Source organism: Moschus berezovskii, chromosome X (genome assembly GCF_049115385.1).
Source record: "Moschus berezovskii isolate FMDL1 chromosome X, NW_MosBer_1.0, whole genome shotgun sequence".
In the NCBI taxonomy this organism is placed as follows: domain Eukaryota; kingdom Metazoa; phylum Chordata; class Mammalia; order Artiodactyla; family Moschidae; genus Moschus; species Moschus berezovskii.
In genome coordinates this window covers 125,721,268-125,865,446 of record NC_142488.1, presented here as the reverse complement: position 1 = coordinate 125,865,446, position 144,179 = coordinate 125,721,268, and the positions used below count along the sequence as shown (strand labels likewise).

Below are 144,179 nucleotides of genomic sequence, written 5' to 3'. Positions count from 1 at the left end.
CATCAAAATGCCTTTCCTGGGTCCCTAAAAGAACAATGTCAAGGTCTCTCCCTGGACACGGCTTGCTAATTCTGTGGTAGAGACTGTTAATGAAATCAGTTCATTAAACAAGAAAGTGGTATCTTTTTCCAGTCCTTAACCATGTTCCTCTGTTCATTGTGGGTGCATCTGTTGCAGAGATCTTATGAAACAGCCCAAGACCCATATTCAACTGGGCTAAATGATATCCAGTGTGTAATTTTTCAGCAAAACAAAATCCTAAATATTGTACCTAGATGACATAGTCAGATGAAATGCATTCAGTGTCATAACACATCAAAGCAAAGTCACATGACTACTTTCTACATTTAAAAATCAAGACTATTCCCCAATATTTATTATCAAGGAGGTTTATGAAGAGGGAACAACACAAGAATATAAACAAAGTAACTCTATCAAGGAAGAAATTATGATGCAAAATAAAACAAAATCAGAGGTGAGTTCATTTCCTGTAAATTGAAATTTGCACAAAACCATTTTTAAAAAATTCTGGGGAGTCTCAGGTACAAACTTAATTGAATAAAGTGGGGTGAACATGTAAAATTAAAATGTTAAGAGAGTCCAGTTCTGGCTGACAAGAGGAGCTCAAGTACATCCACAGAGACTGTGCAAACTCAAGCACCCAGCCAGTCCATTCAATTCAGAATATGCCCATTGAAAATACATCTATTCGAAGAGTAGTTGTGAAACATGACCAAGATCACAATTAAGCAAAGTAAAACGATTCCAATGCCCTGAAAAAGCACACACCATTATAATGTACAATAAAAGGAAAAAGAAAACACTGGATGCTTGATTCCCTTCTGGGTCTGAAAGAAAGCAACAGCCCAAGAGACGGCTGTTTTCTTATTTGTAACCTGCAAACATCACCGAATCTTTTAAGGGCTATTTGTGCTTGAATCTTAAACACACACAAAATGCAAAACAGCCTTCCAAGGTGACTGAAGACCATGTCCAAGTTCCGTGAATGAGCCCCGAGCCAATCAAGCCATATGTTTATTCAATTTTCACGTTAAAATTCTCAGGATTTGTGTTCTGTTTCAAGGCAACACGTGAGCAAGAGCATTCCGAAAGTTAACCAACGAATGACATTAAACTTAAAGCCATGTTGTTAAATAAAACACAAAACACCAAGGCAGTGAAGGGCTATCATCTAACGTAACACTGCACACGCTCACTCAGAGATTTACTTTCTCGTTTCACGTGGAAAATAACAAAAACACCCTCAATGGTTAAGAAAGGTCACAAAATGGCCAACATCAACATTTGAACCAACCTGGCAATGATATATCCACCCGAAACTTGCAACAATACAAGCTGAATCAGCTCCATGGAGACAAAAGTAACCCAACTGTCCGGCACCCCCACACCACCCAACCACCTGCACCCGCCCTTTCCTCACAGTAAGCCACAAACACTACAAAACATTAAGACCATGAATGGGAAGGGGGTATCCGAGACCCACAATTAAACAAAGAAAATCTTCTCCAAGTTTCATCGGGCCGTTACAATAACAGCAAATACCAAACCCGGAAGTGCCTGAGAGACTTTCTCTGCCATCCACCCAGAAACCGACCAAAACGTCTGTCAAGGTGTCCATTACGACACACCATCTACCGGACTCTCCAAATCACACTGCAGACAGCCAAATATGAATAAAATAAGTAAAACGTGCGCTTTTGAGATCTCGGGAAAGGAAGCCGCCACGTCAAATCCTAACTGAGGAGAAAGGTGGACAGAAACCCCACAGGACAATCCAGAAAGTCGGGAGCTCAGTCTGGCGCTTATTAACACGCTAAGGCTTCTCCTGCAACTTTTCCACGGCCCCGGCTCCCAACGTCCTCATTGGTGGGTCTCTGATGATTGACGGGCAGACTGGCCATTCCTCTCACTTAGGTCTTCTGGTGGGAAACTGTCCATTTCTCAAGGCCCAGCTGAAGTAATGAAATCTCTGCTCCTATTCCTCTGTCTTTCTATATGTGTGTCCATCCCTCAGTGCCTAGCTCTACTTCTTGGTTCTTTATCTAGGTCTTTTTCTTTGTTTCTTCTCACCTTAGACTTTGGAAATCGTGTGCATTCAGTTTACCCAGGCCTAAGACAATTACCTCCCCTTCCAGGAAGCCATCCAAGATTTACTCCTTCCAGGCATAATGTGAGATCTTCATAGTTGATGGAGATATATCAGAACAGAGATGCAGGGGAATTGTTTATGAACTCTGGGATCAGACAGCAGTGGGCTGGGCACAGTGTGAAGGAACCAAGGTTTGCACTTGGAAATTTGGCAAGTCAGTTCAGGTTGCAGACATTTTGGGAAGGCCATGGAACACTGACATCAGGCTAACTCATAGAAACCTCCTAGGATTGGTACCACTCTTCTCAAGATTTTCATATCCTTTCCTGCTTTTCTGTCTGTGAAAATGTTGTCCTCCCTACAATGCCCAGGCAAAAATCACTTCCCTATCCCTTTTCCTGAAATCATGTTCCCAGCCCAACCACAAGAACCGTTATTTATCCTGTTGCTATAGGAAGAGATATATGCGGAATTCATATCTCTGATGCAAAGGTTGCTAAACTTCACAGATATTCAGAGTGGGACTGGAAGCCCACTGCTTGCCCTGGATGCCTCCTGAGAGATTTCGGAACCTGCCGTCCATTGTGGGTTGTACAAACAAGAAGGTGCAGCTCCACTAGGCTTGACTACCTTGTGTGTTTAACTCATCTACCCTCTTACAGGGTGTGTGGATCACATAACCCATGGATCCCTTAACTGGATTGCATTCTCATAAGTTGCACAGGGCTCCTAGGAAAGATGATCTAATGGTAGCACTGTCCTTCCCATGGGAAAGATCAGTTAGGAGGGTGTTTGAGACCTCATGGTGTGAACAGTGTTATGCAGCACTCCATGATGTTGCCCTACTCACTATGATGGCTAATTTTATGTGCCAACTTGACTGGTCATTGAACGTCCAAATTAAACACTATTTCTGGTTGTATCTGTGAGGGTGTTTCTAGATGAGATGAGCATTTCAATCGGTGACTTAGTAAAATGGAAGGCCTTCTCCAATGTGGGTGGGCATCATCCAATCCTGTTGAGGGCCCAAATGGAACAAAAGGCAGAGAAAGGAAGAATTCTTCCCCTTTTTCCTAACTCATTGCTTGAGATAGAACATTTCCCATTTTCCCATTCTCTTCAGCTAGGATCCACACCACCAGACCCCCTGGTTCATAGGCCTACAGACTGGGAATAAATTATATCACTGGCTTTCCTGGCTTTACAGGAGATTGTAGAATTTCTAAGCCTCCATAAATAGGGAACTAAATGCCTCAAGACAAAACTTTTTCATATATGTAAAGAAATATATATATATACTTAAAAGTAGAAATACCCAAACACATACACACACACGTGATGGTGTGATCAATCACCTAGAGTCAGACATCCTGGAATGTGAAGTCAAGTAGGCCTTAGGAAGCATCACTATGAACAAAGCTAGTGGAGGTGATGGAATTCAAGTTGAGCTATTTCAAACCCTAAAAGATGATGCTGGGAAAGTGCTGCACTCAATATGCCAGCAAATTTGGAAAACTCAGCAGTGGCCACAGGACTGGAAAAGGTCAGTTTTCATTCCAATCCCAAATAAAGGCAATGCCAAAGAATGCTCAAACTACTGCACAATTGCACTCATCTCACATGCTAGTAAAGTGATGCTTAAAATTCTCCAAGCCAGGCTTCAGCAATCCATGAACCATGAACTTCCAGATGTTCAAGCTGGTTTTAGAAAAGGCAGAGGAACCAGAGATCAAATTGCCAACATCTGCTGGATCATCGAGGAAGGAACAAGATGGCGGAGGAATAGGACGGCGAGACCACTCTCTTTCCCACAAATTCATCAAAAGAACATTTGAACGTGGAGTAAAGTCCACAAAACAACTTCTAAATGCTGGCAGAGGACATCAGGCACCCAGAAAAGCAGCCCATTGTCTTCGAAAGGAGGTAGGAAAAAAACATAAAAGATAAAAAGAGAGACAAAAGAAGTAAGGACGGAGCTCCGTCCCGGGAAGTGAGGCTTTAAAAAGAGAGAAGTTTCCAAACACTGGGAAACACTTTCACTGGCGAATCTGTGGCGAGCCTTGGAAGCTCAGAGGGCCAAATAACCCTCTTTTTTTTTTAAGATTTTTTTAAAACCCACAGATTACCCGCCAAACGGTAACTCCCAGCGGAGAAGCAGCGCAGACGCCTGCATACGCCATTAGCAAGCGGGGGCTGGGCAGGGAGGAGCCGGCTGAACTGATTAGAGAGAGGACTGGGCTTGAATGCCGCAAGAACAATCTGAGAACTGGGGAGAGCAAAGCAGACTGTGGGATAGCTTCCCCACGAAAAGGCTGAAAGCTCTAACCTAAGACTCGGCCAGCCCCGATCACAGAATAAAGGACTGAGCAGAGCGAGCTGGCTGTGGTCGGCCCATCACCCATCCCCCGCCAAGACAGGCAGGGAGGGCAGCCAGAGCCGGAGGGGGCAACCGCAGCCCCAGAAAGGCATCTGATACAAACTGCAGGCAGGCTTGTTGCTAATCAGGACTTCTTGGGCTCGGGCAGGTCAATATCACCCTGAGAAGGTGCGCCAGTTGTACACCCAGAAAACTGAGTGGCGGGGACTGGGGAGGCGATAAGTCGCAGAGACCGTGCTCGCCAAACACCTGGTCCCCTGAGCTGCTCGGACAGGGGAAGGCACAAAACGCAGGCCCAACCAAGTCTGTGCCTTCGTGGAGTACCTGAGAACCTGAACTTGAGCCGCTCAGACCTGGGAAGTGTGTACAACCTGGCGCCGGCCTCGGACAGTTCCCGGCAGAGCAACCTAGAGCCTGTGCAGTGTAGACTGGGACAGCATACGTGCTGTGAGCGGGGGCAAACCCAGTGTGGCCGACACGCTGCGAGCACTCCCCACAGATGCCAGAGATATTCGTCTGCAGCGTTCCTCCCTTCCCAGAACAGGACTGAACAACTGAGCCTTAAAAAGTGTCCACCCACCCCCTAGTATCAGGGCGGAAATTAGACACTGAAGAGACCAGCAAACAGAAGCTAAAACAGAGGGAACCACCTTGGAAATGACAGATAGAGTAGTCTAGAGGCTACTCCAAGAATAAGACCAAAAACCAGAGGCAAGAGGCTTAAGCCTGAATCCTGAGAACACCAGAGAACTCCTGACTCCAGGGAACATTAATTGATAGGAGCTCATCAAACGTCTCCATACCTACACTAAAACCAAGCACCACCCAAGGGTCAACAAGTTCCAGAGCAAGACATACCACGCAAATTCTCCAGTAACACAGGAAACTAGCCCTGAGCTTCACTATACAGGCTGCCCAAAGTCACTCCAAACCCACTGACACCTCATAACTCATTACTGGACACTTCATTGCACTCCAGAGAGAAGAAATACAGCTCCACCCACCAGAACACCGACACAAGCTTCCATAACCAGGGAACCTTGACAAGTCACCTGTCCAACCCCACACACACAGAGGAAACTACATAATAAAGAGAACTCCACAAACGACCAGAAGAGGGAAAGGCCACCCCAAGCAAAGCAATATAAGCAAGATGAAGAGGCAGAGAAATACCCAGCAAGTAAAGGAACAAGACAAATGCCCACCAACACAAACAAAAGAGGAAGATATAGGGAATCTACCTGATAAAGAATTTCAAATTTTGGTGGTGAAAATGATTCAAAATCTTGAAAGCAAAATGGAGTTACAGATAAATAACCTGGAGAAAAGGATTGAGAAGATGGAAGAAAGGTTTAATAAGGACTTAGAGGAAATAAAAAAGAGTCAATATACAATGAATAATGCAATAGATGAGATCAGAAACACTCTGGAGGGAACAAACAATAGAATAACAGAGGCAGAAGACAGGATAAGCGAGCTAGAAGATAGAACTGTAGAAATAAATGAAACAGAGAGGAAAAAAGAAAAACAAATTAAAAGAAATGAGAACAATATTAGAGACCTCTGGGACAATGTTAAACGCTCCAACATTCGAATCATAGGAATCCCAGACGAAGAAGACAAAAAGAAAGACCATGAAAGAATACTTGAGGAGATAATAGTTGAAAACTTCCCTAAAATAGGGAAAGAAATAATCACCCAAGTCCAAGAAACCCAGAGAGTCCCCAACAGGATAAACCCAAGGCAAAATACCCCAAGACACATATTACTCAAATTAACAAAGATCAAACACAAAGAACAAATATTAAAAGCAGCAAGGGAAAAACAGCAAATAACACACAAGGGGATTCCCATAAGGATAACAGCTGATCTTTCAACAGAAACTCTTCAGGCCAGGAGGGAATGGCAAGACATACTTGAAGTGATGAAAGAAAATAACCTACAGCCCAGACTACTATACCCAGCAAGGATCTCATTCAAATATGAAGGAGAAATCAAAAGCTTTACAGACAAGCAAAAGCTGAGGGAATTCAGCATCACCAAACCAGCTCTCCAACAAAGGCTAAAGGATCATTTCTAGACAGGAAACACAGAAAGGGTGTATAAACTCAAACCCAAAGCAATAAAGAAAATGGCTACGGGATCATACTTATCAATAATTACCTTAAACGTAAATGGGTTGAATGCCCCAACCAAAAGACAAAGGCTGGCTGAATGGATACAAAAACAAGACCCCATATATGTTGTCTACAAGAGACCCACCTCAAAACGAGGGACACATGCAGACTGAAAGTGAAGGGCTGGAAAAAGATATTCCACGCAAATAGAGACCAAAAGAAAGCAGGAGTAGCAATACTCATAGCAGATAAAATAGACTTTAAAACAAAGGCTGTGAAAAGAGACAAAGAAGGAAACTACATAATGATCAAAGGATCAATCCAAGATGAAGATATAACAATTATAAATATTTATGCACCCAACATAGGAGCACCGCAATATGTAAGACAATTACTAACAAGTATGAAAGGGGAAATTAACAATAATGCAATAATAGTGGGAGATTTTAATACCCTACTTACATCTATGGATACATCAACTAAACAGAAAATTAACAAGGAAACACAAACTTTAAATGATACAATTGACCAGTTAGACCTAATAGATATCTATAGGACATTTCACCCTAAAACAATGAATTTCACCTTTTTCTCAGGCGCACACGGAACCTTTTCCAGGATAGATCACATCCTGGGCCATAAATCTAGCCTTGGTAAATTCAAAAAAGTTGAAATAATTCCAAGCATCTTTTCTGACCACAATGCAGTAAGATTAGATCTCAGTTACAGGAGAAAAACTATTAAAAATGCCAACATATGGAGGCTGAACAACACGCTGCTGAATAATGAACAAATCATAGAATAAATCAAAAGGGAAATCAAAATATGCATAGAAATGAATGAAAATGAAAACACAACAACCCCAAACCTCTGGGATACTGTAAAAGCAGTGCTAAGGGGGAAGTTCATAGCAATACAGGCACACATCAAGAAACAAGAAAAAAGTCAACTAAATAACCTAACTCTACATCTAAAGCAACTAGAAAAGGAAGAAATGAAGAACCCCAGGGTCAGTAGAAGGAAACAAATTGTAAAAATTAGGGCAGAGATAAATGCAAAAGAAACAAAAGAGACCATAGCAAAAATCAACAAAGCCAAAAGCTGGTTCTTTGAGAAGGTAAATAAAATTGACAAACCACTAGCCAGACTTATCAAGAAACAAAGGGAGAAGAACCAAATCAATAAAATTAGAAATGAAAATGGAGAGATCACAACTGACAACACAGAAATACAAAGGATTATTAGAGAATACTATCAGTAATTATATGGCAGTAAAATGAATAACCTGGAAGAAATGGACAAATTCCTAGAAAAGTACACCTTGCCAAAACTGAACCAGGAAGAAATAGAAAATCTGAAGACCCATCACATGCATGGAACTAGAGGCTGTAATCAAGAATCTTCCAGCAAACAAAAGCCCAGGTCCAGATGGCTTCACAGCCGAATTCTACCAAAAATTTAGAGAAGAGCTAACACCTATTCTACTCAAACTCTTCCAGAAAATTGCTGAGGAAGGGAAACTTCCAAACTCATTCTATGAGGCCACCATCACCCTAATCCCAAAACCCGGTAAAGACCCCGCAAAAAAAGAAAACTACAGGCCAATATCACTGATGAACTTAGATGCAAAAATCCTTAACAAAATTCTAGCAATCAGAATCCAACAACATATTAAGAAGATCATACTTCACGACCAAGTGGGCTTTATCCCAGGAATGCAAGGATTCTTCAATATCCGCAAATCAATCAATGTAATACACCACATTAACAAACTGAAAAATAAAAATCATATGATTATCTCAATAGATGCAGAGAAAGCCTTCGACAAAATTCAACATCCATTTATGATAAAAACCCTCCAGAAAGTGGGAATAGAAGGGACATATCTCAACATAATAAAAGCTATATATGACAAACCCACAGGAAACATTATCCTCAATGGTGAAAAACTGAAAGCATTTCCCCTAAAGTCAGAAACAAGACAAGGGTGCCCACTCTCACCACTACTATACAACATAGTTCTGGAAGTTTTGGCTACAGCAATCAGAGCAGAAAAAGACATAAAAGGAATACAAATTGGAAAAGAAGAAGTAAAACTTTCACTGTTCGCTGATGACATGATCCTCTACACAGGAAACCCTAAAGACTCTACCAGAAAACTACTAGAGCTAATCAATGATTACAGTAAAGTTGCAGGATATAAAATCAACACACAGAAATCCCTTGCATTCCTATACACTAATAATGAGAAAATAGAAAGAGAAATTAAGGAAACTATTCCATTCACTGTTGCAACGAAAAGAATTAAATCCTTAGGAATATATCTACCTAAGGAAACAAAAGACTTGTACATAGAAAACTATAAAACACTAGTGAAAGTAATCAAAGAGGACACTAATAGATGGAGAAATATACCGTGTTCGTGGATTGGAAGAATAAATATTGTGAAAATGAGTATACTACCCAAAGTAATTTATACATTCAATGCAATCCCTATCAAGCTACCAACGATATTTTTCACAGAACTAGAACAAATAATCTCACAAATTGTATGGAAATAGAGAAAACCTCGAATAGCCAAAGCAATCTTGAGGAAGAAAAATGGAACTGGAGGAATTAACCTGCCAGACTTCAGGCTCTACTACAAAGCCATAGTCATCAAGACAGTATGGTACTGGCATAAAGACAGAAATATAGATCAATGGAACAAAATAGAAAGCCCAGAGATAAACCCACGCACCTATGGACACCTTATCTTCGACAAAGGAGGCAAGAATATAAAATGGAGAAAAGACAGTCTCTTTAACAAGTGGTGCTGGGAAGACTGGTCAGCCACTTGTAAAAGAATGAAACTAGAACACTTCCTAACACCATACATCAAAATAAACTCAAAATGGATTAGAGAGCTAAATGTAAGACCAGATACTATAAAACTCCTAGAGGAGAACGTAGGCAAAACACTCTCTGAGATAAATCACAGCAGGATCCTCCAAGACCCACCTCCCAGAATATTGGAAATAAAGGCAAAAATAAACAAATGGGACCGAATTAAAATCAAAAGCTTCTGCACAGCAAAGGAAACTATAAGTAAGGTGAAAAGACAGCCTTCAGAATGGGAGAAAATAATAGCAAATGAAGCAACGGATAAAGGATTAATCTCCAAAATATACAAGCAGCTCCTACAGCTCAATTCCAGAAAAATAAATGACCCAATCAAAAAATGGGCCAAAGAACTAAACAGACATTTCTCCAAAGAAGACATAAACATGGCTAACAAACACATGAAAAAATGCTCAACATCCCTCATAATCAGAGAGATGCAAATCAAAACCACAATGAGATACCATTTCACACCAGTCAGAATGGCTGCTATCCAAAAGTCTACATGCAATAAATGCTGGAGAGGGTGTGGAGAGAAAGGAACCCTCTTACACTGTTGGTGGGAATGCAAACTAGTACAGCCACTATGGAGAACAGTGTGGAGATTCCTCAAAAAACTGGAAATAGAACTGCCATATGATCCAGCAATCGCACTCCTGGGCATACACACTGAGGAAACCAGAATTGAAAGAGACACATGTACTCCAATGTTCATTGCAGCACTGTTTATAATAGCCAGGACATGGAAGCACTCTAGATGTCCAGACGAATGGATAAGAAAGCAATGGTACATATACACAATGGAGTATTATTCAGCCATTAAAAAGAATACATTTGAATCAGTTCTAATGAGGTGGATGAAATTGGAGCCTATTATACAGAGTGAAGTAAGCCAGAAAGAAAAACACCAATACAGTATACTAATGCATATATATGGAATTTAGAAAGATGCAAATGATAACCCTGTATACGAGACAGCAAAAGAGACACAGGTGTATAGAACAGTCTTTTGGACTCTGTGGGAGAGGGTGAGGGTGGGATGATTTGGGAGAATGGCATTGAAACACGTATGTTGTCATATGTGAAACAAATCACTAGTTCAGGGTCGATGCATGTTATAGGATGCTCGGGGCTGGCATGCGGGGATGACCCAGAGGGAGGATAAAGGGAGGAGGGAGGTGGGAGGGGGGTTCAGGAGGGGGAACTTATGTAAACCCGGGGCGAATTCATGTCAATGTATGGCAAAACCAACCAATATAATATTGTAAAATAATTTGCCTCCAATAAAAAATAAATTAATTACCAAAAAAAAGAAAATTTTAAATTTTCCTTTTGATTTCTTCAGTAACCCATTGGTTATTTAGAAACGTGTTGCTTAATATAAAAGTGTTTGTATTTCTTATCATTTTTTTCTTGTAATTGATATCTACTCTCATAGCATTTTGGTCAGAGAAGATGCTTGATACAATTTCCATTTTCTTAAATTTAGTGAGGTTTGATTTGTGACCCAAGATGTGGTCTGTCCTGGAGAATGTTTAATGTGCACTCGAGAAGAAGGTGTATCCTTCTGAATTTGGATGGAATGTCCTGAAGATATCAATGATATACGTGTCACCTAATCTATTACTTAAGACTTGGTTTTCCTTATTAATTTGATGTTTTGATTTTCTGTCCATTGGTGTGAGTGGGGTGTTAAAGTCTGCTACTATTATTGTATTACTGTCAATTTCTCCTTTTATGTCTGTTAGTGTTTGTCTCATGTATTGAGGTGCTCCTATGTTGGGTGCATAGATATTTAAAATTGTTATGTCTTCCTCTTGGATTGATCCCTTGATCATTATGTAGGTCCTTCCTTATCTCCTGTAATCTTTATTTTAATGTCTCTTTTTTTGATATGAGGATTGTTACTACAGCTTTCTTTTGCTTCCCATTTGCATGGAATATATTTTTCCATGATCTCACTTTCAGTTTATAAGTGTCTTTATGTCTAAATTGGGTTTCTTGTAGACAGCACATATATGGGTCTTGTTTCTGTATCCATTCAGCCATTCTGTGTCTTTTGGTTAGCACATTTAATCCATTTACACTTAAAGTAATTATTGATATATATGTTCCTATTGCCATTTTCTTAATTATTTGGCATTGATTGTGTAGACTTTTTTCTTCTGTTCTCTCTCTTGACTATATAAGTCCCTTTAAGGTTTGTTGTAAAGCTGGTTTGGTGGTACTGAATTCTCTTAACTTTCGCTTGTCTGAAAAACTTTTTATTTCTCCATCAATTTTGAATGAGATCCTTGCTGGGTACAGTAATCTTGGTTGTAGATTTTTCCCTTTCAATACTTTAAATACATCCTGGTATTCTCTTCTGGACTGCAGAGTTTCTGCTGAAAGATCAGCTGTGAAGCTTATGAGGTTTCCCTTGTATGTTACTTGTTGCTTCTCCTTTGCTGCTTTCAATATTCTTTCTTTGTCTTTAGTCTTTGTTAGTTGGATTAGTATGTGTCTTGGCGTGTTTCTCCTTGGGTTTATCTTGTATGGGACTATTTGTGCATCTTGGACTTGACTGGTTATTTCCTTTCCCATGTTGGGGAAATTTTCAACTATATTCTCTTCAAAAATTTTCTCATACCCTTTTTTTTCCTCTTCTTTTTCTGGGACCCATATAATTCGAATATTGGTGCATTTGACGTGGTTCCAGAGGTCTCTGAGACTGTCCTCAGCTCTTTTTAATCTTCTTACTTTATTCTTCTCTTCTGAAGTTATTTCGACAATTTGACCTTCCAGCTCACTTATTCGTTCTTCTGCTTCAGATAGTCTGCTATTGATTACATCTAGAGTATTTTTAATTTCATTATTTTTTTGTTTGTCTCTGTATGATTATTATTTAATTCTGCTAGGTCTTTGTTCACCATGATGGCTACTCCATTGGATGCAATCTTAAAAATAACAGAATGATTTCTGTTCATTTCAGAGGCAAACCATTCAATATTACAGTAATTCAAGTCTACGCCCCAACCAGTAATGCTGAAGAAGCCGAAGTTGAACGGTTCTATGAAGACCTACAAGACCTTTTAGAACTAACACCCAAAAAAGAAGTCCTTTTCATTATAGGGGACTGGAATGCAAAAGTAGGAAGTCAAGAAACACCTGGAATAACAGGCAAATTTGGCATTGGAGCACGAAATGAAGCAGGGCAAAGGCTAATAGAGTTTTCCCAAGAGAACACACTGGTCATAGCAAACACCCTCTTCCAACAACACAAGAGAAGACTCTACACATGGACATCACCAGATGGTCAACACCGAAATCAGATTGATTATATTCTTTGCAGCCAAAGATGGAGAAGCTCTATACAGTTAGCAAAAACAAGACCAGGAGCTGACTGTGGCTCCGATCATGAACTCCTTATTGCCAAATTCAGACTTAAATTGAAGAAAGTAGGGAAAACCACTAGACCATTCAGATATGACCTAAATCAAATCCCTTATGATTATACAGTAGAAGTAAGAAATAGATTCAAGGGCCTAGATCTGATAGATAGAGTGCCTGATGAACTCTGGACGGAGGTTCGTGACATTGTACAGGAGACAGGGACCAAGACCATCCCCATGGAAAAGAAATGCAAAAAAGCAAAATGGCTCTCTGAGGAGGCCTTACAAATAGCTGTGAAAAGAAGAGAAGCGAAAAGCAAAGGAGAAAAGGAAAGATATAAGCATCTGAATGCAGAGTTCCAAAGAACAGCAAGGAGAGATAAGAAAGCCTTCCTCAGTGATCAATGCAAAGAAGTAGAGGAAAACAACAGAATAGAAAATGCAAGAGATCCTTTCAAGAAGATTAGAGATTCCAAGGGAACATTTCATGCAAAGATGGGCTCGATAAAGGACAGAAATGGTATGGACCTAACAGAAGCAGAAGATATTAAGAAGAGGTGGCAAGAATACACAGAAGAACTGTACAAAAAATATCTTCACGACGAAGATAATCACGATGGCGTGATCACTCACCTGGAGCCAGACATCTTGGAATGTGAAGTCAAGTGGGCCTTAGAGACCATCACTACGAACAAAGCTAGTGGAGGTGATGGAACTCCAATCGAGCTATTTCAAATCCTGAAAGATGAAGCTGTGAAAGTGCTGCACTCAATATGCCAGCAAATTTGGAAAACTCAGCAGTGGCCACAGGACTGGAAGAGGTCAGTCTTCATTCGAATCCCAAAGAAAGGCAATGCCAAAGAATGCTCAAACTACTGCACAATTGCACTCATCTCACACGCTAGTAAAGTCATGCTCAAAATTCTCCAAGCCAGGCTTCAGCAGTGTGTGAACCGTGAAATTCCAGATGTTCAAGCAGGTTTTAGAAAAGGCAGAGGCACCAGAGACCAAATTGCCAACATCCTCTTGATCATGGAGAAAGTAAGAGAGTTCCAGAAAAACATCTATTTCTGCTTCATTGACTATGCCAAAGCCTTTGACTGTGTGGATCACAATAAACTATGGAACATTCTGAAAGAGATGGGAATACCAGACCACCTGACCTGCCTCTTGAGAAACCCGTATGCAGGTCAGGAAGCAACAGTTATAACTGGACATGGAACAACAGTTTGGTTTCAAATAGGAAAAGGAGTACATCAAGGTTGTTTATTGTCACCCTGCTTATTTAACTTATATGCAGAGTACATCGGAGAAGGCAATGGCAAGCCACTCCAGTACTCTTGCCTAGAAAATCCCATGGATGGAGGAGCCTGGTAGGCTTCAGTCCGTGGGGTCGCTAAGGGTTGGACACGACTGAGTGACTTCACTTTCACTTTTCACTTTCACACATTGGAGAAGAAAATGGCAGCCCACTCCAGTGTTCTTGCCTGGAGAATCCCAGGGATGGGGGAGCCTGGTGGGCTTCCGTCTATGGGGTCACACAGAGTCGGACACGACTGAAGTGACTTAGCAGCAGCAGCAGCAGAGTACATCATGAGGAACGCTGGGCTGGAAGAAGCACAAGCTGGAATCAAGATTGCTGGGAGAAATATCAATAACCTCAGATATGCAGATGACACCACCCTTAGGGCAGAAAGTGAAGAGGAACTCAAAAGCCTCTTGATGAAAGTGAAAGAGGAGAGTGAAAAGTTTGGCTTGAAGCTCAACAGAAAATGAAGATCATGGCATCTGGTCCCATCACTTCATGGGAAATAGATGGGGAAACAGTGGAAAGAGTGTCAGACTTTATTTTTTTGGGCTCCAAAATCACTGCGGATGCTGATTGCAGCCATGAAATTAAAAGACGCTCACTCCTTGGAAGGAAAGTTATGACCAGCCTAGATAGCATATTAAAAAGCAGAGACATTACTTTGCCAACCAAGGTCCGTCTAGTTAAGGCTATGGTTTTTCCCGTGGTCATGTTTGAATGTGAGAGTTGGACTGTGAAGAAAGCTGATCGCCAAAGAATTGATGCTTTTGAACTGTGGTGCTGGAGAAGACTCTTGAGAGTCCCTTGGACTGCAAGGAGATCCAACCAGTCCATTCTAAAGGAGATCAGTCCTGGGTGTTCATTGGAAGGACTGATGCTAAAGCTGAAACTCCAATACTCTGGCCACCTCATGCGACGAGTTGACTCACTGGAAAAAACTCTGATGCTAGGAAGGATTGGGGGTGGGAGGAGTTGGGGACGACAGAGAATGAGATGGCTGGATGGCATCACCAACTCGATGGACATGAGTTTGAGTGAACTCCGGGAGTTGGTGATGGACAGGGCGGCCTGGCGTGCTGTGACTCATGGGGTTGCAAAGAGTCAGACACGACTGAGCAACTGAACTGAACTGAGGTCTTTGTTAATTGATTCTTGCGTTTTCTCCATTTTCTTCTCAAGGTTTTTGATTATGGTTACTATTATTATTCTGAAATTTTTAAGGTAATATTCCTATTTCCTCTTGAATTATTTGTAGTTCTGTGTTTCCAGTTTGTTCCTTCACTTGTGCAGTATTTCTCTGCCTTTTCACTTTTTCAAAGTTATTGTTTTTGGGGTCCCCTTTTTGCAGGCTTCAAGGAAATTTGAATTCTTTCCTTGAAGAAGGTTGAATTCTTTCTTACCTTTGGTTTCTGCCCTTCTAAGGTTGGTCCAGTGGTTTGTGTGAGATCCGTATAGGGAGAGATTTGTGCTGAGTTTTGGTTTGTTTTTCTTCTGATGGGCAAGGGTGAGTGAGTTGGTACTCCTATCTGATGATGATTGGGTTTACGTTTTTCTTTTCTTTGTTGTTTAGATGAGGCATCCTGCACAGGGTGCTACTGGTGGTTGGGTGATGCCGGGTCTTGTGTTCAAGTGGTTTCCTTTGTGTGAGTTCTCACTATTTGATACACGCTGCTGCTGCTGCTGCTGCTAAGTCACTTCAGTCGTGTCCGACTCTGTGTGACCGCATAGACGGAAGCCCACCAGGCTCCCCCGTCCCTGGGATTCTCCAGGCAAGAACACTGGAGTGGGTTGCCATTTCCTTCTCCAATGTGTGAAAGTGAAAAGTGAAAGTGAAGTCGCTCAGTCGTGTCCGACCCTTAGCGACCCCATGGACTGCAGCCTACCAGGCTCCTCCGTCCATGGGATTTTCTATGCAATAGTAGTGGAGTGGCTTGCCATTGCCTTTTCCACGCTAGGATTAGTTATCTAGTAGTTCACGGTCTTGGAGTCAGTGCTCCCATTCCAGAGGCTCAGGCTTTGAACTCTGGTCAGGAACAAAGATTCTACAAGTGGTTTTTTATGGCAATAAGGGAAAGTAAAACAAATATCCAAATCGAGAAACCAAAGATGAACCCCAGACAAATGGCAGTTACAAAATCAGGCATGTAATAATTAAAATAATAAAATATACACATATACATATACACCCATGAGCAAAGTGAAAACAGTCCAAGAAAAATAAAGTATAGTAGACTGAACAAAGGAAATAAAAAAATCATATTTATCTGTTAAGAACAAAAGTAACCTAAGCTCAAACTGGAAAACAAATGAAAACCAAGGTGCCAAGTGGGGAATAAAGCCATGAAAACAAAGCCAACAAATATTTTGAGAGGAAAGAAAAGAAAGAAAGAATAGATATGCAAAGTTAAATAGAGATAGATGAAGAAGATTTATATATATTAAAGTTTAACTGAAAGGGGAAAAGAACAGTAGCAAAGGCAAATGAAGGACTAAATGTTGAAAAAATATAATAGGTTTAAAAATTAAAAATAAAAAATGAGAAAAGAAAAAAAATGAGGAAAACTCCACAGAACAGCAAAAGCCCAACGTAGAGGTAGAGGTGTATAACAACAATTAAAAATATGACTGAGAAAAAGGGGGAAAAAAAGCTTAAAAGCTTAACCAGATTTCTTAGTGCCAATAAAATCGACAACTACAACAGGGTGCGGGGGGGAGACAAAAACACCAGGAATCTATAAAACGAGTCAAAAAATAAGAATAATAAATGTTTTTCTTGAGTCACTGCTGTCAGAGTCATTTCTTGCACTGGGCATCACGGTCTAGGTTACCTTCCTAGGATGCTCTCCAACACTGTACTGATCTCTGGACCTGCTGTGGGGGCTGCTTAGATTCTAATCTGTTCCTACTCCTGTGTGTGCTTGCCTCCAATGTCCACAGCTATCAAAGCTAGTGTGTTTTCTTTTGTGGAAGCTCACAGTGTCCTTTTTTATATTTCATAGCACAGAGTAAGTTTAGTTGATTGTGTGCATTTAACCTGGTGCCTGTACAGCTGGTGGGAAGGTTTTGGTTCTTCTTCCTTAGCTACACTTCTCCTGGGTTTCAATTGTGGTTTTATTTCCACCACTACATGTGGGTAGTCCACTGGAGTTTGGCCCCTGAGGCTACCCTGGAGGGCTTGGGTTTGCTCCTATTAGGATCAGGTGTGGAAGTGGTATAGCTGCTTGGGTTGCAGGGGTCTGGCAGCATCAGGTACTCAGGGGGGCTGGCGGTTAGGGCAGCAGGAAACATAGTGCTCTAGAAAGGTATGATAACCAGTACTGGCCAATACGCTCCAGTATTCTTGCCTGGAGAACTCCCTCTCTGACAGAGAAGCCTGGCAGGCCATAGTCTACAGAGTTGCAAAGAATTGGAGAGAACTGAAGTGACACTGTGCAAATAAACACAAGATTTTAAATTTTATTTTATTTTTTGTCTGTGGCAGCTCTGCCCCAGTGAGAGTTGAGCATGAAGGTGGTGCAGCTGCCTGACTTGTGGAGATTGTCAGTGCCAAGTGTTCAGGGACATGACTGCCTCCACGGCAGGAGTTATAGCCCTGTCAGAGTTTTTTTTGAGCCTCTTGTAGCTGGTGATCAGAAGGCCTCTTTTGCCAGTCTTTCTCTGGAGATCCGCCCATTCAGGCAGTTAGAGGGGTTCCTTCATTTTGATTTTTTTTAAGCACAAGTCAAAGGCAAAACCTTCAGCCATTCAGTTACCTGTTTGGTTGTGTTCATTCATATTCTGGTAATGAGTGATATGTAGTGAATAATTCCTAATACTCAAAAGACTGGATTCTAATACCAATTGGACCAGGAGCTTACTGGGTGCTTCCAGGTTTTTGTTCCCATGACTTCTGATGTTCTCCAGAGCTATGCTGGGCAACTGCTCATTTCCTCACCCTTAGCAAGAATAGGAGATACACCCCCAACACACACACACATGATATCCAGGTATGCATCTGTCATCCTCATGATGTGGCCAGAAGGTTCACTTCTCCTAGGAAGATGTTAGATTACCTATCATCCTTCTTACCTTAATGAGGGGAGAACTTCAGTTCTGGCCTGGAGACCCCTCCTCATGCCACCCACCACCTCTCACCAATGCCTAGATTACTAGGCATTACTAGACTACCCCAGAGTCCCACTTGGTACCTGGTATAATACACACACAGAGTCACATCATCATCGATCGTGCCTGGATTCATCACAAAGAATAAAGTGTAGAACAAGACCTTTTCCATCATACACAGTTCAGTTCAGTCGCTTAGTCATGTCTGACTCTTTGAGACCCCATGGACCACAGCAGGCAAGGCCTCCCTGTCCATCACCTTTTGTAGCTGGCTTCACTCTCCATTGAGTCGGTGATGCCATCCAACCATCTCATCTTCTGTCAGCCCCTTCTCCTGACTTCAATCTTTCCCAGCATCAGGGTCCTTTCAAATGAGTCAGCTCTTCGCGTGAGGTGACCCAAGTATTGGAGTTTCAGCTTCAACATCAGTCCCTCCAATGAACACCCAGGAGTCATCTTTAAGATGGACTGGTTGGATCTCCTTGCAGTCCAAGGGACTCTCAAGAGTCTTCTCCAACAGCACATTTCAAAAGCATCAATTCTTCAGCACTCAGCTTTCTTTATAGTCCAAATCTCACATCCAAACATGACTACTGGAAAAACCATAGCCTTGATGAGAAAGATCTTTGTTGGTAAAGTAATGTCTCTGCTTTTTAACATGCTATCTAGGTTGGTCATAACTTTCCTTCCAAGGAATAAGCATCTTTTAATTTCATGGCTGCAGTCACCATCTGCAATGATTTTGGAGCCCCCCCCAAAATAAAGTCACCCATTGTTTCCACTGTTTTCCCATCTGTTTGCCATGAAGTGATGGATCTGGATACCATGATCTTAGTTTTTTGAAAGTTGAGCTTTAAGCCAACTTTTTCACTCTCCTCTTTCACTTTCATCAAGAGGCTCTTTATTTCTTTGCTTTCTGCCATAAGGGTGGTGTCATCTGCATATCTGAGGTTATTGATATTTCTCCTGGCAATCTGATTCCAACTTGTGCTTCATCCAGCTCGACATTTCTCATTATGTACTCTGCATATAAGGTAAATAAGCAGGGTGACAATATACAGCTTTGACGTATTCATTTTCCTATTTGGAACCAGTCTTTTGCTCCACATCCAGTTCTAACTGTTGCTTCCTGACCTGCATACAGGTTTCTCAAGAGGCAGGTCAGGTGGTGTTGTATTCCCATCTCTTTCAGAATGTTCCACAGTTTATTGTGATCCACACAGTCAAAGGCTTTGGCATAGTCAATAAAGCAGAAGTAGATGTTTTTCTGGAACTCTCTTGCTTTTTTGATGATCCAGCAGATGCTGGCAATTTGATCTTTGCAAAGAAATAGAAGAAAACAATAGAATGGGAAAGACTAGAGATCGCTTCAAGAAAATTAGAGATGCCAAGGGAATACTTCATGCAAAGATGGGCTCAATAAAGGACAGAAATGGTATGGACCTAACAGAAGTAGAAGATATTAAGAACAGGTGGTAAGAATAAACAGAAGTGTACAAAAGAGATCTTCATGACCCAGATGATCACAATGGTGTGGTCACTCACCTAGAGCCAGACATCTTGGAAGGCAAAGTCAAGTGGGCCTTAGGAAATATCACTATGAACAAAGCTAGTGGAGGTGATGGATTTCCAGTTGAGCTGTTTCAAATCCTGAAAGATGATGCTGTGAAAGTGCTGCACTCAATATGCCAGCAAATTTGGAAAACTCAGCAGTGGCCAAAGGACTGGAAAAGTTCAGTTTTCATTCCAGTGCCTGAGAAAGTCAATGCCAAAGAATGCTCAAACTACCGCACAATTCCACTCATCTCACACTAGTAAAGTCATGCTCAAAATTCTCCAAGCTAGGCTTCAACAATACCTGAACCATGAACTTCCAGATGTTCAAGCTGGTTTTAGAAAAGGCAGAGGAACCAGAGATCACATTGCCAACATCCATCATACACATTTTATTGAAAATCAACATTTAACAAATTGAAAATATTTTACACAATTGACTGTTCCTATCTAATGTGAATGGAACAGTACATCTTTCACTTGCCAAGACTGGAGAGATCATCATAACAAATAAAACCGTCTGTAAACAAAGCCTCTGGTTATATTGCCTACTGAAAATGACCACAGAGAACTCACCACAAGGACCCAGGTATTGTTAAAATATAAGCCAGCTGGAGGGTGAACAATGGTTCCTACTTATTCCTTTTCCTGTGGAATCATTGGCACAAGTTCCACTGAAGGAAGTTCTCTGTGGCCTGAGTTTGGCCCAAGGTGCGGCAGTCACAATTTGTGGGGGCAGACACCTGCGGGGACCTGGTATCTGCTCGAAGGGCATTGCAAGGGAAATACAAAGTAACATAAGAAACAAAGGTTTAATTATCCCCATTGAAAACTGACAGCAGGCCTTCACCCCTCCCTTTTCTTTAGAGGGTAAACTGTGGAAAATGTGTCAGTTCTTCCTCTGGCTCTTTAAATCTGTGGAAATCATAAAAAGCTCAGTTAGCTTCTGGCCAGTTTGACAACCCAGGAATGCTCCTTTAAGATCCTGGCAGGAAAATTCTTGCAAAGGGGGAGAGCTAGGTAAAGAGAGAACAACTTAAGCAGTTGAAACCAGAAACTGCTAGAACTTCTGGACACTCAGAGAATGAAGTAACCATCAAAGCAATGCACAAGTGTCAATAAAGCTGAAGGAGAAGATAATGAAAAGGTGAGGGAAGGTAGCAGCTATGGAGGATTACAGCATCTGCAGAAGCAAGAAGTGATCCTTCTCAGAACTCCCTTAGATTATGTTATAATGCAACAGTATGAAACGTTATAAACAACATTAAACAGTGCACAGAAAGAGCAGAAGTATCAAAATCATCTCCGGGAAGAGAGGCCCACAATTCACTGGGAAAATGAAATGTGAAGACCTGATTCAAATATTACTGCCTCACCTTCAACACAGGTCCACATTCACTCACTTCACACCTATCCATGTGTGTTCAGTTCAGTCAGTTCAGTTCAGTTCAGTCGCTCAGTCGTGTCCGACTCTCCGACCCGGTGAATCACAGCACGCCAGGCCTCCCTGTCCATCACCAACTCCCGGAGTTCACTCAAACTCATGGCCACCGAGTCGGTGATGACATCCAGCCATCTCATTCTCGGTTGTCCCCTTCTCCTCCCGCCCCCAACCTTTCCCAGCATCAGAGTCTTTTCCAGTGAGTCAACTCGTCGCACGACGTGGCCAAAGTATTGCAGTTTCAGCTTTAGCATCAGTCCTTCCAATGAACACCCAGGATTGATCTCCTTTAGAATGGACTGGTTAGATCCCCTTGCAGTACAAGGGACTCTCAAGAGTCTTCTCCAACATCACGGTTCAAAAGCATCAATTCTTTGGTGATCAGCTTTCTTCACAGTCCAACTCTCACATCCATACATGACCACGGGAAAAACCATAGCCTTGACTCAGTTCAGTTCAGTTCAGTTGCTCAGTCGTGTCCGACTCTCCGTGACCCCATGAATCACAGCACGCCAGGCCTCCCTGTCCATCACCAACTCCCGGAGTACACTCAAACTCATGTCCACAGAGTTGGTGATGCCATCCAGCCATCTCATTCTCTGTCGTCCCCTTCTCCTCCCGCCCCCAACCTTTCCCAGCATCAGAGTCTTTTCCAGTGAGTCAACTCGTTGCATGAGGTGGCCAAAGTATTGCAGTTTCAGCTTTAGCATCAGTCCTTCCAATGAACACCCAGGATCGATATCCTTTAGAATGGACTGGTTGGATCTCCTTGCAGTATAAGGGACTCTCAAGAGTCTTCTCCAACACCACAGTTCAAAAGCATTGATTCTTCGGCGATCAGCTTTCTTCACAGTCCAACTCTCACATCCATACATGACCACGGGAAAAACCATTGCCTTGACTAGATGGACCTTCGTTGGGAAAGTAATATCTCTGCTTTTTAATATACTATCAAGGTTGGTCATAACTTTCCTTCCAAGGAGCAAGCGTCTTTTAATTTCATGGCTGCAATCAGCATCTGCAGTGATTTTGGAGCCCAAAAAAATAAAGTCTGACACTCTTTCCACTGTTTTTCCATCTATTTCCCATGAAGTGATGGGACCAGATGCCATGATCTTTGTTTTCTGAATGTTGAGCTTCAAGCCAATCTTTGCACTCTCCTCTTTCACTTTCATCAAGAGGCTTTTGAGTTCCTCTTCACTTTCTGCCATAAGGGTAGTGTCATCTGCATATCTGAGGTTATTGATATTTCTCCCGGCAATCTTGATTCCAGCTTGTGCTTCTTCCAGCCCAGCGTTCCTCATGATGTACTCTGCATATAAGTTAATTAAGCAAGGTGACAATATACAACCTTGACGTACACCTTTTCCTATTTGGAACCAGTCTGTTGTTCCATGTACAGTTCTGACTGTTGCTTCCTGACCTGCATACAGGTTTCTCAAGAGGCAGGTCAGGTGGTCTGGTATTCCAATCTCTTTCAGAATGCTCCACAGTTTATTGTGATCGACACAGTCAAAGGCTTTGTCATAGTCAATGAAGCAGAAATAGATGTTTTTCTGGAACTCTCTTGCTTTCTCCATGATCCAGCGGATGTTGGCAATTTGATCTCTGGTGCCTCTGCATTTTCTAAAACCTGCTTGAACTAACAGACCTTTGTTGGAAAAGTAATGTCTCTGCTTTTTAATATACTATCAAGGTTGGTCATAACTTTCCTTCCAAGGAGTAAGCGTCTTTTAATTTCATGGCTGCAATCCATGTGTGTTACTCTCTTCTATATCAAAGTTATGATCAACCAATGGTAGTGTGAGGTAACAGGGCTAGGAGACAAGAGAAAGAGCCCTGAACCCACAATGTCCACCACAAGTTTCATACCTAAGATGCTTGTCCTCTCCACTGTCAGTCTTTCGTTCTACTCTTAGAGACTCCTCCCAATACCCTTGCTGGTACCATACATCCCTAATCAAGAGGAATCAAAAACCCTAAATGGGGAAACCACGGGACCCTTTCCTTCCCCAAAATTAGCTCCCCTTTCCTCTCCCCGATCCAGTAGCACAACACCACAAACAATGCATAACTGCCCCTCCACTATTGTACTAACAACACCTTCTTCCTTAAGATTGCAGAGAAGGTCCCCTTGAGGTGACCAACACGAAGATCCAAATGGAAGAGAAGCCACCACCAAGCAGAAAGGTTATCTAGCAGATCCACAGGAGCAGAGACAGCTACAGTCGGGGGGCATAGCCCTATCCAGCAAGAGGAAAACAAGGTCTTCATCCTTCAGTCATCATACCTGACTTGGGAGTTTCCTGGACATCAGGCTCATCAGCACATGCCCAGAAGGAAACAAATAGCCCGTATCAAGAATGGCCCATTAGCAAGACCCACCTGACCTCATTTTTCCAACCAATGTGCAGAGTGTGCTCAGAGCAAGAATGCCGAAAGTGAACATGGAAAGTGCTAACCACATACCCACACAGAGAGATGAGACACATCATGATTCATGCTATGCCCTTGCTCTGCACAATGGCACAGAATTCTGACAACAGGCAACTCTCAACTTCTGCCCCAGAGTCTACATTACTCATGGCCTTTGTGGCTCAGAAGTCTGATTCAGGCCAGAGATACTTTACCATCCAGACCCAAAATTTCCCATAACCCTTGCTTTGGAGTAGTCTGGCTCAGGCAAGAACCAATTTACACCCAGAATCCCTCATTTTGAACCCCCTTTGTGGTATTTAATTTTGACTCACCAGAGCTAACTTCCCATGTGTATCCAACGTTTCCCATGATCCTTACTTTAGAGAAGTCTGACTCAGGCCAGAGCCAACTGATGCCCTGAACCCCACATTTCCTATGTCCCTTTGAGAGGGTAATAGGCAAGAAGGTAAGGGGTCTCTAAATGGAGGACATAGGATGCAAGTGTCAGACATTTTTTCTCTCTCCCTTAAGTAGCAGGAGGAAACAAACTACAAGTCTCAGATGTTTTCCCCTTCCCTAACCAAATTAAAAAAGAGGTTTCTTTTAAAATTCTGTGCTGTCATGAGGATAGCTGGTTCCAACTGAACTTAACTTTTCTCTAACCCTGAGCTAACCAATGCCTTTTTTTTTAATGGAAATGTTTTTCTTAAGGTATGTTAATGAACTATATATTTACTCTAGCCTCTTTCTTTCTTCAAGTTGGTTCCACCACCTCATGTGACGAGTTAACTCACTGGAAAAGACTCTGATGCTGGGAGGGATTGGGGGTGGGAGGAGACGGGGACGACAGAGAATGAGATGGCTGGATGGCATCACCGACTCGATGGACATGAGTTTGAGTGAACTCCGGGAGTTGGTGATGGACAGGGAAGCCTGGCGTGCTGTGAATCATGGGGTCGCAAAGAGTCAGACATGACTGAGCGACTGAACTGAACTGAAGACTCAGAAGGGAATTGACAAACCAGTATGTTTACTCATGCAAATGTTCTTTTAAGCTATGTTTCAAGGAGACTATGTCTTTGCTTGTGAAAGGTTGTTGCTGACCCATGAAAAGACGCCATGATTCTTGGTCTCTGGAGTAGAGGAATTCAATCCAGGGCCAGAGACGAGGCTTGATCGCTCAGAGCTTTTCTGTAAAAAAAGTTTATTAAAGTATAAAGGAGATAGAGAAAGCTTCTGACATAGGCATCAGTAGGGGGCAGAAAGAGAACCCCCTGCTAGTCTTCAGCTGGATGTTATATAGTCACTAGCAGTCTGTTAATGAAAGAAAGCAGTGTCTTAAAACTCAGAATGACACCAGGTCCCTCATCCATAAGATGTATTTTGGGATAATCTTGGCACCAGACGAGTCATCCCGGTCCATAAAAGGACTGACTTGAATCTTGTAGAAGGGCAGATTACCATACAAATAGTTTCGTTTACATAAATTAGGGGAACAATGTCTGAGCATAACATAATGTTTTGTCAAGTAGGTTCTGAGCCATTAGGTGGAACTGACTTGAAGACAGAGTCTGGAGTAAATGCATAGTACATTAGCATAGCTTAAGACAAACATTTCCATAAGAAAAATGCATTGGTTAACTCAAGGTTTGAGAATAGTTAACTTCAGGTGAAACCAGATGTCATTATGGCATCATAGTATTTTAAAAGAAACCTCCTTTAAAATTTGTATCGAGAAGGGATAGATAGAATTGTAGAAATAAATGAAACAGAGACGGAAAAAGAAAAAACAATTTTAAAAAATGAGGACAATATTAGAGACATATGGGACAATATTAAACGCCCCAACATTCGAATCATAGGAGTCCCAGAAGAAGAAGACAAAAAGAAAGACCACGAGAAAATACTTGAGGAGATAATAGTTGAAAATTTCCCTAAAATGGGGAAGGAAATAATCACCCAAGTCCAAGAAACACAGAGAGTCCCTAACAGGATAAACCCAAGGCGAAATACCCCAAGGCACATATTAATCAAATTAACAAAGATCAAACACAAAGAAAAAATATTAAAAGCAGCAAGGGAAAAACAACAAATAACACACAAGGGGATCCCCATAAGGATAACAGCTGGTCTTTCAGCAGAAACTCTACCGGCCAGGAGGGAATGGCAAGACATACTTAAAGTGATGAAAGAAAATAACCTACAGCCCAGATTACTGTACCCAGCAAGGATCTCATTCAAATATGAAGGAGAAATCAAAAGCTTTACAGACAAGCAAAAGCTGAGGGAATTCAGCATCACCAAACCAGCTCTCCAACCAATACTAAAGGATCTTCTCTAGACTGGAAACACAGAAAGGGTATATAAACTCGAACCCAAAACAATAAAGAAAATGACAACGGGATCATACTTATCAATAATCACCTTAAATGTAAATGGGTTGAATGCCCCAACCAAAAGACAAAAGCTGGCTGAATGGATACAAAAACAAGACCCCCATATATGTTGTCTACAAGAGACCCACCTCAAATCGAAGGACACATACAGACTGAAAGTGAAGGGCTGGAAAAAGATATTCCACGCAAATAGAGACCAAAAGAAAGCAAGAGTAGCAATACTCATATCAGATAAAATAGATTTTAAAACAAAGGCTGTGAAAAGAGACAAAGAAGGAAACTACATAATGATCAAAGGATCAATCCAAGATGAAGATATAACAATTATAAATATTTATGCACCCAACATAGCAGCACCGCAATATGTAAGACAATTACTAACAAGTATGAAAGGGGAAATTAACAATAACACAATAACAGTGGGAGACTTTAATACCCAACTTACATCTATGGATAGATCAACTAAACAGAAAATTAACAAGGAAACACAAACTTTAAATGATACAATAGACCAGTTAGACCTAATAGATATCTATAGGACATTTCACCCTAAAACAATGAATTTCACCTTTTTCTCAAGCGCACACGGAACCTTTTCCAGGATAGATCACATCCTGGGCCATAAATCTAGCCTTGGTAAATTCAAAAAAATTGAAATCATTCCAAGCATCTTTTCTGACCACAATGCAGTAAGAATAGATCTCAGTTACAGGAGAAAAACTATTAAAAATGCCAACATATGGAGGCTGAACCACACGCTGCTGAATAATGAAAAAATCATAGAAGAAATCAAAAGAGAAATCAAAATATGCATAGAAATGAATGAAAATACAGCAACCCAAAACCTCTGGGACACTGTAAAAGCAGTGCTAAGGGGGAAGTTCATAGCAATACAGGCACACCTCAAGAAACAAGAAAAAAGTCAACTAAATAACCTAACTCTACGGGGTCGCAAAGAGTTGGACACGACTGAGCGACCGAACCGAACCAAACCGAACCGAACATCTAAAGAAACTAGGAAAGGAAGAAATGAAGAACCCCAGGGTTAGCAGAAGGAAAGAAATCATAAAAATTAGGGCAGAGATAAATGCAAAAGAAACAAAAGAGACCATAGCAAAAATCAACAAAGCCAAAAGCTGGTTCTTTGAGAAGGTAAATAAAATTGACAAACCACTAGCCAGACTCATCAAGAAACAAAGGGAGAAGAACCAAATCAATAAAATTAGAAATGAAAATGGAGAGATCACAACTGACAACACAGAAATACAAAGGATTATTAGAGAATACTATCAGCAATTATATGGCAATAAAGTGAATAACTTGGAAGAAATGGACAAATTCCTAGAAAAGTACACCTTGCCAAAACTGAACCAGGAAGAAATAGAAAATCTGAACAGACCCATCACAAGCGTGGAAATAGAGGAAGTAATCAGAAAGCTTCCAGCAAACAAAAGCCCAGGTCCAGACGGCTTCACAGCTGAATTCTACCAAAAATTTAGTGAAGAGCTAATACCTATTCTACTCAAACTCTTCCAGAAAATTGCTGCGGAAGGAAAACTTCCAAACTCATTCTATGAGGCCACTATCACCCTAATCCCAAAACCTGGTAAAGATCCCACAAAAAAAGAAAACTACAGGCCAATATCACTGATGAACATAGATGCAAAAATCCTTAACAAAATTCTAGCAATCAGAATCCAACAACATATTAAGAAGATCATACATCATGACCAAGTGGGCTTTATCCCAGGAATGCAAGGATTCTTCAATATCCGCAAATCAGTCAACGTAATACACCACATTAACACACTGAAAAATAAAAATCATATGATTATCTCAGTAGATGCAGAGAAAGCCTTTGACAAAATACAACATGCATTTATGATAAAAACTCTCCAGAAAGTGGGAATAGAAGGGACATATCTCAACATAATAAAAGCTATATACGACAAACCCACAGGAAACATTATCCTCAATGGTGAAAAACTGAAAGCATTTCCCCTAAAGTCAGGAACAAGACAAGGGTGCCACTCTCACCACTACTATTCAACATAGTTCTGGAAGTTTTGGCTACAGCAATCAGAGCAGAAAAAGACATAAAAGGAATACAAATTGGAAAAGAAGAAGTAAAACTTTCACTGTTCGCTGATGACATGATCCTCTACACAGGAAACCCTAAAGACTCTACCAGAAAACTACTAGAGCTAATCAATGATTACAGTAAAGTTGCAGGATATAAAATCAACACACAGAAATCCCTTGAATTCCTATACACTAATAATGAGAAAATAGAAAGAGAAATTAAGGAAACTATTCCATTCACTGTTGCAACGAAAAGAATTAAATCCTTAGGAATATATCTACCTAAGGAAACAAAAGACTTGTACATAGAAAACTATAAAACACTAGTGAAAGTAATCAAAGAGGACACTAATAGATGGAGAAATATACCGTGTTCGTGGATTGGAAGAATAAATATTGTGAAAATGAGTATACTACCCAAAGTAATTTATACATTCAATGCAATCCCTATCAAGCTACCAACGATATTTTTCACAGAACTAGAACAAATAATCTCACAAATTGTATGGAAATAGAGAAAACCTCGAATAGCCAAAGCAATCTTGAGGAAGAAAAATGGAACTGGAGGAATTAACCTGCCAGACTTCAGGCTCTACTACAAAGCCATAGTCATCAAGACAGTATGGTACTGGCATAAAGACAGAAATATAGATCAATGGAACAAAATAGAAAGCCCAGAGATAAACCCACGCACCTATGGACACCTTATCTTCGACAAAGGAGGCAAGAATATAAAATGGAGAAAAGACAGTCTCTTTAACAAGTGGTGCTGGGAAGACTGGTCAGCCACTTGTAAAAGAATGAAACTAGAACACTTCCTAACACCATACATCAAAATAAACTCAAAATGGATTAGAGAGCTAAATGTAAGACCAGATACTATAAAACTCCTAGAGGAGAACGTAGGCAAAACACTCTCTGAGATAAATCACAGCAGGATCCTCCAAGACCCACCTCCCAGAATATTGGAAATAAAGGCAAAAATAAACAAATGGGACCGAATTAAAATCAAAAGCTTCTGCACAGCAAAGGAAACTATAAGTAAGGTGAAAAGACAGCCTTCAGAATGGGAGAAAATAATAGCAAATGAAGCAACGGATAAAGGATTAATCTCCAAAATATACAAGCAGCTCCTACAGCTCAATTCCAGAAAACTAAGTGACCCAATCAAAAAATGGGTGAAAGAACTAAACAGACATTTCTCCAAAGAAGACATAAAGATGGCTAACAAACACATGAAAAAATGCTCAACATTCCTCATAATCAGAGAAATGCAAATCAAAACCACAATGAGATACCATTTCACACCAGTCAGAATGGCTGCTATCCAAAAGTCTACATGCAATAAATGCTGGAGAGGGTGTGGAGAGAAGGGAACCCTCTTACACTGTTGGTGGGAATGCAAACTAGTACAGCCACTATGGAGAACAGTGTGGAGATTCCTCAAAAAACTGGAAATAGAACTGCCATATGATCCAGCAATCGCACTCCTGGGCATACACACCGAGGAAACCAGAATTGAAAGAGACACATGTACTCCAATGTTCACTGCAGCACTGTTTATAATAGCCAGGACATGGAAGCAACCTAGATGTCCATCTGCAGATGAATGGATAAGAAAGCTTTGGTACATATACACAATGGAGTATTTTTCAGCCATCAAAAAGAATGCATTTGAATCAGTGTTAATGAGGTGGATGAAATTGGAGCCAATTATACAGAGTGAAGTAAGCCAGAAAGAAAAACATCAATACAGTATACTAACGCATATATATGGAATTTAGAAAGATGGTCACCTGAACCCTGTATACGAGACTGCAAAAGAGACACAGGCATATAGAACAGTCTTTGGGACTCTGTGGGAGAGGGTGAAGGTGGGATGATTGGGGAGAACGGCATTGTAGCATGTATATTGTCATAAGTGACCAGTCCAGGTTCGACGCATGACACAGGATGCTTGGGGCTGGTGCACGGGGATGACATGTAGGGAGGATATGGGGAAGAGGGAGGTGGGAGGGGGGTTCAAGAAAGAGAACACATGTACACCCGGGGCGGATTCATGTCAATGTATGGCAAAACCAACCAATATATTAATGTAAGGTAATTTGCCTCCAATAAAATAAATTTAAAAAGATAAAAATAAATAAAATAAAATTTGTATAGAGAAGGGAAAAAAATATCACTGGTTTGTTTCCTCTTGCCGCTTAAGAGAGATAAAAATGTCTTGCCGGGAGCCAGCGAGGGAAATCCTACCCGTGGCAAAGGTCAACTGGGGAAGAGGCCTGATGGCAAAGGCTAATCAGGACTCGAGGAACCCCTTGGACTTACCTGAGCATCTACCCCAAAGAAAACCGGAGTCTGACTGCTTTACTATCTTACGCCTCTTACCAAGTCCTCTAATACTTACAGGGGCTTCCCCCCAACCACCTTTCTCTGAAAACATTCATTCAGAGCTGTAGTTTAAAAGTTCTCCTCGGCTTAATAGGAGTGTTCCAATCCAAGCCCCTCTGATAGCTTTCTAACTTGCATGACAAGTTTGTCCGGGCTCTTACAATTATGAGTGTGACTGTTTGTAGCCTCCCAGCCATGCAAGGACAGAAAGCCTAATATTCTAAAATACAGGAATCTGTTGAAGAAGTTAAAATCATTAGAGTAGTACTAAAAAAGATTTCATTGTTGAATCAATGCTTGCTGCAAAGTTTCCTCTATCTATTGTATCCTTGGAAATATATTAATCACATATAGAGAATATAAGTAGTAGCCTTTGATTTAACCACATCAGATCTTAAGTTAATAAATTCCTTTCTTGTAGCTCACTACACCAGTGCCTTATAGGAATGTAACTTTGTTATGTGTCTAGCACCTGACTCTAGGAAAGTCACCTTAAAAGAATATAAGCCTTTTACTTGCTAACTAACCTATTGTTAGGATAGAGGGCCATAAACTGTTAGCAGGCCCCCTGGCCAGAAGATGATGTACTAGCTAACTAACCTATTGTTAGGAGAGAGGGCCATAAACTGTTAGCAGGCCCCCTGGCCAGAAGATGATGTAAACCACCTAAAACTTTTATCACGAGACACACAAAAATAAGCCCTGATCCTGATAAGGGTCAAGACTGCTGACCCCACGTGATTTTGGCGAGACTCTATACCTCCCTTTCTCTGTTTCTTATGCACATAACTTAGGGTATAAAAGCAGCACTGGAAAATAAAGTTTTGGGCCTTGCTCACTGAAGCTTGGTCTCCCCGTGTCGTTCTTTCTCTTTTCCATCCTTTTCTCTATTCTCCTTTTTCTGGTTGAGATCCTTGGAGCGCTGGGGCCTCTGAGTTTACTTATCTGCCTGGGCTTCTAAGACCCACTCGAGGGGGTGCCCTGGTGGGGTGCCTCCAGTGATTCGAGAGGGCGCCTGCGGCCTACGTAAACAGAGCAAACCTCGTGCTGGGGTTTTATTGGTTTCCAGCGTAAACCAAGGAATCATCAGCCCCTGTTTCTCTCTTTCTCTCTCTCTCTCTCTCTCTGACGCTGACGTCGTTCATCCCGAGGATACCCTGGGCCATATCTAGGCTGGTCCCCGATAATGTCTGACACTTGTAGCCTATTTCCTCCTTTTGGAGACCCCTGACCTTCCTGCCTGTTACCCTCTCACTTGGAAACCTGCCTTTCTTCAAGATTCATATCATTGATTTTATGGCCCAGGACAACTCACCTTGTGCCAATGCTATCTCAAAATGCATGATGTGGGTGAGGAGCCTGGTGCCAGTCTCTGAGTTTTGAGACATTTCCTTTCTCTAATTAGCAGCATGCTGGTAGCAATACAACTTCCTGCTAAAGACTAGTATGGGGACACTCTTTGTGCCCCCTTCTTATATCTACGTCACAAGCTTACACTATCTCTTTCATACTTTAATAATAAACGCTCTGATTGGTCAGGCCTCATCACTGTCCCCGAATTTAATTCCTCTCCTCCGGAGGCCAAGAACCCTGCAATCTTTCCTGGCTCAACAACCTTTCACCTTGCGGCACACAAGTTTGACAGAGTCCGGTGATACCTTACCACCTGGAGTCATTATTTCCCATGATGTATGCTTTAGAAAAGTCTGACTCGGGGCAAAACCATTTTATGCCCTGAACCTCACATTTCCTATGCTATTTGAGTCACAAGTATGACTCAGCCCAGAGCTACTTTACCACCCAGGAACATTTTCCATGTTCCTTGTGGCACAGAACTTTGACTCAGGTCAGAAGTAACTTACGATCCTGACCCAACATTTCACATGCTCCTTGAGCAGAGAAATCTGACATGGGCAAGAGCCTGCTTACCACATGGGCCAAGGATTTCACATGACCCTTGCTTTAGTGAAGTCTTACTCAGGCCTGACCAAACATTTCCTATGTTCTTTGTGTTACCGAAGTTTGACTCTGGCCAGAGCACACTCACTACCCGGACCCAACATTTCCCATGACTCTTGCTTTAGAGAAGTCTGACTCATGTCAGAGCCACCTTAGGTGTGGAACCTCATATTTCTTATGCCATTTGCAACACAAAACTCTGACTCAGTCCAGAGTTCACTGACAACCCGGATGCAACATTTCCCATTTCAGTTGGCACATGGAAGTCTGACTCAAACCAGAACTATTTGATGCCCAGGACCCAACATTTCCTATTCTCCTTTGAGGCAAAAATGTCTGCCTCAGGCTAGAGCCAACTTTCCACCCAGACCCAATATTTCCCATGACTGTGACACAGAAGTCTGACAGAGGCCACTGCCTACTTACCACCTGGACCCTACTTTCCCCAAGCCCCATGGTACACAGAATTCTGACAACAGGCCACAGCCAATTTCTGCTCTGGAGCCAACATTCACCATGCCCACATGCTGCCATTGCCACCATGGGCCTTCCTTAGGACTTTTGCAAGGCACCTGTGATGTGTGAGCTTTGAAGGAAGTAGTGTCTGGCTGGTGTATGAGTAGAACATACCAAGAATAGCTGCTGCATTTCAGCTGCCCCTTTTTGGTACACTGGGACATCTCAACAGGAAAGTTGAGCTCAAAAAAGTACAGTTAACATCATTGGGCGCCTCCAAGGAGACTTTCTCAGATTACTCTACTAGATCACAGTATAGGAGGGGCAGTGGCCACTTTTCCTCAACTGCTTTTCACAGCCTATGGTAGTGCACAGACTGAAACAGGAACACAAGAACGTCTCTAAAATGGACATCCAAAAGTCTGAGGAATGCTGAAAAGTAGTGTCAAACCCCCATTATAAAAGTTTCACCTGTGCCTGAAGGCAATCTATTCTCATGTCTCACTCAAGTATATACATTTCTACCATCGGTCTCCATGCTCTGTTGATCCCAGGCAGGGACAAGAATGTGGAAGGGGAAGAAAACTCTTCTTTGAGTACAAGAAAATTCTCATATCTTTAACACCACAGTCCCTTGTCCTTAATCTTATGAGCAGCTTCATCCAGTGCTGCTCTTCCTTACACTCTTCCCACCTGCAACCAGCAGGCTTCAGCAGGAGGGACCATGGTCTATATGCCATTCCATCTTTCTTGATCAGAGAGGCTCCCGCCCTGGTGTGACCCTGTAACCTCTATAAGCCTGTCTGTAAGAGAACAGGTAATGAAACTGACTGGCCAATCAGCCATGAAATTCATTTAGTTCAACATGTATTCTCCCTCATTTGGAGAGCATTTACCTTACCAGTTATTTCTACTACTGTAAAAACACACTGTGTCACCCTCAGATAGCTATATTGATTGGAAATGAAGTGGAGATAGAGGTGTGGGTAACCACCAAGTTTTCAAGCAAGAAAATGTTAAAGAAGGCTTCTCTCGGCTTTGTAATTAACATCAAAAGATATGGGACCAGATAAACCCAACTCTGATAGCCCTCTACACCATATGCAGGGGGCCAGGGGTTCTGTTATGAAGGTAATGTAAGGATCCATTCTATACAACAAATGTCCCTGCAAAACAGAGCTTTATCTATTTCTTACAAGTAGTACTAAAATCACAGGATTTGAGAAGATTAGGAAAGAAAACAATGAAAAGAACTGAGGATAGTTTTTGCTTCTATTGGTGTTAGTATCAGTGGTGGTTGTCGTGATTTTCTTTTAGCATCATCACCACCAAAACCACTATCTTGGCCACCAACATCATCATCATTTCCGGTAGGCCAACATGCCTCTCAAAATGACTGTTGTTATCCTGATGAACCTACTTTCTGCACATAACAGGAAAGCAGTATAAGAAAGAAACATACCGCATTGCAAAGGCCTTGCCTTCAAGTGCCAAATATTTCACATTTCATTGTCACCCACATAATTCAGGGGCAAGCATGAGCTTGATTCAGATAATTTACATCGAAGACCTTACATTGAAGACTTTACCACTCCCACCTGAGAGAAAACATTCATTGAATACATGCCTCAGGAGGCTAAGTGACTATGCAGGCCTAGGGATCAACACCTGGAATAGCACAGAGGAACCAGGTCACATCTGACCTATTCTTAGTAGTGACCCCTTCTCTTACAAAGGTGCCAGTTCTTGAGACTACCGCCAATTGGCAAAACACCATTTTCGAATGCTGTGCCCTGAGACAGCTTCATGAAGATGCTAATAGTCAGCAGAAGAACCCATGAAACAATTCATTGTGGCCTTCCCAAAAGCCTCCTCCAATGAAGAGACTCAGGATGACTGAGATGTGATGGGCAGCTGGCACAAGTCTGTCTGGAAAGGAGAGAGGGGGCCACAGTTATTTCTAAGTTTCTCAACTCTTTTGACTGGCAAATGAGCCATGCTTGGTCACCATCATGTCTCTTGTTGAAGGAACACAGGGTAGGAAAAAGCTTTCTCTCAGTATTATACATTTCAGTTTGTCACTGCATGAGGAATCCACAATGACACCCATTGTCCAAGGGTTTAAAGTAATTTAATCCATTACAGGTATAAATCAAAACAGTATGAATGTCAGTGTGGTGGGAAAAGTCCACACATTCTAGTTTCCCATCAACAAAGAAATGTGCAATATGAACGTGTGTGGGTGAAATTCAGGTTCGGTGATGTCAGCCTCTGACTGAAACTTGTACTACTAATAAAGCGGAGGAACCAGAGTGATCTATTGAGAGTAAAGGTTAGAAGGTTTTTGAGACCATTTTAAACAGTGCCCATTTCTAATGAACCTTTTCTCCTCCCCTTTCAAAGAGCAAAGGTCCTCACCTGAATGTTGATAAATTAATCACCACATAGAAAAGAAGTAACTTTATATAGAAAGAGAAAAAGTCGAGACCTTTCTGGCACTGCCAAGTAACAGGCACCCTCTGGCCTGCACACGGTACTCAGCCTGGAAGGTCTTCACAAGTGCAGATGCGAAGCCATGTCAGCTTCCACGTGAGGTGTCTGAAGAACAGAACAGAATGTTGCTCCCATCACGGAAAAGCCTGGAGTCCCAGGCTGCCTCTTGCTTCACAGAAGGACTAAAGACATGTGGTTTGCAAGGAGATGCTTGTATAAATCCTGAGGTAACTCACTGACCCTGAGAAAGGAAACAAGCATGTACATGAAATGATGCCGAAGTTTAAAGAGCTGGGGCAGGAAAAGGAAATGGTGGCAAGAAAAGGAGTTGAACCAAATACCATCGCTTTCTGCTCCAGTAGGTGGATTCATGAAATGGGGGACTACATTCCTTGAGCACCACCCCTGCCCTAAGTCCTTAACAAAGTTTGTCACACTTGATTCTCACAACATCCAAGACAGCGTGCTAGAAATCCCATTGTGCAAAGGAGAGAGTGGAGCTCAGAGATGATAGTAGGAGAGCCTAGCAGACTCAGACACTGGAGACTATTTGTGGATGAAACATGAGGTATGGTCCTAGCAATATCTGCAAGCAAACACTCGGCCAAGAATTACTGAAAGGGTGAAAATTTGAAAGAGTATTGACTGCTGACTTGACAATTAGTTCCACTACATTGCCAGGATCACGTGGGGAAAGGATTTGGGAAACCACCAGTGACCACTATCCCCTTGGTCCACATGTCACATTTTACGCTTTTTCATAGATAGACACGTTTTCAGTTCAGTTCAGTCCAGTTGCTCAGTCGCGTCAGACTCTTTGCGACCCCATGAACTGCATCATGCCAGGCCTCCCTGTTCATCACCAATTCCCAGAGTTCACCCAAATCCATGTCCATTGAGTTGGTGATGCCATCCCACCATCTTATCCTCTATCATCCCCTTCTCCTCCTGCCCTCAATCTTTCCCAGCATCAGGGTCTTTTCAAATGATTCAGCTCTTCGCATCAGGTGGCCAAAGTACTGGAGTCTCAGCTTCAACATCAGTCCCTCCAATGAACACCCAGGAGTCATCTCCTTTAGGATGGACTGGTTGGATCTCCTTGCAGTCCAAGGGACTCTCAAGAGTTTTCTCCAACACCACAGTTCAAAAGCATCAGTTCTTCGGTGCTCAGTTTTCTTTATAGTCCAGTTCTCACATCCGTACATGACCACTGGAAAATGATAGCCTTGACTAGACGGACCTTTGTTGACAAAGTAATGTCTCTGCTTTTCAATATGCTGTCTAGGTTGGTCATAACTTTCCTTCCAAGGAGTAAGGGTCTTTTAATTTCATGGCTGCAGTCACCATCTGCAGTGATTTTGGAGCCCAGAAAAATAAAGTCAGCCACTGTTTCCACTGTTTCCCAATCTGTTTGCCATGAAGTGATGGGACTGGATGCCATGATTTTTGTTTTCTTAATATTGAGCTTTAAGCCAACTTTTTCACTTTCCTCTCTCACTTTCATCAAGAAATGTTTTCTATTGCCTTCAGATCCATATTGTCATAACAGGAAAAACGGCACCCAATCAGCGCAAATTCCACATTCATGAGGTTTGTTTTCAACAGGCCAATCCCGTCCATCTCGCTGCTGGCAGCTACTGCAAGAGGTTCCAACCAGAATAAAAAGACAGTTCAAACCATTGATGGAAAACTGTCAAAATCATTTGATTTTGAAAAGTGACATTCTAAAGCTAAGTGTGTCTGCAAGAGAGGCACCGACAATGAATAGAGGAGGATGATTAAGGACTGGAAAAAAATTCCGCTGTCTTGTTTGACGAACTCATTTCAGTAACAGTTTCTACCACAGAATTAACAACCTGTGTCCAGGGAGAGACCTTGACATTTTTCTCTTACAGACCCAGGAAAGGCATTTCGACACCATCTTCAATTATGCTACAGGTGATGGGGAAGGAATCCCACCCTCTGCCCAGCATATTTGGCCCCATGTAACATAAGTTTGCTCTCACTTATCTAGTCGATCAGGACAGTTCGTTCCAGATCCACCCTTCACTTGACAGTCCCCTAGACTGACCAGTACTGCACTTTTCCATCATAGGTCCTGAAGGAGATCTGCAAGAAGATTGCCTGTGAGTATAAAGACTAGCACAACTGCAGGGAAATTAAGTAACTTGGAAACTCATATAAGTGGGTGTCTGGGGCAAACACTGTTAACCTTATGTAGAGAAGCTTCCAAAAACATTGAGCTCAGGAACCCAATCATGCTCTCTCTGCCCAATAGACTAGGCCAAATGTTATGAAAGGTAACATAAGACAGAGACTCATCTTCAGAGTTATGGCTGCCTCTTCAAATGAACCACTGGTTCATCCTGCTTAAACTAAACATCAACTAGTAATTATGGTACATTACAGTGAAAGGCCATGACCCTTGTTTGAAGAAGGATGGTCTCAGAGAACACCTTTTTCTTTTTTTAGAGCTTGGGCCAGTTGACAGCTTGACACCGGTCACTTGTTAAACAAGGGTTTAAAAAGCTAGTTGGAACAATTTTTTTCTTATTTATGCAAAGAAGATAATGAAAAACATTTACAAAAATTTTATGAAACAGCCCAGGACTGATATTCAACTGGGTTAAATGATATCAAGTGCATAATTTTTAAGGAAAACAAACTCCTAAATTCTGTAAATGAGTGATATAGTCAGATGAAATGCATTCAGTGTCATAACACATCAAAGACAAAGTCACATGATTACGTTCTACATTTAAAAATCGAGACTATTCCCCAATGTTTATTCTCAAAGACATTTATGAAGAGGAAACAATACCAGAATATAAACAAAATAATTCTATCAAACTAAATTATAATACAAAATAAAGCAGAATCTGAGGTGAAGTTCATTTCTTGTAAATCAAAATTTGCGCAAAAACATTTAAAGAAAAAACTGGGGAGCCCCAGGAGCAAACTTAATTGAATACAATGGGATGAATATGTAAAATTAAAATGTTAAGAGCATCCAGTCTTGGCTGACAAGAGGAGCTCGTGCACATCCACTTTGACTGTGTAAATTCAAGCACCCAGCCAGTCCACGCAATTCAGAATATCCCCATTGGAAATTTGTTTATGTGAAGAGTAGTTGTGAAACAAGACCAAGATCACAATTAAGCAAATTTCAATGATTGCAATGCCCTGAAAAGGTACACACCATTATAATATATAATAAAAGGAAAACACTGAGTCCGTGATTCCCTTCTGGGTTTGAAAGAAAACAGCAGTCAAAGAGATCGCTGTTTTCTTATCTGTAACCGGCAAACATCACCAAATATTTTAAGGGAGTGTTGTGCTTGAACAGAATGATCTTAAACACACACAAAATGCAAAACAGGCTTCAAAGGTGACTGAAGACTATATCCAGGGTCCGTGAAGGAGCCCTGGGTCAAACAAGCCCTCTGTTTACTCAACTTTCAAGTTAAAATTCTCAGGATTTGTGTTCGGTTTTAAGGTCACACATGAAGAAGAGCATTCCAAAAGTTAATGAACAGATGACATTAAATTTAAAGCCATGTTGTTAAATAAAACACAAAACAGCAAGGCAGCTGAGGGCTGTCAGTTGTCATAACACAGCCCCCATTCCGTCAGAGACTTACTTTCTCCTTTCACGTGGAAAATAACAAAAACAAAAGGTCACCAAAATGACCAAGATCAACATTTGAACCAATACCTGGCAACCATATATCCAGCCCAAACGACCTAAAATACAAGGCAGAATCAGCTCCATGATGACCAACGGTCACCTGACTGTCTGGCACCCTGACACCACTAAGCCAACCACACACACCCTTCCCTCACATCAAGCCGCAAATACTACAAAACATTAAGTCCATTAATGGGAGGGGGTCTCTGAGACCACAATTAAACAAAGAAAATCTTCAAGTTTCATTGGACTGTTACAATAAGGCCCAACTCCAAACTCTGAAGTGCCTGAGAGACCGACTCTCCCATCCACCCAGGAGCCCCTGGACACGTCTGTCAGGGTGCTCATTATGACAGACCATCTCCCCGACTCTCCAAATCACACTGCAGACAGACAAATAGGAATAAAGTAACCAAAACGTACGCTTTTGAGATCTCGGGAAAGGGAGCCACCACATTAAATCCTAACCAATGAGAACAGTCGACAGAAGACCTACAGGATAATCGAGACAGTCAGGAGCTTAGTCTCGTGCTTACTCACATGCTAGGGCTTCTTCCACAATGTTTCCATGGCCTTGCTTCCCAATGTCGTCATTGTTGGGCCTCCAATGATGACGGTGAGATTGGCCATTCCTCTCAGGTAGGTCTACTGGTAGGAAACTGTCCATTTTCCAAGGCCCAGCTGAAGTAATGAAATGTCTGCTACGTCTTTCTATATCTGTGTCCATCCCTCAATTCCTAGCACTACTTCTTAGCTCTTTGTACAGATATTTTGCTTTGTTTCTTGTCATCTTAGATTTCAGAAAGCATTTAGTTTACCCAGACCTAGGTCAATTACATCCCTGTCCAGGAAGCCATCCAAACTTTACTCCTTCTAGGCATAATGTGAGTTTTTCATATTAGATATTGACTTGGTGATATACCAGAGCAGAGTTGCAGGGGCATGGTTTATGAGCTCTGCGATCAGATAGTACTAGGCTGGGCACTGTATGAAGGAGCCAAGGTTTTCTCTTGGAAATTTGGCAAGTCAGTTCAGGTTGCAGACATTTTGGGAAGACCAGGGAACACTGACAACAAGCTAACTCATAGACGCCTCCAAGGATTGGTTACCACCATTCTCACGATTTTCATATTCTTTCTTGTTCTTCTATCTGTGAAAATCTTGTCCTCCCTACAAGGCCCAGTCATAAATCACTTCCCTACCTCTTTTTCTGAATTCATGTTTCCACCCGAACCACAAGAAGTGTTATTTCTCTTGTTGCTATAGGAAGAAACCTATGAGAACTTCATATCTCTGCTGCAAAGGTCGCTAAACTTCAAAGATATCCAGAATGAGACTGGAAGCCCACTTTCCATGAAGGCCTCCTGCTGAGAGATCTCTGCACCTGTTCTCAGTTTGTGAGTTGTACAAACAAGAAGGTGTAGCTCCCGTAGGCTTGACTACCATGAGTGTTTAACTCATCTACACTCTACAGGGTGTGTGGACCCCATTACCCCTGGTTCCTTTTTGTGGACTGCAGGGTCACAAGTTGCACAGTGCTCCTAGGAAAGATGTCTAATGCTAGCACTGTAATTCCCATGGGAAAAACCATTTAGGAGGGTGTTTGAGGTTTCATGGTGTGAACAGTGTTATACAGCAATCTATGATGTTGCCCTACCCACTGGGATGGCAATTTTATGTGCCAACTTAACTGGTAATGGAACATCCTAGTTAATCAGTATTTCTGGTTGTAACTGTGAGGGTGTTTCTGGATGAGATGAGCATATGAATTGGTGACTTAGTAGAATAGAAGGCCTTCCCCACTGTGGGTGGGCATCGTCTAATCTGTTGAAGGCCCCAGTGGAACAAAAGGCAGAGAAAGAAAGAATTCTTCCCCTTTTTCCTAACTCATTGATTGAGAGAATATTTCTCCTAATTTTCTACTTCTCTTCAACTAGGATTCACACCAGCAGAACCCCTGATTCACAGGCTTATAGACTGGGACAGAATTATATCACTTGCTTTCCTGGCTTTTACACTTTGTATACAGGAGACTGTGGAATTTCTCAGCCTCCATAAATAGGAAACTACATTCATCAAGATAAACCTTCTTAATATATATATATATACATATAGATATAGATATAAAATGTCTCTTATAGGTTCTGTTTCTTTGAATAACTCTGACTGATGAACCTGGAAAATAGCAGACAGCTGCTCTTGTTATATTTGATTTCATAGTCTTCAAATAGTACTTGGGAAATACAGCAAAATCAAATACATGAAAATAAGTTTTAAACTATGGTTGAGGAAACTTAGATACCAGAAACAGATATTGGCCCAGAGGGGTTTCTTTTCCACTAGAAATTAGCTGCTCCTTGGCAAGCCTAGAGAAAGGTTACAGGTAAGCTCTTCCAAACCTGGGCTTGTTGGGTGAGCTTTTGACAACGATCCTGAGGGCAAGAGAGTTGTTGCAGACCGTGTCCAGTAATCCATAAATATTATTAATTCACATGGGGAGGCATGACAAGGAAGATTGGGGCCATTGATGTGAATCTTCTCTCAGGATCTGCCATGTCTTCCCCAAGTGTTAGTAGGCTTGTCCCTCTGACTGGCATCAGCAGATGCATATATATGGTGGACCCTCTCAATTCCTGGCATGTGTTGACCAGTACCACACAGGTCCTATCTTTCAGATCACCAATACTCCTTGATCTATGGTCGCTATTCATTCCTTCTGTGTGTGTGTAGGTGTGTGCATCTCCACCCACCTTGAGGGCTCTTAGTTCCGTAACCAGGGATCCAACCTGGGCCCACAGTAATAAAAGCACTGAGATTTAGCCACTGGACCACCAGGAAAGCCCTAACATTTATTCTTGTCTCATTTATACTTCATTCCATGCTTACGGTCTGTCTGTAGACAATAATGACTTCTCAACCACTATATACAGTAATTGGGCTTCAGGTATGCTGTTTGGATTCATACTACAATTTTTAATCCTACAAGCTGAGTAACCTTCATTGTTTTTGTGCCTCAGTTTCCTCATCAATAGAGTGAAGATACTAATAAGCACTATGTCATCAGACTGCCATGACCCTTAGTGAGTTCATGCAAAGCATTTAGAATATTGCCTTACAGTCCTGAATATTCATTGACAGGACTGATGCTGAAGATGAACCTCTAGTACTTTGGCCACCTGATGTGAAGAACTGACTCACTAGAAAAGACACTGATTCTGGGAAAGATTGAAGGCGGGAGGAGAAGAGGCCAACAGAGGATGAGATGGTTGGATGGCATCACTGACTCGATAGACATGAGTTTGAATAAGCTTCTGGAGTTGGTGATGGATAGGGAAGCCTGGCATGCTGCAGTCCCTGGGGTTGCAAAGAGTCAGACACAACAGCGATTGTACTGAACTGAACTTACACACACTAAGCTATGATGTAAAGTTTACTAGGACTGTTACTTTATAACAATGCATGTCTCTGGTCAAATATACCCTCATTTCTGGAGGCTTTATCATGCTAGCTTCACCAACAAAAGTCTAATTACTCTGATTCTTGTTCTACTTACCATTCTTGTAATATAATCTACATCTTAGCACATATTGGTCAGTTGGCTAGTTCCACAATTGTTACTTTCACCTATGTCGATGTCTCTGTTGACTTAACTATCGCACATGTCTTCATGTATATGTCTTCGTCTTAAAATTTTTACCACCAGTTTCCAATTCATCAGCTTAGTAGCTCATTTTTTTTCTGATATAATATAGCTATATACAGCTCAGTGCATATGAAGGTTCAATATCACATAAGGAGACACTGAAACCATACCTTCCATTAAGAGATTCCCAGTGATATTCCCACTGAGAATTTCATAAACCCCATTGTCTACTCATTGCTTTGGCAGAAGGCACAAATTTGGTGGTATCTGATAAAGGAATTGGCAAAAATAGACTCAAGATTTGGTTGACCATATGAGACCCATCTGTCAAGAAAAGATGCACCAGGCTGAAATGTGTGTTGCAGGAAAGTTGGTGGAGAATGTGAAGGAAAGAGGAGGTTCTTTAAAAGATTTTGGATGAGCAAGTGCACAGGAGAAGGAATGTGAAAGAACATGGCCTTCTCAGGGAAGAACGCATATTCTGGCCTCATGGGAGAAGAAGAGAGTTAATGATATAACCTGTGAACAATGAAGGGAAAACAGATAAGTGGCCCAAGGCAAAGAACCATGCATTGTATGTGGTAAACTCCACTGAGATCCAATTTATTTTCAAATCTACCATTTGGATGTAGGTGTGCAGAACAGATCAAAAGATAGAGTCAGAAGAAAAGAGAGACTAAACACCCATGGTCGCTTTGCTCCAACATCATGTTAGACTTGCACATGGATGAGCACACCATGTCTGCTGCCATGTGGAACAGGGCCTGGCCATAGATGTGAGCATGGAAGGCAAGGACGATGGTATCACCGGAGAAGCAGTATACGCAACTATCAAACGAATGGTAAAACAGGTCAAACATGTTCGGACCATCTTGAGGAGAGGAATGACCACTTCCCTGGCTGCCTGCAGCAGTGCTTGAATCCAAGTGTCAGATGCATTTTGAGTTCCAGCAGCTGTGCACGGAGGCCCCAAGTGATTGGCAGCCCTAGTGGAGCCCTAAGAAAGCCCCCAAGCCAGGCATCTCCTGCCTCCTTGAGCCAGGCTCTAGCCTAAGACCTCACCACCTGGTTGAGGGCTGGCTTCCAGATCTCCTAGGGGATCTGCTTGCCTAGGCTATGCATCTGGTACTTCCCTTTGTGGGCCTGGCATGGCCCCACCTCCTGGCATTCCTTCCTGGGGTCAGGTGTGGGCCTGTTATTGAAACTACTTGCCTGCCTCCCCAAATCTTCGATGATCCTCCTTCTGCAAAAGCAATGAGTGTTCACAATGAAGTAGTCTGCTACAAGGCTTCCAGATGTGCAGGCACACACACACACACACACACACACACACACACACACACTGACAAAAGGTCATTCACATCCTCAACTTTATAGTATATGTGCAAACCTCCTACAAAAGATGTCTCCGAAACTCGATCCACTCATGAATAGAATGAAAGTAACTGTTTCCCTGAATTCTGAATATTAGATTTTTCAACCATCATTGTACATCTTATAGGAAAAAGGCGTCTCTTAAATTCCTTGGTTTGAGTGTGTTTGAATGATACTTGGGGGCAGACTGAAATCATTTGAATGAAAATGATACCAAATATTCACTGCATTTCTGTAACTACCCTCTGTGGATTGCCTGATAAAGAAGGTGGCCTGTCTATCAGTTGGGAGGTGTAAGAGTGTCCCTGGTAAACCCAGATTTGTGTCTGGTTTCTGTAGTGATGGCATTCTGGCTTAGGAATGTGACCTTAACCTGTGAAGTTCAGTGGAATTGTGGGTCCTTAGTCACCTCAGAGTTGCCACCCTCCTCCTTCCCCTCATGAGATGGGCCCAGTGCTGCCAAAACATAGGGCTGGACCTGGGTATGCAAATATTGTGGGTCATTTTCTGATACTTGGTTCACTCACCGAGAATAAATCTACATCTGGAAGAGTAATGGCTGCTCCAAGTTGACCCACATCACTTGTCCCAATCAGAAGAGAAACTCAGACCACACAAACCAGGAACCGGACCTTCATGTCTGTGCCATTGTGAGTGGAGAGCAGCCCACAGTTGTACCTTGTGTCCCTGGCCTGTGTCCATGGGATAAAGCGATGGAAAAATAGATTGCTGGAGGGATATATATAGAGAGAAAGAAGAATGGGGAGGCGGGAGGAAAGCTGAGAGGACACCAGCTCTGGAAGCAAGGCACAGACTAGCCTGCATTTGCCTCTGTCTGGAGACTTGTGCCCTAGGAACTTCCAAGATACTCACAGCCTTACCAGTCTGAGCCCACTGTTCTTCCAAGCCTGACCAGAATCCTTCCATGCCTGGAAATCCATCCTGAATGTCATAAGATGACCACCAGTCAGTCCCAAAATCCTGGCAAAAAGGTGCTCCAAGCCTTTCAAGTCTTTGCATTCCTGAGGTGGGGAAAAGAATCAGAACAAAAAGCAGAAAAGGAATGCAGAAAGGGCAAGTTCCTACTTATCTTTTTTCCCTATAAGCTTCCTGTCACCTACTCATTTATCTACAAAGTGAGACCACATTCAAGGGAAAAGGAGAGTAGAAGAATGCAGAGACCCCACTGCTCTCTGAATGTGTATGTGTGTCTTCGAATGTGTGTGTGTGTGTGGAAGCGGCATGTGAGCCTTAGGGATTTAAGAGATCCTTGAACTCTACCAAAATAACACAGATCTAAAGGTGAACACCAGGTCCAGGAGTTATGTGTACTGCTACATGAATTTGCCTGTGCACTGAGACACTACTTATGAGTTCCATGATATCCTGTATTTCACATAGACGCCCTTGCATCTATGCATCATGTTTATCCCCAGATCAATAGTTACGAGGCAGACACATACAGCCTGGCACATAAAAGCCTTCAATAATTTGAAAAAATTATGCATACTCCTCTCAAGTCTTCCCCAGTTTCAAAATGTCTTGGTCTCCCATAAAACAGAAAACGTGTCCACTGATTAACTCTGTAATTGATACCTGACTATCCAGTATCTGGAGTACATGTGAGACATAGACCCACCTCCTCCAACATCCAAATCTCAGCAAGTTTCTCTCCTGCCTGCTGACTTGGACTTGCACAGCTAAGTCTGGTCGCTCACATCTTAATGGATAAGTCATTCTTTAACACGAGTAGGTCATAATATTGAGACAAAGAAAGAAATTTCAGCTGTTATGACTGTATATAAGACCTTCTTCAACATTCATATACTGAAGGAACCCCTCGGGTCACACGTTGGCGCTTTGGGAAATCCTACACCATGATGGCAAGACGTGAGTTGCTGACACCCGCAGTCTTGAAGATCTTTATGAATAATCGGGGAGAGACCTGAGCCTACCACCCAGAAGACACATCTTCAATCAGGACAGACTGTGACAGTCTTGCCTTTTCCCCAGGAAGATGAGTTCAATGAGTACAAGGTTTTAATGACCTCCCTAGGCCTCCATTTTCATACTGTTTATGGGGTTCTCATGAGAAACGTTGGGCTATAAGAAGCACAAGCTGGAATCAAGATTGCCAGGAGAAATATCAATAACCTCAGATATGCAGATGACACCACCCTTATGGCAGAAAGTGAAGAGGAACTCAAAAGCCTCTCGATGAAAGTGAAAGAGGAGAGTGAAAAAGTTGGCTTCAAATTCAACATTCAGAAAACTAAGATCATCACATCTGGTCCCAACACTTCATGGGAAACAGATGGGAAAACAGTGGCAACAGTGTCAGACTTTATTTTGGGGGGCTCCAAAATCACTGCGGATACTGATTGCAGCCATGAAATTAAAAGACGCTTACTCTTTGGAAGGAAAGTTATGACCAACCTAGGTAGCATATTAAAAAGCAGAGACATTACTTTGCCAACCAAGGTCCGTCTAGTCAAGGCTATGGTTTTTCCACTAGTCATGTATGGTTGTAAGAGTTGAACTGTGAAGAAAGCTGATCATCGAAGAATTGATGCTTTTGAACTGTGGTGTTGGAGAAGACTCTTGAGAGTCCCTTGGACTGCAAGGAGATCCAACCAGTCCATTCTAAAGGAGATCAATCCTGGGTGTTCATTGGAAGGACTGATGCTAAAGCTGAAACTGCAATACTTTGGCCACCTCATGCAACGAGTTGACTCACTGGAAAAGACTCTGATGCTGGGAGGGATTGGGGGTGGGAGGAGAAGGGGACAACAGAGAATGAGATGGCTGGATGGCATCACCAACTCGATGGACATGAGTTTGAGTGAACTCCGGGAGTTGGTGATGGACAGGGAGGCCTGGCGTGCTGTGATTCATGGGGTCACGAAGACTCGGACACTACTGAGCGACTGAACTGAACTAGGCCTCCCTGCTTCAGGCTGCCCTAACTCTCAACTTGCGCCCCCTCACTCCAAAGCCACCCAAACATAGACATTCTAGGAATCCGTGAACTAAGTTTGACTGGAATGGGTGAATTTAACTCAGATGACCATTACATCTACTACTTGGTCAGGAATCCTTAGAAGAAACGGAGTAGCCATCGTAGTTAACAAAAGAGTCCTAAATGCAGTACTTGGATGCAATCTCAAAAATGAGAATGATCTCTGTCCATTTCCAAGGCAAACCATTCAATATCACAGTAAACAAAGCCTGTGCCCCTACCAGTAATGCCGAAGAAGCTGAAGTTGAACAGTTCTATAAAGACCTACAAGACCTTCTAGAACTAACACCCAAAAAAAATGTCCTTTTCATTACAGGGTCGGGCCAGTTCAGTTCAGTTCAGTTCAGTCGCGCAGTCATGTCCGACTCTCCGCGACCCCATGAATCACAGTACGCCAGGCCTCCCTGTCCATTACCAACTCCCGGAGTTCATTCAAACTCATGTCCACAGAGTCGGTGATGCCATCCAGCCATCTCATTCTCTGTCGTCCCCTTCTCCTCCCGCCCCCAACCTTTCCCAGCATCAGAGTCTTTTCCAGTGAGTCAACTCGCCGCATGAGGTGGCCAAAGTATTGCAGTTTCAGCTTTAGCATTACAGGGTACTGGAATGCAAAAGTAGGAAGTCAAGAAACACCTGTAGTAACAGGCAAATTTGGCCTTGGAGTACGGAATGAAGCAGGGAGAAGGCTAATAGAGTTCTGCCAAGAGAATGCACTGGTCATAGCAAACACCCTCTTCCAACAACACAAGAGAGGTCTCTACACATGGACATCACCAGATGGTCGACACTGAATCAGACTGCAAATATTCTTTGCAGCCAAAGATGGAGAAACTCTATACAGTTAGCAAAAACAAGACCTGGATCCAACTGTGGCTCAGATCATGAACTCCTTATTGGCAAATTCAGACTGAAATTGAAGAAAGTGGAGAAAACCACTAGATAATTCATGTATGACCTAAATAAAATCCCTTACGACTATATAGTGGAAGAGAGAACTAGATTTAAGGGACTAGATCTGATAGACAGTGTGCCTGATGAACTATGGACAGGTTCCTGACATTTTGCAAGAGACAGGAATCAAGACAATCCCCAAGAAAAACAAATGCAAAAGAGCAAAATGGCTGTCTGAGGAGGCCTTACAGATAGTTGTGAAAAGACAGGAAGAGAAAAGCAAAGGAAAAAAGGAAAATGCAGAGTTCCAAAGAAAACAAGGAGAGATAAGAAAGCCTTCCTCAGCAATCAATTCAAATAAATAGAGGGAAACAATAGAATGGGAAAGACTAGAGATTTCTTCAAGAAAATTAAGAGATAATAAGAGAACATTTCGTACAAAGATGAACTCAATAGAGGACAGAAATGGTAGGGACCTAACAGAATTAGAAGATATTAAGAAGAGGTGGCAAGAATACACAGAAAAACTGTACAAAAAACATCCTCACAACCCAGATAATCACGATGGTGTGATCACTCACCTAGAGCCAGACATCTTGGAATGTGAAATCAAGTGGGCCTTAGAGACCATCACTACGAACAAAGCTAGTGGAGGTGATGGAATTCCAGTTGAGCTATTTCAAATCCTGAAAGATGATGCTGTGAAAGTGCTGCACTCCATATGCCAGCAAATTTGGAAAACTCAGCAGTGGCCACAGGACTGGAAGAGGTCAGTCTTCATTCCAATCCCAAAGAAAGGCAATGCCAAAGAGTGCTCAAACTACCGAACAATTGCACTCATCTCACACGCTAGTAAAGTCATGCTCAAAATTCTCCAAGCCAGGCTTCAGCAATATGTGAACCGTGAACTCCCAGATGTTCAAGCAGGTTTTAGAAAAGGCAGAGGCACCAGAGATCAAATTGCCAACATCCTCTGGATCATGGAGAAAGCAAGAGAGTTCCAGAAAAACATCTATTTCTGCTTCATTGACTAAGCCAAAGCCTTTGACTGTGTGGATCACAATAAACTGTGGAAAATTCTGAAAGAGATGGGAATCCCAGACCACCTGACCTGCCTCTTGAGAAACCTGTATGCAGGTCAGGAAGTAACAGTTAGAACTGGACATGGAACAACAGACTGGTTCCAAATAGGAAAAGGAGTACGTCAAGGTTGTACATTGTCACCCTGCTTATTTAACTTATATGCAGAGTACATCATGAGGAACGCTGGGCTGGAAGAAGCACAAGCTGGAATCAAGATTGCCGGGAGAAATATCAATAACCTCAGATATGCAGATGACACCCCCATTATGGCAGAAAATGAAGAAGAATTCAAAAGCCTCTTGATGAAAGTGAAAGAGGAGAGTGAAAAGGTTGGCTTGAAGCTCAACATTCAGAAAACGAAGATCATGGCATCTGGTCCCATCACTTCATGGGAAATAGATGGGAAAACAGTGGAAACAGTGTCAGACTTTATTTTGGGGGGCTCCAAAATCACTGCGGATGTTGATTGCAGCCATGAAATTCAAAGACGCTTACTTCTTGGAAGGAAAGTTATGACCAACCTAGATAGCATATTAAAAAGCAGAGACATTACTTTGCCAACCAAGGTCCGTCTAGTCAAGGCTATGGTTTTTCCCGTGGTCCTGTATGGATGTGAGAGTTGGACTGTGAAGAAAGCTGATCGCTGAAGAATTGATTCTTTTGAACTGTGGTGCTGGAGAAGACTCTTGAGAGTCCCTTGGACTGCAAGGAGATCCAACCAGTCCATTCTAAAGGAGATCAATCCTGGGTGTTCATTGGAAGGACTGATGCTAAAGCTGAAACTGCAATACTTTGGCCACCTCATGCGATGAGTTGACTCACTGGAAAAGACTCTGATGCTGGGAGGGATTGGGGGCGGGAGTAGAAGGGGACGACAGAGAATGAGATGGCTGGATGGCATCACCGACTCGATGGACATGAGTTTGAGTGAACTCCGGGAGTTGGTGATGGACAGGGAGGCCTGGCGTGCTGTGATTCATGGGGTCGCAAAGAGTCGGACACGACTGAGCGACTGAACTGAACTGAACTGAACTGAAAGCTAGGGTTATGGGAAGTGTTGTATTTGGATGGTAAGGTACCTCTGGCTGAATCAGACATCTGTGCCACAAAGGCCATGGGTAATGTAGGCTCTGGGGCAGAGGTTGAGAGTCTCCTGTTGTCAGAATTCTGTGCCATTGTGTAGAGCAAGGACATAGTTTGATTCGTGAGGTGTCTCAGCTCTTATGTGTGGGTTTGTGTTCCGAACTTTCCATCATATCTTTCTGCACTCTTCTGCTTAGCAACCTCTGCACATTGGTTGGAGAGATGAGGTCTGGTCAGTTTTCTCAATGAGCCGTCCTTGAATTGGGCCGTTTTTTTTTCCTTGGGGCATGCACTGGTGAGCCTGGATGTCCAGGAAACACCCAAGCCATTTGTGAGGACTGGAGGATGAAGACCTTGTTTTCCTCTTGCTGGAGAGGGCTACACCCCAAGGCTGTAGCTGTCTCTCCTTCTGTGTATCTGCTAGAGAGCCTTTCTGCTTGGTGCTGGTTTCGTTTCCATTTGGGTCTTCCTGTTAGTGGGGGTGACATTGCCTCATGGGAACCTTCTCTGCACACTCTAGGAAGAAGGTGTTGTTAGTACAACAGTGGAGGGGCAGTTATGAATGGTTTGTTGTGTTGCATTATAGGAGTGGGTGAGAGAAAATGGGAGCTGAGTTTGGGGAGGGAAAGGGTCCAGTGGTTCCCCCATTTAAGGATTTTGCTTCCTGTTAATTAGGGAAATTTGGGCCCAGCAGGGGTATGAGGAGGAGGCTCTGAGAGTGTATGGAAAGAATGACAGTGGAGAGGACATCAAACTTTGGTGTGAAATATTGGCAGACATTGTGGGCTCAGGGCTCTTTCTCCTGTGTCCTAGCCCTGTTCCCTCACACTACCATTGGGTGGCCATAACTGTGATATAGAAGATAGAAAAGCAAATGCATAGGTGTGAAGTGAGTGAATCTTAACCTATATTGATGGTGAGGCATTAATATTGGGATTAGGTCTTCACATTTCATTCTCCTAGTGAATTGTGGGCCTCTTTGCCAGGAGACAATTTTGCTATGGCTGCCCTTTCTACACACCGCTTAATGTTGTTTATAATGTTTTATACTATTGCATAATAACATAACCTGAGGGAGTTCTGAGAAGGAACACCTCAATAGGCCCTGAGTCACTCCATCGGAAATGCCACGTATACCAGGTCCCTGTTCTGGGCGCCACTTGCTGCAGTCCTTTAATGGACCGGAAACTGGTGGTCCGGAGTTGACGATAAGAAAGTGAAAGAAAGAAAGAGAGAGAGAGAGAGAAATAAATAAAGAAAGAAAGACACGGGGACCCAAGCTCTGATGGAACAAGGGTACTTTATTAGCAGAAATGCAGGCTTATATATCTTTAGTAAGATGATTACTCAGCTATTACACAGAATTAAATTTTATCAATAGTCACAATATGGATAGTTTAATACATACAAGGTCGTTGACGCTGAAAAGAGTCATTGCATGTCTCATCCTATGACCTCAGTCCTGAGAACTGCATGTAGCTCTACTGGTTCTCGGAATACAAACTGATAAAGAACAGAGAATCCTTGAGAAATAGAAAACAGCATGCAGGAATCCTCCTGTTAAATGTTCCCTGACAATACATGTATATTATCATATGTGAAACAGATTGCCAGTCCAGGTTCGATGCATGAGACAGGGTGCTTGGGACTGGTGCACTGGGATGACCCAGAGGGATGGGATGGGGAAGGAGGTGAGAGGGGGTTCAGGATGGGGAACACATGTAAACCCATGGCTGATTCATGTCAATGTATGGCAAAAACCACTACAATGTTGTAAAATAATTAGTCTCCAATTAAAATAAATAAAATTTAAAAAAGAATATTCAAACACATACCTTAAAGAAGCCATCAGTTTTTTTAAAAAAAAAAAGTCTACAAAAAAATAAATGCTGGAATGGGTGTGCAGAAAAGGGAACACTCTTGCACTGTTGGTGGGAATGTAAACTGATACAGCCAATATGGAAGACAGTATGGAGATTCCTTAAAAAACTAGGAATAAATCCACCCTATGCTGCAGTAATCCGATTCCTAGGCATATACACTGAGGAAATGAAAATTGAAAGAGACACTAGTATCCCATTGTTATTTGCAGCACTATTTACAGTAGCTAGAACATAGAAGCAACCTACATGTCCATCCACAGATAAATGGATAAAGAACTTGAGGTATTTATACACAACGAAATATTACTCAGAAATAAAAAGGAACACATTTGAATCAGTTCTAATGAGGTGGATGAAGCTAGAACCGATTATATACAGTGAAGTGAGTCAGAAAGAGAAACATAAATACCATATTCAAACACACAGTTCAGTTCAGTTCAGTCACTCAGTCGTGTCCAACTCTTTGCGACCCCATGAATCACAGCACACCAGGCCTCCCTGTCCATCACCAAATCCCGGAGTTCACTCAAACTCACGTCCATCGAGTCGGTGATGCCATCCAGCCATCTCATTCTCTGTCATCCCCTTCTCCTCCCGCCCCCAATCCCTCCCAGCATCAGAGTCTTTTCCAGTGAGTCAACTCATCGCATGAGGTGGCCAAAGTATTGCAGTTTCAGCTTTAGCATCAGTCCTTCCAATGAACACCCAGGATTGATCTCCTTTAGAATGGACTGGTTGGATCTCCTTGCAGTCCAAGGGACTCTCAAGAGTCTTCTCCAGCACCACAGTTCAAAAGAATCAATTCTTCGGCGATCAGCTTTCTTCACAGTCCAACTCTCACATCCATACATGACCACGGGAAAAACCATAGCCTTGACTAGACGGACCTTGGTTGGCAAAGTAATGTCTCTGCTTTTTAATATGCTATCTAGGTTGGTCATAACTTTCCTTCCAAGGAGTAAGCGTCTTTTAATTTCATGGCTGCAATCAGCATCCGCAGTGATTTTGGAGCCCCAAAAAATAAAGTCTGACACTGTTTCCACTGTTTTCCCATCTATTTCCCATGAAGTGATGGGACCAGATGCCATGATCTTTGTTTTCTGAATGTTGAGCTTCAAGCCAACCTTTTCACTCTCTTCTTTCACTTTCATCGAGAGGCTTTTGAGTTCCTCTTCACTTTCTGCCGTAAGGGTGGTTTCAAGGATCTCTTAAATCGCTATGGCTCACCTGCCCCTTCCACACAAACACACACATTCAAAGAGCAGTGGTTCCCTGCCTCCTTCTATTCTCCTTTTTCCTTGAAGGAAAAGGAAAGGTCTCACATTGAAGATAAATTAGTGGGTGACAGGAAGCTTAAAGAAAAAAAGGGATGAGTAAGAACCTGCCCGTTCTGGGTTCCTTTTCTGCTTTTTGTTCTGATTCTTTTCCCTACCCCAAGAATGCCAATACTAGAAAGGCTTGGACCACTTTTCTGCCAAGACTTTCGGACTGATTGGTGGTCATCTCATGATACTTGGGATGGATCTCCAGGCACAGAGGGATTCTGGTGAAGCTTCAATGAAGGGTGGACTCAGACTGGAAAGGCTGTATGTTGGAAGCCCCTAGGGCATACGTCTCCCTCAGGAAGAGGCAAATGCAGGCTATTCTGAGCCATGCTTACAGTGCTGGTGTCCTCTCAGCCTTCTTCCCACCTCCCCATTCTTGTTTCTGTCTCTATATCCCTCCAGGGATCTATCTTTCCATCTGTCTATATCCCAGGGACATAGGATTAGGGACACAGGGTGCGACTTCATCCTGGTCTCCAGCCACAGTGGCACAGACATGAATGTCTTTTTCCTGCTATGTGTGGTCTGAATTTCTCTGCTGATTTGGACAAGTGACATGGGTCAACTTGGGGCAGCCATTACTCTTCCAGATGTAGATCTACTCTTGGAGACTGAACCAAGTCCCCGAAGACGACCCATGGCAATTTGCATATCCTGGTCCAGCTCTATGTTGTGGCAGCATGGAGCCAATCTCATGAGGGGAAGAAAGAGGGTGGCCACCCTGACACTAATCATCCATAGTTATTCTGAACTTCACAGGTTTAGGTGACATCTAAGTCAGAATGCTATCACTGCAGAAACCAGACACAAGTTTGGGTTTACCAGGGATACCCTCAAACTGACAAAGTGATCGATGGGCCAAGTTCTTGATCAGGCAATCCACAGAGGATAGTTACAGAAGTGCAGTGAATATCCAGTATAATTTTCATTCAAATGTTTTTCAGTCTGCTCCCAGATATTATTGAAACACATTCAAACCAAAGAAATTAAGACTTACCTTTTCCTTATAAGATGTACAATGGTGGTTGGAAGATCTAAAATTCAGAATTCAGGGAAACCGGTACTTTCATTTCATTCCTGAGTGGATCGAGTTTGGGAGACATCTTTATAGGAGGTTTGCACATATAATATAAAGTTGAGAATATGAATGACCTTTTGTCAGTATGTGCGTATGTGTGCCTGTGTGTGCGGAAGCCCTGATACAGACTATTTCAGTGTGGACACTCAACACCTTGGCACAAGGAGGAGCATGCAAGATTTGGGCTGGCAGGCAAGTAGTGTGGGTCACAGGCCCACAGCTGACCTTGGGAAGGTATACCAGGAGGTGTGGGTATGCCAGGCCCTCTAAAAGGAAGTACCAGAAGCATGGCCTAGGCAGGCAGATAGAGCCTGTCTCAAGGAAGCATGGTAGAGGCCTGCCTCAGGGACTCTTGGAGGGCTCCACTAGGGGCTGCCAATCGATTGAGGCCATCATGTGTGGCTGCTGGAACTCAAGATTCATCTCACACTTGGTTTCAAGCAGTGTTGCAGGTTGCCAGGGAGGGGGTCATTCCTTTCCTCAAGATGGTTCCAACAGGTTGACTTGGATTAAGATGGGGTAGATGGTTGCCTCTACTGCTTTTCTGGTGATACCATGGTCCTTGCCTTCAATGCCCACGTCCACAGCCACGCCCTGTTTCTTGTGGCAGGAGACATGGTGTGCTCTTGCATGTGCAAGGCTCATGTGATATTGGAGTAAGCCAGCCATGGGTGCTCCATCTTCCGTATCTTCTGACCCTATCTTTTGATCTCTTCTGTGCTCTGACACCCAAATGGTAGAATTAAAAAGAAATTGGATGTCAGTGGAGTTTACCACATCCAACCAATGGTTCTTTGCCTTGGGCCACTTGTCTTTTTTCCTTCATCTTCTGCAAGTTATATCGTTAACTCTCTTCTCCCATGAGGCCAGAATATGCACTCTTCCCTGAGAAGGCCATGTTTTTCACATTCTTGCTCCTGTGAATTTGCTCATCTTAAATCCTTTAAACCAACTCCTCTCTCTCCCACATTCTCCATCAACTCTCATGCAACACACATTTCAGCCTGGTGCATCTTTTCTTGACAGACAGACCTGATATGGTCAACAAAATCTTAAGTACATGTTGCCATTTCCTTTATCAGATACCACCCACATTTTGCCTCTTGGCAAAGCAATGAGTAGACAGTGGGGTTTATGACATTCTCTGTGGGGAATATCACTGGAGATCTTTTAAAGAAAGGTATGATTTCAGTGTCTCCTTATGTGCTATTCAATCTTCCATATGCATTGTGTTATATATAGCTATATTATGTCAGGATAAAATGAGCTAGAAAGCAATGAATTGGAAACTTGTGGTAAAAATTTTAAGAACAAGACATATACATGAAGACATCTGCAAGAGTTAATAAGTCAACAGAGGCATCAACATAGATGAAATTAATAATTGTGGAAAAAAACACCTGGCAAACTGGCCAATATATTACTAAGATATGGATTATGTTACATGAATTGTAAATCAGAAAAGAGTCTGAGAAAATAGAATCTTGTTGGTGGAGCTAGCACGATAAAATCTCCAGGAGAGAGGGTTTATTTTACCAGAGACATGCATGGTGATAAAGTAACAGTCCTAGATAACTTTACATGAAAACTTAGTGTACGTTAGTTCAGTTCAGCTCATGGCTCAGTCATGTCTGACTTTTTGTGACCCCAGAGACTGCAGCATGCCAGGCTTCCCTGTCCATCACCAAGTCCGAAGTTTACCCAAACTCATGTCCATCGAGTCAGTGATGCCATCCAACCATCTAATCCTCTGTTGGCCCCTTCTCCTCCCACCTTCAATCTTTCCAGCATCAGGGTATTTTCTAGTGAGTCAGTTCTTTGGCCAAAGTATTGGAGTTTCAGCTTCAGCATCAGTCCTTTGAGGACTGTTGGGCACTGGTCTTCAAACTTTGCATGAACTCACTAATGGCCATGGCAACCTGATGAGATAGTTCTTATTAGTATCCTCACTCTAGTGATGAGGAAACTGAGGCACAAAAGCAATGAAAGATATTCAGCTTGTAGGATTAGTAATTGTGGTATGAATCCAAGCAGCATACCTCAAGCCCATGTACTGTACACAGTAGATAAGAAGACATTATTTTCTGTAGACAGACCATGAATGTGAAATGAAGCATAAATGAGACAAGACTGAATGGCAGGATTTTCCTGGTGGTCCAGTGACTAAAACTCAGCACTTTTACTGCTGTGGGCTCAAGTTCGATCCCTGGTTGGGGAAGTAAGAACCTACAAGCTCTGCAGTGACACACACAGGAAAAAAAAATGGGATGAATGGTGACTACAGATCGAGGAGAGATTGGTGATCTGAAAGATAGGACCTGTGTGGTAGTGGTCATTGCATGTCAGGGCTTGAGAGGGTCCAGCCTATATGCATCTGCTGATGCCAGTCAGAGGGACAAGCCTAGTAACACATGGCGAAAACTTGGCAGATCCTGAGACGTGATTCACATCAATGGCCCCAATCTTCCTTGTTGTTAGTTCCCATGTGGATTAATCATTCTTTACGAATGACTGGACAAGGCATGAAACAGTTATTCTGCCCTCTGTATCTTTGTCAAAGGACCACCCAAAAACCCCAGGTTTGGAAGAGCTCACCTGTAAGCTGTCTCTGGGCATGCCAAGAAGCAGCTACTCTCTAGTGGGAAAGAAACCACTCTGGGCCAATATCTGGCTATCTGTTTCCGGTATCTTAGTTTTCTCACCCATAGTTTGGAACTAATTTTCATATATTTGATTTTTCTGTTTCTTCCAAATTCTATTTGAGGACTACAGAGCCAAGTCTAACAATAGCAACTGTCTGCCACATTCGGGTTAATCATTCAGAGTTTTCAAAGAAGCATAACGAATAAGAAATATTTTATATCTATATTTCTGTGTGTGTATGTATATATGGAGAAAGAGACAGGTATTTCTACAATATGTATGTATATATACATATTTGAAGAAGGTTTACCTTGAGGAATTTAGCTCCCTCTTTATGGAGGCTTAGAAATTCCACAATCTCCTGTCTACAAGGTGTAATGCCAGGAAAGTCAGTGATATAATTCTGTCCCAGTGTGTAGGCTTGTGAATCAGGGGGTCTGGGGGTGTGAATCTTAATTGTAGAGAAGGGGAAAATGAGGAGAAATGTTCTATATCAAGAAATGAGTTAGGAAAAAGAAGAAGAATTCTTCCTTTCTTTTCCTTTTGTTCCCTTTGGGCCCTCAACAGGATTGGATATGCCCGCCCACATTTGGAAAGGCCTTCTATTTCACTAAGTCACCAATTCAGTTCAAATCCAGAAACACCCTCACAGATGCGACCAGAAATAACGTTTGATTTGGACGTTCCATGCCCAGTCAAGTTGGCACATAAAATTAGCCATCCCAGTGGGTAGGGCAACACCATGGAGTGCTGCATAACACTGTTCACACCATGAAGTCTCAAACACCCTCCATAATTATCTTTCCCATGGGAAGGACAGTGCTACCATTAGATCATCTTTCCTAGAAGCACTATGCAACTTACGACCATGCAATCCAGCTAAGGGACCCAGGGGTTATGTGGTCCACACACCGTGTAGTGTGTAGATGATGTAAACACTCAAGGTAGTCAAGCCTAGGGGAGTTGCACCTTGTTTGTACAACTCACAAATGGAGGGCAGGTGCCGAAATCTCTCAGCAGGAGTCATCCAGGGAACAAAGTGGGCTTCTAGTCTCACTCTGAATATCTGTGAAGTTATGCAACCTTTGCAGCAGAGATGAAGTCCTCATATGTTTCTTCCTATAGTAACAGGAGAAATAATACTTCTTGTGGTTGGGGTGGGAACATGAATTCAGGAACAGAGGTAGGGAAGGGATTTATTCCTGGGCCTTTTAAGCAGGGTAAGATAGAAAAGCGGGAAAGGATATGAAAATCGTGAGACGTGTGTTACCAATCCTAGGAGGCATCTATGAGTTAGCTTGTTGTCAGTGTTCCTGGTCTTCCCTAAATGTCTGCAACCTGAACTGACTTGCCAAATTTCCAAGTGCAAACCTTGGCTCCTTCACAGTGCCCAGCCCAGTACTATCTGATCCCAGAGTTCATAAGCAGTTCCCCTGCAATTCTGTTCTGGTATATCTCCACGTCCATATCTAACATGAATAACTCACGCTACGCCTGGAAGGAGTAAAGCTTGGATGGCTTCCTGGAGGGGGAGGTAATTGAACTATGCCTGGGTTAACTGAATGTGCATGCTTTCCAAAATCTAAGATGACACGAAACAAAGCAAAAGATCTGTGCAAAGACCCAAGAAGTAGAGCTAGGCATTGAGGGATGGACACAGATATAGAAAGTGATAGGAATGCGACCAGAGATTTCATTACTTCAGCTGGGCCTTGGAAAAGGGACTGTTTCCCACCAGTAGACCTACCTGAGAAGAATGGCCAATCTCCCCGTCAATCATCGCAGGTCCACCAATGATGACGTTCGGAGGCGGGGCTGTGGAAACGTTGCGGAAGATGCCATAGCGTGTGAGTAAGCGCGATGATTGAGCTCCCGACTGTCTGAATTGTCCTGTGAGGCTTCCGTCCACCATTCTCCTCGGTTAGGATTTGACGTGTCGGCTCCCTTTCCCGAGATCTCAAAAGTGTACGTTTAACTTACTTTATTCATATTTTGCTGTCTGGGGTGTGATTTGGAGAGCCGGATAGATGGTGTGTCTTAATGGACATTTTGTCAGACGTGTCCGTCGGCTCCAGGTTGATGCAAAGAATGTCTCTCAGGCACTTCAGGGTTTGGTGTTGGGCGTTGTTGTAACAGCCTGCTGAAACTTGGAGACGATTTTGTTTAATTGTGGGTCTCGGAGACCCCCTTCCTATTCATGGTTTTAATGTTTTGTAGTGTTTGTCGCTTACTGTGAGGAAAGGATGGATGCGGTTGACTGGGTGGTGTGGGGATACCAGACAGTCGGGTGACCTTTGGTCGCAATGAAACTGATTCTGCTTTGTATTGTTGCACGTTTGGGGTGGATATATATCATTGCCGTTATCAGTTCAAGTGTTGATCGTGGCTATTTTTGTGATGTTTCTTAACCATTGAGGGTGTTTTTGTTATTTTCCACGTGAAACTAGAAAGTAAGCCTCTGAGGGAGGGTGTGCCGTGTTGTCAGCTGACAGCCCTTGGCTGCCTTGGTGTTTTGTGTTTTACTTAACAACATGGCTCTAAGGTTAATATCATTTGTTGGTTATCTTTCAGAATGGTCTTCTTCACGTGTTGCCTTAGAACACAAATCCTGAGAATTTTAATGTGAAAATTGAGTAAACAGATGGCTTGATTGTCTCGGGGATCGTTCATGGACCCTGGACACGGTCTTCAGTCACATTGGAAGGCTGTTTTGCCTTTTGTGTGTGCTTCAGATCGTTGTATTCAAGCAGAAATGGTCTTTAAAATATTTGGTGATGTTTTCAGTTTGGAAATAAGAAAACAACCATCTCTTGGCCTGTTGCTTTCTTTCAAACCCATAAGGGAATCAAGCACCCAGTTTTGTCCTTTTCCTTTTATTATACATTATAATGCTGTAGGCCTTTTCAGGGCATTGCAATCGTTTGACTTTGCTTAATTGTGATCTTGGTCGTGTTTCACAACTGCTGCTGCTGCTGCGTCACTTCAGTCGTGTCCGACTCTGTGTGACCCCATAGACAGAAGCCCACCAGGGTCCCCCGTCCCTGGGATTCTCCAGGCAAGAACACTGGAGTGGGTTGCCATTTCCTTCTCCAATGTGTGAAAGTGAAGTCGCTCAGTCGTTTCCGACCCTTAGCGACCCCACGGACTGCAGCCTACCAGGCTCCTCCATCCATGGGATTTTCTAGGCAAGAGTACTGGAGTGGCTTGCCATTGCCTTCTCCGGTTTCACAACTACTCTTCAAATAAATGTATTTTCAATGGGCATATTCTGAATTGAATGGACCGACTGAGTGCTTGAGTTGACGCAGTGATGGTGGATGTGCATGAGCTCCTCTTGTCAACAAAGACTGGATGTTTTTAATATTTTGGTTTTACATGTTCATCCCACTGTGTTCAATTAAGTTTGTTCCTGGGTTCCCCAGAATTTTCTTTAAATGGTTTTGTGTAAATATCAATTTACAGGAAATGAACTTCACCTCTGATTACGCTTTATTTTGTATTATACGTTCTTGTTTGATCGAGTTATTTTGTTCATATTGTGGTATTGTTCCCTCTTCATATACTTCCTTGAGAATATACATTGGGAGATAGTCTTGATTTTTAAATGAAGAACGTATTCATGTTACTTTTTCTTTGATGTGTTATGACACAGAATGCATTTCATCTGACTATGTCCCCCATTCACAGAATGTAGCATTTTGTTTTCCTGAAAAATTACACATTTGATATCATTTAACCCACTCGAATATGGTTTCTGGGCTGTTTCATAAAAATTCTGTAAACGTTTTCAATATCTTTTTTGCATAAATAAGGAAAAAGTTGTTCCAATTCGCTTTATTTATTTTTTAACCAACAGTGACTGGCATTAAGCAATCCACTGGTCAAAACTCTGAGAAAAGAAAAAGGTGTACACTTATTTGCCGTTCTTCAAATAAGTGTCATAGCCTTTCAGTGCAATGTTTCATAATTACTATGTGATGATTCTTTAAAGCAGGATGAGCCATTAGTTCGTCTGAAGGGCAGCCATACCTCTGAAGATTAGTTTCTGTCTTATGGTAACTTGCATAACATTTGGCATAGTCTAATGGGCAGAAGTAGCATGATTGGGTTCCTGGACTCAATGTTTTGAGAAGCTTCTCTACATAAGGGAAAAGTGGTATTTGCCCCAGGCATTCAAGTTTATGTGTTTCGAAATTACTTCTTTTTCCTGCAGTTCTGCTAGTCTGTATACCCACAGGCAATCCTCTTGTAGATCTCCTTTAGGACCTGTGATGGAAAAGTCCAGTATTGTTCAGCCTAGGGTACTGTCAAGTGAAGAGTGGATCTGGCACCAACTGACCAAATAGACTAGAAAAATAAGAGCAAGAGTATGGTTCAGTTCAGTTCAGTCGCTCAGTCATGTCCAACTCTGCGACCCCATGAACCGCAGCACACCAGGCCTCCCTGTCCATCACCAACTCCCGGAGTTTATACAAACTAATGTCCATTGAGTCGGTGATGCCATCTAACCCTATCATCTTCTGTTGCCCCCTTTTCCTGCCTTCAGTCTTTCCCAACATCAGTTCAGTTCAGTTCATTTCAGTCGCTCAGTCGTGTCCGACTCTTTGCGACCCCATGAATCACAGCACGCCAGGCCTCCCTGTCCATCACCAACTCCCGGAGTTCACTCAAACTCATGTCCATCGAGTTGGTGATGCCATCCAGCCATCTCATTCTCTGTCGTCCCCTTCTACTCCCGCCCCCAATCCTTCCGAGCATCAGTCTTTTCCAGTGAGTCAACTCATCGCATGAGGTGGCCAGAGTATTGGAGTTTCAGCTTTAGCATCAGTCCTTCCAATGAACACCCAGAATTGATCTCCTTTAGAATGGACTGGTTGGATCTCCTTGCAGTCCAAGGGACTCGCGAGAGTCTTCTCTAGCACCACAGTTCAAAGGCATCAATTCTCCGGCAATCAGCTTTCTTCACAGTCCAACTCTCACATCCATACATGACCACTGGAAAAACCATAGCCTTGACTAGATGGACCTTTGTTGGTAAAGTAATGTCTCTGCTTTTTAATATGCTATCTAGGTTAGTCATAACTTTCCTTCCAAGGAGTAAGCGTCTTTTAATTTCCTGGCTGCAATTAGCATCCGCAGTGATTTTGGAGCCCAAAAAAACAAAGTCTGACACTGTTGCCACTGTTTTCCCATCCATTTTCCATGAAGTGATGGGACCAGATGCCATGGTCTTTGTTTTCTGAATGTTGAGCTTCAAGCCAACCTTTTCAGTCTCCTCTTTCACTTTCATCAAAAGGCTTTTGAGTTCCTCTTCACTTTCTGCCATAAGGGTGGTGTCATCTGCATATCTGAGGTTATTGATATTTCTCCCAGCAATCTTGATTCCAGCTTGTGCTTCTTCCAGCCCAGCATTCCTCATGATGTACTCTGCGTAGAAGTTAAATAAGCAGGGTGACAATATACAACCTTGATGTACTCCTTTTCCTATTTGGAACCAGTTTGTTGTTCCATGTCCAGTTCTAACTGTTGCTTCCTGACCTGCATACAGGTTTCTCAAGAGGCAGATCAGGTGGTCTGGTATCCCCATCTCTTTCAGAATTTTCCATAGTTTATTGTGATCCACACAGTCAAAGGCTTTGGCATAGTCAATGAAACAGAATTAGATGTTTTTCTGGAACTCTTTTGCTTTTGCCATGATCCAGCGGATGTTGGCAATTTGATCTCTGGTGCTGCTGCCTTTTCTAAAACCCGCTTGAACATCTGGAAGTTCATGGTTCACATATTGCTGAAGCCTGGCTTGGAGAATTTTGAGCATGACTTTACTAGCGTGTGAGATGAGTGCAATTGTGCGGTAGTTTGAGCATTCTTTGGCATTGCCTTTCTTTGGGATTGGAATGAAGACTGACCTTTTCCAGTCCTATGGCCACTGCTGACTTTTCCAAATTTGCTGGCATATTGAGTGCAACACTTTCACAGCATCATCTTTCAGGATTTGAAATAGCTCAACTGGAATTCCATCACCTCCACTAGCTTTGTTCATAGTGATGCTTTCTAAGGCCCACTTGACTTCACATTCCAAGATGTCTGACTCTAGGTGAGTGATCACACCATCGTGATTATCTTGGTCATGAAGATCTTTTTTGTACAGAACTTCTGTGCATTTTTGCCTCCTCTTCTTAATATCTTCTGCCTTTGTTAGGTCCATACCATTTCTGTCCTTTATCGAGCCCATCTTTGCATGAAATGTTCCCTTGGTATCTCTAATTTTCTTTCTAGCACCACCGCCGCCACTGCCGAATTACTAACTACTAACAATCCTACCAAGAGCAGCAGGCAGCAGAGCGCCTTCCAGAGGTCTCGGAGGCCCTATTGCGGGTCTATGGGTTTCTTCTGCCTTTGACTCAGTGCTGACACCTGGAGACGCACTTGGGCTCCTGTCCTTCCCTTTCTTCTCTGGTGGTTGACTCTAAGCACCTTCCCCTGTTTTAGTGTGCTGCCTTGAAGCATACTCTCTGACCTGAATTCCATTCCTCATCCCGAGGAAGTAAGGATTCTTCTGATCTGCAGAGGCGTTTCTCTAACTCCAGATCCCCTTAAACTTTTTTCTTCCATTAAGTAAACCTCACTTATTCATATTTAAAGATTGCATGCATGCTTATCCACTCAGTCATGTCCGACTCTGTGGGATCCTGTGGACTGTAGTCCACAAGGCTCCTCTGACCGTGGAGATTTTTCAGGCAGAATACTAGAGTGGGTTGCCATTTCCTCCTCCAAGGGATTTTCCCCACCCAGGGATCGAACCCGTGTCTCCTGCATTGCAGGTGGATTCTTTATCCGCTACCCACTAGGGAAGCCCGATATATGCTTCTATTTGCAGTGTAAACCAACCTCACATGGGGTTGTGCAGGAGAGCTGAGCCTTTTTCTCAATTTCTTGAGAAAATTATTCTCAGATGAAATTCAGTTCAGTTCAGTTCAGTTCAGTCGCTCAGTCGTGTCCGACTCTCCGCGACCCCATGAATCACAGCACACCAGGCCTCCCTGTCCATCACCAACTCCCGGAGATGAAATTAATTGCCCCTTATCTGCATAGGAATTGATAGTCAAAGATCTAGTGGTAAGACGATACCTGATTCATCTTTCTCAGAAATACTAGCATGGGCAAGGCCAACTCTAAGCCACCCCAAAGTCATGTTGATCTGGATACTGTTTGTGAGTCTTGGATCAATTCAGGTAGAGGTGGGTGAGTTAGAGTATCAAGACTGAGGTGAAAGACCTTCGGAGCTTATTAGAACAGGCAAGAACCAATGTAATCAAGTAGGTAAGTCTGAAGGACTGATGCTGAAGCTGAAACTCCAATACTGTGGCCACCAGATGTGAAGAAATGACTCATTGGAAAAGACCCTGATGCTGGGCAAGATTGAAGGCAGGAGGAAAAGGGGATGACAGAGGATGAGATGGTTGGATGGCATCACCGACTCGATGGACCTGAGTTTGAGTAAACTCCAGGAGTTGGTGATGGACAGGGAGGCCTGGCATGCTGCAGTCCATGGGGTTGCAAATAGTTGGACAAGACTGAACGACTGAACTGAACTGAAATATGAACCACAATGAATGAGAAAGGCAAAGACCAGAGCTTGAAAAGTTATATGAAACATTAGTCCTGACCTTAGCTCAGATGAATGAGGGAAGACTATAAACAGGCAGAACGGAATTGTTCAGGTCAGAGGCAAAAAAGATTACAAAGCAAGCAGGGAACAAGGGACTGGTAAGAATGGCTAAGAGGGAGACTGTAACCCTACAAGAGAGTCAGAGGTTTGTTTTCATATGGTACCAACTATCGAGTGTTGAGATGTTAAAGGTAACTTCACTACAACATAATTCAGAAAAATATTCCCTATGACTCAATTTGTTTAGTGCTTTAAAAATACTTACCCCATAGGGCTTTTTAAAAATGTCATAAGGTCTCACAGAGAACGAAATTACAAAACAAATTTGTGGAAATTGTAAGGCATTCCTTAGAATGCCTCCACTTTCAGGAAAAGTTAAGCATGACTTTTCTTACTAAGGAAAATGCACTGATTGAAACCCAGCCATGATTCTAAGCTTCAGTCAATGACTCAGTTGCTAATAGATTCAGTGGTTCCCAACCAAGGGTGATGGCAGAGGGGTTCAGGGGGCATATCAGAAACACTTGTGAAACTTAAAACACTCATGCCCAGTCTGCTTGTACCCACCATGCTTGGAAATGTTAGGGGGAGGAAAGGACGGAGGCAGTTACACTTACAAAAACAAAAGTCCTTCCCAGGTGACTTGACACATAGTCGCAAACACATTTTTCCATTGGAGAAATGTTGAATTACGATGAGTAGCTAAAAGTAAAATGTACTCAATGATCAGTTCAGTTCAGCCACTCAGTCGTGTCTGACTCTTTGCAAACCCATGGACTGCAGCACCCAGACCTACCTATCCATCACCAACTCCCGGAGTTCACTCAAACTTGTGTCTGAGTCGGTGATGCCATCCAACCATCTCATCCTCTGTTGTCCCCTTCTCCTCTTGCCTTCAATCTTTCCCAGCATCAGGGTCTTTTCAAATGAGTCAATTCTTCGCATCAGGTGGCCAAAATATTGGAGTTTCAGCTTCAACATCAGTCCTTCCAATGAACACTCAGGACTGATTTCCTTTAGGATGGACTGGTTGGATCTCCTTGCAGTCCAAGGGACTCTGAAGAATCTTCTCCAACACCACAGTTCAAAAGCATCAATTCTTAGGCACTCAGCTTTTTTTATAATCCAACTCTAACATCCATACATGACTACTAGAAAAACCATAGCCATGACTAGATGGACATTTGTTGGCAAAGTAATGTCTCTGGTTTAATATGTTGTCTACGTTGGTCATAACTTTTCTTCCAAGGAGTCAGCGTCTTTTTATTTCATGGCATCACCATCTGCAGTGATTTTGGAGCCCAAAGAAATAAAGTCTGACACTGTTTCCACTGTTTTCCCATCTATTTCCCATGAAGTGATGGGACCAGATGCCATGATCTTTGTTTTCTGAATGATGAGCTTTAAGCCAACTTTTTCACTCTCCTCTTTCACTTTCTTCAATAGGCTCTTTAGTTATTCTTCACTTTCTGCCATAAGGGTGGTTTCATCTGCATATCTGAGGTTATTGATATTTCTCCCAGCAATCGTGATTCCAGCCTGTGCTTCATCCAGCCCAGCGTTTCTCATGATGTACTCTGCATATAAGTTAAATAAGCAGGGTGACAATATACAGCCTTGACATACTCCTTTTCCTATTTGGAACCAGTCTGTTGTTCCATGTCCAGTTCCAACTGTTGCTTCCTGACTTGCACACAGATTTCTCAAGAGGCAGGTCAGGTGGTCTGGGATTCACTTCTCTTTCAGAATTTTCCACAGTTTGTTGTGATCCACACAGTCAAAGGCTTTGGCATAGTCAATAAAGCAGAAAGAGATGTTTTCTGGAACTCGCTTGCTTTTTTGATTATCCAGCAGATGTTGGGAATTTGATCTCTGGTTCCTCTGTCTTTTCTAAAACCAGCTTGAACATCTGGAAGTTCACGGTTCACGTATTGTTGAAGCCTGGCTTGGAGAATTTTGAGCATTACTTTACTAGTGTGTGAGATGAGTGCAATTGTGTGGTAGTTTGACATTCTTTGGCATTGCCTTTCTTTGGGATTGGAATAAAAACTGAGCTTTTCCAGTCCCATGGCCACTGCTGAGTTTTCCAAATTTGCTGGCATATTGAGTGCAGCACTTGTGTCACAGCATCATCTTTCAGGATTTGAAATAGCTCAACTGGAATTCCATCACCTCCACTAGCTTTGCTCATAGTGATCCTTCCTAAGGGCCACTTGACTTCACATTCCAGGATGTCTGGCTCTAGATGAGTGACCACACCATCATGGTTATCTGGGTCATGAAGATCTTTTTTGTATAGTTCTGTGTATTCTTGCCACCTCTTCTTAATATCTTCTGCTTCTGTTAGGTCCATACCATTTCTGTCCTTTATCGAGCCCATCTTTGCATGAAATGTTCCCTTGAAATCTCTAATTTTCTTGAAAAGATCCCTTGTTTTTCCTATTCTGTTGTTTTCCTCTATTTCTTTGCATTGATAGCTGAGGAAGGCTTTCTTATCTCTCCTTGCTAATTTTTTGGAACTCTACTTTCAGATGCTTATATCTTTCCTTTTCTCCTTTGCTTTTTGCTTCTCTTCTTTACACAGCTATTTGTAAGGCCTCCTCAGACAGCCATTTTGCCTTTTTGCATTTCTCTTTCTTGGGGATGGATTTGATCCCTGTCTCCTGTACAGTGTCATGAACCTCTGTCCATAGTTCATCAGGGACTCTGTCTATCAGATCTAGTCCCTTTAATCTATTTCTTACTTCCACTTTATAATCATTAGGGATTTGATTTAGGTCATACCTGAATGGTCTCGTGGTTTTCCCTACTTTCTTCAATTTAAGTCTGAATCTGGCAATGAGGAGTTCATGATCTGAGCCACAGTCAGCTCCCCGTCTTGTTTTTGCTGACTGTATAGAGCTTCTACATTTTTGATACTCAATGATAACTCAAACTTAAAAAAAAAAAAGAAACAAAGACAAGTTTGTAATATTTAATTGTATTTATTGAAAAATGTAATTGCAAAAGTATATATGCTTTAATAGATGTATGAAGAAAGTCATTTGTCCATTTCTTTGAAGTGATGAACAAAATGTTATATAAACAGAAATGGGTGGTTACTTGGTTGTTTTCACAAAAGTGCAATTATTTACTCCGTGACTTGTTTTTCTCACTTACTATATGGTGGACATCTATCCGAGTTAACTGTATATATAATTGCTTTTAATAGTTGCAAAATAATTGATAGTGGCAAAGTATCACACTTTATTCAACTATTCCTTTCTCTTCTGGGTGAAACTTCAGTTTGGTTTCAGTTTTTTTTTGACAGTACAAGTAAAGCTGAAATAAACATTTTGTACATATATCTTTGTGCGTTGATGCTTTTGATCTCAAAGGACTGATTCCCCAAAGTGAGTGTGCTGAGTAAAAGAAGATGTTTTATACTATTACCAAATATTATCATAACTATTTCATTAAAAGCTTTTAGCAGTTTATACCCCCACAAACCCACCAGCAGTGTGTGGCCAGCTCTTTCCCTCTCCATCTTCACCAGCAGAGGATTTGCTCCTTTAGTGGTTGGTGCTTCAATTTGCAGCTCTCTCACAAATAATAAAGTTAAGAATTTTTGCATGTTTATTGGACATTTTTATTTTCTCTTCCGGGAATTGCCTGTACATCATGCATTTTTCTGTTCATTTGTTTGTTTTACTCTGATCAAGATATATTTAATCTTTGTCTAACACATGTGCCATATATTTCAGTTTATTGTTTCTCATTTGGTTTTGTCTTTAGTGATTTCTTTTTTCTGTTCGTTTCTACAGAGCACTTAGTTTCGTTTATTTGGAGGGGTTAATTTTTATTGGAGTATAGTTGATTTACAATGTTAGTTTCTGCTCTATAGCAAAGTGCTGTATGTTATACATAAACATATATATTATACATATACATATATCTAGTCTTTTTTACATTCTTTTCCCATATAGGTCAGTACAGAGTATTGAGTAGAGTTCCCTGTTCTATACACTGGGTGCTTACTAGTTATCTATTTCATACATAGTAGTGTGTATATGTGACTTCTGGGTTATTTATAAAGGTCTTGCCTGTTTAAAGACTACCCCACTTTTCTTTTAAAGACTACCACATTTTTCTTTCATATTGCATTGTTTTACTTAAGGTATTAATCCAGCTGTATGTTACTTCTACACAAAACATGAGGAAAGGGGCTGATTTAGTTTTGCTCCATGAATTTCCAATTTTTCCAGTATTATTTATAAAAAACACTCTTTGCTGACAGACACTGAACGAACACTTCTTTTGTTATGTGGTCATTCACTTGCAAAGTCGTATCCGACTCTGCCACCCTATGAACTGTAGCATGCCAGGCTCCTCTATTCTTCACTATCTCCTGGAGTTTGCTTTATGGTCCAGCTCTCACATCCATACATGACTATTGAAAAAACCATAGCTTTGACTATATAGATCTTTGTTGGCAAAGTGATGTCTCTGCTTTTTTATATGTTGTCTAGTTTTGTCATAGGTTTCCTTCCAAGGAGCGTCTTTTAATTTCATGGCTACAGTTCCCATCTGCAGTGTTTTTGGAGCCTCTGGAAAATGAAATATGTCACAGCTTCCACTTTTGCTCCTTTGTATGGTGACAGATGGTAACTAGTCTTAGATCATTTAATAATGGATAAAAATATTGAACCACTATGTTGTACACCTGAAGCTAATATAATATTGCATGTTCATGGGACCAGATGCCATTATCTTAGTTTTCTTTTAATGTTGACTTTTGTCATTAATCATTAATCCATATATATCAATACTTGGATCCATATCTGAAATCTATTTGTCCCCACTAATCTACTTGGCATTTTTTATCCCAGTCTATGGGTCAGCAAGAGCTGGAGTGAAATGATGAATTTTCTCGAAGAATATGTATGACTTACTGTGATCCCTTTTAATTCAGGCCAGATAAATTGATATTTCTAATTAGTGTTTATATCTTAGGTGCTAATGAAAAGTTTATTCAAATTTAAGTCTACAAAATAATACATAATAAAGAAAATACAGTATCTGTACTTAGAGTAAACAATACAAAATGAGTGCTAAAGCAATTTTCTCACCTTGTTATGCTTTCAAATCACCTAAATATGATTTCAGTTCTTTGGTCTTGATGGATAAGCATAACTTTTTATTGTTATAATGAACATGCAATATTATATTAGCTTCAGGTGTACAACATAGTGGTTCAATATTTTTATCCATTATTAAATGATCTAAGACTAGTTACCATCTGTCACCATACAAAGTCGTTACAATACTATTGGCTATATTCATTATGTGTACATCACATCCCTGTTATCTACTTATAGTTGAATTATGTACTGTTTAATCTACTTTACCTATTTCATCCATTGCCCACACACCTCCCCTCTGGCAACCACTAGTTTATTGTCTGTATCTATGTATCTGTTTCTGGATATTTTTATTAGTTTGTTCACTTGTTTTATTTTTAGATTCCACATATAAGTGATAACATACAATATTCATCTTTACCTGACTTAGTTCACTTACATAATGCCCTCCAGGTCCATCCATGTTGTCAAAAATGGCAGATTTCATTATTTTTTTCTGGCTATTATGCCATTGTAGTATATATACCATATCTTCATATAGATTCATCTGTGGATGGACACTTAGGTTGCTTTCATATCTTGACTATTGTAAATAATGCTGCAACTTTTTAATCATGGTAAAATACATATAACATAAAACTTACTATTCTAACCATCATCAAGTGTACAGTTAAGTATTGTTAAGTGTATTCACATTGATATGCAACCAACTGCCAGAATTATTTCATATCCATGAATCACAAACTCCTGATTGCTCCTTTCCCCAGCCTCTGGCAACCACCATTTTACTTTCTATTTTTATGAGTTTAACTTCTCTAGACTCATATTTGTCTTTTTTGTGAATCTTATTTTTTAATTTAATTGTTTATCTTTGGCTGCACTGGGTTTTCGTTGTTGTACGCAGACTTTCTCCAGTTGTGGCAAGCAGGGGCTATTCTCTAGTTGTGGTACATGATCCTATATACATGGGCTTTTCATTGCAGTGCCTTGTCTTGTTGCAAAGCATGGGCTCTAGGGTGCACAAGCTTCAGTAATTGTGGCACACAGGCTTAGTTGCCCTGCATATGGAATCTTCCTGGACCAGGGATCAAACTCGTGTCTCCTGCATTAGCACCTGGATTCTTAACCACTGGACCACCAGGGAAGTCCTGTGACATTTATGTGACTTAGCGCAATGTCTACAGGTTTCATCCATATGATAATACATCTCAAAATTTTCTTCCTTATTAAGTCCGGACTGAGTAATATTCCATTGCGTGTGTATCTGTCAGTGGACATTTGGGTTGCTTCCACCATTTGGCTATTGTGAATAATACTTAACAATGCTTTTAGCTTTTCACTGTTGAGTATGATGTTAGCTATGGGTTTTTTATTCCATTTATCTTTATTATGTTGAGGTTGAAGGCAATGATAACCCACTACAGTACTCTTGCCTGGAAAATCCCATGGATGGAGGAGCCTGGTAGGCTGCAGTCCATGGGGTCGCGAAGAGTCGGATACGGCTGAGCGACTTCACTTTCACTTTTCACTTTCATGCATTGGAGAAGGAAATGGCAACCCATTCCAGTGTTCTTGCCTGGAGAATCCCAGGGACGGGGGAGCCTGGTGGGCTGCTGTCTATGGGGTCGCACAGAGTCAGACAGGACTGAAGTGACTTAGCAAAATGTTCCCTCTATGCCCACTTTCTGGAGAGTTTTTATCATAAATAGATGTAGAATTTTACCAAAAGCTTTTTCTGCATCTATTGAGGTGATCATGTGGTTTTTATACTTTAACTTGCTGATGTGGTGTATCACATGATTGATTTGCAGATATTGAAAAATCCTTGCAGCCCTAGGATAAATCCCACTTGATTATGGCATATGATTCTTTTAATGTATTGCTGGATTTGGTTTGCTGGTACTTTCTTGAGGATTTTTGCATCTATGTTAATCACTGATATTGGCCCATAGTTTTCTTTTACTGTGCTATCTTTGTCTGGTTTAGGTATCAGAATAATGGTGACCTCATAGAATGAGTTCAGAAGTGTTCCTTCCTCTGCAATATTTTGAAATAGTTTTAGAAGGGTGAGTGTTAACTCTCCTCTAAATGTTTGGTAAAATTCACCTGTGAAGCCCTAGACTTTTGTTGGGAGTTTCTAAGTTACAGATTCAATTTTAGTATTGGTAATAAGTTTGTTCATATTTTCTGTTTCTTCCTGGGAAATTGTACCTTTCTAAGAATCTGTCCATTTCTTCTAGGTTGTTCATTTTATTGGGATGTAGTTGCTTGTGTAGTCTCTTATGATTCTTTGTATTTCTGTGGTATCAGTTATAATTACCCCTTTCTCATTTCTGATGCATATATGTGGAGAAAACTCATGCACCTCGATGTTTGTAGCAGCACTGTTTACAATAGACAAAACATGTAAGCAACCTAAGTGTCCATCAACAGATGAATGGATAAAGACATGGTATATAAATACAATGGAATATCACTCAGCCATAAAAAATGCCATTTGCAGCAACATGGATGGAACTAGAGATCATTATACTAAGTGAAGCAAGTCAGCCAGAGAAAGATAAATATCATATAATATCAGTTGACTTTTGTATATGAGACAGTAGTTGAGATTCATTGTTTTTTGCATGACTCTACAGTTTTGCCAGTACCACCTACTGAAGACATTAGTCCTTTTCCATTATATGTTCTTTGCTCCTTTGTCCTAAATTAACTTTCCATACAAATACATGGGTTTATTTCTGGACTCTCAATTTTGTCCCATTGATATATGTATCTGTTTTTCTGGTAATACCATGCTGTTTTGATTTCTATGGCTTTGAAATTTGTTCTTTTTTTTCCCTCAGAATTGTTATATAGGATCTTTTGTGGTTCCATAGAAATTTTAGTTCTATTTAGTTCCATAGAAATAGTTCTATTTCTGTGAAATACACTTTTGGGATTTTGGTAGACATTGTATTGAATATGTATATTGCTTTAGGTATATGAATATTTTGACACTGTTAATTCTTCAAATTCATGAGCGTGGATATCTTTCCATTTATTTGTGCCTTCAATTTCTTTCAACAATGTCTTATAGTTTTCAGTGTATAGGTTTTTCACCTCCATGGTTAAATTTATTCCCAGGTATTTTATTCTTTGTGTTGCAATTGTGAATGGTATGCTTTCTTAACGTCTCTTTTTCATAGTTCACTATAGGCATAAAAATTTCAAAAGAACTTTATATATTGCTTTTTGCATACTGAAACTTTACTGAATTTCTTCATTGGTTCTAATAGCTTTTTAGCATCTGCCTCCAATGCGGGAGACCCGGGTTGGATCCCTGGGTCGGAAAGATCCCCTGGAGAAGGAAACGGTAACCCACTCCAGTATCCTTGCCTGGAGAATCCCATGGACGGAGAAGCCTGGTAGGCTACAGTCCACAGGGTCACAAAGAGTCGGACACGACTGAGCAATGGAACGGAACGGAACGGAATAGCTTTTTAGTGGAGTTTTAGGGTTTAGTTATGGTTTGTTGTATATGGACTTTCTTATGTTGAGATAAATCCTTTATATACCTACTTTATTGAGAGTTTTTATCATAAAATTTTGTAAAAAGCCTTTTCTGCATCTAATTCAGATGATCATATGGTTTTTGTTCTTCATTTTATTAATGTAATGTATCATGTTGATTGAGTTGCAGATATTGAACCATTCTTCAATTCCTGGAATAAATCCCACTTGATTATGGTGTATGAACCTATCAATGAATTTTTGAATTAGTTTGTTACTATTTTGTTGAGGATTTTTGCATCTACATTCATCACAGACACTGGCCTGTAATTTTTTTCTTTTTGCAACGTCTTTATCTGGTTTGGGTAGCAGGGTAATGCTTAGCTCATAGAATGACTTTGAAATCATTCTTTTCTCTTCAATTCTTTTGAAATAGTTTGAGGAGGATAGGCATTAAATTGTCTTTGAATGTTTGGTAGAATTCACCTGTGAAACTCTCTGGTCCTGGACTATTGTTTGAGGGGAGATTCTGATTACTGTTTCAATCTCTGTGAAGTCATATTGACCACTGATACAACTCTTCAGATTTTCTGTTTCTTCATGATTCAGTCTTAGAAGGTTGTATGATTATAAGAATTTGCCCATTTCTTCTACATTGTGCAATTTGTTGACATATAGTTGTTCCTAGTATTCTCTAAAACTCCTTTCTACTTCTGTTGTATCCACTGTTACTGATTCTCTTTCATTTCTGATTTTATTTACCAGAGCTATCTCTTTTTTCTTAGTGAATCTAGATAAAGGTTTGTCAATTTTATCTTCTCAAAGAACCAGCTGTTCATTTCATTGATCCACTCTGATTTTTATTATTTCACTCCTTCTATTAACTTCAGGCTTCATTTGTCTTCTTTTTATAGTTCCTTTAGGTTCAAAATTAAATGATTTGATATTTTTCTTGTTTCTTGAGGTAGGCCCGTATTACTGTAAACTCCCTTCTTAGTACCACTTTTGCTGGATCCCATAGATTTTGGTATATTGTTTTTTCATTTTGGCTTGTATCTGGGTATTTGTTAGTTTCTCCTTTAAATTCTTTATTAACCCAATAGTTGTTCGGTGTCATGTTGTCCAGTCTCCACCTATTTATGATTTCTTCCAGCTTTCTTCTCATAGCTGATTTCTAGTTTCATACCACTGTGCTTGTAAAAGGTGTTTGGTGCAATTTCAGTATTCTTAAATGTAGTGAATATTGTTCTATGTCCAAACATATGATCTATACTTTAAAATGTTCCATGTGTGCTTGAGAAGAAAGTGCATTCTGGTGCATTTGGATGGGTTGCTCTGTGCAAATCTATCACATCCACCTGATCTAATATTTCATTTAAGGCCACTGTTTCCTTGTTGACTTTCTATGTGGATGATCTGTCCATTGATGTAGGTTGGGGAGGGGGGGTAAAGTCCCCTGTTATTATTGTGTTGCTGTCAATGTCTCCTGGAGGAAGCATGTATTAATAGTTGGGTCTTATTTTTAAATTCATTCATCTACTCCATGTCTCTTGATTGGTGAATTCAATCCATTTACATTTAGAGTAATTGCTGGTAGATATGGACAGGGAGGCCTGGTGTGCTGTGATTCATGGGGTCGCAAAGAGTCGGCCACGACTGAGCAACTGAACTGAACTGAACTGAACCGAACTGAAGGACTTAGTACTAACATTTAATTTTTGTTTTCTGGTTACACTGTATCTCAGTTGTTCTTTTTCCTTTTTTTCTGTCTGCCATTTTGGTTTGTTGATGTTTTACTCAGATTCCTCTTTTGTATGTTTCATGTCTCTGTTCTAATTTGTTTTGTGGTTCCTATGAGTTTAGTTTAAAATTTCTCACAGATAAAATAGTCCCTTTTCTGTTGATAGCATCTTCACTTACCTATATGGGTTCCATCCATTTTTTCTTCCCCTTTTGCATTTTTATTGTCTCAAATTATCCCTTTTTAAGTTCTGAGTCTGTTACCAAATTGAGGTAGCTATAGTTTTTTTCTCCTTTCCTCCCCCTTAACCTTTATACTAATCTAAAGTGTTAAAAAACTTATTCTGATAAAGAGTTTCAACTTTCAGATTCTGCCTACGTATCATCCTACTCGATGTTTTGTATATTTTTGCCTTTTCACTTTCTGGTAGAACTCCTTTCACTATGTCTTGTAAGGCAGGTCAGTATTGATGAATTACCTATGCTTTTGTTGTCTGAGAAAGTTTTCATTTCTCCCTCATATCTGAATGATAACTTTGCTGGATAGAGTATTCTTCGGTGACAGCTTTTATCTTTCAGTATTATGAGAATGTCATTCTATTCCTTCTTGGTCTGTAGCTTCTGCTGATAGCTTAATGGGGATTCCTTTGTAGTCTACCATCTTTTTTTCTCTGGCTGCCTTTAAAATCCACTAACTTTTGACAGTTTTAATATGACATGTTTTGAAGGCCTTTTTGCATTGAGTAATTAGATGTTCTCTTAGCTTCATGAACTTGTGTATCTAGCTCCTTCCCCAAGCTTCGAAAGTTCTCAGTCATTACTTCTTTAAACAAACTCTCTGCTCCCTTCTGCCTCTTTTCTTCTGGGATACCTTTTACAAAATATTCTCCTTCATAAAAAGTCAGATAGCTTATGTAGAAATCCCTCACTTTAAAATACCTTATCTTTCTTTTCTCTTCTACTTGTGTTATTTCTAGATTTCTATCTTTGACCTTGCTAATTCTCCCTTCCATATGGTCAACTCTATTTCCAATGGTTTCTATTGTATTCTTCACCTTATCACATTCTTCAGTTCCAGAACTTGTTTGCTGTTTCAGAGTTTCAATTTACTTGGTAAAGTATTCCTTCTGTTCATTGATTTTGAGCTCATTAAACTACCTTTCTGGGTTTTCTGGTAGTTTGTTGGGTTTCTTCATGACAGGTATTTTAATTTCTCTCTCAGATCACAATATTCCATGACTTTAAGTATGGTTTCTGAAAAACTGTCATTTTCTTTTGGTGATACAGTGTTACTGTGATTCTTCATGGTGCTTGATAAATTGTCCTCTTGCCAATACATCTGAAGTTAAATGATACATTAGAAGTTAAGTGTTCTTTGCTTCCCAGTAAGTAGCAATGTAACACAAGTGTTTGTTTCTCTTACCTGTGCTGCTTCTGGTTATATTTGAGAGTTGACTTTCCAGCCTTCAGTGTCTTTGTTAGAGGTGTGGTTCGAAACCCTTGTTGTTGCTTCTTGTGCCTCCAAGGTCTTTGTTGTCTTGATTCTGCCAGAACCACTGTCATCACAGGGATTGTGGGCTCTTTCCTTGTGTCCAGGGTCCCCTGATTTTCAAGCTGTACCATGGGGGAAGGGAGTCAGTGAGGGAGGAGACAGGATCAAACAAGTGCCTCTACCATGTCTGGCATAAGGTTTGTAGTATCCACCTCTGCAGATGGCGGTTTAGGGGCTAGGGTTGTGCGTGTCTTAGAAACTGGAGGGATGGGGTCCCAGTCCCCACTGCCATGGCTCCCCAGTTGCCTGTAATCCTTGGGAGGCTAAAGTCTTATGCACTGCCTTCCCTGTTGATACTGGGTTCTCTAAAGACACGGATTCATCTGCTGTTTTCAGAGGGCTGGGATTACAGACACCAACTTCCCTGTTTCTCAGGTTCTGCCTCCTCTCCATGTTCCGTATATGTACCTTTAGATGGACAGATGTGTGGAATTCTCTGGCTTCCTGTTGTGATGGGCAAAAGCATCTTTGTCAAATTGTGAATGTTTTAGTGGTTGTAGATTAAAGTAGAGAGAGAAAGGTAGTTTTTCAGTCCACCATGTTGTCTTTTTGAAAATAGCCATCCTAACAGATGTGAGGTGATATCTTATTGTGGTTCTAATTTGCATTTCCCTGATGATTAGTGATGTTGAGCATGTTTTTGTATACCTATTGGCTATTTGTCTCTTTTTATCTTTTCTTGAGATATGGTTGATGTGGAATATTATGTTACATATGTACAACATAGTGATTCAATTATTAAAGGTTATACTCCATTTATAACTCTTATAAAATATTGACTATATTCCCTGTGTTGTATAATATATCATTGTAGCTTATTTATTTTATACATAGTAGTTTGTACCTCTTAATCCTCTACTCCTGTCTTGTCCCTTACCCTTTCCCTCTCTGCACCGGTACTAATTTCTCCTCTACATCTCTGAGTCTGTTTCCTTCTTGTTATATTCACTAGTTTTCATTTTTAGAGTCCATGTATAAGTGATATACATTATTTTGTCATTGCCTGACTTATTTCAATTAGCACGATATCCTCCAAGTCCATCCATGTTACTGAAAATGGCAAAATTTCTTTCTTTTTTATGAGTGAGTGGTAATCCATTGTGTGTGTGTCGGGCACATCTTCTTTGTCCATTCATGTGTTGATGAACATTTGGGTTGCGTCTATATCTTGGCAATTATAAATAATGGTGCTATGAACATTGGAGTGCATGTATATTTTTGAATTAGTATTTACACTTTTTTGTGGATAAATGCCCAGGAATAAAATCACTGAGTCATATGGTTTTATTTTTAGCTTTTTCATAAACTTCTATACTGTTTCCCAGAGTCTGTATCAGTTTACATTCCCAGAAACAGTGTATGAGAGATCATTTTTCTCTACATCCTTGGCAACATTTGTTATTTGTGTTCTTTTTGATAACAGCCATTCTAACAGATGTGTGGTGATATCCCATTGTGGTATCTCATCAGAGAATTTGCATTTCTCTGATGATTAATAATATTGAGCACCTTTTAATGGGCCTGTTGGCCGTCTGTATGTGTTCTTTGGGAAAATGTCTATTCAGGTCTTCTGCCCATTTTTTAATCCGATTATTTATTTATTTATTTGACGTTGAGTTGTATGAGGTGTTTATATGTGTTACATATTAACCCTTATTGGTCATCAGTTCAGTTGCTCAGTCATGTCTGACTCTTTGCAACCCCATGGATTGCAGCACACCAGGCTTACCTGTCCATCACCAACTCCCAGAGCTTGCTCAAACTCATGTCCATAGAGTTGGCCTTCCAACCATCTCATCCTCTAGCATTCCCTTCTCCTCCCACCTTCAATCTTTCCCAGCATCAGGGTCTTTTACAATGACTCAGTTCTTTGCATCAGGTGGCCAAAGTATTGGAGTTTCAGTGTCAGTCCTTCCAATGAATATTCAGGACTGATTTCCTTAATAATTGACTGGCTTGATCTTGTTGCAGTCTAGGACTCTTAGGAGTCTTCTCCAACACCACAGCTCAAAAGCATCAATTCTTCAGCGCTCAGCTTTCTTTATAGTCCAACTCTCACATCCATACATGACTACTGGAAAAACCATAGCTTTGACTAGACAGACCTCTGTTGGCAAAGTAATGTCTCTGCTTTTTAATATGCTGTCTAGGTTGGTCATAGCTTTTCTTCCAAGGAGCAAGCATCTTTTAATTTCATGGCTGCAGTCACCATCTGCAGTGATTTTGGGGCCCCCCCAAAATAAATTCTCTCACTGTTTCCATTGTTTCCCATCTATTTGCCATGAAGTTATTGGTCATATCAATAACAAATATTTTCTCTCATTCAGTAGACTATCTTTTCATTTGGTTAAGGACTTTTTTCCATGCTTAAAGGATTTAACTCAGCCTCTGGAGGATAGGCAGGCCTCCTTGCGGGTCTCAGGATTTCTTCCTTGAGAATTCTAGGTCCAGACTATAGCATTCTTGATCCTACAACAGGCAATGAACAGATCTTGTGGTGGTTGGGTCATCCTGCCATTTTCCTGAAGCCCTTGGTAGCACCTCCTAAAGCTGGGGTCCATATTCTGAACAGCCAGTCCCTGCAATTGAGCACCTTCTGTATACTCTGGCTTGTTACTGGCTGCCAGGGATACCCAAGTAAATAAGACACGTAAGTCCTTTCTGTCCTGGAGCTTATGAAAGTCGAGCATGGAAGAAATCAGAAAAAATGATTTGTTCAAACTCCTCATATAATAGCATAGGGTGTTCTACGATTTATAGCAAACTCTGCAAGCGTTTATGTATTTATTAAAGCCATGATCAAGGGGAAACCAGAGAGGTTAAGTAATCTGCCCAAGGGCAACACTGAATTCTATCCCAAGCCTTTGATTAAACCCTGGACCTGTTTCGTTTTCTGTGCTGTGCAAAAGTTTTATATCTGACTAGGTTCCATTTGTGTATTTTTGCTTTTACTTCCTTTACTTTAGTAGACAGATCAAAAAAACCCCTATGATTTATGTCAAAGAATTTTTGCCTATGCTTACATCTAGGGATCTAATGGTTTCTGGCCTTACATTTAGGTCTTTAATCCATTTGGGGTTTATTTCTGTATATGGTGTGGAAAATGTTCTAATTACATTCTTTTACATGTAACAAACTTTTCCAGTTTTCCTACCACCACTTACTGAAGAGTCTGTCTTTTCTCTATTTTATATTATTGTCTCTTTTGACAGATTAATTGACCACAAGTGTGTGGGTTTATTTCTGGGTCTATATTCTGTTCCATTGTTCTGTTTTTGTGCCAGTACTAACCTATTTTGATTACTGTATATTTGTAGTGTCATCTGAAACCAGGGAACATGATTCTTCCAGCTCTGTTCTTTCTAAAGACTGCTTGGCTACTTTATATCCATAGATATTTTAAATTATTTGTTCTAGTCCTGCAAATAATTCCATTGCATTTCGATAGGGATTATACTGAATCTGTAGACTGCATTGGGTAATATGATCATTTTAACAATATTAATTCTTCTAAACCATGAATACAGTATATATCTTTCCATCCTTGTCTGTCATCTTCAATTTCTTTCATTAGCGTCTTACAGTTTTTGGAGTACAGGTATTTTATTTCCTAGGTATTTTATTCTATTGATGCAACTGAAAATGGGATTGTTTCCTTAACTTTTCTTTCTTGAAGTTTGTTGTTAGTATATAGAAATATAACAGATATAAAGCATATTGCATTTGTATCTTGAAACTTCACTGAATTTATTGATGCGCTTTGGTAGGTTTTTGTGGCATGTTTAGAATTTTTCATGTATAGTATCATTGTATTCAGTGACATTTCAACTTCTTCCTTTTCAATTTGGATTCCTTTCATTTCTTTTTCTTCTCTGACTGCCACAGCTAGGATTTCCAAAACTATCTTGAATAAAAGTGGCATGAGTGAGCATCCTTATCCTGATCCTCATCTTAGAGAAAGTACTTTCAGCACTTCACCATTAGATATGATGTTACCCATGGGTTTATCATATATGGCCTTTATTATATTAAGGTATGTTCCCTCTACACAAAATTTGTGGAGATTTTATTGTACACGAGTATTGAATTGTGTAAAAAACAAAACAAAACTTTTCTGCATCTGTTATCACACATTTTTATTCTTCGATTTAAGGTAGTGTGTCACATTGATTGATTTGCATATACTGACCCATCCTTGCATTGCTGGATTAAATCCCCTTTGATCAGGGTAAATGATCCTTTTAATGTATTGTTGGATTTGGTTTGCTACTATTTTGTTAGCAACTTTACATTATGTTCATCGTTGATATTTGGTGTATAATTTCTTTTTTTCTGAGTTTGATATGAGGATGATGCTGTCTTCATAGATTGAGTTCAAAAATGTTCCTTCCTTTGCAATTTTTTGGAATAATTTCAGAGGGATAGGTGTTTACGCTGCTCTAAATGTTTGCTAGAACTCACCCGTGAAGCCATCTGGTCCTGGTATTTTGCTTATTGAGTATTGATTCAATTTCAGGAATGGAAATTGGTCTGTTCATACTATCTATTTCTTCCTGGTTCAGCTTGGGAGATTGGACATTTCTAGGAATTTGTCCACTTCTTCTAGTTTGTCCATTTTATTGGCATATAGTTGTTGGTAGCAATCTCATAATCCTTTGTACATCTGTGGTGTTATTTTTAACTTCTCCTTTTTCATTTCTAATTGTATTGATTGGGTCTCTTTCTCTTTTTTCTTGAAGGGTCTTGCTGAAGGTTAATCATTTTGCTTATCTTCTCAAAGAACCAGCTCTCAGTTTCACTGACCATTTCTATTTTTTTAATCTCTAATTCACTTATTTCTGCTCTGATCTTTATGATTTCTTTCTTTCTAACTTTGGGTTTTGTTTGTTCTTTTTCCTTTAGGTGGAAGGTTTTGAGATTTCTCTTGTTTCCTGAGGTAGGCTTGTATTATCATAAACTTCCCTCTTGGAACCGCTTTTGCTACATCCCATAGGCTTTCGATCTGGAGAAGGCAATGGCAAGCCACTCCAGTACTATTGCATAGAAAATCCCATGGATGGAGGAGCCTGGTAGGCTGCAGTCCGTGGGGTCGCTAAGGGTCGGACACGACTGAGCGACTTCACTTTCACACACTGGAGAAGGAAATGGCAACCCACTCCAGTGTTCTTGCCTGGAGAATCCCAGGGATGGGGGAGCCTAGTGGGCTTCCGTCTATGGGGTCACACAGAGTCGGACACGACTGAAGTGACTTAGCAGCAGCAGCAGCAGCATAGGCTTTCGATCAGTGTTTTCATAGTTCTTCACATGTTGTTTGATGTCTTTTTTTCATTGCTTCATGATCCATTTAGTAGCATATTGTTTAGTCCCCATGCATTTATGTTTTTGCAGTTTTTTCTTATAGTTTATTTCTAGTCTTATAGCTTTGTAGTCAGAAATTATGCTTCATGCGAAGAGTTGACTCACTGGAAAAGAATGATGCTGGGAGGGATTGGGGGCGGGAGGAGACGGGGACGACAGAGAATGAGATGGCTGGATGGCATCACTGACTTTATGAACATGAGTTTGAGTGAACTCCGGGAGTTGGTGATGGACAGGGAGGCCTGGCGTGCTGTGATTCATGGGGTCGCAAAGAGTCGGACACGACTGAGGGACTGAACTGAAATGAACTGAAATAAATTCTCAAATTTGTCTGGCAAAACATGTGATCCTAGAAATGTTCCAGGTGCACCTGAAAAGAATGTGTATTCTGCTGCTTTTGGATGGAATGTTCTATACCTCTTAAGTCCATTTGGCCTAATGTGTCATTCGAGTCCAGTGTTTCCTTATTGATTTTCCGTCTGGATGATCTGTCCATTAACATAAATGGAATGTTAAAGTCTCCCCACTATTATTGTGTTACTGGGGATTTCTCCCTTTATGTCCATTAACATTTGCTTTATGTAATTAGGTGCTCCTATGTTGGGTACATATATATATATATATATCGGAGAAGGCAGTGGCAAGCCACTCCAGTACTCTTGCCTGTATATTTGTAATTGTTATATTTTCTTCTTGGATTGATCCCTCCATTATATACTGTCCATTTGCTCTTATAATCATCTTTATTATTCTATTATTTTGACTGATGTAAGTATTGACACCTTGGCTTACTTTTGCTTTCCATTTACATGGAATGTTTTCCATCCCCTCATTTTCAGTCTTTTCAGTGTCTTTAGATATGAAGTGAGTCTACTCTTGGCAGCATATATATAGGTCTTGTTTCTGTATCCATTCAACCACTCTGTGTCTTTTAACTGAAGCATTTAGTCCATTTACATTTAAGGCAATTATTGATATGTACTTATTACTATTTTGTTAATTGGGAGTTATTTATGTAGGTCTTTCACCTTTCTTCTTCTTTTGTGATTTGATGACTACCTGTGGATTCCTTCTTTTAATATATCTATCTGTCATAGGCTTTTGATTTGTGGTTACCATAATGTTTTTATATAGCTAAATGTGAATATATATCCATACATATGTTTTTTATGCTCAAACTACCACACAATTGCACTCATCTCACACGCTAGTAAAGTCATGCTCAAAATTCTCCAAGCCGGCTTCAGCAATACGTGAACCATGAACTTCCAGATGTTCAAGCTGGTTTTAGAAAAGGCAGAGGCACCAGAGATCAAATTGCCAACATCCGCTGGATCATGGAGAAAGCAAGAGAGTTCCAGAAAAACATCTATTTTTGCTACATTGACTATGCCAAAGCCTTTGACTGTGTGGATCACAATAAACTGTGGAACATTCTGAAAGAGATGGGCATACCAGACCACCTGACCTGCCTCTTGAGAAACCTATATGCAGGTCAGGAAGCAACAGTTAGAACTGGACATGGAACAACAGACTGGTTCCAAATAGGAAAAGGAGTAGTACATCAAGGCTGTATATTGTCACCTTGCTTATTTAACTTCTATGCAGAGTACATCATGAGGAACGCTGGGCTGGAGGAAGCACAAACTGGAATCCAGATTGCCGGGAGAAATATCAATAACATCAGATATACAGATGACACCACCTTTATGGCAGAAAGTGAAGAGGAACTCAAAAGCCTCTTGATGAAAGTGAAAGAGGAGAGTGAAAAAGTTGGCTTCAAGCTCAACATTCAGAAAACTAAGGTCATGGCATCTGGTCCTATCACTTCATGGGAAATAGATGGGGAAACAGTGGAAACAGTGTCAGACTTTATTTTTTGGGGTTCCAAAATCACTGCAGATGCTGATTGCAGCCATGAAATTAAAAGACACTTACTCCTTGGAAGGAAAGTTATGACCAACCTAGACAGCATATTAAAAAGCAGAGACATTACTTTGCCAACAAAGGTCCATCTAGTAACGGCTATGGTTTTTCCAGTGGTCATGTATGGATGTGAGAGTTGGACTGTGAAGAAAGCTGATCGCCGAAGAATTGATGCTTTTGAACTGTGGTGCTAGAGAAGACTCTTGAGAGTCCCTTGGACTGCAAGGAGATCCAACCAGCCCATTCTAAAGGAGATCAGTCCTGGGTGTTCATTGGAAGGACGGATGCTAAAGCTGAAACTCCAATACTTTGGCCACCTCATGCGAAGAGTTGACTCATTTGAAAAGACCCTGATGCTGGGAAGGATTGGGGGCAGGAGGAGAAGGGGACGACAGAGGATGAAATGGCTGGATGGCATCACCAACTCGATGAACATGACTTTGAGTGAACTCCGGGAGTTAGTGATCGACAGGGAGGCCTGGCGTGCTGCGATTCAGAGTCGGACACAACTGAGAGACTGAACTGAACCGAACCGATATGTTTTAAGTTCCATTTTCCTAATTTCGAATGCACTGTAACAAACATGTATTTGTATTCTTCTCCCCTCATGATTACAGTTTTTGATATATTTTACATTTAATTGCTTTGTGTATCTCTAACTTGGTTGTTGTGGATATAGATGATTTTACTACTTTTGTCTTTTACCCTTCCTACTAGCTTTCTGCATAGATGATTTACTATGTGTACTGTATGTTTGCCTTTACTGGTGAAGTTTTTCATTTCATGATTGTCATGTTTCTAGTTTTTCCTTTTCTTTTTCATTTGGTGAATTTCCTTTCACATTTCTTGTAAAGCTTGTTTGGTGGTGCTGATCTCTTAGTTTTCACTTGTCTGTGAATCTGGTGATCTCCCCATCAAATCTCAATAAGAGCCTTGCTTGGTAGAGTATTATTGGTTGTAGGCTTTTCCCTTTGATCACTTTAGATATATCATGCCACTGTATTCTGTTCTGCAGAATTTCTGCTGAAAAATCAGTTGATGGCCTTATGAATATTCTCTACTTTGTTATTTGTTGCTTCACCCTTCCTTGTTGCTTTTAATAGTCTCTCTTTATCTTTAGTTTTTGCCGTTTTAATTTCCACGTGTCTTGATGTGATCCTCTTGTGTTGATAATCATTTTCTTTCTCAATCAAACAGAATAGGTTGATATTTATTATTGATGTTTTCAAAGAGTCAGTTTAGAATTTATTTATTATTTCTATTGCATTTTTGGCTTTCTCTTTCCTTGAATTTACTTTTATAATGATTGACTCAATCTTTCCTTTTAGAGAGAATTTGTTGTTTCATAATATTTAGTAAAATGAACTCATTCTTTTTGGTATTCTTTCTTTAATTAAAAACATTACAAAGGCATTTATAGATGAAAGCTTCCTTCTGCGTAAAACATCTACAGAAAGAATAGAATGTGATTTCATGTCTTCCTTCTTTAATTCCTTCATAGATGTTATATAAATTACCTTTTTCTTTCCTATTTGAGTCAAGGGAAAAATGTGCTTCCTGATTTCAAATCAGATAAGATTTGGTAACTTTTCATTATTTGTGACAGAGAAGGCAATGGCACCTCACTCCAGTACTCTTGCCTGGAGAATCCCAGGATGGGGGAGCCTGGTGGGCTGTTGTCTATGGGGTCGCACAGAGTCAGACATGACTGAAGCGACTTAGCAGCAGCAGCATTATTTGTAAAATTACTGGACAATAGACAATGTGAACTACCAGATACTAACAGTTTTAATATATTACATGATTTTTGGGCCAAGCAAATAACTAATTTATATAAATACTTCAAAAATTTTTTAAATAAACCTCATTCCCTAAGCGGGGAAATGTAAGATCATATAGTTAGTAAGTAATTTATGTTTATTAATTAACTCAGTTCTCTTGTGTTCTACAAGAACCTAAGATTGGTGTATGTGTAAACCAAAAGAATGAGAAGTGAATATCCATAAGTTTAATCAGTGCTTATTTTGACATGGACCATTTATATAAGTGATTATCTTTTTTTAAGAACATTTCTTTATTTCCTCAATCCTTTTACAAATAAAAGGGAATTTTCTACTGAAAAATAGTAAAAAACATATCAATAAATAATAAAGTAAAAATCTTAAGATATATAGAAGGAAAAGTTTATTTAATGGCATTGGAAACTACTTCTACTGCAATTTTAAATGAGACCAATAAGCATACACTACATTTTAAAAAAGTCTTTTCTGAAAGAGGTGTATAGAAGTGTGTCACTGCATGTGAGGAGGCATTGTTTTGAATAGAGTGAAGAGCACTAAATAGGCTTTACTATTGGGCTTAGAAAAGGGTTATTTTGTTTAAAAAAAAAAAAAAGGGTATGACTGCTAAGACAAAAAATGGAGTCAGAATCTCTGAGAGCCTCAGAGATAAGCTGTATGGCTAAGGGTATCCTCTTCTACACTTTGAACTTCCACCTTTTCTTTTTCTTTTAAGTTTGGATATGTCAGAACTATCCCTTGAGACATAAAACTTGGTGCCAACGGAAAATGCTGAATATGAAATGCTTAATGAAGAAAACAAGAAATGCTTAGGCTAGGTAGATATAATTTCTGAAAGAACAAGATGTCTGATGAGGGTGAGTGGTTTTAGGCCTCAGTTTGATTTCAAGGAAAACCAAAACACAAAAGTGTACCTGCTTAAGCAAGTTTCCTCAAATTGGACAAAATGTTAGAGAGCTAATTGTCTTGGTTCTTTTGTCTCTTTGTGACGTTTTTTCAAACTGGAAGGGCGGGAGAAGAGAGCTAAGGACAGGGTCTATTGACATAACTGGAGCACTACTGCCATCGTGCGGAGTTTCAAAACATCCTAAGTTGTACACTGTCCTTGTAAGTTCTACTAGTCAAGGAATGTCAGACCTATGAGAAGGTAGAACAGGCTTGGGCCCCCAGCTGGACCTCCTTGCTTTCTTTTCTAAAGCCTTACAGGAGACCTGGATGTTGGGAGCATCTTGGCCTAGAATCTGCAGGGTGAGGGGGCCTGGAGTAAGCCAGGTGCCACACCTCATACCTCATTTGATAAAGAATCTGCCTGCAATGCAGGAGACCTGCGTTCAGTCCCTGGGTCAGGAAGAGCCCCTGGAGAAGAGATTGGCTACACACTCCAGTTTTCTTGCCTGGAGAAGTCTATGGACAGAGGAGCCTGGTGGACTATAGTCCACAGGGTCTCAAAGAGTCTGGACTGAACGACTAACACTTTCACTTTCACCAGGAGGTCAAGGTACAGAAAGTTGTAGGGTGGGGGTTAGGTTTCCTTCCAAAATGGGCTGGGCTAGTAGAACTCACACAAAGACTAATGTAAACTTCTGTATACGTTTGTTCCCTGTTCTTGCTCCTTGCAAGCAGAGTTAACACACTTTCATATGGTATCCCTATGCTGCGGGGCTTCAGTTCCTTCGGCTAAAGTATTAAAGCATGATAGAAAGCCTATTCCAAGGGAAATTTAGCAGCATTTGGTTTGACTGTTCTGAGTCTCAAGTCAGAAAAAATTATAGAGCCCAACTGCATGGAAACAAAGGGGGCAAATTAGAAGTAGAGGCTAATATGCCCAGTCTAACTTAGGATAGCCAAAGAAAAAAGATCTACCCAAGAGGGAATCTTGATCTCCTCTCAAGTGTCACAAGAAGGGAAGACATAATACTCTTAAGACCTGAGACCATTAATTACATTATATTCATCAGCATTCTCTGCTTTTGCTTTATAGCTATAGCTGGATGGAGATGAAGGAATTTCATAGGCCTGTCCTCTTGTGACACCTGAGATAATATCAAGACTCCATTAAGCATTTCATCTAGGCCTAATAATCAGCTACAAATTTACTGTAGCTGCCTTCTCCTTCCAGACCTAGTGAATACTCCTTGGTCTTCTTTTCCATTTGGTAACCTCACTAGGCGGAGAAGGCAATGGCAAGCCACTCCAGTACTCTTGCCTAGAAAATCCCATGGACGGAGGAGCCTGGTAGGCTGCAGTCCATGGGGTCGCTGAGTCCAACATGACTGAGCGACTTCACTTTCACTTTTCACTTTTCACTTTCACACATTGGAGAAGGAAATGGCAACCCACTCCAGTGTTCTTGCCTGGAGAATCCCAGGGATGGGGGAGCCTGGTGGGCTGCCGTCTATGGGGTCACACAGAGTCGGACACGACTGAAGTGACTTAGCAGCAGCAGCAGCAACCTCACTAGGACGTACAAATCTATTCAGCTAGCCAACGCTACGAGACTCCAGAATTGGCATGGTCTATGACGTACAAGCATACCAGATACTGCTAAACTGCCCTCAGAACAAACGTAATCATCTTGCAGATGCTTCAGCCACAAGAGACCCAGGCCTAGATGAAACTGAACAATTTCCTATGCCTGAAAAACAAGTGGACTAATAATTACAAGGTCAACAGAATCTGACTGATTTTTACCTGTGTTCTTGTATGCCAAGAATCCAGGATGGAACTGAACTTACTTCCTGAATCCTCTCTGCACCTGAGTCTTAGAGAATGCAAGAAAACCAGAAAAAATTGGAAGCTTCCACAAAGTGCTCCAGAACTGAGCCTATAGTTTTTTTCTCTAGTGCTTAAGAGTGTGAGTTCTGAAATCTGATTATTCTGGTTTTTAAATTGTCTCTATTCCTTGGAAAAGCTTTGTAAAAATTCTCTGCTATGTTTCCTTATTTATTAAGTGGCAAGAATCACTCTACTCACCCTGAGGGATGCTGTGAAGAATCAATCCATGAATTCTTTACCAAAAATCTGTGGAATACTTACTGGTATGCTGTAAATACTCAATAATTATCAGCACCAGTTGTTGCCTGCTGCTGCTGCTAAGTCACTCCAGTCATGTCCGACTCTGTGTGACCCCAAAGACGGCAGCCCACCAGGCTTCCCCGTCCCTGGGATTCTCCAGGCAAGAACACTGGAGTGGGTTGCCACTGCCTTCTCCAATGTGTGAAAGTGAAAAGTGAAAGTGAAGTCGCTCAGTCATGTCCGACCTGTAGCGACCCCATGGACTGCAGCCCACCAGGCTCCTCCGTCCCTTGGATTTTCTAGGCAAGAGTACTTGAGTGGCTTGCCATTGCCTTCTCCGAGTTGCCTAGAAATGCCCTAATGTTGTCCTTGATGTTCTGGAATGATCTTTTTTCTCCTAGGCTTACCTCCTTGAGACTTACCCTGGGAAGCAGACTACATAATAACTTGAAAAAATATATGGGATGTAAAGCTGAGTGAAGAAGAACAGAACTAGGTCAGATAGAAATTCAGTTCTTGCAAAAGAAGATGCCTGATGGAGATACAAAGTCTAGGTCTCAGTTTTGATATGAGTGGAAACAAAAAGCAAGAGAACAACAGCATGAGCAAGTTTCCTGAATGGTCAGTCATGTTCCACTCTTTGTGACCACATAGACTGTAGCCAGACTCCTCTTGTCCATGAAATACCCAGGCAAGAATACTGAAGTGGGCTGCTATGTTCTACTCCAGGAAATCTTCCCGAACCAGGACTCCTGTATCTCATGGATTGCTAGGCAGATGCTATACTATTATGCTACCTGGGAAGCCAAGCAACTTTCTTGAAACCCTCCAAAATATAAGGCAGCCTGTTTCCTGGTGCCTTTGTCTCCTAGTGATTTTTTCTTTTTTTTCAGACTGGCTGGGTGGGAGATGAGAACTCAAGGACCTGGCCTGCCTACATATCTGGAGCACTACTGCCATCGTGAAGAACTAGTTTCAAAACACCAAAAACCCTTACAACTTCCTTGCTTTGAGGCCAAAAGTTGTAGGAGATCACACATGTGGGGACTTGGAAAAGGCTTGGACCCAAGCTGGGCCTCCCTGCCTTCTTCTCTGTGGACTTACAGGATTCTTGAACACTGGTGGAATCCTAGTGTACAGTGTGGAGAGGGAGGGACTAGAACTGAGCCAGCAGCTGCCTGGTCCAGGCAAGAAAGTCATGGGTAAGGCCTTCTCCACCCAATGCAGACAGGATTAGAGAAATCCACTGAAAGACAAAGGCAGGCTCTTGTGGGCATCTGTCTCCTGTTCCTGCTCTTTGGAAAAAGAGGTAGTAGACTTTCAAGTGCTACCCAGGTATTAGGGGACATGGATCTTTAATGGCAGCAGCGTCAGGACACCAAAGACAAGCCAGTTCCAGGTAGCATTACGACAGGAGCAGGTGTGCTTGCTAAGTATAAGTACTCCGGTTCACCCAGATGTTTACAGGCCCACTGCCTGGAATTCACAGGGCCTGAACAGAAGCGGAACCACCCAGCCAAACAAAGAAGTGTTAAATGACCTTGTGTTATTTCTTCATATATATCTGTTGTAGCAGGTACTTTCTGAAGCAGCATGATTCTTTCTAGAGGTAAAACCATGTGGCAAATATGATGTCACTGAAGATGGTGAAGTAGGGAACTCCAGCGATCCATCCCTCCATAAAAGTAACAAAGGAGCTGATAAAGTGTCAGGATCCAATTTTACAAAGCTCTAGATCTAGTTGAAAACGTAAGAAAATCAACAATGGCTTGGAGAAGAAAGAAGTGACTACTTTGCAGTGAGAGAGGACTGTGGCATTTAAAATTCCCCACCTACCACCCCCTAAAAACCACACTGCCTGAAAGATGGCTCTTGTCATCCTGGTGCGTGATGTGAGTCACTGTCAAAGAATCATGGTTGTCAATTTTGACCTCTCTGGAGGCTCCCTGAAAGGTTGGTGCAAGAGCTTGTCTTTGTCTTGACTTCTTGGAGTGTTTCCACCGCTGGGCTGTCTTGAAGAAAGGCATTTACTAAAAAAATTGAAAGGCACAAGAACTGACCAGAAGAGCCTGGGGCAAAAGACAATACTTAGGACAAGCAGTAGACAAATGGAGAAGCACAGAAAGGAAATGCATGTGAAAGGAAATACGTGGGGAAGAAGGAGCTTTAAAGTTCTTACATGCACTGGAGAAACTAGAAATCTGCACACCTATGCAGGGCTGCACGACTATTCAGATGAGGCCTGAGACCCTAAATATTCGTGTCTCTTTAGGCTCCTTGCAAGCTGGACATGAAGGGTAGAGTTGTGAGCAGTCTTTATAATAATTGAAAGAATTCTCGAGACAAATCCAATTGCAAAGACTGGCAGCATTTTTCAGATCTTTAAAGAAAGTCTGTCACAACACTAAGTGATCACCAAGCTAACATAACATAGACGTGAGTGGCCACACATGACAAAGTACAGACTTTACAAAAATAATTGAGAAAAGTCACTAAACAAGAAAAAAAAACAATACACAACAAGTGCCATCAACTAAACCTGTGTGTTGGAAATCTAATTTCCATGTTGATACATCGGAAAATTCAAAATGTTCAGTTTTCACCACCAATTAAAAAATGAGACATCCAAAGTAACAGAGGTATGTCCATTAATAGGAAAAAGCAATAAGCTAAAGTCATCTAGAATGAAGGCTAGGCAATGGATAGACTAGAAAAGACTTTAAATAAACTTCCCTAAATATGGGGATATTTGATGGACATCTCTAAATATGAAAGGGATTAAAAAAAACTAAATACAATGAACTGATGAAAACCAGGAAAACAATGTCACACTAAAGTTTATAACCCAACTTACAAGAGCCACGAAGCAAGAATCTTGTAAGCATCAATACACATTATCATATACAAAGTAGCCTCAATACAATTTGCAGTTGATTTCTCTTCTGAAACCTTTAAAATTCTACAAGAAAAAGAAAACCTATCAACCAAGGATTCCACATCCAGTTAGACTCTTTAAAAAATGAAGGAGAAACGGAGACGTTCCTAGAAAAGAAAACAAATGAAGTTTGTTACTAAAAGACCTAGCATAACAGAAATGTGAAAGGGAGTCCTCCAAGGTGAAATGAAGACACTAATCAATAACTTGAAGTCATATGAAGAAATAAAGAACAAAGATAAAGGTAACTCCATAGATACATATAAGTGCCATAATAAAATCTATATATACACACACACACACATCTGTGTGTGTGTGTGTGTGAGTTTAGTTACTAAGTCCTATCCAACTCTTTTGCAACCCTATGAACTGTATACACTGCCAGGCGCCTCTGTCTATGGGAATTTCCAGACAAGAATACTGGGGTGGGTTGACAATTCCTTCTCCAGGGGATCTTCCCAACCCAGGGTTTGAACCCAGGTTTCCTGCATTGGCAGAAGGATTCTTTACCACTGAGCCACCACGGAAGTCATATATATTTGCTTGCAGGATTTTAGTATACATGTCAGACCAGGGATTGAATCCCAGCCACAGTAGTGAGAGCACTAACTCCTAACCACTGGACTACCAGGAAATTCTTTATTTTTGTTTTCTAATCTTTTATTTTCCTTTGGAATTTAAAATGTAAGAGAAATATACAAGGGAAAATTATAAACCTAAGTTAATGGGAATGCAGTATACTAAAATCAAAATAACATAAAAAAATTTAAAGCTGCAAAGGAACAAAAGTAATTTGATATTAAACTATTAAGTATATGTTAATTATACATACTTGACCAAAAAGGACTTAAATCTGGAAAAGAGAAGACGCCTGATGAGGTTGGGTCACTTAGATCACAGTTTGATATCCAATGGAAACCACAAATTAAATGAAAAGACTAGGAGCTGTTTCCTAAAACCCTGAAAGTACAAAGTAGCCATATGTCCTACTGCATTTGTCTGTTCAGTGTTTTTTTCACACTGAAAGGGCGGGAGAACAATCTTTGGAGTAGGGCTCCTTGGTTGTTCTGGGACATTACTGCCATCGTGCGGAAACAGTTTCATCGGACCCAACCTGTCAGCTGCTCTTCCTTGCAGGGCCTAGCAGTGGAGGCTGGTCAGACCAATGTGGATCCAACAGACCCTGAACTCAAGCCTGGCCTCTCTACCTTTTTCTCTGTGGTCTGGCAGGATCAGTGGACAGTCAGGTTCTGGGCTTGGTATCTGATCAGTGAGGGCCCAGGAGCCCTCCAGCTGCTGCCAGGAAGTCCAGCCACAGGAAGGAGGGAGGTGGGGCCTCAGTTTCCTAACAGTGTGGGCTGGACTTCGAGCCAAGCAAGGAAAACGGGGGCATTTGTCTTGTGAATCTGCCCTTTGGGGTTCAGGCCTCCTGGTTACCCCTGTGTTGTAGGGTCTGGGTCCATTGTGACAGGAGTAACAGAGTTCAACGGATGGCCAGTGCCAAGTACCCTAAAGAGCCGGTGTCATTGATGGAGTTGAGGGTGACCAAATGTCTAAAGTACCATGGCTTGGAGCAAGAAGGACCTGTATGGAAAGAATGGGCATACACTGCCTTGGTGGTGTGAGCCAGGACATCTAGGAGACGGCACTTGCTCAAAGAAAGTGAAAGTGAAGTCGCTCAGTCGTGTCCGACTCTTTGCGACTCCGTGGACTGGGGCCTACCAGGCTCCTCTGTCCACGGGATTCTCCAGGCAAGAATACTGGAGTGGGTAGCCATTTTCTTCTCCAGGGGATCTTCCTGACCCAGGGATTGAACCCGGGTTTCCCGCATTGCGGGCAGACGCTTTAACCTCTGAGCCACCAGGGAAGCCCTTGAGCACTTGCTCAAGGGAATGAAAATCAGGAATGTACTGGAAACGGCTGGTTGGCTGGCTCCTGGGCCCTGGCCCCTCACGGGTCAGACAGCAAGCGCACAGACTGACCGTCCCTGCTCTTGCCAGACCACAGAGAAAAATGTAGAGAGGCCAGGCTGGAGTTCAGGTTGTTTTCTCTTCCATTGGCCGGACCAGGTTCTCAAAGAGGAACAGCTCACAGCTTGAGCCCGATCAAACTGTTACCGCACGATGGCAGTATGGACTCAGAACAGACAAGGAGCCCTGCTCCAAGCATTCTTCTCCCGCCCTTCGAGTCTGAAAAACCACCAACAACAAAGATTTAGGAAAATGTGGCTGCCTGGTATTTTGTTGTTTGATGAAACCTGTTCATACTTTTGCATTTAATTTTTGGTTTCCGTTAGATATCAAACTGAGACGTAAGCCATCCAACCTCATCGGGCATCTTCTGTTTTCCAGATTTTCTTTTCTACTTGACCAAGGCTTCCCACATTTGCTCTTATTCTCTCAGCCTTTTATCTCCAGCATTTTTTCATGCTATCAAATTGTTTCATGGTGTCAAGGGGCAAACCTTGGGAATTCATGCCAAAGGAAGAAGAAAAAAAAAGATATACCTAAGGACTTGGTCAGTCTAGGCAATAGGTCACGTGGTTGTTATTATCCTATCTCATTTTCCAAATTCCCTGGGGTCTTCATGTTAGACCTTGTGTGTTGTGTTGGAGTAGCCATTTGGTGGCGCCCTAGGAGAAAGGACCAGAGACCTCCTATGACTGAATGAAGGCAATCTACTTACAATCATGCATTCTTACATGACTATAAATTCCAATCAGATGGGACATGTGACTTTGTCCCATGGTATCATCATATAACATTGGAAAAGGCATTTTCCATGTTATTAAATGTCCTTCGACTTTACTGTGTATGTACATCACTTTTAAAAAAATTTTTATTTTAATTGAAGGATAATTTCTTTACAATATTGTGATGGTTTCTGCCATACATCAACATGAATTAGTCATAGGTATACATATGTCCCCTCCCTCTTAAATCTCCCTCCTACCTCCCTCTCCATCCCATGCCTCTAGATTGTCAGAGAGCACAGGTTTGGGTTTCCTGTGCATACTAGAAATTCCCACTGGCCATCTATTTTACATATGTAAATATGTTTCAATGCTACTCTCTGAAATCATCCCACCTTTTCCCTATCACATTGTGTCCAAAAGTCTGTTCTCTGTCTGCACCTCCATTGCTGCTCTGTAGGTAAGTTCATCATTAGCATCTTCCTAGATTCCATGTGTTTGTGTTAATATATGATATTTATCTGTTTCTGACTTCACTTTGTGTAATAGGCTCTAGGTTCATCCACCTCATTGGAATTGACTCAGATGTATTCTTTTTATAGCTGAGTAATATTCCATTGTGTATATGTACCACAACTTCTTTATCCATTCATCTGTCAATGGACATCTTGGCTGCCACCATGTCCTAGCTGTTGTAAATACTGCTGCAATGAACATTGATTAGAGTACATGTATCTTTTAAAATTATTGTTTCCTCAGGGTATATTCCCAGTAGTGGGATTGCTGAGTCATCTGATAGTTTTATTCTTGATTTTCTTAAGGATTCTCCATACTGTTCTCCATAGTGGCCATATCAATTTGCACTTGCACCCAACAGTGTCAATGTGTGTGTTTTTTGTTTTTTACTTAAAGAACAACCTTATAATATTTTCTCATTAGTTAGACACAGAGCTTGTTTCTACCTTTGCAGAAGAGTTGGATGTGACTGAGCAACTGAACTGAACTGAACCGACAAGGTCTTTTCAGTGGGTGCATACTCAGTTGTGTCCAACTTCACGACCCCAGGGACTGTAGCCCTCCAGGCTCCTCTGTCCATGGGATTCTCCAGGCAAGAGTACTGGAGTGGGTTGCCATTTACTTCTCGAGGGGATCTTCCCAACCCAGGGTTTGAACCCATATATCCTCAGTCTCCTACATTGGCAAGCTGGTTCTTTACCTGCTGAGCTATCAGGATTTCTAGGTCTTTAGCAGGACCTCATATCATTTACCCATATCCATATTAATAGATCTTTCAGAGTACTTGAATTTTCTTATATTTTATTCCAGAACACATTTAGGAAATTATAAAGTTAAAAATATATGCTTGAAAAAAAAAATATGCTTGATCATTCACTGTGAGAATTAACCACTTTCAAAATGTCTTTGCCATGCATCATCATCCCTTCCCTATCTACATAAGATACATACTTTTATAAAATACTGTTCCAGTTCCACAGTACTATGATTGTTAAAATAAGTTCTTATCACTTATAGCTTGAATGTTTTTCAAATATCATTAATAAATTTTTGGAATACTAGCACGTTTAAAATATTGCTACTTTTACAATTTGAGATCAAATTCATGTAACATAAAATTAATTATTATAATGTGTATAATTCAGTGACATTTAATACACTTGGAATGTCGTGCAAGTATTTTCTGTATCTACCCACAACTGATTTTCTTTACCCCAAAAGAAACCCTAGATACATGAACTAGTTTTTCTCCATTACCCAAGTTGTTCAGTTCTTGGCAAGAACTAATCTGCTTTCTGCCTCTGTTGAATTTACCTACTCTAGTTATATCATGTAAATGGAACCATATATTATGTGGCATTTCCTGTTTTTCCTTCACCACTTAGCAGAATGATTTCAAGGTACATCAGTGTCATAACATATATCGGTGCTTCATTTCCTTTTATGGCTGAATAATATCCATTTTACATATCCATTGGGTAATGGAGGAAAACTATTTTATGGATATAAGGTTTCATTTGGGGTAATGAAAATGATTTGGAGGTGAATAGAGATAATACTTTCACAGCATTTGGAATATCCTAAATGTTGCTGAATTATACCCATTAAAATGGTTAATCTATATCACATCTTATTTATCAAATCATCAAGTGATGGAAATATTGCTTGGGCTGTTATGAATATGTGTTTATATGTGTACTTGTATTAAGTACTTGTTTTCACTTTTTTTGGGTGTATATTTTGGAGTAGAATTGCTGGGTTATATGGTAATTTTTTTTTCCCAGTCTTTCTTCTGCTTCCCTTGTCACACCATTAGCAATATCCCTGGGTAAGTCACCTGGGATTAAGTTTAAAAACCATCTTGACATTTTTCTGCTTACATTGGATGAACTTAGACTGAGATTTCTTTAAATATTTGATTTTGTTTTGCTGCAGGGTAAATTCTAGAAGAACTTCTAATGGGCTTTCCTTTTCACAGTTCACCTGCAATTCATTTTGTTCTGAAAAGAAAGACCCTGCCTTCAGACATAAAAGTTATGATAGTAAAATTCTTGAAATAATTTTGTGCCCCATGGTAATTCTATGTTTAAATATTTGAAGCATTGCCAAACTGTTTTCCATGGCAGCTGCACATTTTGAATTCAGGTCAGCACAGTTCCAATTTCTCTACACCCTCATCAATTGTTGTACTTTTCTTTCCTTTATTTTTTACATTATAGTGGGCATAAAGAGGTATTGCTTGGTGGTTTTAATTTACAATGCTGTTTAGACTGTTATGTATCTTTTCATGTTCTTACTGGCCATTTATATATCTTCTTGTGAGAAATGTATATTCAAGTCTTTTTCCTATTTTTTGAATTGGGTTGTCATTTCGTTCTTGGGTTCTTTATGTACTATAGATACTAGAACTTTAGAAGATAAATAATTTGCAAAAATTTTCTTCCAAACTATGGTGGAGGTAATGAAGATAATGGTGACCTCCCTCAAAAGATCCCATGTATGTACTGCTACACCCAGTGCCCCCAACCCAGGAGCAGGCCACCACTGACCCACGCCTCCGTCGGAGACTCCCAGACACCCATAGGCAAGTCCGGGACAGTCTCCTGTGGGGTCACTGCTCCTTTCTCCTGGGTCCTGGTGCACAAGGTTCTGCTGTGCCCTCCAAGAGTCTATTTCCCAGTCCTGTGTAAGTTCTGGCAGCTCTATGGTGGGGTTAATGGCGACCTCCTCCAAGAGGGCTTATGCCATACCCAGGTCTGCTGCACCCAGAGCCACTGTCCCTGAGGCAGACCACCGCCGACCCGTACCTCCACAGGAGACACTCACACACAGTGCTGGCTCAGTCTTTATGGGGTCCCTGGGTCCTGGTGCACATAAGGTTTGTTTGAGCCCTCTGAGCGTCTCTGGCAGGAATGGGGTTTGATTCTAAACATGAATTCGTCCCTCCTACTGTCTTGCTGGGGCTTCTCCTTTGCCTTTGGACATGAGGTATCTCCTCACAGCCACTCCAGCACCTACCGTCTTACTGGGGTTTCTCTGACCTCGGACGTGGGGAATCTCCACACGGCTGGTCCAGCGAAGCGCAGCTGCCGCTCCTGACCTTGGATGTGGGGTATTTCCTCACGGCTGCTCCAGCAAAGCGTAGCTGCCACTCCTGACGCCATTTCATGAGAAACAATGGGCTGGATGAATCACAAGCTGCAATTGAGATTGCCAGGAGAAATATCAATAACCTCAGATATGCAGATGACACCAACCTTATGGCAGAAAGTGAAGAGGAACTCAAAAGCCTCTTGATGAAAGTGAAAGAGGAAAGTGAAAAAGTTGGCTTAAAGCTCAGCATTCAGAAAATTAAGATCATGGCATCTGGTCCCATCACTTCATGGCAAATTGATGGGGAAACAGTGGAAACAGTGGCTGACTTTATTTCTTTGGGCTCCAAAATCACTGCAGATGGTGACTGCAGCCATTAAATTAAAAGACGCTTACTCCCTGGAAGAAAAGTTATGACCAACCTAGATAGCATATTAAAAAGCAGAGACATTACTTTGCCAACAAAGGTCCATCTAGTCAAGGCTATGGTTTCTTCAGTAGTCATGTATGGATGTGAGAGTTGAACTATAAAGAAAACTGAGCACAGAAGAACTGATGCTTTTGAACTGTGGTGCTGGAGAAGACTCTTAAGAGCCCCTTGGACTGCAAGGAAATCCAACCAGTCCATCCTAAAGGAAATCAGTCCTGCGTGTTCATTGGAAGGACTGATGTTGAAGCTGAAACTCCAATACTTTGGCCACCTGATGCGAAGAGCTGACTCATTTGAAAAGACCCTGATGCTGGGAAAGATTGAAGGTGTGAGGAGAAGGGGATGACAGAGGATGAGATGCTTGGATGGCATCACCGACTCAATGGGCATGAGTTTGAGTAAACTCCGGAGTTGGTGATGGACAGGGAGGCCTGGAGTGCTGCAGTCCATGGGGTCACAAAGAGTCGGACACGACAGATCAACTGAAATGAACTGATTTTCTTCCATTTTCCAGATTGCCTTTTTACTTTCTTGATAGTGTCCTTTGATGCACAAATGTTTGTGGGAGGGTTTTGTTTCATTTTTAGATTTTGATGAAAAAAATTTTTTTCCTGTTCTTCTAGTGACAGTGATCTAAGAAACCATGATCAAATTCAAGGTCATGAAGCTTTGTCCTTATATTTGTCTCTTAAGTTTTATATTTTCACCTCTTAAAATTTAGAACTTTGATGCATACTGATTTAATTATTGGATATGGTGTGAAGACGTGTCTGAAGTCATTTTTTTGTACATGGATAGCCAGTTTTCTTAGCACCATTTATTTGTTAAACAGGCAACTCTGCTTGCTCTGCTTTCTACATAACAGGCCAATTAACTGAGAAATGAAGTGTTAAGGCAAGGAATATGACTTTATTCAGAAAGCTAGCAGACCAAGAAGATGGCAGAGTTATGTCTCAAAATGATGATTTTACAGGGGTCTGGATGCCAGGTTCTATTATAGAACAGTGATGGAGGGAGATAGGAAGTAATGTTAAAAGGACATTAATCTTGCAAATATCTCCTGGAATTGCCAGCCTCATGGGGGAGATGTGTTAATTTTTTCCTTCCTGTAGCCATCCATAGATATATGGTGTGTTGAACAAAGGCATTTGGTTTAACATTCAGGCAGAGGGGCAGGGTTCCCCAAGGCAGCCCATTATGTATCAACAGTATCCTTTTTGTGAACAAAACCAATGGGAAGCAAAGGTTAGAGAAAAAGAAACAGATCCAACATGGAGTCAGTTCTTCCCTGTAACACTTTGAATTCTCAGACGTTGTTTTTAAAAATCAATTGACCATAGTGTATGGGTTGATTTTGCACTCCCAGTCTATTTATTGTTCCACATGTCTATTCATATTTTACTATCACACTGTTTTTATTACTGTAGCTTTCTAGCAAGTTTTGAAATATGGAAGTCAGTCCTCCAGCTTGCTTTTACACATTCAAGATTTTTTTGGCTACAGAAGTCATTTGCAATTCCATAGCAATTTTAGGATTAGCTTTTCCATTTCTGGAAAAAGAGTGTTGTTGGGATAATGACAGAGATTATAGTGAATTTGTAGATTCCTTGGGGTAGCACTACTGTCTTGACAATATTTAGCCTTCCAACCCATGAATAAAGGATATCTTTGTATTTATTTAGATCATCCTTAATTGTCAGTATTTTTCAATGTACTAGGCTTCTATTTCCTTAATTATATATTGTCTTAAGAATATTATTCATTTTGAAGCTATTGCAAATGGAATTGCTTTGACTTCATTTGCAGATTGTTCATTGCTAGTTTCCACAAATATGAGTGATTTCTATGAGTTGCTTTTCTAGCCTATCAGTTCAGTTCAGTCGCTCAGTCGTATCCGACTCTTTGCGACCCCATGAATCACAGCACGCCAGGCCTCCCTGTCCATCACCAACTCCCGGAGTTCACTCAAACTCATGTCCATCAAGTCAGTGATGCCATCCAGCCATCTCATTCTCTGTCGTCCCCTTCTCCTCCTTCCCCCAATCCCTCCCAGCATCAGAGTCTTTTCCAGTGAGTCAACTCTTTGCATGAGGTGGCCAAAGTATTGGAGTTTCAGCTTTAGCATCAGTCCTTCCAAAGAACACCCAGGACTGATCTAGTACTTGCTAAATTCATTAATCAGCATTTATATTGCTTTTGTGGATTTCTTAGAATTTTCATTAAATGCATGCATTTTATTTCTGAAGACAGATTTTACTACCTCTTTTCTAATCTGGCTGCCTTTAATACATTTTTCTAGCCTGATTACCTTGGTTAAATGTTCAACAGAATTCACAAAAGTGGGCATTCTTCTCTTTTACCGGATGTCAGGAGTAAAGAATTCAGAAATCTTGTTTGAACGAGTTATAAATGATAAAAACTTGTTTGTTAACAAATATAGTACTTGGGAATTTGAACATTATTTTATAAAAGTACATATTTTACGTACTTATGTACAGGGAAGGGATGATGATGATGCATGGAAAGGACATTTTGAAAGTGGTTCATTCCTCTCATTGTGAATGACCTAAAATATATTTTGACATTATAATATCCTAAACATGTTTGGCTCAGATGGTAAAGAATCTGCCTGCAGTGCAGGAGACCCAGGTTCGAACCCTGGGTCAGGAAGATCCCCTGAGAAGGAAATGGCAACCCACTCCAGTTTTCTTCCTTGGAGAATTCCATGGACAGAGAAGTCTGGCAGGCTACAGTCCATGGGGTTTCAAAGAGACGGACACAACTGAGCGACTAATACAACAAACATGTTCTAGAATAAAATATAAGAAAATTCAGGCTCCCCTTATGGCTTAGTGATAAAGAATCTGCCCACCAATGCAGGAGACACAGGTTCAATCCCTGGTCCTGAAAGATCCCACATGCCATGGGGCAACTAAGCCTGTGTACAATTACAAATCCTGTGCTACTGAGCCCATTTGTCGCAACTACTGAAGTCCGCGTGCCATACAGCCTGTGCCCCATAAGAAGAGAAGCCATCACAAGGAGAAGCTCCTGTACTGTAACAGAAAAGCCCACAAAGCAATGAAGACCTAGCATAGTAAAAAATATTTTAATACAATAAAATTTAATAACTCTGAAAGATACATTAATATGGAAATGTGTAAATGATACAAAGTGCTGCTAAAGACTTTGTGCAATAGTAAAAATAAGCTGTTTCTTACTAATGAGAAAATATTATAAAATGGATCTTGAAGTTAAAAAAAAGTGTCAAACATAAATAGTAAATTCTAAGGCCATTTAATGGCATGGAAAATGCTTGATTTCTAGTGTCAAATCATGTCACGAAGCCACAGGTCACATCCGATTGGAATTTATACTCACGTAACAGTGTATGATTCTAATTAGAAGATTGTCTATTCAGTCAAGCAAGGTGTCTAGTACTTCCTCCTAGAGCTCCACCAAACGGCTCCTCCAACTCAACACACAAGATATAACATGAAGAGCCCAGGGAATTTGGGAAGTGAGATAGAATAATAATCACATTGCCCATTGCCCACATTGCCCAAGTCCTTAGGCATAGTCATTTTCTTTTCTCTCTTAGGCATGGATCCCTAAGGTTTGCCCCTTGATACCTCCAAACAATTTGATATCCTGAGAAAATACTGGAAATAAAGTGTTGGGTGAAGAAGAGCAAATGTGGGAAGACTTGGTCAAGTAGAAAATAAAATCTAGAAAAATGAAGATGCCTGATGAAGTTGGGCCACTTAGATCTCATTTTGATATCCAATGGAAACTAAAAAAATAAATGCAAACATTAGGACATGGTTTCCTCAAACCAAGCAAAATACAAGGCAACTATATTTCCTGGTGCCTTTGTTCATGGTTTTTTTTCAGACTTGAAGGGCGGGAGGAGAATGATTGGAGCAGGGCTTCTTGTCTGTTCTGGGATAATACTGCCATCATGCGGAAATACTTTGATCGGGCCCAAGCTGTGACCTGTTCTTCCTTTAGAGGAACAGTGGAGGTAGCTCAGGCCAACGCAAGCCTAACACACCTGAACCCAAGCCTGGCATGCACTTTGTTGCCTGGCAGGAACAGGGACAGAGTCAGGTTTCGGCTTAATGTCTAATCAGTGAGGGACCAGGGCCCAGGGGCCCTCCAGTTTCTGCCAGGAAGTCCAAGCCCCGGAAGGAGAGAGGCGGGGCCTCAGTTTCCTAACAGTGCGGATGGGACTTAGAGCCAAGTGCGGAAAAGGGAGGCTTAGTCTTAAGAATCTGCCCTTGGGTGCTGTGGGGCCTGGGCTCATTGTGACAGGAATGACAGAGGGCAATGGCCTGGCCAGTGCCAAGTACCCTAAAGAGCCAGTGTCATTGATGAAGTTGAATCCACCCAAAAGCCTATAGTAAAGCCAGGAAAACCCCATGGACAAATGAGCATGGCAGGCTACAGTCCACGGGGTTGCAAAGAGTCAGACAGAACTGAGCAGCTGAGCACAAAAGCACACACAGACCATTGCTTGGCGTAAGAAGGACCTGTTTGGAAGAAATGGGAATAGACTGACTTGCTGGTGTGAGCCAGAGGCTTCTTCTAGGAGACTGTAAATTTCTCAAGTGATGAGAATTCACAAACCTTCGAAGGTCAAATAGAAACACTTGATCACAAATGTCACTTTCCTGCGGCATCCACCATTACCAACATGATAAATACATTCAAATATTATGTATGGTTAATCACAAAAGTTGATACCATTTAAGTAAAGAGATATAGGCCCATCAATCAGTGTGTGTGTGTGTTAGACGCCACTCGTGTCTGACTCTTTGAGACTCCATGGACATAGCCCACCAGGATCCTCTCTCCACGGAATCCTCTAGGTAAGAATACTGGAGAGTATTGCCATTCCATTCTCCAGGGGATCTTCCCAACCCAGTAATGGAAACCAGGTCTCATGCATTGCAAGCAGATTCTTAACCATGTGAGCCACCAGGGAAGCCCATCAATATTTGATCAAAGGAATGCTCAAAACATTCAAAGACGTACATACATAGACAATCATAGCAAATCTTTGCTCAATTCCATCCTGGTAACAAAATAGGTAGAATTAAGTGCCATGGATATTTCCCACAATTTTAGATAATTTGAGATTTCCAATAGTATTATTCTTTTTGTGGTAACTAATACTACTTTACTTGCTAAATCTTATAACACTTTTTAAATTGTTGTTTGAATCCTAAGGATATTTTAAGCATCTGGCAAAGAAATACAAAATTTAACAATTATAAAGAAGTAAAGGTAGGATATTCATTATTGTCCAAAGCTCAGTAAAATCTCAATATCTAAATTTATTACAGTCTGGTTGTTGTTCTGTTTATAATTTTAAAGGCTGCAGCAGTTGTGTATGAACGTTTTGTTTGTTAAAGATTTCAAATGACAAAAGTATAGATGACTGGATTTTGTGTCAAGTAATGATTTATTGAAAGCCTTCACTATAACAGGGAAATATTTAGTAATTTCATTGTGTGGATAGTACTGGGTCATTTTTAGAGAATATGATATTATACAGACTACTATCAAAATTAAGCCTTGTTTGTCACTATACATGGGCAAAATTGAAAGTACACCCACAAAAAAATCACCTAAGAAGTGAAGACACCATTAGTTGTTTTCTCCAAATATTTAACATAAATTCCAACGTTATGATTGGCTTTGTAATGCATGTTTGGTTCAAACTTACCACATTGCTTCACTTCAGTTCACTTCACTCGAAAGTCATGTCTGACTCCTTGCAGCCCCATGGACTGCAGCACGCCAGGCTTTCCTGTCCATCACCAAATCCTGGAGCTTGCTCAAATTCATGTCCATCGAGTCAGTGCTGGTATCCAACCATCTCATCCTCTGTCATCCCCTTCTCTTCCCACCTTCCATCTTTCCCAGCATCAGGGTCTTTGCAAATGAGTCAGTTTGTCGCATCAGGTGACCAAAATATTGGAGTTTCAGCTTCAATATCAGTCCTTCCAATGAATATTCAAGACTGATTTCCTTGAGGATTGACTAGTTTGATCTCCGTGAGGCCAAGGGACTCTCAAGAGTCTTTTCCAATACCACAGCTCAAAAGCATCAATGGTTTGACACTCAGCTTTCTTTATATTCCAACTCTCTTATTGATACATGACTAGTAGAAAACCATAGACTTGACTAGATGGACTTTGTTGGCAAAGTAATGTGTCTGCTTTTTAAAATGCTATCTAGGTTGGTCATAGCTTTTCTTCCAAAGAGCAGGCGTCTTTTACTTTCATGGCTGCAGTCATCATCTGCAGTGATTTTGGAGTCCCCCAAAATAAAGTAGAAGTAGAGTAAAACGACATAGCTTAGAAGTAGGCAAAACATGATCCTCAAAGTGCACCAGTTTGCTTTGCATCTGAAATCACAGGAAGGAAATAATGCCATCCTGCCTGGCAGGCTGCAGTCCATAGGGTCGCACAGAGTCTGACATGACTGAAGAGACTTAGCACACACCCACCCCAAAGCCATGTCTTTGCCCACCCTGCAGGAACTGAGATAACATCAGGGGCAGGTCAGGACAAAGGCACTGACCCTGGGCTTTACAGTGAACCTGCAAAGACACAGAAGTTCCCAGCTGGTGGGTGGGTTCAGAGAATGTAGGCCTTCCACTGCAATCATGATTTTCATCCACTTGACCATCTGCAGGCTCCTAGAACTTGTTCTGACTCAAACCAGCAAATCAGTGTATTCCCATTCCTTCCATACAGGTACTTGTTGCTCCAGGCCATGGTACTTTATTTAGACTTTTGGTCACCCTCAACTTTGTCAATGACATCAGCAATTTAAGGTACTTGGCAGTAGCCAGTCCACTGAGCTCTGTCATTCCTGTCACAATGGGCCCAGGCCCTACAAAGGGCAGAGGCACAAGACAAATGCCCCCATTCTCAGTTCTTGGCTCGAAGGCCCACCACACTGTTAGGGTACTGAGGCCTTGCCTCCCTCCTTCCTATGACTGGACTTCCTGGCAGCAGCTGGAGGGCTTCTGGGCCCTGGGCCTTCACTGATCTGATACGAAGCTCAGTACCTGACTCTGTCCACTCTTCCGGCCAGATCACACAGAAAAGGGTACAGGCCAGGCTTGAGTTCGGTTCTGTTGTTCCTGGGTTGGTCTGACCTGCCTCCACAGCTAGGCCTTGCAAGGAAGACCAGCTCAAAGCTTGGGCCCAATCAAACTGGTTCCGCACGATGGCAGTATTGTCCCAGAAGAGAGACATCCTGCTCCAACCATTCTTCTCCCTCCGCCCTTTGAACATGAAAAAAATACCATAAACACGAGGAAATATGGCTGCCTTGTATTCGACTCAATTCAAGGAAACCTGGTCCTATTTTTGCATTTTCTTTCTGGTTTCCATTGGACATCAAAGGTACCGAACTTCGTCACGCATCTTCTCTTTACCAGATTTCAATTTTTATTTGATCACGTCTTTTTTTTTTTTTTTTATCGCCAGCATTTTCTCAAGCTATCAAACTGTTTGGAGTTATCAAGGAGCAAAATTCTGGGATTCATGCCTAAGAGTAAAAAAGAAAATGAGTATACCTAAGGACTTGCCAAATCTAGGCAATGGACCACGTGTTTATTATCTTGTGTCACTCAGATGGTAAAGTATGCGCTCGCAATGCAGGAGACCAAAGTTTGATCCATGGGTCCGGAAGATGCCCTGGAAAAGGAACTGGCAAAACACACCAGTATTCTTGCCTGGAGAATTCAATGGAGAGAGGAGCCTGATGGATCCAAAGAGTCCGTGGGGTCCAAAGAGTCAGGCACAACAGAGCGAGTAACACACTTCCCAAATTTCCTGGAGTCTTCATATTCTAGGCTTTGTGTTTTGAATCGAAGTAGCCATATGGTGAAGCTCCAGGAGGATGGTCCAGATACCTCTCATGACTGAATGCAGACAATGCTCTACTTGTAATCACACACTCTTAGAAAACTATAGGGCTTCCCTTGTGGCTCAGCTGGTAAAGAATCCACCTGCAATGCAGGAGACCTGGGTTCGATCCCTGGGTTGGGAAGATGCCCTGGAGAAGGAAAAGGCTACCCACTCCAGTATTCTGGCCTGGAGAATTCCATGGACTGTATAGTCCATGGGGTCGCAAAGAGTCAGACACGACTGAGTGACTTTCACTTTCACTTTTCACATAACTATAAATTCCAATCAGATGGGACGCGTGACTTTGTCTCATGGTATCATCGTATAACATTGGAAAGAAACAAGTATTTGCATGTCATTAAATGACCTTAGTTCAGTTCAGTTCAGTAGCTCAGTCGTGTCCAACTCTTTGCAACCCCAGACACTGCAGCACGCCAGGCTTTCCTGTCTATCATCAACTGCCAGAGCTTGCTCAAACTCATGTCCATCGAGTCGGTGATACCATCCAACCATCTCATCCTCTGTCATCCCCTTCTCTTCCCACCTTCAATCTTTCCCAGGATCAGGGTCTTTTCAAATGAGTCAGTTCTTCGCATCAGGTGACCAAATATTGGAGTTTCGGCTTCAACATCAGTCTTTCCAATGAATATTCAGGACTGATTTAAGATTGACTGGTTTGATCTCTGTGCAGTCCAAGGGACTCTGAAGACTCTTTTCCAACACCACAGCTCAAAAACATCAATGGTTTGACATTCAGCTTTCTTTATATTCCTACTCTCACATTGACACATGACGAGTAGAAAAACCATAGCCTTGACTACGTGGACCTATGTTGGCAAAGAAATGTGTCTGCTTTTTAAAATGCTATCTAAGTTGCTCATAGCTTTCCTGCCAAGGACCAAGCGTCTTTTAATTTCATGGCTACAGTCACCATCTGCAGTGATTTTGGAGTCCCCCAAAATAAAGTAGTTTAGAAGCAGAGTAAAACCACATAGCTTAGAAGTAGGTAAAACATTATCTTCAAAGTACACCAGTTTGCTTTGCATCTGAAATCACAGGAAGGAAATAATGCCATCCTGCCTGGCAGGCTGCAGTCCATAGGGTCGCACAGAGTCTGACATGACTGAAGAGACTTAGCACACACCCACCCCAAAGCCAGGTCTTTGCCCACCCTGCAGGAACTGAGATAACATCAGGGGCAGGTCAGGACAAAGGCACTGACCCTGGGCTTTACAGTGAACCTGCAAAGACACAGAAGTTCCCAGCTGGTGGGTGGGTTCAGAGAATGTAGGCCTTCCACTACATTCGTGATTTTCATCCACTTGACGCATCTGCAGGCTCCTAGAACATGTTCCGACTCAAACCAGCAAATCAGTGTATTGCCATTCCTTCCATACAGGTACTTGTTGCTCCAGGCCATGGTACTTTATTTAGACTTTTGGTCACCCTCAACTTTGTCAATGACATCAGCTATTTAAGGTACTTGGCAGTAGCCGGTCCATTGAGCTCTGTCATTCCTGTCACAATGGGCCCAAGTCCTACAAAGGGCAGATGCACAAGACAAATGCCCCCATTTTCAGTGCTTGGCTCGAAGGCCCACCACACTGTTAGGAAACTGAGGCCCTGCCTCGTTCCTTCCTGTGACTGGACTTCCTGGCAGCAGCTGGAGGGACCTGGGCCCTGGGCCGTCACTGATCCGATACGAAGCTCAGTACCTGACTCTGTCCACTCTTCCGGCCAGATCACACAGTAAAGGGTACAGGCCAGGCTTGAGTTCGGTTCTGTTGTTCCTGGGTTGGTCTGACCTTCCTCCAGTGCTAGGCTTCCAAAGAAGACCAGCTCACAGCTTGGGTCTGGTCAAACAGTTTCCGCACGATGGCAGTATTGTCCCAGAAGAGAAACATGCTGCTCCAACCATTCTTCTCCCTCCGCCCTTTGAACATGAAAAAAACACCATAAACAGACAGACACCAGGAAATATGGCTGCCTTGTATTCGACTCAATTCAAGGAAACCTGGTCCTATTTTTGCATTTTCTTTCTGGTTTCCATCGGACATCAGAGGTACCGAACTTCATCACGCATCTTCTCTTTTCCAGATTTCAACTTTTACTTGATAACGTCTTTTTTCTTTATCGCCAGCATTTTCTCAAGCTATCAAACTGTTTGGAGTTATCAAGGGGCAAACCTCTGGGATCCATGCCTAGGAGAGAAAGGAAAATGACTATACCTAAGGACTTGCCAAATCTAGGCAAAGGCCACGTTATTATTTTCTTGTCTCATTCAGATGGTAAAGTATGTGCCCACAATGCAGGGTACCAGGGTTTGATCCATGGGTCAGGAAGATGCCCTGGAAAAGGAACTCACAAAACATGCCAGGAAGGTGCCCTGGAAAGTGAAGTGAAGTCACTCAGTCCTGTCCGACTCTTTGCGACCCCATGGACTGTAGTCTACCAGGCTTCTCTGTCCATGGGATTCTCCAGGCAAGAATACTGGAGTGGGTTACCATTTCCTTCTCCAGGGGATCTTCCCGACCCAGGGATCGAACCCGGGTCTCCCGCATTGGAGGCAGACACTTAACCTCTGAGCCACCAGGGAAGCCCATGCGCTGGAAAAGGAACTCGCAAAACACGCCAGTATTCTTGCCTGGAGAATTCAATGGAGAGAGGAGCCTGGAGGGTCCAAAGAGGCCGTGGGGTCCAAAGAGTCAGGCACAACGGAGCGAATAACACACTTCCCAAATTTCCTGGAGTCTTCATTTTCTAGACTTTGTGTGTTGAGTTGAAGAAGGCATATGGTGAAGCTCTAGGAAGACGGTCCATCTAGATACCTCTCATGACTGAATGCAGACAGTGCCTTACTTGTAATCATAAACTCTTTCATGACTATAAATTCCAAGCAGATGGGACACGTGACTTTGTCTCATGGTATCATCATATAACATTGGAAAAAAACAAGTATTTTGCATGTCATTAAATGGCCTAAGTTCAGTTCAGTTCAGTAGCTCAGTAGTGTCCAACTCTTTGCAACCCCAGGGACAGAAGAATGCCAGGCTTCCGTGTCCATCACCAACTCCCAGAGCTTGCTCAAATTCATGTCCATCGAGTCGGTGATACCATCCAACCATCTCATCCTCTGTCATCCCCTTCTCTCCCACCTTCAATCTTTCCCAGGATCAGGGTCTTTTCAAAGGAGTCAGTTCTTCGTATCAGGTGACCAAAATTTTGGAGTTTCACCTTCAGCATCAGTCCTTCCAATGTATATTCAAGGTAGATTTCCTTTAGGATGGACTGGCTGGATCTTCATGCAGTCAAGGGACTCTCAAGAGTCTTCAACACCACAGTTCAAAAGTATCAGTTCTTCGGTGCAAAGCTTTCTTCATGGTCCAGTTCTCACATCCACGCATGACTACTGGAAAAGCCTTTGCTTTGACTAGATGGACCTTTCTTGGCAAAGTAATGTCTCTGCATTTAATATGCTATCTAGGTTGGTCATAGCTTTTCTACCAAGGAGCAGGTGTCTTTTAATTTCATGTCTGCAGTCACCATCTGCAGTGATTTTGGAGTCCCCCAAAATAAAGTAGTTTAGCAGTAGAGTAAAACATAATCCTCACAGTGCAGTAGTTAACTTTGCATCGGAAATCACAGGAAGGAAATAATGCCATCCTGCCTGGCAGGCTGCAGTCCATAGGGTCACACAGAGTCTGACATGACTGAAGAGACTTAGCACACACCCACCCCAAAGCCATGTCTTTGCCCACCCTGCAGGAACTGAGATAACATCAGGGGCAGGTCAGGACAAAGGCACTGACCCTGGGCTTTACAGTGAACCTGCAAAGACACAGAAGTTCCCAGCTGGTGGGTGGGTTCAGAGAATGTAGGCCTTCCACTGCAATCATGATTTTCATCCACTTGACCATCTGCAGGCTCCTAGAACATGTTCCGACTCAAACCAGCAAATCAGTGTATTCCCATTCCTTCCATACAGGTACTTGTTGCTCCAGGCCATGGTACTTTATTTAGACTTTTGGTCACCCTCAACTTTGTCAATGACATCAGCAATTTAAGGTACTTGGCAGTAGCCAGTCCATTGAGCTCTGTCATTCCTGTCACAATGGGCCCAAGTCCTTCAAAGGGCAGATGCACAAGACAAATGCCCCCATTTTCAGTGCTTGGCTCGAAGGCCCACCACACTGTTAGGAAACTGAGGCCCTGCCTCGTTCCTTCCTGTGACTGGACTTCCTGGCAGCAGCTGGAGGGACCTGGGCCCTGGGCCGTCACTGATCCGATACGAAGCTCAGTACCTGACTCTGTCCACTCTTCCGGCCAGATCACACAGTAAAGGGTACAGGCCAGGCTTGAGTTCGGTTCTGTTGTTCCTGGGTTGGTCTGACCTGCTTCCAGCGCTAGGCTTCCAAAGAAGACCAGCTCACAGCTTGGGTCTGGTCAAACTGTTTCCGCACGATGGCAGTATTGTCCCAGAAGAGAGACATCCTGCTCCAACCATTCTTCTCCCTCCGCCCTTTGAACGTGAAAAAAACACCATAAACAGACAAAGACACCAGGAAATATGGCTGCCTTGTATTCGACTCAATTCAAGGAAACCTGGTCCTATTTTTGCATTTTTTTTCTGCTTTCCATTGGACATCAGAGGTACCGAACTTCATCACGCATCTTCTCTTTTCCAGATTTCAACTTTTACTTGATAACGTCTTTTTTCTTTATCGCCAGCATTTTCTCAAGCTATCAAACTGTTTGGAGTTATCAAGGGGCAAACCTTTGGGATCCATGCCTAGGAGAGAAAGGAAAATGACTATACCTAAGGACTTGCCAAATCTAGGCAAAGGCCACGTTTTTATTTTCTTGTGTCATTCAGATGGTAAAGTATGCGCCCACAATGCAGGAGACCAAGGTTTGATCCATGGGTCAGAAAGATGCCCTGGAAAAGGAACTCGTAAAACACGCCAGTATTCTTGCCTGGAGAATTCAATGGAGAGAGGAGCCTGGAGGGGCCAAAGAGTCCGTGGGGTCCAAAGAGTCAGGCACAACGGAGCGAATAACACACTTCCCAAATTTCCTGGAGTCTTCATCTTCTAGGCTTTGTGTTTTGAATCGAAGAAGCCATATACTGAAGCTCTAGGAGGATGCTCCAGATACCTCTCATGACTGAATGCAGACAATGCCCTGCTTGTAATCATACACTCTTATATAACTATAATTTCCAATCAGATGGAACACGTGACTTTGTCTCATGGTATCATTATATAACATTGGAAAAAAACAAGTATTTTGCATGTCATTAAATCGCCTAAGTTCAGTTCAGTTCATTAGCTCAGTCGTGTCCAACTCTTTGCAACCCCAGACACTGCAGCACGCCAGACTTTCGTGTCCATCACCAACTCCCAGAGCTTGCTCAAACTCATGTCCATCGAGTCGGTGATGACATCCAACCATCTCATCCTCTGGCATCCCCTTCTCTTCCCACCTTCAATCTTTCCCAGGATCAGGGACTTTTCAAAGGAGTCAGTTCTTCGCATCAGATGACCAAAATTTTGGAGTTTCACCTTCAGCATCAGTCCTTCCAATGTATATTCAAGGTAGATTTCCTTCGGATGGACTAGTTGGATCTCCGTGCAGTCCAAGGGCCTCTCAATGATCTTCAACAGCACAGCTCAAAAGCATCAATTCTTTGGTGCAAATGTCTCTTCATGGTCCAATTCTCACATCCACGCATGACTACCGGAAAAGCCTTTGCTTTGACTAGATGGACTTTTGTTGGCAACGTAATGTCTCTGCATTGAATATGCTATCTAGGTTGGTCATAGCTTTTCTTCCAAGGAACATGTCTTTTAATTTCATGGCTGCAGTCACCATCTGCAGTGATTTTGAGTCCCCCAAAATAAAGTAGTTTACAAGTAGAGTAAAACATGATCCTCAAAGTGCACCAGTTTGCTTTGCATCTGAAATCACAGGAAGGAAATAATGCCATCCTGCCTGGCAGGCTGCAGTCCATAGGGTCACACAGAGTCTGACATGACTGAAGAGACTTAGCACACACCCACCCCAAAGCCATGTCTTTGCCCACCCTGCAGGAACTGAGATAACATCAGGGGCAGGTCAGGACACAGGCATTGACCCTGGGCTTTACAGTGAACCTGCAAAGACACAGAAGTTCCCAGCTGGTGGGTGGGTTCAGAGAATGTAGGCCTTCCACTGCATTCGTTATTTTCATCCACTTGACCATCTGCAAATTTGGAAAACTCAGCAGTGGCCACAGGACTGGAAAAGGTCAGTCTTCATTCCAGTCCCAAAGAAAGGGAATGCCAAAGAATGCTCAAACTACCGCACAATTGCACTCATCTCACACGCTAGTAAAGTCATGCTCAAAATTCTCCAAGCAAGGCTTCAGCAGTATGTGAACAGTGAACTTCCAGATGTTCAAGCAGGTTTTAGAAAAGGCAGAGGCACCAGAGATCAAATTGCCAACATCCGCTGGGTCATGGAGAAAACAAGAGAGTTCCAGAAAAACATCTATTTCTGTTACATTGACTATGCCAAAGCCTTTGACTGTGTGGATCACAATAAACTGTGGAACATTCTGAAAGAGATGGGAATCCCAGACCACCTGACCTGCCTCTTGAGAAACCTGTATGCAGGTCAGGAAGCGATAATTAGAACTGGACATGGAACAATAGACTGGTTCCAAATAGGAAAAGGAGTACGTCAAGGTTGTATATTGTCACCCTGCTTATTTAACTTCTATGCAGAGTACATCATGAGGAACGCTGGGCTGGAAGAAGCACAAGCTGGAATCAAGATTGCCAGGAGAAATATCAATAACCTCAGATATGCAGATGACACCCCCCTTAAGGCAGAAGGTGAAGAGGAACTCAGAAGCCTCTTGATGAAAGTGAAAGAGGAGAGTGAAAAGGTTGGCTTGAAGCTCAACATTCAGAAAACGAAGATCATGGCATCTGGTCCCATCACTTCATGGGAAATAGATGGGGAAACAGTGGAAACAGTGTCAGACTTTATTTTTTGGGGCTCCAAAATCACTGCAGATGTTGATTGCAGCCAGGAAATTAAAAGACGCTTACTCCTTGGAAGGAAAGTTATGACCAACCTAGAGAGCATATTAAAAAGCAGAGACATTACTTTGCCAACCAAGGTCCGTCTAGTCAAGGCTATGGTTTTTCCCATGGTCATGTATGGATGTGAGAGTTGGATTGTGAAGAAATCTGATCGCCGAAGAATTGATGCTTTTGAACTGTGGTGCTGGAGAAGACTCTTGAGAGTCCCTTGGACTGCAAGGAGATCCAACCAGTCCATTCTAAAGGAGATCAATCCTGGGTGTTATTGGAAGGACTGATGCTAAAGCTGAAACTGCAATACTTTGGCCACCTCATGCGACGAGTTGACTCACTGGAAAAGACTCTGATGCTAGGAAGGATTGGGGGTGGGAGGAGACGTTGACGACAGAGAATGAGATGGCTGGATGGCATCACCAACTTGATGGACATGAGTTTGAGTGAACTCCGGGAGTTGGTGATGGACAGGGAGGCCTGGCGTGCTGTGATTCATGGGGTCGCAAAGAGTTAGACACGACTGAGCGACTGAACTGAACTGAACTGAACTGAGAACATGTTCTGACTCAAACCAGCAAATCAGTGTATTCCCATTCCTTCCATAAAGGTACTTACTTCTTGCTCCAGGCCATGGTGCTCTATTTAGACTTTTGGTCACCCTCAACTTTGTCAATGACATCAGCTATTTAAGGTACTTTTCAGTAGCCAGTCCATTGAGCTCTGTCATTCCTGTCTCAGTGGGCCCAGGCCCTACAAAGGGCACATTCACAAGACAAATGCCCCCATTTTCAGTGCTTGGCTCTGTCCATCTTCTTGCCATATTACACAGAAAAAGGTACAGGCCAGGCTTGAGTTTGGTTCTGTTGTTCCTGGGTTGCCTGATCCCCCTCCGTTACTAGGTTTTCCCCTTGACACCAGGAAACAATTTGATAGCAGGAAAAATGCTGGAGAAAAAGGCTGAGAAAATAAGAGCAAATGTGGGAAGCCTTGTTCAAGCAGAAAAGGAAACCTGGAAAAGAGAAGATGCCCAATGAGGTTGTATGCCTTATGTCTCAGTTTGATATCTACCAGAAACCAAAAGTTAAATGCGAAGGTATGAACAGGTTTCCTCAAACTGAACAAAATACCAGGCAGCCACATTTTCCTAAATCTTTGTTTTTGGTGGTTTTTCAGACTCAAAGGGCAGGAGAAGAATGCTTGGAGCAGGGCATTCTGTTCTGAGTCCATACTGCCATCGTGCGGTAACAGTTTGATCGGGCTCAAGCTGTGAGCTGTTCCTGCTTGAGAACCTGCTCCGGCCAATGGAAGAGAAAACTGAACCTGAACTCCAGCCTGGCCTCTCTACCTTTTTCTCTGTGGTCTGGCAAGAGCAGGGACGGTCAGTCTGTGCGCTTGGTGTCTGACCCGTGAGGGGCCAGGGCCCAGGAGCCAGCCAACCACCCGCTTCCAGTATATTCCTGATTTTCATTCCCTTGAGCAAGTGCCGTCTCCTAGATGTCCTGGCTCACACCACCAAGGCAGTGTATGCCCATTCTTTCCATACAGGTCCTTCTTGCTCCAAGCCATGGTACTTTAGACATTTGGTCACCCTCAACTCCATCAATGACACCGGCTCTTTAGGGTACTTGGCACTGGCCATCCGTTGAACTCTGTTACTCCTGTCACAATGGACCCAGACCCTACAACACAGGGGTAACCAGGAGGCCTGAACCCCAAAGGGCAGATTCACAAGACAAATGCCCCCGTTTTCCTTGCTTGGCTCGAAGTCCAGCCCACACTGTTAGGAAACTGAGGCCCCACCTCCCTCCTTCCTGTGGCTGGACTTCCTGGCAGCAGCTGGAGGGCTCCTGGGCCCTCACTGATCAGATACCAAGCCCAGAACCTGACTGTCCACTGATCCTGCCAGACCACAGAGAAAAAGGTAGAGAGGCCAGGCTTGAGTTCAGGGTCTGTTGGATCCACATTGGTCTGACCAGCCTCCACTGCTAGGCCCTGCAAGGAAGAGCAGCTGACAGGTTGGGTCCGATGAAACAGTTTCCGCACGATGGCAGTAATGTCCCAGAACAACCAAGGAGCCCTACTCCAAAGATTGTTCTCCCGCCCTTTCAGTGTGAAAAAAACACTGAACAGACAAATGCAGTAGGACATATGGCTACTTTGTACTTTCAGGGTTTTAGGAAACAGCTCCTAGTCTTTTCATTTAATTTGTGGTTTCCATTGGATATCAAACTGTGATCTAAGTGACCCAACCTCATCAGGCGTCTTCTCTTTTCCAGATTTAAGTATTTTTTCGTTAACTATGTAATTAACATAAACTGCATAATTAAATAACTACTTTTGTCCTTTGCAGCTTCAAAATCTTTTATTTTCACAAGTTATATGTTGAAACACTGCATTCCCATTAACATAGATTTATGCTTATACCTTGTGTACTTGTCTTACCTTTTAAATTCCAAAGGAAAATAAAAAATTAGAAAACAAATATAGGGAGTTCCCTGTAATCCAGTGGTTAGGACTTAGCGCTCTCACTACTATGGCTAGGTTTCAACCCTAGGTTTGACATGTACACTAAGATCCTGCAAGCAAATATATATGACTTCCCCAGTGGCTCAGTAGTAAGAATTCTCCTGCCAATGCTGGAGATGCAGGTTCAATACCTGACCTGGGAAGATCACCTGGCGAAGAGAATGGCAACGCACTTCAGTATTCTGGTCTGGAAAATCCCACAGAGGAGCCTTGTGGGCTCTACAGTCCATAGAGTTGCAGAAGAATTGGACAGGATTTAGGGACAAAGCACACACACATACATATGATACCACCACATACATATTAATATAAGTAATATATATACATACATATAAAACTATTCTGTTATTTATATGTATCTATGGAATTACTTTTTCTTTGTTTTTTGTTTCCATGAGTTTGAGTTACTGATTAGTGTCTTCATTTCACCTTGGAGGACTCCCTTTTACATTTCTGGGATGTCAGGTCTTTTAGTAACAAACTGCATCTGTTCTTCTCTTCTAGGAATGTCTTAGTTTCTCCTTCATTTTTCAAAGAGTCTAGCTGGATGTGGAATCCTTGGTTGACAGGTTTTCTTTTAGAATTTTAAATGCTTTTTGGCTTCCAAGGTTTCTGAAGAAAAATCAACTGGAAATCTTATTGAGGCTAACTTGTATATGATGTGTATTGATGAGTTGGACAGGACCGAGCGACTTTCACTTTCATTGATGCTTACAAGATTCTAGCTTCATGGCTCTTGTTAGTTTGATTATAACGTCATTCATTTTCGACATCTTTGTGTTTATCTTATAAAAAGTTTCTTGAGCTTCTTAGATGTGAATATTCACTTCTTCCATCAAATTCCTAGTGTGGGCCCTTATTTCTTCAACTAGTGTTTCTGCCTCTTTCTCTCTCTCCTCCTTTGGTAACATTATGTGTGAGATAATATACTAAGTCATGTCACATAGGTCTTGCAGTCTCTGTTCATTTTTCTTCATTCTTTTTTGTTCTGCTCCTCAGATTGGAAAATCTCAACTGACCGAGATTCAAGTTCCTAATTCTTTCTCCTGCCTGTTCAAATCTACTGTAACAATATTCTAGTGAGTTTTTCATTTCAGTTCATGTACTTTCACTTTCAAAATTACTATTTTGTTCTCTTTTTTATAATTTCTATATTTTTATAGGTATACTCTATTTAGTGAGACATTGTTCTCCTGGTGTTCATCAGTTCTTTGTATTTAGATTTTATCCCTTTCATATTTAAAGATGCCCCTCAATATACCCATATTTAGGGGAGTTTATTTAAAGTCTTTTCTAGTACATCCATTGCCTAGCCTTCATTCTAGACAACTTTAATTTATTGCTTTTCTCCCTGTAAATGGACATGCCTCTGTTACTTTGGATGTCTCATTTTTTTTTTTATTGGTGGTGAAAACTGAACATTTTGAGTTTTACAATGTAACAACATGGAAATTAGATTTCCAACACACAGGTTTAGCTGATGGCACTTGTTTTGTACTGCTTTTTTCTTGTTTAGTGTCTTTTCTCAATTATTTTGTAAAGTCTGTACTTTGTCATGTGTGGCCACTCACATCTATGTTATGTTAGCTTAGTGATCACTTAGTGTTGTGACAGACTTCTTTAAACATTTGAAAAATACTGCCAGTCTTTGCACTTGCTTTTGTAATTCGGAACTCTTTCAATGATTATATAGGCTGTTCACAACTACTGTACCCTTCACTTCCAGCTTTGCAGTGTGTGCGCTCAGTGGTGTCCGACTCTGTGTGACCCCATGGACTGTCGCTCACCAGGCTACTCTGTTCATGAGATTTTCCAGGCAAGAATACTGTTGTCAATTCCTCCTCACTTCAGCTTGCAAGGAGCCTAAAGAGACACGAATATTTAGGGTCTCAGGCCTCATCTGAATAGTCGTGCAGCCCTGCATAGGTGTGCAGATTTCTAGTTTCTCCAGTGCATGTAAGAACTTTAAAGCTCCTTCTTCCCCACGTATTTCCTTTCACATGCATTTCCTTTCTGTGCTTCTCCATTTGTCTACTGCTTGTCCTAAGTATTGTCTTTTGCCCCAGGCTCTTCTGGTCAGTTCTTGTGCCTTTCAATTTTTTTAGTAAATGCCTTTCTTCAAGACAGCCCAGCGGTGGAAACACTCCAAGAAGTCAAGACAAAGACAAGCTCTTGCACCAACCTTTCAGGGAGCCTCCAGAGAGGTCAAAATTGACAACCACGATTCTTTGATAGTGACTCACATCACGCACCAGGATGACAAGAGCCATCTTTCAGGCAGTGTGGTTTTTAGGGGGTGGTAGGTGGGGAATTTTAAATGCCACAGTCCTCTCTCACTGCAAAGTAGTCACTTCTTTCTTCTCCAAGCCATTGTTGATTTTCTTACGTTTTCAACTAGATCTAGAGCTTTGTAAAATTGGATCCTGACACTTTATCAGCTCCTTTGTTACTTTTATGGAGGGATGGATCACTGGAGTTCCCTACTTCACCATCTTCAGTGACATCATATTTGCCACATGGTTTTACCTCTAGAAAGAATCATGCTGCTTCAGAAAGTACCTGCTACAACAGATATATATGAAGAAATAACACAAGGTCATTTAACACTTCTTTGTTTGGCTGGGTGGTTCCGCTTCTGTTCAGGCCCTGTGAATTCCAGGCAGTGGGCCTGTAAACATCTGGGTGAACCGGAGTACTTATACTTAGCAAGCACACCTGCTCCTGTCATAATGCTACCTGGAACTGGCTTGTCTTTGGTGTCCTGACGCTGCTGCCATTAAAGATCCATGTCCCCTAATACCTGGGTAGCACTTGAAAAGAGTTCCAAAGAGCAGGAACAGGAGACAGATGCCCACAAGAGCGTGCCTTTGTCTTTCAGTGGATTTCTCTAATCCTGTCTGCATTGGGTGGAGAAGGCCTTACCCATGACTTTCTTGCCTGGACCAGGCAGCTGCTGGCTCAGTTCTAGTCCCTCCCTCTCCACACTGTACACTAGGATTCCACCAGTGTTCAAGAATCCTGTAAGGCCACGGAGAAGAAGGCAGGGAGGCCCAGCTTGGGTCCAGCCTTTTCCAAGGCCCCACATGTGTGATCTCCTACAACTTTTGGCCTCAAAGCAAGGAAGTTGTAAGGGTTTTTGGTGTTTTGAAACTAGTTCTTCACGATGGCAGTAGTGCTCCAGATATGTAGGCAGGCCAGGTCCTTGAGTCCTCATCTCCCACCCAACCAGTCTGAAAAAAAAAAAAAAAATCACTAGGAGACAAAGGCACCAGGAAACAGGCTGCCTTATATTTTGGAGGGTTTCAAGAAAGTTGCTTGGCTTCCCAGGTAGCATAATAGTATAGAATCTGCCTAGCTTCTTGCCTGGGTATTTCATGGACAAGAGGAGTCTGGCTACAGTCCATGTGGTCACAAAGAGTGGAACATGACTGACCATTCAGGAAACTTGCTCATGCTGTTGTTCTCTTGCTTTTCATTTCTACTGAAATTAAAACTGAGGCCTAATTTACGTATTTCCATCAGGCATCTTCTTTTGCAGGAACTGAATTTCTATCTAACCTAGTTCTGTTCTTCTTCACTCAGCTTTACATACCATGAATTTCTCAATGTATCAAGTAGTCTGCTTCTCTGGCCAAGTCTCAAGGGGCCAGGCTTAGGAGAAAAAAAGATCAGTCTAGAACATCAAGGACAACATTAGGGCATTTCTAGGCAATAACTGTTGCTGATAATTATTGAGTATTTACAGTGTACCAGTAAGTATTCCACAGATTTTTGGTAAGGATGCATAGATTGATTCTTCACAGCATGACTCTGGGTGAGTAGAGTGATTCTTGCCACTTAATAAATAAGGAAACATAGCACCTAAATTTTACAAAGCTTTTCCAAGGAATAGAGACAATTTAAAAACCAGAATAATCAGATTTCAGAACTCACACTCTTAAGCACTAGAGAAACAAACTATAGTCTCAGTTCTGGGGCACCTTGAGGAAGCCTCCCAATTTTTTCTGTTTTTCTCACATTCTCTAAGACTCAGGTGCAGAGAGGAGTCAGGAAACAAGTTCAGTTCCATCTTGGTTTCTTGGCATACAGGAACACAGATAAAAATAAGTCAGATTCTATTGACCTTCTAAACATTAGTCCACTTGTTTCTCAGGTTAAGCTCTTTCTATAATGTGCTGCGTTTTATTGCAAACCTTTAAACTTTCCAAATTTCCCTAACTTGAGTTTTATTAGGATAAGCAGGCCTAGGAAGAAATTTCCATAAAGGCCCCATTTTTACTCAACTACCTGTATATCTCCAGACTCCTTTGGCTCAGAAAATGCTGATGAATTGGGAGTGGAGAGGAAAGGAGACACATTCAAGTCTCTGTGTTTCAATAATCAGAAGAAACCTGCTGACATTGTTTAACTGTGTAAGTGGTGCCTTGTCTTCATATATATTTGCCAGTATCTTATCATGAATTAATTTTGGCTATTTACCAAATATTTCTATTACTCCTCCTGGATACTGTTAAGATCAGCAATATTGGGCCAAGGGATGAAGTCAAACCGAGAGGCCTGAGTAAAGAAATACCCTAGCCTACCTCTGAAATCATACTTCTATGGCAGAACATAACCAGGACTCATAAATATGGCAAGGTAGCCAGATTATGTAATCAATAACCATTTGAGGCACAGTGAAAGTGAAAGTCACTCAGTTGTGTCCGACTCTTTGCGACCCCATGGACGATGAGGCACTGAGTAGTAGAGAAAAATGAAGAATGGATAAAGAAGAGGATATAAAGTTAGCCAGCAGAATTCCAACATATATCACCCAAGTTGTATATAAAGAGAAAATACATATATAAAATACAAATAATAGTATAGGCCTCTTTGTGTTCACTTATCTGAATTCCACATTAACTAAATACTCTATATTGAAAAAAGGTTATTTTTCATAAGTAATAAACAGTTTTGCTTTTCTTCTGGCCCCACAGTGCGGCTTGCATTTTCTAAAGAAGGATGGAACCTGTGCCCCCTGCGGTGAGAGTGAGAAGTCCTAACCGCTGGACCACCAGGGAATTCCCTTTTTTTATATTTTTAAACTATAGTTTGGATAACTAAGGTACACTGTCAAAATGCTCATAAAATGCAAAAGGGAAAAAGGTATAAAATGTAACAGATAAGTAAGAAAATACCCAATTACTGTAAAACACGTATGTATATATGTAAATAAAAATGCATCAATATATTTCTGTAAATATAAAACATGGTAAAGATCAAATAAAAATGTAATCAGTGTTTGTCTCAGGACTGTGGAACTGTAAACGCTGAACATTCCTCTTAACTTGCCTTGGGAAATTACAGTTTACAGCAGCTGTCTAATTTGGTCCATAAATTATGTAAGCACTTAGAGTACACGATTTATAGTTTCTACTTAATTATCAAATTCATTATTAAAAACACATTATTTATATATTCTTAGAAAACATTAATACTTGTGCCAAAATTAAAATATGGATCTATATGAGGCATAAAAGTATAAAGAAACTAGAAAAGTCATATGATAAAAAAACTTGAGTCTTAACAAAGTGAAAGTCACTCAAAAACCGCTCAATAGATGCAAACTATTACATTTAGAAAGGGTAAACAACAAAGTGTTACTGTATAGCATAGGGAACTATATTCAATATACTGTGATAAACCATAATGGAAAGATCATTTAAAAAGTGTACATATGTAGATAACTGATTCACTTCGTTGTGCAGCAGAGATTGGCACAACATTGTAAATTAACTATACTTCAATGAAAAAAAAGAAAAACCTAAGTACAATTTGACTCTAATTTCTGTAAAAAAGAAAACCACAGGCCCAAAATGGAGTCACTTATGCTAGGCCATACCAGCAAACTAGGGCTTAATGTCTAACTGAATTGACAATTCAACCTCCTTCAGAAATACAGTCTTAATTGAAACAGTCAATCAATAACTTTCTTATTAGCACCAACGAGGTACTATGTTACATGGGCCCTCTCTAGCCCCCAAAGGAAGATGAGGTAAATCAAATAATAAAACTCCCTTATTCCAGAAGGGAGAAGACCTACTCTGAAATAACAGTTTTCTCTATTTATGACTTCCTCGTCCTGCCTTTGAAAATTTTTCCCTTCCTGTAGCCCTTTGAAGCTCCCTTCTACTTGCTAGCTGGGTGCTGCCTAATTCATGAATCATTCAATTAAACCAATTAGATTTTAAAATTTTCTCTTTGGAACTTTGGTTTTTAGCATTTCCTTAAATGAAAGTAACTAAATATGAATGTTTATTTTGAGTTACTAGTGTGCTCTCCATCTACAAAGACATTGAAAAAGAGAGATGCCATTTTGGTTACTTTCTAAAGTATGTGAGCCAGAAAATGGAGGACTCCGTAGGAGCCCTGAAAGTGGAAGTGATAGTGACTCAGTCATGTCCTACTCTTTGTGATCCCATGAACTGTAGCCAGCCAGACTCCTTTGTCCATGGAATTCTCCAGGCAAGAATCCTGGAGTGTGTTGCCATTTCTTTCTCCAGGGGAACTTCCTGACCCAGAGATTGAACTGTCTGAGTCACCAGGGAAACTCAGAAATGAGCCAAATCAAACACCACAAAGTCCAATGCCTGCAGCTGGCTTCCTACAAGCTTTGGCATTCTAGCAATTTCTTTTCCTCCTGCACGGATCCCTGAGACTTGAGCCCTGCATCAGTAAAACGCATTTTCTGCATTGAAAATGCAGAAAATTCTACAGAGTGTTGACTGAGGAAGAGATTGTTGCAGGGAGAAAGCCAATTTGGACTCCATGTTGGAAATATTTCTTCGACTTGCTTTTATTATTATAATCATGCTCAATGATTTGCCTGGAGGACCCTGCCCCTCTAGTTGACTGTATACTAAAGTGCCTTTGTTCAGCTCATGGAGAGATAGCTTATCACTGCCCACCTGTGATTAGAAGAGATTCAGTCAGTTCACTTCAGTTGCTCAGTCATGTCCTACTCTTTGTGACCCCCTGGACAGCAGCATGCCAGACTTCCCTGTCCATCACCAACTCCCAGAGCTTGCTCAAACTCATGTCCATCAAGTTGGTGATGCCATCCCACCATCTCATCCTCTGTCATCCCCTTCTCTTCCCTCCTTCAATCTTTCCCTGCATAAGGGTCTTTTTCAATCAATCAGTTCTTCGCATCAGGTGGCCAAAGTATTGGAGTTTCAGCTTCAGTATCAGTCCTTCTAATGAATATTCAGGATTGATTTCCTTTAGGATTGACTAAAGTTAGAAGAGATTAACACGTCTTTCAAAGGCATTCTGGACATTCTCTTGGAGATGTTTTACAAGACTTTACTTCCCCACTGCATCTTCCTCTCTATTCTGCCTTTTGACTTTAGTTCCTCATTGCTTCTTTCACTCTGATCTATAAAACAACCTGGCATCCAGACCCTAATAAGATGGTTATTTTGAGACGCTAGCCTGCCATTTTCTCGGTCTACTGGCTCCCAGATTAAAGTCTCTTCCTTGCCTCAACACCTTGTCTCTCGGATTCATTGGCCTATCCTGAGGCAAGCAGAGTGAGCTTGGACTCGATAACAAAATCTGCAAAAGAACTCTTGAAAAGATGTCTGATGAGGGTTGGTGATTTTGGGGTGCATTTCGATTTCAAATGGAAACCAAAAGCAAAAGCACAGTATTGCAAGCCTGTTTCCCCAAAATGGATTTCAAGTGTGGCAGCCATATTTTCTAGCTCCTTTATCTCTTTGTGGTGTTATTTTCAGATTGTATGGGCGGCAGAAGAGGAGCTGGGGGCAGGGCTGGTTGGCTTTCCTGGAGCCATACTGCCACCATGAGGAAGTAGTTTTAGAAAACTCAAAATTTGGACTTCTCTGATGACCCAGTGGCTAAGACTCCATGCTCCCAAAACAGGGAGCCAGGGTTCAATCCCTGGTTGAGGAACTAGATCCCACATGCCTCATCTAAAAGATCTTGAAGGCCACAACTTAAAAAAAAAAAAAAAAAGGATCCCAAATGCCACAACAAAGATCAGCGATCCACTAACTCAATGAGGATCCAAGAACCCATGACTAAGACCCTGGCAGTCAAATAAATAAATACTTTTATTTTTTTAAGGAAAAAAAATGTTAATGTGAATTCCCATGAGATCTGGCCTTAAAGAAATTTATGGCTAATTCCCAGGCTGAATGAGCCTTGACCAACCTGGGTCTCCTTTACTTGAACTCTTGAGGCTGTCTAGGAGCTCTGGACAAAGGTAGAAGGCTGGTAGAGAAGCTTCTGAGTGAGGGGCCAGGACTGTGGCAGGGGGGGTTTGTTTCCTCCCATTGTGGGCAGAACTAGAGGAAACAGAATTCAGTCTTCTCAAGGACTTAAGAGGACTACTTCAGTCAGCTGAGTTGCTCAGTCGGTCTGGTCTGACTCTTTGTGACCCCACGGACTGGTCTGGTCTGACTCTTTGTGACCCCTTGGACTACAGCATGCCAGGCTTCCCTGTCCATCACCAACTCCTGGAGCTTGCTTAAACTCATGTCCATCAAATTGGTGATGCCATCCAACCACCTCATTCTCTGTTGTCCCCTTCTCCTCCTGCCTTCAATCTTTCCCAGCATCAGGGTCTTTTCTAAGGAGTCAGTTCTTCACATCAGGTGGCCAAAGTATTGGAGTTTCAGCTTCAGCATCAGTCCTTCTAATGAATATTCAGGACTGATTTCCTTTAGGATGGACTAGTTGGATCTCCTTGCAGTCCAAGGGACTCTCAAGAGTCTTCTCCAACACCAGAGTTCAAAAGCATCAATTCTATGGTGATCAGCTTTATGTCCAACTCTCACATGCATACATAACTACTGGAAAAACCATAGCTTTGACTACTTAGTGTAGGTGAACCAAGTGAAATGCAACCTATCTGAGAACAATAGGTCCTTTTCCCTTTACAATGCCAGCCACTGTAAAGGAAAGCTCAATAAATGTCCTTTCCCTAGACTCTCTCTCATCTTCTATTTGAAATGACTGTGTGATTACTTTGGAAAGGCATCGTCTATGGATGAAGGGTAGTATGGTCATGTGAAAGGTTAACTGATGCACATAAATTGCCCTCGGACAAATTAAACCAACTGACAATGCTTCTCAGCTCACAGGAGCTTGTAGAAGGGGGTAAGTCACTCAGTCGTGTCCAACTCCTGCGACCCCATGGACTGTAGCTCTCCAAGCTCCTCTTCCATGGAATTCTCCAGGCAAGATTAATGGAATGGGGAGCCATTCCCTTCTCCAGGGAAGCCCTATGGGAGCTTGAGAAATGAGCCAAATCAACCACCACAAGATCTAATGACTGCAAATGGCGTACTTCAAGCTATGAGATTCCAGCAATTTCTTTTCCTCTTACAGGGATCCCTGAGAATTGAGCCTTGCATCAGAAAACCTGAAAATGAGAAAAATCCTACAGAGTGTTGACTGAGGAAGAGATCTGCAATGAAAAGATACCTAATGAGGGTCGGTGATTTTCGGGTGCATTTCGATTTTAAATGGAAAAGTGAAAGTGAAGTCGCTCAGTCACATCAGACTGCCTACCAGGGTCCTCCGTTCATGGGATTTTCCAGGCAAGAATACTGGAGTGGGTTGCCTTTTCCTTCTCCAGGAGATCTTTCTGACCCAGGGATTGAACCCGGGTCTCCTGTATTGTAGACAGACGCTTTACGGTCTGAGCCACCACAGAAGTCCTTTAAGTGGAAACCAAAAGCAAAAAGCACTGCAAACCTGTTTCCCCAAAATGGATTTGAAACATGGCAGCCACATTTTCTAGCTCCTTTATCTCTGCTGCTGCTGCTAAGTCGCTTCAGTCGTGTCCGACTCTGTGCGACCCCATAGATGGCAGCCCACCAGGCTCCCGTGTCCCTGGAATTCTCCAGGCAAGAACACTGGAGTGGGCTGCCATTTCTTTCTCCAATGCATGAAAATGAAAAGTGAAAGCGAAGTCGCTAGGTGGTGTTTTTTTCAGACTGGAGAAGGCGGAGAAGAGGAGCTGGGGGGCGGAGCAGGGCTGGTTGGCTTTCCTGGAGCCATACTGCCACCATGAGGAAGTAGTTTTAGAAAAGGCAAAATTTGGACTTCTCTGGTGGCCAGGTGGCTAAGACTCCACGATCCTAATGCAGGGGGCCCGGGTTCAATCTCTGGCTGAGGAAAAGGATCCCATGTGCCTCAACTAAAAGATCTTGCATGCAGCAACTAAAAAAACAAAGAACATCCAGCATGCCACAACGAACATCAGAGATCCTTAACAACAAAGATCTGAGATCTCAAATAAATAAATAATATTTGAAAAAAGGAAAAGACAAAATTGTTAGTGTGAATTCCCCTGAGATCTAGCCTTTAAGAAATGTAAGGCTAATTCCCAGGATAAATGGGCCCTGACCAAGCTGTGTCTCCTTTACTTGAACTCTGAGACCGTCTAGGAGTTCTGGACAAAGGTAGAATGTTGGTAGAGAAGTTTCTATGTGAGAGGCCAGGACTGTGGCGGGGGTGGGGGCTGGGGGGCAGAACTAGAGGAAATAATTTTGAGTCTATGCAGACCTTGTGCATCTGTCTCCGCCTCTTACAGAATGAAACAGCTAGGCTTACACAAGATGTCCCTGTACTCTGGAGCCTAGGCACCCTGTATCAGCAGGGTCAGAGTTGGGGTCTGGGATGGGAATCTCAGTCCACGTCACGTCTAACAGCAGCTGGTCTGTGATCTGGAGTTCTCAGGGATACTCAAATGATTGGTCCACTCATTGCCTGGAGCAAGGATGGTCACGCTGCCACGCCAAGCCGATGAATTCTAGAACATTAGTAGGAGTGGTGATGTAACAACCATATGGGAACCAAGAATGGAAAAGGCCTGGAGTTATCTTCTGAGCCCAGGAGGTTGTGACTTTGCAGCTTTTCTCTAGGGCTCACGGTGAAGTACTACTCCTTAAAGCAATCCAGTCATCAGGAACAGAGATGAGTTCTTAAGTGGTTAGCTTTTACCTAAGGAAGATGGGACCCTTGGGGTTTGGGACCTAATCATTCATTCATCTCAGCTAGTATTATTCTCTGAGCCTGCTTCTTAGCCTTTCATTGATGAAGATTCTTTATACACTTCACAAGCTATCCTCTTCAGAAAACCGAGTACATCAGGACTCCTGAACTCTCACCTATTTTAGTGCCACTTACTCTTCTGTACTTGATATGATCTCAGTATATAACCCCTTAGAGAAAGGCCGAGCAGTCCATGGAAACAAGCTTTGTATTTTTATCTTCTTTCTCCTGCTCTTCCTTCTAAATCTGTTTCATTTGAATGTTCCCATGTATAGCTCCCATGGAGTTGTTGGTGTAAAAATATCCTTATGAGGATAACTTAGTATAACGATACTTATATAAGGATACCTTAGTATAAGGATATCCTTGGGTTTTGGGTTGTTTTCCTTCTGTCATACATTTCTAAGTCCTTTTATCACAAGGGCATCTCATGTGATCCTTCAGATCATTGGATTTTGTATTACTTAGAAGTCTGCCCAAAGATATTTGTTTTCTTTAAAACTGCAAAAACTGACCTTTCTCATTTCCATTTGTGGATAGAACTATGCAGATTTTTTTAAAAGAAATCAAATCTTATATGGAAGGTTATCTTAAAGCCTGAGGGCTATATCTTGGTTTTTTTGATTTCAAACGTAACCCAAGCTTGTTAATATTTCAAAGATTCAGTCATGTATAAAGTTAAAACTTGATGGCATAACCTTAGAAAAATTACTCGAGAAAGGTAGACACAATAAACAGTTTGCTTAGAATCCTTCCTTTGTGCATATTCACTCTTTAGAGTCCATATATATTTATGTATTCAACTTTGAGTAATAATACATGTGATAAGCATAGACTTTACTTTTCCCTTTCTCTTTTCTTATATTAACAAACTAGGATGATTTGATTCTGAAGATAATTTGCTTTAATCCCTAATCAAAGGTGTGAGATACCTTGCCTGATCAGGACATAGAGAATGGAATTCAGTCTTCACAAGGACTTAAGACTATCTAGTGTAACTGAACCAGGTGAGATCCAACCTGAGAACAATGGGTCCTTTCCCTCTGCAATGTCAGCCATTGTAAAGGAAGGCTCAAAGAATCTACTTTCCCTACACTCTCATCTCCTATTTGGAATGTGGCTGTATGATCAATTTTGGAAGGCATAGTATCTGGAGGAAGGGTATGGTCATGTGAAATATGCCCATAAATTGTCCTCGGACAAGTTAAATCAATTGACAGTGCTTCCCAGCTCATAGGAGCTTATCTGTTTCTACAAATAATCATACCCTGGGCAACATTGCTGGCTTCATTTTCAGTGGCTCGCTCAGGATATATTAACTGGGAGATGGAGATGGTTGAGAACTTCTTGAACCATAATTTACTTGGGTAATGGTGAATTTGAGAACCTCTGCCAACAGACTTTTCTGTTCCATGGCCATTTTCTTCTAGGAAGGCTGAGCCCCGTTCCTTTTTCTCCTTTCCTGCTAAATTGTTTTCCTTTAGCTTTCCATTTAATAGCCAATGATCTGTAATTGATGTCAATCATTGAAGGGCAGTAATCATTGACAATAGTTGTTCTTAGTATCTAGTTTTTGCTATTTTCACTCTAACTGAAATACTGAAATTCAGGCAGAAAGTATTTCCTTAGTTTTCTATCTAGTCTTTGTCCATTGGCTTCTGTTAAGGATAGCTGGGGTGAAGTGAGCACGTACTTTTGAGCCTAAGGAATTCCAGAGCTGAGGCCACTACTTGTGTTGCTCACGATTCTCTATACACTTGTCTACTCTACTCAAGCATGTGGCTAAGTCAAAGTGCTGATCTCCAGCACATCTGGTCCAGGATTTCTCTCTTGGTCTGTTTCAGCAGAAATAATTTCAGGAGGTCAGGAGTCACCTTTCACCTTCATAAGGCACCAGGGGTCACTGAGGCATGTTCGGCCAAATGTCTTCAAGACTCTTCTGAGAGCTACTGACACTTTGTCGTTGATCAATTATGCTTCTCAGCTCAAATACACTCTTCAAAATATCCCTTATGATAAACAGTGAGGTTTCTCTCCCTGCACTCCAAGCTCTGACAACACTGCCAAATGGTGCCAAGGTCCCAGTGTGCCAAAGTATTGTGTCCCAGACTGTCTCCCTCATGCTCAAGGGACACGAAGAGGAGGCAAATGATCATAAATTCTGCTCTGTGTCTTAAACCACTTCCTGTAGTGCTGCCTGCAATGGGAGAGGCTCCACCCCGACTTCCTGTGCCTGGATTCCCTGGCAGCTGCCTGCTCGGTAGCCAGATTTTACAATTATATCTTGTCTTTGTCAGTGTATCCAGGAAGGCCTCTGAGATGAAGGCAAGGATGCAAAGCTTGGAGTTAGAGTATGCTCAACCTCCCACAGGTCCAACAGTCTTCAACTTCTGGGTTTCCTGGGAGAAAATAGTGACGGGCTTAGAGCTCCACCAAATGATTTCCTCGTGATGGCAGTAGCACTCCAGAAATGGCAACCAGCCCTTCCCTGAGGCCCTCTTCTCCCGCCCGTCTAGTCTGAAAAAAAAAGGCAAAGGCACCAGGAAGCAAAACTGTCTCACAGTTGGCCCAGTTTGCTCACACTGCCGTGTTTTTGCTTTCCATTTCCGTCTATAATCAAACTGAAGCCTAAACTACTCCTCAGCATCAGGCATCTTCTCCATAAAGCATTCGCTTTGCACCAGATCTCAGTTTCACAGTTCAGCTCGTCTTCACTCAGCATTAGTTCTCCAGAACTTTATCCCAATTATCAAGTTCAGGACAAGTCTCAGAATACCAGAACTAAATGGAAGAAAATGCTGGAAGTTCCAAGCCTGGAGGAGACTGTCTCTAGTCACCTGTCCTCAAGGGCCTCCCAGGAAGAGTCTCCATCCATTTTCTGGGACACACTAATACTTTTATGTTTGGTGGAAGGCTGTTTTTTGACTCAGCTCCTGAGATTCTTTCTTTAAGGCCTAAAGTAACTCTTACTGGTTAATGGCACATCCAACTTGGAATACCATATGTACACCTATATTCATTTTTAAATTTAAAATGTTATATTGATTAATTTTTCAAATGTTTCTATCACTTCTATGGCAGAAGCTAATTTTTACTTCTCTAGGTTAGCATAGAAGATTATTTGTTTCCAGTGAATCTTGGGGACATATTATTGGAACTTAAGATTTCAATGCATGCCTGTCTATATTTTGAATTTTCATGTCATTTCCAACATCTGCTTTTCAGGTAGAAGTACTACATTTTATTGCATGTACATTTTTGATGATATTTTTCATGCATATTTGTTTAGGAATCTGTTTTTACACACATTGACATAAATTATATAATTCGGCCAACAGAAATGAATTTATTTGGTGAATGTGATTATATGTGCACATGTGAGTTTTTAGAAATTGTGTCCGATATTATTGAATCTAATTTTGCCCTATATTTTTAACACAATAATTATTGTACATGGGCCCATATCCTTAATTTATATTTTACTATGAGAACAGCTTTATTTTCCCACAGCTACTAAGGTGATATGCATCACTTTAAAATATTCAAAACTAAAAAGGTTATAAATTAGAAGTGAATAAATGTTCATAATTCTACTTTTTATACGCAGTAACTAGAATTTTAAAATTTTATGGCTCTTTTCTTTCCCTTGCAGATATAATATTAATAGTTTTTATTCATAAAATAAATTTATACTTAATATATGTTTTTATATCTTTCTTTGGTTACATACTGCGTAATAAACATCTTGCCAAAATCTTATATTCTTGGGGTTTGTTCCTAGATATTAAACAAACAACTCTATTTGTTTCATTAATTTATCATAGTTATTTTTGAAATATCCCTATACTTCATATGTATCATAATGACGTTATTTAAAAATCGCATTTCGCTCATGCATAATGACTAAAATAAATTTATTATATATTTCTCTATAGATGTGTACAAGCTACCTAAAATATCTCTCAAGAATCTAATTCATATTAAGTATTTATATCAATGTGATCTACTTGGCAAAATTTATCTCATAATTTTCTGAGCCCCTTGGATGCATCCTGGTTTCCCCTCTGTCTGGCGTTTAATTATCACTTTGATATTTCTTTCATCCACATTCTGGGGATTTCTTTTTCATATCTCCTCTATGAGATCTCCAATTTCCTGAAACCCAAATTTTCCCTTTTAATTGTAAAATTTTTTGAAAACACAGGCTAAAGTAACCTTTTGAAAAAGGCTCTATGACAAGTAAATTTTTAAGATGTTGCAAATCTAAGGATATCTTTATCCTTATATTTCACTGAAAGTATGGTTGTGTATAGAATTCTAGATTGGAAATAATTTTTCCTCAGTATTTTGAAGACATTGTTTCATTGAATTCTAGTTTCCAGTGCTGATGTTCAGAGTTCAAAGTCATTCTGATTCTCTGTATTTATAGGTGATAAGATTTTCCCTGTTACTGGTGTGATAAAATTTCATAATAATATGTCCTCAGGTAGGTCTCTTTTTACCCACTATGTTGGCAACTTAGTGGCCCCTTTCAACCTGGTATATAGTATTTTACATTTCTGTGAACTTGCTGGGAACTCCTATTATTTGGATAATAAATCACATTTACTGATGTGCTCTAATTTTCTTAGTTTTCTTCCCTTTTTCAATTTTTAAAATTACAAGTATGGTCTTTTTCCAATCTCTTTGATGAGTTTAGTATTTCTGCCATGTTACTTTTAATTGTGTTCTTTTTCATTGTAACCTTATTTTTTTCATCACATACTTTCTATCACAGTTGAAATATGATCTCTTGCCTGTTTGAAGATATTGATAAAAATTATTTTTTAAAGTTCTCTTCCCCCTTAAAGTTGATCTTCTCCGATATAATTCTTCTATGTTTGGGTCTATATCCTTTACCATTAGGATTCTCCTTAGAGATTAAAAGAAGCAGTATGGCTTTCTTTTGATTATAGTGTTTGCTTGGTATATATTATCCCATCATTTTTATTTTTAACATGTCAATATCTTTATATTTAAAGTGGATTTCCTGCAGCAAAAACATACTCAGTTCTTACTTTAAGTAATACAATGTGCCTCTGTCTCTTAAATATTTGTTTGGATCATTTATATTGAATGTAATTATGAATATGGCACCAATTAAATATATCATTTTTCTGGTTGCTTTCTATTAGTTCTTTTTTTTTCCATCTTTCCTGAAATTCTAGTGTAACAGCTGAGCATTTTTATGATTCTACTTTTATTACTATTAGTTCATTACTTATACTTCTTTTTAAATTTATATGTGGCTGTGTGCATGTGTGCTTACTTGCTCAGTCATGTCTGACTGTTTGCCACCGCAAGGATTGTAGCCCGCCAGGCTCCTGTGTCCATGGGATTCTCCATGAAAGAACACTGGAGTGGGTAGTCATTCCCTTCTCCAGGGGATCTTCCTGACCTAAGAATCAAACCAGGGTCTCCTGCATTAGCAGGTGGATTCTTTATCCTCTGAGCCCCCAGGGAAGCCCATATGTGGTTGACCTCAGGTTTAAAAAATAAACATGCAATTAATCCCAGTTTGATTTCAAATAAATATATTGCATCTCATGTAGTGGAAGAATCCTGACAATACATTCTTGCTTCCTATCTTTTGTGCTGTCTTTATACCTCTAAAATAAGCTGCTATTCTTCTAACAGACAATCAAACATATTTGAAAACAATTAGAAATAAGGAAAAATGCCTTTCGTATTTACTTTCATTTTAACCATTTCTATAGATCTCTAATTCTTTGTGTCAATCCTGACACCACAGACACAGATGTGTGTCTGACACCACATTCCTTCTGCCAGAAGAGTTTTCTTTAATATTTATTGTAGTGAAGGTCTGCTAATAATGAATTCTTTTAGATTTTGTCTGAAAAAAGCATTTCTCCTTATTTTGAAAGACATTGTTGATAGTATAAACTTCTGGGTTGATCATTTTATCTTTGTTTTGTCTTCAGTACTGTTAAGATGCCAGTCTGTTTCCTTGTAGCTTGCATAATGCTTGTCCAGTCTTCTATAAACCTTATATTTGCTCCTCTCCACGGATCCTCTCCGAGAAGGCAATGGCAAGCCACTCCAGTACTCTTACCTAGAAAATCCCATGGATGGAGGAGCCTGGTAGGCTGCAGTCCGTGGGGTCGCTAGGGGTCGGACACAACTAAACGACTTCACTTTCACACATTGGAGAAGGAAATGGCAACCCACTCCAGTGTTCTTGCCTGGAGAATCCCAGGGACGGGGGAGCCTGGTGGGCTTCCGTCTATGGGGTCACACAGAGTCGGACACGACTGAAGTGACTTAGCAGCAGTAGCAGCAACGGATCCTCTAAATTTTCTCTTTACACTAGGTTTCAGGAGTTGGAGCACTGAAGTTTTCACCCCACAACTTCCTGTGCTGGGACTTCCTTGTGGCATATGGCTTAGTCCATCCAGTCCCACTGGCCAGCTCCTACACCTGGACGTCTCCTTTGTCATACCAGCATTAGGCCTTTGGCCAGAGCTCCTATAACAATCCAGAGAAGACAGGGAGGCCTAATTTAAGACCAGGGCTCACATAACCCATCCACTGAATGGCTCTTTCGAAACTGAAAGTCATCGCGGAAACGAAACAAAACTGGAGTAGACAGATTTTAAATTATTTCCGCACGATGGCAGTAGTGCACTGCCTATGCAGAGCAAGTATTGTCCTCCCTTCCCCCCAGCCCTCTTCACCCGCCCATCCTGTCAGAAAAAATATTACCTAGAGACAAAGTCACCAGGCAATGTGGCTGCCTAGTATCTTGCCCAGTTTGAGAAAGCCTGCTCACTGCTGTACTTATGCTTTGATTTTCATCTGAAAACTGAGGCCTAAAACTACCCACTCTAATCGGGCATCTTCTCTTTGCAAGAATTCAATTTCCACTAGGCCTAGTCTTCACAGTTCTGTTTTTGTTCACTCAGCATTTCCTCCCCAGCCTTTTCCCAAGTCATCAAGTTGTCTACTTCTGTGGGTAAGCCTAAACAGAAAAACAAAATGCTGAAAATTCATCCAGGAGGGCATCTCTACACATCCATGTGTCCTTGCCTGGCTTATCTCTACACCTCTCAAGGGATGCCCAACATTTTCCAGGTAAAGACTTAGGCTCTATGTGTTGAATTGTCATCAGACATTTGACGGGGACCCCAAGAAGAGGGTCCATGTAGCTCTCTTCATTATATGCCATACAATGACCCACATCAGAGGTTACTTTCTCATGTCATCAAATGGCCTCCAATTGCTTTTCTAATAGAGTATAGGTATGTGTGTGTTACCATTTGTCTCTTAGAGATCAGTTTTAAAACCATTTCCTCACTAATAAGTAAGATGTACTTGCCAAGGATTCAGAAATAACCATGTGCTGATCAAGAGTAAAGACCTACCACAAAACTTATGACCACTCATAACCTTTTGGATTATATCTTTCCACTCCTCTCAATACACGGAATTCTACATTTGGGTTCAAACACAACAATAATTTATATTAAAACTGTATATTAGTACATTATGGTTTCCATAGAAATTTTCACTCTTGATTCCCAGGCATTTTAAGATTATATAAAATTTGCAAGTCCTCATTTTAGTAAATAGTTTATGAAAATGCTTTTTATCACCCTATTTATCATATATTGAATATATAATATATATAAAGTATCTGTTATATGCATATGTACAAATGTACACACTTGTTTCTGCTTAATTATAATCTTACTTATATTGGGTGTAGTTTTACACAAAGTCTTCTGCATAACCTTATATAAATTATCAATATCATATCAATATATATTTTACCCAGCTTGAAATTTCTTTTCATCTTATTCTAGAAAGAGGTTTCTCCTATAGGCAACTAAAAGAGTGATGCCTAACTGTTGACAACCTGTTCATATTTTATTAATAAAGCCAAAAATAAATGGCACCTCAGTCAAAAGTAGAAATAACTTTTAACCTATCTTTGCATATGTTCTTACATATTTCCTGTGCACATATATTTTTTAGCCTAAAATCCCAGTTCCCTTGTACTTCAAGTGTTCAAACATGTTTTCTTCACTAATTATAGTTTCAGTTCTTTGCAAACATCATTAAATGGTCCCTGGAATACTTCCTATTTCTAAAAGTGCCTACCATCCTTTTGCATTTCTTAGATTTAACCACTCTTGTTTACAAAATTACCAGGTACATTAGCCATTCTTAAAGTGCAGTGAGGGCATAAGTAATGCCCATTCAAGCAGACAATTATTTTCAAAATATTGGTGTGTCAAATGTCTTGTTTTTTGTGATCAGTTAAGATATAAATACATTAGTTATCAAATGGCCACCAAATAAGTCATGTTAATCATTTCTTCTGTGCATATCTGTTCTGAATTTGTTCTCAAATTACAAATTTATTATTGGCTTTTTGAAAAACACAGTCTATCAAAAACAAATATAAAAACTTTATCCAAAATCCTTCTTTCCCAAGAGAACCACTATTAGCAGATTGATGAGTATGTTGGTTTAAATTTAATAAAAGTGATATAAAACTATTCTCAACAGCCAAATAGATTTAGTCTACGTGTCATCATTATACTCTCTATATTCCTCAGCATAACACTAAACACACACATAAAACATTTCCTTTTTTTTCTTCAAACACATCTTGGTCACACTATACATGGAGTTTGGTGCCATGAATTTTTGAGTCAGCAGTGGACAGTGGGCAGTTGCCAACAGCATTAACTATTCATGAGCAATATGATAGTTTTTCATGGTTAAATTTCATAGTATCCCTTTATTATTGATCAAATCATAACACGCATCTAGAAAAGACTCAGTAATTTGACCAAATATAAAGCAGTAAAGAAATGATACTGTAAGTCACAGGAACTCAATAGATATACCATTGATATCTAAGCTATTGCATTTTGCTTTTATGTTACATTTATTATATAATTATACATGTGTGGGCACCTGTGTAATGGCTTTCATGGTTTGCTGTATGGATTTTGACTTACACGATACAGGTGCAATATCCTTGAAGTTTGAGTTCCTTCCTTCTATCATTTTCTTAGGTCTTATATCATAAAAGCCTCTTCATGTGGCATTAAATATGCTTCAGAAAACCAGATTTTCTATTAAGCACAATTTAGAAATGCCATTCTGTTCCCATAATAATTAAGAGTGAGGTCTTTAAATCCTTCATATACACAGATCTGTGCACATACTTATAAGAAAAATAGATCTTGTAATAGAGTCTTTTCTTAATTGTATATTGGGATAATGTTCATTTCTTTTTTAAACAATTTCAAATGCAAGCTTCTCTTGCTTTAAACACTTCAAGACTTCAGACAAGCAGAAAGTTAAAACCTGAAGGTAAGCCATGGGAAACATCACTCTACAAAGTTAGACACTGTCTGTTGTTTGGTTGTACACTTTCCAGATACTTCCTTTGTGCCTATTTACTTTTTAAAATGCATGTGTTTATGTGTTTAACTTGAATTAATCATGCATGTAACAAGTAGAAAAAGATAAGCTTTTTCTTTTCATTTTCTTATTAGCCACATAGGATGGTTTGATCCTGAAGTTTCAGTACTTTGCTTTTTGCCCCTGAATCAAAGGTTTGGACATCTCTCCTGAGAATGACTAAAGAGAATGGATTTCAATTTTTCCAAAGGTTGACAGAGATTGTCTGCGCTAGCTGAACTTGCTGTAGCTGAACCTAGAAAATGGACCTTTTGCCCCTCCCATTCTTATAAAGGAAACCTTCACGATCACCCTTGGCCTCCTCACCTTTCTGCTTTGCTGTGAGAGTGTGGCTGTGTGATTACTTTTGAGAGGCAGAGTCTCTGTACAAAGGGTATTCTCTTGTGAAAGATAACCAATTGACTAATTGGTCAGTGCTGACCATTTGACCTCCAAAGAGTTGTGTCAACTGACAATACGTTTCACCTGGGTAGGAGGTTGTCCAATTCCATTATACAAATCGTTACACAAACTGGGTGATATTGTTTTATTTTCAGTGGTTTGCTCAGGGTTATAAGGAAGAGTGAAGAGTATTGTAAGACCACATGTGGGATGGCAATTTACTTTGGTACTGGTGAATCTGCAAGTCTCTACTAGTAAGTCTGTTGTGTTGCATGGCTTTTTATTGTCTGGAAAGTGTCTGCTCTTTCCTTTGCCACCTTTCCTACTGGGTGGGTTTTTTGTTGTTGTTGTTAACTTTTCATCCTGAAGCAGCTTTTGATCTGAGATGAGCGCCAATGGTTGAGCAGTAGTTAGGGTTGGCAAGAGTTACAATCTACTGCTGGTCATGGTGTCACGCCTGAATTCCTGACACTCAGAAAGGTACTGTTGTTTTAGGCTTCCATCCACTTCCTGGCCAAATATAGTCTCTTAATGTACATGAGTTTGAGTGAACTCCAGGAGTTGGTGATGAACAGGGAGGCCTGGTGTGCTGTGATTCATGGGGTCGCAAAGAGTCGGACACGACTGAGCGACTGAACTGAACTGAACTGAATGTATACCAAAATGTGTGAACTGAAAATTCTTGAGCATGAGCATGAAGAATTCCAGGTCTAGGGAATTTTGTCACACTCAACTCTAACTGCAGATATGGGTCATTGTCTTCATCCATCTAGCTTCCTTAGTCTAGCACATGAACAAGTCAAACTTACAGAATTCAGGCAGCTTAGTTCATCTGATATAAGCTTTCTTTGCTATCTGCTTAGCTGAAGTAGGGTGAAGAGGTTAAAGGTGACCATTACGTCTTCATAGGGTACTCGACCATTGGGATAGGCTTTCTTAAATGTCTCCATATCTTCCTTGACAGCCTCAAGAATATCTAGACCCAAATGTTTCAGACTTGAAGAAGGCCCAGCTCAGGGCCAGCATCCCCTCAACCTTGCAAAAGGCAAGCTTCTCAACTTCTAGGTCTCATAGGAGTTCTAACAACTTTGGGTTCTGTCAGACTACTTCCTCTTGGTGGCAGTATTGCTCTGGAAAAGCCAATTAACCCAGCCCACCTCCACCCACCCTAGGCCTATTCTCGCCCAATCAATCTGAGCCACCAAGAGACAAAGAAGTCAGGAAACAAAGCTGCCTTGCTACTGCCCTGTGTGGGGGCAATTTGCTCAAACAGACATATTTTTGCTCCTAGTTTCCCTCATAAATCAAACTGAGGCCTAAACCACCTATCCTCATCAGCCATGTTTTCAAGAATTTCATTTCTATTCTACCAAACACTTCCCCTGCCTTGATCCCCAACATTGTCCCTTATTATTTACTTTAACTGGCAGTCTTAGGGATCCAGGGCTAAGAGAGAAAAGACAATGATGGAAGCAAGGCCCTGGAGAAGAACAAACCTAGGCACTAGGCCACGTGGTTCTTCACTGGATCTCACTGCCAGGTTCCTTGGGAGTTCTAAATTTTCTGAGTGGGCACTAGGCCTGGTGTTGAGTGGGAAGCAGCTATTTGGCTGGAACCCTAAGAGGAGGGTCCAGATAGCTCTCCACTCTGAATTCCACACACTGTCCCACTTGAAATGACATGGATACTTAAACGTATATAAATTCCAGTCAGAAGGGACAGGATTTTGTTTCAGGGTTTCATCATTTAACGCCGGAACACAACCACATTCCCATGCATGTGATTATGACCTTCAATGGCTTCCTGTGACTTTATTATTATGTATATGTACGCCATTAATTAAGTCTTAGGTGTCAGTCTCCTTTATTTTCTTACAAGCAACCAACACATGGTGCTTGCAAAGCATTCAGAAAATAACCATGTGCTGATCAAGAGTAAACATGCTGTCAAAAAATCTGTATTAAACACTGATAATCTTTTGCACATTTACTTCCATTCTTTCAACACACACACATATAGTTCTGTATTTATGGTAATAACTTACAATAAATTGACATTAAATTGGTTTTGTATATGCATCTTGTTTTAGATCCTAAATTTTCACTTCTGTTTCCTGGGTAGTTTGAAATTATCATGGAACGTCTGCAAGACTTGGATTTCAGACAATAAAACAGTTGCAAAGAACTACCTGACTGACCCATTAATTAAAGAATATTAGTTAGGTTCCCACTTAGTCTTTTTTAAATTCATCCACAGGACCTAAAATACCGATAATGCCACCACTCAGGAATTTTGATTTTGAGATTTGCTTTACGTAATCATTAATACTATGACATACATGTACATGTTTTTTTTCTCTAAAACTAATATTGAAACAGACTGGATACTCAGGAGCCAGAACATTAAGGTTTCTTTTTTAAATACTTCTCAAATTTTACACCCAGTTTTTATCTTAAAAATTTCTTTAAAAATTATAAAGAAAGAAAACAGAACTCAATAACTGAAGATTGAAATTGGTATCTTTCAAATTCCATCACCCAGATGCGTATTCTAAGACTTTAAGGAGATGCACTCACACCCTTTACATGCAGCTGTAATCTTTCATTAATACCTTATTTATGTTGCCTGAGAATTTCAAGTTGAAAAGCATACTCACTGCAACACTGACCATCATTTTAAATATGTAGCTTTTAAAAATGCTTATATATATATATGTATAATATATATAAATACATGTTTACACATACATATACAGACACACAAATATACAAACATGCACATACACACAGGTCTGCTTCTCTCTAAACAGAATTGGACACATATTGTAGGATGTAGTTTTAAACAATCTTCAGCACTACCTTATATCGTTTGCATATCTACGTATCAATATATTTTTGTGTGCTTCAAAATGTTTTATATCTAGAAGACTTTCCAATTTTAAGAAATTACAAAAGTTATACCTACTGCTGGCAAAGTATTCAAATTTTGAGAAATTATAAAGCTGAAAACAATCGGTACCTCAATCAGAATAACCACTTTTAAAACGTCTTTGCCATGCATTCTTCTCTCTTCACTTTGCACATATATGTACAAAAAACAATGTTCAAATTCCCTTTACTTTGAGCATTAAAACAAGTTTTCTTACTTTGCAGCTTGAATGCTTTTTAAAACAGCATTAAATATTCTTCGGAATTCTGACATGTTTTAAAATTTTGCCACCTGTTTTCACATTTCTAGAAATAATCATGCTTCTTTACAATGTACCTGCTACAACAGCCATGTATGAAGAAGTGAAGCGAGGTCACAGGTAATGCCACCTCCGGCAGACAAGGACTTTTAAAACGTGGATTCATCTTCAGTCCTCTTCCCTTGTTTCTGCTTCCCATCTGTTTGTGTGAGGTCTGCTCTCATAGCAGAAGTACTAACCCTTCTTGGCTTGGCTGGGTGGTTCCACTTTTCTTCAGGCTCTACCATCTCCAATTTGGATACACCTGAGACCTCCAGCAACACACTGGGTCTTGCTATAAGCCCCCAGGCATTGTCCTGTCCTCTGTGCTCTGATTCTGCTACCACAAAGGGCCCAGGTCCCAGAGCAAGGGAATAACACGTGCTCAGAAGGCTGGGAGAGAAAAATACCCACAGGCCTAAGACTTTGTTAGTGGCTTCCTCTGGTCCCGCCCACCCTGGGAGAATACCAAGACCCCACCCCACGACTTCCTCTGCCTGGACTTCCTGGCAGCTGCTGGCTATCCTGCCTCCCTAAAGGCCAGCCCCTAGACCTGAACCCCACCTTAGTCCAGAGCTCCCACTTAGCTTCTGGAGGAGGCACTGAGCTTGGGCCTGATGCCCAGCCCTCAGTCTCTTCACAGAAGGGACCTTTCCAGACGAAAAGTCCTTTCAGAGGAAATCTTTGGGACTTCTTCCAGTGACGTCCTCACGATGGCAGTATTGTTCTAGAAATTCTATCTAACATTACCCTCATGCCCACTTCTCCCGCCCGTCTGGTGTGAAAAAAATGTGACCAAGAGAAACAGGCAGCAAGAAACATGGCTACCTTGCTTCTTGCCCAGTTTTAAGAAACATGCTCACACTATTGTGATTCTGCTTTTGGTTTCCATCAGCATCAAACTGAGGCCTAAACCTGTACTCTCCTCAGACAACTTTTTGGTTCAAGAACTCAGTTGCCACTTACCTAGTCTTTGCAGTTATACTTTTTCTTTACTCAGCATTTTATCTCCAATGTTTTCTCGTTACCAAATTATCTTGGGATATTAAGAGGCTAACCTTTGGGATCCAGGCATGTTTTCTCGTTACCAAATTATCTTGGGATATTAAGAGGCTAACCTTTGGGATCCAGGCCTAAGGGGGAACAGAAAATATTTGCACCTAAGGGCTCGGAGAAGAGCAAATCTAGGCACTAATACACGTGGTTCTTGACCTGGCTCACTTCCCAGGTTCCCTGGGCGTCCTCCTCCATTTACTGGTTTGGGTGCTAGTACTTGGGGATACTAAGAGAGAGGTAACTATTTGTCTGGAAGCCTAAGATAAGTGTCTAGATAGTTCTCAAGACTGTATGCTATACAGTGTCCAAGTGAAATGATACATATACTCAAATATGTACAAATTCTAGTTAGAGGGGGCAGACATGATTTAGCCTCATGGTTTCATCATTTAACACTGGAACACTGACACATTCCTACATCATTAAAAGGCCTCAGTGGCTTCCTATGACTTTATTGTGTATATGTTTCACTGATTATGTCTTAGGGGTCAGTCACATAGCATTTTCTCACATGTAAATACAACATGGTGCTTGCAAAGGATTCAGAAAATAACCATGTGATGATCAAGAGTAAAGCACTGTCATAAACCGTACTCTTTAGTACCACTGATAAACATTTGGATTATGTTTTCAACATGCTCATACAAACTGCTTCCATATACTCATGCACTTAATTTGTATGTCATAATTTGGATCATATTTTCATGAAGACTTTTCAAGACGTGATGTTTGGTAAAACACTGGCAAAGAGCTTCTCAATTGCCACCTTCACCAAAAATATTTGGCTCTTAATGAAGAAACGTTAAGCTCATAAGACACTTATTTAACAACTGAAATTTAATGCCTATGATGTCAACCCTCAGACACCATTACTTCAAGATCTACATTTTCTAGTCTTTATTATGCTAACATGATATATATATATTCTTAAAACAAATATTGAGTGACAACTATACACATATGCCTCAGAAAATACAGGATTTTCCCACTTTTCAAAAATTTAAACTATATTTTTATTTAAAATTTAATCTTAATATTTTATTAGAAAATATAACAACAGATTACATTACTATATAAATAAAGTTTGTGTCTACATCACTCTAACATTGTGATCCAGGTGTGTATTCTATCAAACAGTCATAATGATGAAAGCAGTCACATTTTTTATAATCATCAATAATAGTTCATCAATGCTTATTTGTTTATTGTATTTTTAAAAATTTATTTATTGTAATTGGAGGCTAATTACATTATTGTATTTGTTTTCCCTATTAAAAATTAAGTCTTAGCAATTTTTCATGATAAACTTTCCAGGAAACAGAAGTGAAAATATGATAGAAATGATGATATATGAATATATTTCAATTTTTTTTTTGGCTGCACAGTGTGGCATGTGAGATCTTAGTTTTCCAATCAAAGATTGAACCCGTGCTGCCTGCAGTGGACCACTGCAGTGTAGCCAACCACTACACTACCAGGGAGGTCCCAATAAATTTCATTTTAGTATAGACTATTTTGTATGAAGCTAAATATCAATTTATACTTTTGTGTGTGTGTGTATATATATACACATATATATGTATATATATGGGGCTTCCCTGGTGGCTCAGACGGTAAAGCGTCTGCCTGCAATGAAGGAGACATGGGTTCAACCCCTGGGTCGGGAAGATCCCTGGAGAAGGAAATGGCAACCCACTCCAGTATTCTTGTCTGGAAAATCCCTTGGATGGAGAAGCCTGGTGGTCTACAGCCCATGGAGTTGCAAAGAATCAGACACAACCGAGCAACTTCACTTTCACTTTTCATATATATATATATACACACAAATACATATAAACACACATTTCATACATGCATATATGGACACAGAGGGTGAAGTTTAATTGCATTCTTATCATAATAATCACTATGATTAAATATATAATTTTTACACACATGTAGGCATACAGATGGTTATATGTGATGTACAAATATTTGTTTTTTCTTTAAACATAATTGGATGCATATTGAAGGTAGTTCTGACAAAATAATCATTATCTTATACCATTTCCATATTCTCATATACATATACCTACACATACTGGAGAACTTGGAATTTCTTTATTGTCGTATAGGAAGAGCCTTATTATCCAAGAGATTTACAAAAGAAATATCTGTTGTAGACAAACTGTTCAAATTTTGAGAAGTCAAAAGGCCAAAAATAACAGATGTTCAATGCCAACAAGAATAAAGACTTTTAAAATGTCATTCTCACCTCTTACATAATATACTAATAACTTTTAAAAATAAAATGAAAATTCCTTCAGATTTCTGGTGTTCAAATATGTTTTCTGCATTTACTGAGGCTAGAATAATTTCCAAACTTCATTAAATATTCTTTGAAATGTTGGTTATTTTATTAAAGAGTAGTCTCTTGAGTTCGGGATTTCTCAAAATTAGACATGGTTCTTAATAGTAAGTCCAGGTACAACAGTCAATTTACAAAGAAGTGCAAGGAAGTCACAAGCCTAAGAACTTAAAAAATAAGTTGTCTCTTCAAGCCTCCTGTTGTGTATGTTCAGATCTGTCAGTACTCTTGAGATAAACACAGCATGTTGTCATGAATAATTTTTCCTGCACATATTTGTTCTGTACTTGCTATTGAATTACACTATAGTATAAACATTGTAAAGACTATTGCAGAATACACACATCTCTGAAAGACATATGGAAACACTTCATCCCAAATCAATCTATCCCAAGGGAACCACTATGGACAGCTTAATGGGTACATGTGTTCAAATGTTGTAGACAAGATGTACAATCATTCATTCATGAGAGCTGATATTACTTAATGAAACAAATATAGCCTACTATTCATCAATAAACTCCCCTATTTGCTCACACAGTACTTGAAACACAAAACTTTAA

The 144,179-nt window shown here is 41.1% G+C and overlaps 1 long non-coding RNA gene across 3 annotated transcripts; it reads right to left on the bottom strand.

Moving 5' to 3' along the window:
* Positions 1 to 89,130: 89,130 nt before the first annotated feature.
* Positions 89,131 to 140,593, bottom strand: LOC129564645 (uncharacterized). 3 transcript variants are annotated; one of them, XR_016036892.1, is made up of 4 exons: positions 140,252 to 140,593; positions 98,001 to 98,180; positions 94,281 to 94,406; positions 89,131 to 91,881 (listed from the first exon to the last, which is right to left on the bottom strand). It is a non-coding gene; the product is annotated as an uncharacterized LOC129564645 (long non-coding RNA). The 3 variants fall into 3 exon arrangements; XR_016036893.1 differs by lacking the exon at positions 94,281 to 94,406 and having other exon boundaries at positions 89,131 to 90,847; positions 91,817 to 91,881; XR_008687537.2 differs by lacking the exon at positions 94,281 to 94,406.
* Positions 140,594 to 144,179: the final 3,586 nt, after the last annotated feature.